The sequence below is a fragment of the Mesoplodon mirus genome (genome assembly GCF_964341445.2).
Source record: "Mesoplodon mirus genome assembly, chromosome: 12".
In the NCBI taxonomy this organism is placed as follows: Eukaryota; Metazoa; Chordata; class Mammalia; order Artiodactyla; family Ziphiidae; genus Mesoplodon; species Mesoplodon mirus.
In genome coordinates, this window is record NC_138988.1 from 35,655,651 (window position 1) to 35,787,026 (window position 131,376).

At 45.0% G+C, this 131,376-nt stretch overlaps 2 protein-coding genes and 2 pseudogenes across 7 annotated transcripts; 3 read left to right on the top strand and 1 right to left on the bottom strand.

The window, feature by feature from the left end:
• Nucleotides 1-6,564: 6,564 nt before the first annotated feature.
• Nucleotides 6,565-66,708, top strand: DCP1A (decapping mRNA 1A). 4 transcript variants are annotated; one of them, XM_082638779.1, is made up of 10 exons: nt 6,565-6,735; nt 9,649-9,689; nt 11,939-12,066; nt 34,892-34,958; nt 39,712-39,850; nt 46,542-46,655; nt 57,546-58,295; nt 60,260-60,325; nt 62,223-62,441; nt 62,748-66,708. In XM_082638779.1, exons 1-10 carry the CDS (start codon nt 6,601-6,603, stop codon nt 62,826-62,828), a joined length of 1,740 nt encoding a protein of 579 aa, XP_082494905.1. In that variant the 5' UTR covers nt 6,565-6,600; the 3' UTR covers nt 62,829-66,708. The 4 variants fall into 4 exon arrangements, with proteins under 4 accessions (XP_082494905.1, XP_082494904.1, XP_082494902.1 ...); XM_082638778.1 differs by lacking the exon at nt 60,260-60,325 and having other exon boundaries at nt 6,567-6,735; XM_082638776.1 differs by lacking the exon at nt 46,542-46,655 and having other exon boundaries at nt 6,581-6,735.
• On the top strand, nt 54,271-56,028 carry LOC309813711 (ferritin light chain-like; annotated as a pseudogene). The gene has a single exon. The product of its transcript is annotated as a ferritin light chain-like (transcript).
• An 11,988-nt stretch (nt 66,709-78,696) lies between the features above and the next one.
• Nucleotides 78,697-105,490, top strand: TKT (transketolase). The gene is made up of 14 exons (XM_082638769.1): nt 78,697-78,890; nt 88,005-88,122; nt 88,943-89,056; nt 89,859-89,956; nt 94,200-94,391; nt 96,237-96,355; nt 97,828-98,021; nt 98,767-98,931; nt 100,090-100,246; nt 102,065-102,195; nt 102,801-102,884; nt 102,993-103,086; nt 104,383-104,505; nt 105,201-105,490. The coding sequence occupies exons 1-14, from the start codon at nt 78,784-78,786 to the stop codon at nt 105,374-105,376; spliced, it is 1,872 nt and encodes a 623-aa protein (XP_082494895.1). The 5' UTR covers nt 78,697-78,783; the 3' UTR covers nt 105,377-105,490.
• Nucleotides 100,253-102,038, bottom strand: LOC309813705 (dihydrofolate reductase-like; annotated as a pseudogene). The gene has a single exon. The product of its transcript is annotated as a dihydrofolate reductase-like (transcript).
• Nucleotides 105,491-131,376: the final 25,886 nt, after the last annotated feature.

Genomic DNA, 131,376 nt, shown 5'->3' on the forward strand with positions numbered 1-131,376 from the left:
CCTAAATGTAAGGCCAGACACTATCAAAGTCTTAGAGGAAAGCATAGGAAGAACAGTCTTTAACATAAATTACAGCAAGATCTTTTTTGACCCACCTCCTAGAGTAATGGAAATAAAAACAAAAATAAATGGGACCTAATGAAATTTAAAAGCCTTTGCGGGGCTTCCCTGGTGGCGCAGTGGTTGAGAGTCCACTTGCCGATGCAGGGGACGTGGGTTCGTGCCCCGGTCCGGGAAGATCCCACATGCCACAGAGTGGCTGGGCCTGTGAGCCATGGCCGCTGAGCCTGCGCGTCCGGAGCCTGTGCTCCGCAATGGGAGAGGCCACAACAGTGAGAGGCCCGCGTACCATAACAAAAAAAAAAAAAAAAAAAAAAAGCCTTTGCACAGCAAAGGAAACTATAAACAAGACGAAAAGACAACCCTCAGAATGGGAGAAAATATTTGCAAACGAATCAACAGACAAAGAATTAATCTCCAAAATATATAAACAGCTCATGCAGCTCAACATTAAAAAAACAAACGACCCAATCAAAAAATAGGCAGAAGATCTAAATAGACATTTCTCCAAAGAAGACATACAGATGGCCAAGAGGCACATGAAAAGCTACTCAACATCACTAATCATTAGAGAAATGCAAATCAACACTACAATGAGGTATCACCTCACACCGGTTAGAATGGGCATCATCAGAAAATCTACAAACAGGGCTTCCCTGATAGCGCAGTGGTTAAGAATCTGCCTGCCAATGCAGGAGACACGGGTTCAATCCCTGGTCCAGGAAGATCCCACATGCTGCAGAGCAACAAAGCTCATGCACCACAACTCCTGAGCCTGCACTCTGGAGCCCGCGTGGCACACCTACTGAAGCCCGCACGCCTAGGGCCCGTGCTCCACAACAAGAGAAGCCATGACAATGAGAAGCCCAAGCACCGCAACAAAGAGTAGCCCCCGCTCACCACAGCTAGAGAAAGCCCACGCACTGCAATGAAGACCTAATGCAGCCAAAAATTTAAAAAAATAATTTAAAAAAAAAGAAAATCTACAAATAACAAATACCTAGAGACCGTCATACAGAGTGAAGTAAATCAGAAAGAGAAAAACAAATATTGTATATTAATGCATATATGTGGAATCTAGAATAATGGTACAGATGAACAGGTCTGCAAGACAGAAATAGAGACACAGATGTAGAGAACAAATGTATGAAGACCAAGGGGGGAAAGCAGGGGGGGAGGTGGTGGTGGGATGAATTGAGAGATTGGGATTGACATGTATACACTAATATGTATAAAATTGGTAACTAATAAGAACCTGCTGTATAAAAAATAATAAATAAAATAAAGTACAAATCAAAAATAAATAAATAAATAAAATACAGAGGTCTGAGGCCTTTCTGGAGAAACTGAAGGAAAGAACTACCATCCTAATCATCTGGCAAGGACGAGGTAAGGAGTTTTATAGTAACTCCACAACCTTTTGGATATCAATCATGTAAAATAAATATCAACAGTGAAACTGCAGCATAAGGAAAACAAGTTTCACTCATGTGTATCCAGTGTAATTTAAGAGTGTGCCTGCAGAATAGTAGCAAGATACATGATCTACCTGGAAACCAAGGCTAGTAGATGCTAATTCCAACTCAGCAAATGAATCATTATAGGACCTTGGGAAAATTAGTTAGCTTGCTTTCTCTGCCTACAAAGGTAAACAGTAATAAGCAGATACTTTTCATTTATTTTTTAAATTATTAATTAATTTATTTATTTGGCTGCGCCAGGTCTTAGTTGTGGCATGCGGGATCTAGTTCCCTGACCAGGAATCGAACCTGGGCCCCCTGCATTGGGAGTGTGGAGTCTTAACCACTGGACCACCAGGGAACTCCCTAAGCAGGTACTTTTAGAATAAATCTTTAAAATCTGAGAAAGAGGACTTCCCTGGTGGCACAGTGGTTAAGAATCCGCCTGCCAATGCAGGGGACAAGGGTTTGATCCCTGGTCTGGGAAGATCTCACATGCTGTGGAGCAACTAAGCCCATGAGCCACAACTACTGAGCCTGTGTGCCACAACTACTGAAGCCCACATGCCTAGAAGCCTGTGCTCTGCAACAAGAGAAGCCACCACAATGAGAAGCCCATGCACTGCAACGAAGACCCAACACAACCAAAAAATAAATAAATTTTAAAAATTAAAAATTAAAAGAAAATCTGAGAAAGAAGGGGAGAGGGAGGAGAGAAAGAGAGAGGAGACAGATGGAGAGAAAATGGACAGGGATGAAAGTTGCAAGAGTGAAAAGATGCTGAATTCTGGGCTATACTAAAAGCGATAAGGATAGAGCCTAAGAAACAAAATATATTAATAATACAAGTAAATCAATCATGATTATGTGTTTATACTTATGACAAACAAATGTTTTGTTGGCTGTAGAGCTGAAACAACCATCCCTTCTCTCAGGTTTATGTGGTAGATAGAAATCATCTTAACATTCCATTTAATCCAACAAATACTTATTAAGCCTGGCTTCTGTGTCAAAATGTGATAGTAAACAAGACAGACATGGTTCCCGCTTCACTAAGCTGATGAGACAGACAAAACATAAGTGAATATAATAACTACAACTCACAGATAAGTGCTATGAAGAAAGTGAGGAAATGAGCCATTATTATATCACAGGAATATCAGAGACAAGAATGTTCCAGAAAGGGAGAACAACAAGTGCAAAGGCCCTGAGACTAGACTTATTTAGTGCATGTCAGTCAGTGGGCTGGGATGGAAAATTTGAAAGAGCAATTCACAGAAAATGGAGATGGAAAGAAAGCAAGAGACCAGGCCCAGCAATGTCTCCTCCTAGGCCATGGCAAGGACTTGGGATTTGATACTGGAGAAATGGGAAGTCTGGGACTGACAAAGCTACACAGCTGGTAGATGTATTTTAGTGCCCTTTACTTTAGAGCCCATGATTTTATTTTATTTTTAAATGAAAGGTTTATTCGGGGAGATACACACTCCATAGACAGAATGTGGGCCATTTCAGAAGGTGAGAGGCCCCAAGGTGTGGGGGTGGTTACCTTTTATAGGCTGGGTAATTTCATAGGCTAATGAGTGGGAGGATTATTCCAACAATTTTGGGAAAGGGGCAGAGATTTCTAGGAACTGGGCCACAGCCCACTTATTGGCCTTTTATGGTCAGCCTCGGCACTGCCATGGCTCCTGTGGGTGTGTCATTTAGCTTGCAGATGTATTACAATGAGGGTATACTGAGGCTCAAGGTCTAGTGGAAATCAACTTGTCCACCATCGTGGACCTAGAGCCCATGATTTTAAATGGCAACTTTTAGTTTCTACCACAGAACCACTCAGAGTGGGAGACACATGGGTTGGACTGATTGGGTTTTAGGTTTTCATATTTTAAATTATTTTTATTAAAAAACTGTCATTCATGGAACACAACGCAAATGTTACCAAAGGTCTTCCAGTGCAGAGTAAGACTCCTTCCCACCTCTGATCGCATGATCCCAGCCACCCACCTCCCCCCACCGCCACAAGTCTCTTCCATGGCCTTAAGGGAGTTGGGTTTTAAGACAACATTCATTCACCAGTATTTATTGAGAGTCTACTCTTTGCCGGGGCTGTGTTAGGTACTGGAGACCTGATAGACTGAGATGGAATCTCTGACCTCTCAAAGCCTATTTATTGTCTAAAATAGTGGTCCCCAACCTTTTTGGCACCAGGGACCAGTTTCACGGAAGACAATTTTTCCACGGATGGGGTGGGGGGGTGGGGAATGGTTCAGAGCAACGGAGAGTGATGGGGAGCGGCAGACGAAGCTTCGCTCCCTAGCCCGCAACTCACCTCCTGCTGTGCGGCCTGGTTCCTATCAGGCCTCGGACCACTACAGGTCCGAGGCCTGGAGGTTGGGGACCCCTGGTCTAAAAGACATGGGAAAGGTCTTAAGGTTTGATTCACAAATATAAGGTAAAGTCAGGCCTCAAAGTAAATGAGAAAGATTTTCAATTCCCAAATACTCACATTCTCTTTAATATATCTTAAGAGCTGTATAGGGCATCAAAGACAACATTAACATGTTTGGGGCCATGCAAACATGCATTTCGAAGCAATTTTCTATTCTGAATATGAAAACTCCCTAAAATAACTTGGTGTTCTTCACTAGTCTAGCCCTGTTCAATCAAAAATAAATATTTAATAAAGAAAAAAGGAAATGTCCTAGATTATTTCAGGAAATCTACGTAAGAAAAAAACGAATGAACAAGGCACAAGAATGTAATGTACAGCATGGTAATGATACTGTATTGCATATTTGAAAGTAGCTAAGAGAGTGGATCTTGAACGCTGTCATCATGAGAAAAAAAAATGTGTAACTATGTGTGGTGATGGATGTTAACTGGACTATTGTGGTGATCATTTTACAATATATACAAATATCAAATATTATGTTGCACACCTGAAACTAATATAATGTTATATGTCAACTCTACCTCAATTAAAAAATAAGAATTAAAAACACCTAAATTCTGTTTCAGGTGTGCCTTTGAATTCTGTACCAAGGGAATGTATTACTTATTCAAAAAATACAACTAAAAAAAATTAGGGTACAGATTGTTTAAATGTTCCCTTGAAAGTAGGTGGTGGGGAGGGATAGTCAGGGATTTGGGGATTGACATGTACACACTGCCATATTTAAAATGGATAACCAAGGACCTACTGTAGAGCACAGGGAACTCTGTTCAATATTCTGTAACAACCTAAATGGGAAAAGAATTTGGAAAAGAATAGGTACATATATATGTATACCTGAATCACTTTGTTGTACACCTGAAATTAACACAAAATTGTTAATCAACTATACTCCAATATAAAATAAAAAGTTTAAAAAAAAAGTAGGTAGAGGGGATGTAGGGCTCTGCCTTCACTATGAAGAAAGGCAGCCATAGTGTGGATAAAAGGACCCTGGGGTAGCAGGCAGTAGTCCCTGGATTCTAATACCAGATCCCCCCTGACTAGTGTGGATCACTAGCCAGTGATTTCTCCACCCAGCTTCAATTAAATCAACCATCAAATGAGGATGAACACATTTCTACCATTAGACTATGAGATGAAAGGAAGCCCTTGCCTTTCTTCTCTGATGAATTCCTACTCATCCCTGAAACATTAATTCAAACATCACCTCCTCCATGAAGCCTTCCTATACTTTCCTGACCAGATGAAGTTAGTGGCTCCATCCTCTGGGTTTCAAGTGAAAGGTCTCTAGCATTGCCCCTACTTCTTTCAGTTTCTCCCAGAGCTAGAAAGTTGTCTTTGAAGCTTCCAGAGGGCTACCCTTTCACAATTAGGAGTTCAATAAATACTTGCTTAATGAACGGTAAATGAATGATACATGTTTCCTTGTCTGCATTTGTATACGTAACGTGATTCTGCAAAGAATGTAACACATGAAGTATCTTTCCATTAACAAATGGCCTTGGGATGTAAAATCATCAACAACACAACTACTATCCTTTTTCTTTTTTTTTTTTTTTTTTTCTGTCAAAAAGTTTCAATTCCATTGGGGTATCTTTTCTATAAGAAAATATTTAACAGGTCGGCGATGGGGCAGAGCTCCCTATACCTTACAAGCCTTGTTTTCCTCTTTAGCTAGTACCTGGCTCTTTAAAATGCCTTAAAATGCTCAACAGACGTTTGCTAAAAGAATGAATTATCGTTTTTTGTTTGTTTTTGTTTTTGCGGTATGCGGGCCTCTCACTGCTGTGGCCTCTCCTGTTGCGGAGCACAGGCTCCGGACGCGCAGGCTCAGCGGCCATGGCTCACGGGCCCAGCCGCTCTGCGGCATGTGGGATCTTCCCGGACCGGGGCACGAACCCGTCCCCTGCACTGGCAGGCGGACTCCCAACCACTGCGCCACCAGGGAAGCCCCGAGTTATCGTTTTAAAGCTTTAAATGATCCAAGACAAACTCAAGCCTTCACGGGCTCTTTCCAAGACTGGTAGAAATATTTTCGGGGGATTCAGACGAGGAAAGTAAGTAAACGTGGATAATAAAAGACACTCCTGTATAGTTACAGGCGGGTTAGTGTGGCTTTTTTCAAAATTTTCCTTCATAAAAACACCAAGAGATCAGAAATCTGGGGTAATTTTCGGGGTCCCCTCCCTCCTTCCTCTCCGCTTCTCTGTGCTTTCTAAACTGCCCGTGGAGCACTGCCTTGCCACAGCGAGGTTTCCATTCTGCGGCCCTGGGAGCCTAGTCCGGCAGGAACGCTGAGAAAGCTCCCGAGCAGCCTTGCTCCGGGCGCCGGGACCTTTCAGCCAGCGGAAAAGAAGCACCTGAGTCCCGGCCTACCAGCTCGGCCAAACGACGGCATACGCCAACCCGGACGGTAAGTCTACTGGGACCTGACAACACTGGAACGCGGCGCCCCGGGCGTGGGCGCAGCAGAGCGTAATAGCTGACGTACCGCCACACCGCGAGGCCCGGCGGAGAGGCGGAAGTTGAGGGTGCTGACGCAGCTGGGGGAACTTTGGCTCTACGGCACCTTCCTGTCCGCGACTCCGCCCCCGCCAGAGGGGCTAGGTTCCGGAATTCAAGATGGAGTCGCTGAGTCGAGCTGGGCAAGAGATGAGCCTAGCGGCCTTGAAGCAACACGACCCCTACATCACCAGCATCGCAGACCTCACGGGCCAGGTCGCACTGTACACCTTCTGCCCCAAGGCCAACCAGTGGGTGAGTGCAGCCTGGCCGTTGAAGTCGCCTGCCCGGCCGCCGCCTCTTAAAGGGGCCGCGCGGACCGTCCTGGGTGGGGGCCGATGAGGGAGGCCAGGGCGGCAGGGGCGAGGCCAAGGACTGGAGAAGAGTCCGGCTGGCGCCTGAGGGGTGTCGGCGGAGCCGGAGATTGGGCGAGAGGAGCGAGAGAAGTAGGTCCAAACATCCGGGGGAAAAGCTGATAGAGGGGAGGGTTGGAAGAGGATCAGTCCCATGGGGTCCGGTTCGAGGATGTGGGTGACTTGCCTTTTTTGCAGGTGTGTTAGAGGATATGAGACCGGTGGAGTCATAAAGATGCCTGAAAGATTGTGTTTGAAGCTTTGAGGGTTATTAGATAAAGTATATATACATAATCTATAAAATAAACACTCCTCTCCCCCCAATAGACACATAAATAAGGGCTCCCTTCTCAGAGGTCATTTGGATTTAGAGCTTGAAATCCAGTTAGTTTCAATTCTTGGAAGAGAGGGGTTGGGGATAAGTCCCGCATTTATCGAACTACACTGTATTTCCAGAGTTTGGAAAAGATTTCAAGGCGCTTAGGAAAATGACTTCCATGTTAATTGGACTACCTTGAAACCTTTGGAAAGGAGACCCTGTGTCTGTTCCAGCTATGCTGCTGGTGATGTCACCTCTGAATGCTCCCATCAGACTAAGTACTTTTTGTCTTTTTTGCACGGGATAGGATCCGAAAAGTTGCATTCAGTTTGTTCACTGACTTGTTAGCCCGTTTGAAGCTTCATCCGTTGTTTAAATAACATAATTAGGGAATTTCCTGGCGGTCCAGTGGTTAGGACTCTGCACTTCCGCTGCAGGGTGCCCGGGTTCGATCCCTGGTCGGGGAACTAAGATCCCACAAGCCGCGCAAGTGGCCAAATAAATAAAGATAACATAATTTCCCTTAAAAAAAAAATTGAACCTTCTTGATTAACTCATTCAGCTATATAGGCTTTACCTAGAAAATAATCCATAAATGTTTGTTGGATCGAATTAATGATTGACGTTAACGTTTCAGTAAGAATTGAAATCTTTATACTAACAAAACTGAAAGATTATTATCGTAGTATGTCGTTTACAACATAGTGCAGATACATAGGTTATAGTTAATTAGTAATTTTGTGAAAAATCATTTGGCATTTATAAACAGTTAATTCAGATAGTTTTCAAAGTCATCTTGCTTTACTTTATCTTCTTTCCTTCACCTCCTGTAAGAGAAGGAGGTATGGGAAGCTAAAGAGAACAAAATTATAGACTTTTTTTTAAAGCGTGGCTGTTTTAGACATTGCTTTAGTTTGAATCGTTCTGAATCATTTTTCATTTCTTGCTCTACGTATGAATTTTTGTAATATGGATTGCAGACAGATGGTGAAGATTTGGGGCATGGACTTATTATTTGGGGCATGGACTTAGGCTTTTATTTCTAGTTTGTCACAGACTTCCAATATTTTGGAATTTTAATTGTGTTGTTCTCCTTTAAATATAAATACAAGCTATAATACAAGCTATAATAACCTGAACTGAAAAATAAGCTGCCATTATTCATTTGGGTCATGGCACATGGAGCATAACCAAAGTCTCTTCTCTCATTGTTATTTTACAATGAGTTGTAACTTTGCACAGTGGTTTATTTGGGCAAGTTTTCTTTCATTGTGAAACAGTTGATTACCAATTTCTTGCACTAATAAAGTTTGAAAGGCAAGAAAAAGCCTCTGAATTTTTAGTAAGGAAAAGTTTCATTATGATGTTTAAGCTAGGGCAATACTTCTGGAAGAAATCAAGATGGTAAATATTTTTTTAAATTATTTTTTCATCCCAGCAAATTCAGTTTTATATGGCTAACATTTAAGTTTGCTAAGTTTGTTGATTACATTAAACCATTTAGGTCCTATCTGGGCTGTGAACTGTAGACTAATGGTTTTTTTTTTTTTTGCTTTTTTAAAAACATTGTAACTGTGTGGTTTTGTTTTGTTTTGGTTGCAGTACGCGGGCCTCTCACAGTTGTGGCCTCTCCCGTTGCGGAGCACAGGCTCCGGACGCGCAGGCTCAGCGGCCATGGCTCACGGGCCCAGCCACTCCGCGGCATCTGGGATCTTCCCGGAGCGGAGCACGAGCCCGTGTCCCCTGCATCGGCAGGCGGACTCTCAACCACTGCGCCACCAGGGAAGCCCCTGTAACTGTGTTTAAAACCTAAATACGCTCTTGTCACAGCAAATGAAAGATGATGAGTTGCACTTTGTTAATCAAAACATTTACTTTAAGCTAAAAAAAAGTAATTATTTGTAAGACCTATAAGAATTACACTAAGACAGAGTATAGTTTCAATATTCATGATTCAACACAGTTTTAAAAATAACAAACTAATTGTTTGACAGTAACTCTTAACTAAATTTGCTACAAAATTTGCTACTCATAAAAATGTACCAAAATCCCCCAATGATGAAACAAAGTGTCCTATAAGAAAAAAAAATTTTTTTCCCGTACTAACTTTGATAAACTTTAAAGATGAAGAAATTGCTGTATACAGGACCTTGGCTTTAAAATTAAGAAATTTGGCTAAAACATTTTAGTTTTAAAAAGTGAAAGCTAATTCTAGAATTTTTCTCCTTTAAATTTTAAAAAAGGAAAGGGAAATTGCTGCAGATACAGGCGTGTTGCTGGATAGAACATTGCATATCAGTTAATACACATCAATAGAATAGAAAGGATACAAAAGAAACTGGTAATAGTCTGTGGAGAAGACCTACTTGACCTGTTCAAAGTGATTAATTTTAAAATAAATAAGTTAATCTTAAACATGAAGTATTTCTTCTCCATTGGGACTACTTGGGGTTAGATTATGGGGAAAAAAACTAATTGTCTCATTGTCTGTTATAGGAGAAGACTGATATAGAAGGGACCTTATTTGTATATCGAAGGTAAGCTTTTTAAAAAAAATTTTTTTTAATTTTTTTTTTATTTGATGGTGAACGGTGTCATATGGTGTGATTCAACCCTATTGTATATTTGTCTTTGGAACCTTCCTGCTTGACCCTTCAAGTATTCATCCATCCCTTGCTGTGAGATCCTTACCAAGTAATGTCCTTTCTTTGACACTTCCTGTGATTCAGAATCAAACAGAACTAGAATTTATTTAGGAACCTAGCAAAATGGAAAACATTTTCTAGTAATGAATGAGTCTAAAGCAGTTGCCTTTCTCCCTCCCCCCATATTAAGAAAAATAGAATACATTGAGAAAAATAGTTGAGAAAAAGAGAATAGATGGACTAGCTGTTGTGTGATTACTAAACAAAAAGTTATCGTCTAAGACTCTGGTTCTGTCCCCTTTCCAACTACCCCCAAAAGTTTTGGATTGTGTCATTGTCTGTAGTAATATGTATTTTTAGTTTGAGGGTCCTTTAGAAAGCCTAGATTATTCATAATTGCACATTTTTTATTTTTAACTTTTCTGAGAATTATCGTCTTAAAACATGATTTAAAAAAAACATGACTGGTTTGTAAATGCAGCTTGTGTTTTGTTCGGCAACTTTCTTGGCCTAAAGGCAACTGACAGGGTATGTTAGTCATTGGAGTTCCTTGTTTTCCTGGATCCCTCTTAGGTCTTGCTCTGACTGAGATAGGTTCCTTCCCTTGATTTCTAAAGCTTAGGGAACTCAGCAGGAGTTATTACTGATACCTGGTTCTTTTCCTGTGTGTGTGTATTGTGAGTTATCTTTTATGGATTGCCTTTCTCCATTTCTCCACTGATGGTTATTAACAAGAATTTGTCAAATATTCTTCTAAATTTTGCTGTACAACTTTGAGATCTTATCTAAAAATACTGATCTTTTTCTTCCTTTAAATATATATGCTTTGATGTTACTTTTTATTTTTTGACATTTTGTTTGCTCTTATTCATCTTTCTCCTTAAAAAAAAAACCCTTTACCCTTCACCTACTTCATTAGTCTTCATTAGCAATATAAATATCTAGAAGCTCTTCAACTGTTGTTAGAATGTTGGTACTTGGAAAGTGCTTTGCTGGCCTTATTGTTACAGTAGAGTACAGATCCACCGGTTATAGAAGATGAAATTTAGTTTAGTGAGCGACTTGATTTAATGAAATTTATGGAGGCTTACACAGTATTGATTCTAATAAAAGGAGACCAGAGAAACTCTATTTGGGAAATGTGAGAACATTTTATATACTTTGGATAAATATATACCAGGATGTCAGAATGTCGATTTGGAGAGACCTTAGTATAAAAGAAGCCTGGATTTGGAATCAGAAAACCTAAAGGATTCAGCGAAACAAGCGTATACAGAGAAACAAGTGAGAAACCGTAAAGTGTTATATACAGTGAGAAATATCTAAAGGATCGTATGCTGAATCATCCTGATATGAGAACCAAGGGTGTTTCTTATTGTAGGATTCGAAGCATTTTCTTTGTAACTCAGGTTTTTCCATAGTTCTCACATTTGATATAAGAAAAATCATTGTAATGGTGGGCAATAATTATAACTAATCCTGCAACATATTTAAAATAAATTATATTTTTATTGAGCATATGTTTATTAAACATATACTATATGTCTGTCTTGGGACATATATACAAAAATGACAACCTTATTTGCATGGAACTTACAGTTTAGTGGAGAAGGACAATAAATACAAAAAATAATAAGTGGTATGGAAAAAGAGAGAGGAGGATTAGAGGTATTGAGTTTGGGAGCATTAAAAAGGGTAGTACTCTAGTAGGCCTCAGTGAGAGCAGGACAGTTTACCAAAGGTTTGTGGGAAATGGGATAACTCTAGATTCTGGGCCAGTGGCCCAGGCAGAGGTCTTTAGGTGGAAACATACCTGTAGGAAGAATGGCAAGGAGCCCAGTGTGGCTGGAGCAGGAGGAACAAGGGAAGAGGCGTAGGAGATGAAGTCAAGGGGGCGCACATCACCTGAGGCCTTGGTGGCCTTAGATAGGACCTTGGTCTTTACTCTGAGGGACTGAGAAAGCTTCTAAGAGGAGGAGGGGTATGATCTGACTTAGATTTTTTTGTTTACAATTTTAAGTGCTAATAATATTATATAATGCAATATTGTATTCATTCTTTAAAATGGAAATAAAGAGGTAGATAACACTTCTGCAAATTGAACAATGACAACAGATTTTTTTTCTTCTATTAAATCTAAGGTCAGCTTCACCTTACCATGGTTTTACCATTGTGAATCGACTGAATATGCACAATCTAGTTGAACCAGTGAATAAAGACTTGGAATTTCAGCTCCATGAACCATTTCTACTATATAGAAATGCAAGCTGTGAGTATCTATCTGTTAATTACAGTGCATATGTTTGCAGTTAAAATTGAGTGATTTAAATTTCTGTCTGCACATCATTCTTGGAAATTAAAGGTACAATAAAAAATATGGTCTATACTCTTGTGGTTATAAATGAGTCTCTTAGTAAGATCAGAGCTTTTTTTTTTTTCTTTTTTTTTTTTTTTTTTTTTGCGGTATGCGGGCCTCTCACTGCTGTGGCCTCTCCCGTTGCGGAGCACAGGCTCCGGATGCGCAGGCCCAGCGGCCATGGCCCACGGGCCCAGCCGCTCCGCGGCACATGGGATCCTCCCAGACCGGGGCACGAACCCGTATCCCCTGCATCGGCAGGCGGACTCTCAACCACTGCGCCACCAGGGAGGCCCAAGATCAGAGCTTTTAAATTGAGCTTCTAAAATTGAAACACTCTTTTGTATATGGTAACTTATTACATTATTTTAGTTAACTATACTATTCCATATAATAGCATTACATTATATTCCTATTGTTTGTTCTCTGAAAATAAGTTTCACCCTTTGTTTTTGTTGTAACATGTATTATTGGCTGCCCACGCCCCTGAGCAACACAACTTAGTTTAAGAGACACAGGACAGATACTGATATTTCTGTCCACAAAGAAAGTACTATCTTTGCCCTGATTGTGGTATTTTTCGATCTGTTTATTTAGCTGAGTATCTGTTGGGTAAAAGTGCTGGGCCAAGAGCTATTGTACTTTAATGTTAATAATATAATAACCTATGGGGTAGGCAGGCAGTTAAATCAGCTGAGACTCTGAGGTGAGTGGCGGCTATTCAGTTGAAGAGTGAGGATTGTAACCCTTTTTTCTGCTTCCTAGTCCAGGGTCCTTTCAGGCATTTTATAGACTCTAAAAATGGTTGGGTGTGGTCAGCAAAGCTAGAGTGGCCCTTTCAAGAAGGAAAGCACTAAAAAGTATACCTGGTTCCTGTACTTCAGCATGGGTATTGAAGGTATGAGTGTTTGAGGATAGAAGACAGGCGGTTTGTTTGGCATTTGGTAGGGATATCAAAACTGGTTACGGTGGTAAGGTGATTGTGCTGTAACCATCATCTAAGGAGATTGCTGGAGGTAACTTTGCTCCTTAAGTAAAAGTTTGAATTTCACTTGACTGGGAGGTAACTGGTATTGGGGGAATGTCTTCAGTATAAAATGTAAAAAACTACTGGAAATTATGCATCTTTTCATTCCCTGAGTGAGAAATGACAAGGTCTGTGTTGAAGCTAGAAACCCCAAATTCTTCTCTGTAGCTCACTTTTAAGCAAAATAAAATCTGTCTCTTGACTTTTCAGTAAACTATTTGTCCAGATAATTACCTCTCTTAGATGGTTTGAATGGATTTATTTAAACTAATGTTACAGTAGAATTACTTCAAATAGCTGTTTTCTTTATGCTGACCATTCTGTTAAAGGGGAAATTCTGCAAAGTAACACAGATCCAATTTTTTTAAGGAAAATTGGTTTAATTCTGCTTTTTATTACCTGAAAATTTAATCTAGCTATTGCCTCTAAGAAAAGTTTGATTAGTAAAGTAGTCAGTAGGGGAAATTATGAGAGGCCCATGGACTTGATTACCATTTAGCATAAGCCTAAAGTGAATCTCATTATATTTCTTTAACAAGTAAAAGTTTCCTGTGAAGTTGAAAGTGCAAGATAACACAAATATAAGTGAACCATGATTAACCAAAAATTTTTTAAATTAATTTTTATTGGAGTATCGTTGATTTACAATGTTGTGTTGATAAAACAAAATTTAACTAATCGGAGCCTAAAATATCTGGAAATATTTCTATAGTCCATGTGTGGAAGAAATGAAAGCAAATTGTAAAAAAAACAAGCTAATGTTAGGTTTTATTTTGTGAAAATCTAGTAAATTTCTCATGTGTTACTTGGGATCAGTACTATAACTTTAATGGCACTATAGTGTCATAGATTGATTTGCTGTAATGATAAGACCTTAAATCGTCAGGGGTGTTTTTTATATTAATTAGAATATTCTTGAGGGAAAAAGTGCACTACTGCTTCTTATTTTAGAAAGATTTTCAACAAGAGGTTGAAACAAAGGTTTCCTTAGTTAAACAGAAGACTCACTTAACCAGGTCGTTCCCTTCCTCCGTTAACTGAGGCACTGAATCATCTCAAGGGCCTTACAATTTCTGATATTGCTAATTAGAAATTCAAGAGCACATCAGTTTGCTTTCAGACCAGAGAAAAGCCTGAAAAGGTCAAGCACAATACTGTGGATATATTAGAAACAGTCCAGAGGAGGAGCTTGGGGAAAGTATTTAAAGGAATAGCTGTATCGGGGAGAAGTGACAAAGGCAGCAGCATAAAGTGATTCTGGGAGTGTTAAGGCCTCTCTTGAGTGTATGTTTTGTCTACCTAGTCTTAAAAGTAAAAAGTAGTCTTGTTAGGTCAGCAAGCTATTGAGTTGTTTAGGGATTGTTCTTTAAATAAAAAGTTAATTAGTGTCTGATTGTGTATACAGGTAATTGTACATGATTCTGTAGCTGCTCTTCTGTTGTTTTCTTTCGGAAAATACCACCAAGACACCTGACCCATTTTACTCAAGTTACACCCTCAGATCTAGCCTCTTCCACTTAAATCAATTTTTAGAGTTGAGAGAATATTGAGCTATAACTTTTTACAGTTCTAAATTGTTTGTTTTGCTTTATATTATTTTTTTTTAGTGGTTTTTCTTGTTTGTTTGTTTTGGCCGTGCTGTGCGGCTTCTGGGATCTTAGTTCCCCGACCAGGGATTGAATCCCGGCCCACAGCAGTGAAAGCGCAGAGTCCTAACCACTGGACCACCAGGGAATTCCCTAGGTTTTCTTTATACACTCCCCACCCATCCTAGAGAAAGGTAAAATCTTACAGAGGAAATGCTTATGCCCTCCAGAAGCTTAGCTTTGGCGATTCTCTTGAACCTTTTGGAAGCAGTATATTTTTGTATACTGTGCAAGGACTTTGGGCAGCCACAAGACCCCAATGAGGGTTGTGGAGACTGCAGATTCTGTAGTTATTAAGCAAAAATGATGTTCCCAGCACCTTATTTCTGATTCCCAACTTACAGATGAGGAAACAAGAGTCCCAGAGAAGTTAAGAAATTTGCTCAAGAGTCACAAAGGTTATAAGTGACAGGCAGAAGTCAAATCTAGGTCTGTTGAGCTTCAAAACCAATGTTCTTTCTACTCTGCTACAACAATAAAATTACTTCATCAATCCACATTCTAGAGCAGTGCTATCCAACAGAACTCTGTGATGATGGAAAGATTCCATATGGGTACTGTCTCATATAGCAATCGCCAGCCAGCCACATGTGACTGTTGAGCACTTGAAGTGTGGCTGGTGTGGCCAAGAAAAAAAATTTTTTAAGTTTATTTAATTTAATCAATCTGCATTTAAATAGCCATACGAGACCAGTGGCTACCATATTGGACAACAGAGGTCTAAAGCATGGATCCATGCAGAAACACACCCTTTTGTTATGCCATACCTGAACTGAACAAGCACTTGGGAAGCTTTAGATTAGATTTTTATGCCTCTCATTTAGTAATTCCTTTTTAAAACTTACAAATGATTTCTAGATACAAAGGCTGCAGAAGATATCCCTGAGGGTGGCTTTGCCATGGTAACACTCTTCTGTGTGGAATTTAGTTTGCAGACAAGAATTCTATTCTAGGCTTTGCCATTTTACCAACTGGAACCTTGGATGAATCACTTATACTACTGATCTGACCTGCTTATCTTAAGAGAGCACCATATATGTAAAGGTTTTTTGTCAGGCACTTACAAATATAAAATATTATAGACTTTGTCTCCATCTTGGACTTAAGCCAGATGATCTTATTAGTGGAAGATTCATAAAGACTTTAATATTAGCCAGGCTCTCTTATAACCTAGGCCCATAGTGTGCTTCTTTCCATCCCTTCTGATTAGCACCATGACAAGCTGGGAACTCTGTTTACCTTTACAAATATTACGTTCAAATGTTGTAAGGGCAATTACTAGATAGCCTGAGGTATGATAAGTTGAAAATATATAAATATATGTTAAAGATGAGAAATCTTAGAGGCTACAAATTTTTTAGAACTTTGATCAGTGGGTCATGGTGTGCTGGAACACACAGCCCCCTCCTGGCTAAAATTTTGTAGGATAATGTAATGCTGTTTTAATCTGTGGACACATCTCCCTTAAAAACATTTATGATAGTTTTCATTTCATCTGTGATTAGTTGAAAAATGATAATTCTTTTGCTGTGTAAACATATGCATTACTACCAATCTGCTGATCTTCTGTTTTCATTTGTGAACAGAATCCATTTTACTAACTGTATTATAAAACCATTCTTTGCGAACTCTGAATTTCGAGGAGTTATGGCATAGGCACATCAAAGAAAAACTCCTGTCCAGCAATATGATGTCAAAAAATCTTCCTCCTATAAACTCTTAGAAATGCTATATAAAATATTAAATGCATAGTATAGCCTGAGAGGGAATGGGGGCATTTTAATGGGTCAGCATCAAAGTGAAAACTGAAAGCCGAAGTGGGAAGCTTGTGTGCTGACACCAGCTGCCAGCTGGTTATAGGGTTCTTGGGGATAGGGAACGTTCTTTAACATAAGGACCCCATTATAACTACATGGGATCAGGAGACAAGACCTTGACCCCTCATGAGGTGGCTCATTGTAGCTGAGACGTACATACCAATGTTCACCCAGGTGCCCTAATGAGTTATATATTAATAAATTAGAAGGATATCAGGGATATCCCCACAAACCTAGGGAGATGACAGGCAAGCTAATCTACCTCAATCTAGGCTATGAGTTAGAGGGAAAATGTCTCCCCTGAAAATTGTAACCATGAACTCTCATACAGATTTGAGATTCAAGTTATATCATTCATTTGGTATAATTTCTTACCTAGGCCAAAAAATTAACATAAAATTGATCATCAACTCTTGAGTACTCTAGAGATCTGGCAAAAGCAAATACAAAACTTTTCTGCAGAGAAATATTCTTAATCCAGATTGCCCAGGCATCTTATTGACAAGCCTCGTGGTCCAAAATTACTATATATACAAAGAAATAATTCAGTCAGTAAAAGTTACGATAAAACAAACAGCCAACCCTTCACAGAAACTTTGGGTAATGAAATGATCAGATAGAGACTTTAATGGATATGAATATCCGATGTAGATTATAAAATAAAATGATAGGTAGATTTGAAAAATAACCAAGTAAAACTTCTAGAAATTAAAATTTTAGTTACTGAAATAAACTCTCTACCTGGACTCAACAGTTATTTTCTAACAACTGAAAAGAGAATTGGGGAACTGGAAGAGACATCTGAGAAAATTACCCAGGATGCATTCCAGAAAGGGGAAAAATGGAAAATTTGAAAGAGAGGATAGGATTGGAAAGTCTTAGAAAGTTTAACATATGACAGAGAAGAATTTCAGAATGATAAAATATAGAAAGAGGTAATATTTGAAGAGATTATGACTGAGAATTTTCCAGAATCCATGAAAGACAGAAGTCTCAGATTTAGGCAGTAAAATAAGGCGCCAAGCAAAATAAATAGAAATAAATACACGCCTGGACAGATGGTAAAACATCAAAGGCAAAGACAGAAGCAACCAAGCTTGAGACTGATTATTTACAAAGAGCACCAGTTTGACAGCATATTTAATTGCAGCTACTGATTTTGAAAGAGGAATAATATATGCAGAGTACTGAGGAAAAAACAAACAATTCAGTAATTCAAGAGAGCAAAATAAAGACATTTTTCAACAAAAACAGAACCGTTGTCTCCCCAGACCCTTGTTGTATACACTTCCAAAGCAATACTGTCCAGTATGGTAGCCACTGGTCACATGTGGCTATTGAACACTTCAAATGTGCTTAGTACAACTGAGTTTTTAATTGTAAATTAATTGTTAATTTAGTTTAATTAATTTAATTTTACCAGTGCAGTTCTAAAGGCTATAGTTCAGAAATAAGGAAATTGAACACAGAAGTAATGAGATTTAAGCAACAACAATAATGAGCAAAGAAAAGAAGGTATATCAAAATAAGCATTGACTGTATAAAACAATAAAATGACTAGTTTGAGTAGAGGTATTAAAAAGGTGAAGCAAAAATACTAGACAGCAATAATATAAGATAAAAGCTTTCCAAACCTAAAGCATCCCAAGACTGAGGAGAGGGTAAATAAATTGATGAACAACAGACTTTTAAGTCAAGTGATTACCCAAAAGATTCAGGGTAATCACTGCAGAACAAAAAAATAGGATGTCTTGATTTTAAGCCAGTATAAATCAAGATAGGAAAAACGTAAATAGAAACCATGGGAAATAGCCCAGTTATAATAAAATGGCAGAAATAAGTAAATCAGTATTTAGAACAAATGCTAAGTGCTTGCCAGTTAAAAGAGATTCTGAGATTGGATAAAGATACAGAATTTGCCAAAAATGCTGTTTTCAAAAAACTGAAAACTCAAAAACCAGGAAAGGTTGAAAGTAAAGGGATAGAATTATATATATTAGGTAACTATTAACCAAACAAGGCTGATGTAACTATGTAAATCACACATGATAGATTCTAAGGTAAGAAACATCATCAGGAATAAAAGTTACCACATAATGACAAAAGGAGTAAATAACCTGCAAGATAAAACAATTCCAAACTGGTATTACCTTGTATTAATATTTGTCAGAATTACATATCAAATGTTTAAAATCCATAATTATAATGGGAGAGTTAAACAGGCCACCTCAGTAATTGACAGATAAGGCAGATAATTTAATAAGGTTATGGGATATTTAAACAACACAGTTAGGCTTGATCTAATGGACATATAAAGAACCCTGCTTCTAGCAGTTCAAGAATTTGCATTTTTTTCAAGTCTGTATAGAATTTTATTTTACAAATACCATATGTAGGCTACCCAGCCACAGAAGTTATCGAGGAAAAAATAAATCTTTAAGTTGAAGGAAAATATAGATGAGTAGAAATTAATTGCAGAAAGTAGGAATTGCAATAGAACAGTAGAGCAAATCAACAAAACAAAAAACTCTCCCCTATAACTTGATTGATCGAACAACAACAACAAAAAAAGAGTAAGGAGAGGCGTAATAGGCAATACTAGTAATAATATATACTGTATATATATAGCGGCTAAAGATAGAGAATAAAATAAGAAACCATTGCAAAGAACTTTTTAAAAATAAGAAACCACTATGAAGAACTTTCTGCCTGTAGATTTAAAACTTGGATTATATGGACAGTTTCCTGGAAAAAAACACAGTGTAACAAAACTTAGTCAGGAATAAATGGACTCAATAAAATAACTGGGTCAGTAGTTTAAAGTCTCTTCCATCACATCTTAAAAAATGCTGAGAAGAATGTTCTGTCCGGTTCAGTAAATGGTACTAGAGTAGCTCTCCATATAGCAACCGGCCTCTGAAAAAGCATCCATAGCATCTGTACATTTCTGATCTTAGCACAGGACACTTATCTCCACAGTGAGAAAATTGTTCTTCTATTATCCACTCTTCCTTCAAGCATTTGGTGAGCACCTGCTACAAGCAACATACCTCACTAAGTATGTTTCTCTTAGAAGGTTCTTTCCCCAAGATCAATGTCAGGGGTGCTTTGATTTCCACTTCTGTGGGTATCTCTCAGGGTGAACGTGGTAACCTGGAATCTGTTCTTTATATGTATGCGTGCGTGTGTGTGTGTGTGTGTGTGTGTGTGTGTATGTGTATGAATGACTTAATTATGACATGCCCCAAGGCCATTTTGTAAGGTAGGTTCTGAGCAGTTTCTTTAAATCCAAAATTTGGTATGTGAATCAACAAAAAAGTGAAAGCAAGCAAAACTGGTTTTTCTTTGTTACAGCTAGACAGTCTACAGTATAACCTGGTTAATTGAAAATATTAAGATAAAGGTTTGTGGTACCACTAAGCTCTGTAAAATCTATTCTAGCATTTAATGATTTTCTTTTGCAAAAACTATTTATTTTGTCCTTTACTTTGTTTTTAAACAAACAAGGTGATTATTTAATTCAGATGCACATCTTAATTCATTAATGTTTATTAAATATCTTTTGCTAAGCATTTTACCACACGGTATATCATTTTGATTAACAGTATTGCGTACTTTTAAAGAATTTTATGTATGTTTCTTGTTCTGAGATTCTGTTTTATTTTCTTAGAAAATTATAAGCAGAAGTCTTTAAATTGTGTTAGAACTTTTAATGTCAGAACTCTGCCTTTCTGGTAAAGGTCAAGATTCTTAAAGAAATATGCTACTATATTAATCCCAGTGCTGTGCATATTTATTCCTGAAACAACCCTGTTAATTAGTGGTAAAAATGAATGATTTAAGATCTGTGATTTGAGACTTACCAGTTGCCAATTTGAATGATTAAGCTCGTTACAGTGAAAATGTGATCCACCGGAGAGATTGTGAGGGTATTTACGTGTTGTTTTTCCTGGTCATTTTTAACAGCAATACTGATTCATGAATTAGAAGTATACAGTCTAGATTTTCTCTTCTCACACCTAACTTTGTTCTGTCCTTAGACAAGTTTGTGGTGGCGGTTTTAGCCAAAAGAGAAGTGATTATCTTACTTTGTGTGCATGTTAGACTTGACATCTTTTTACTGAACGATAATCATCTTAACAAGGACAACTCCATGTTTCCTCCACCCAACACCTTAAGGCGTGGATCTCCCACTGAATGCCACTTTTCATTTTAAAATGTTTTCTATAATCCAGAAGTACTTTTGAAAAAAATCAACAAAGCTTCACTCTGTAACCAGCTTAACAACAACAACAGATCACCATAACAAAACAATTGAATATAAAAATATTATTGCTATTTAATATTTTTAAGAACTTACCTCCAAAAACCTGTGCGAAGTACCCCTTCGTTTCCGCTTCACTTGTAACTTTTCCTTTATATCGGGCATCAGTCTCTTGATATAGAGCATTTTTAATTAAAATTAGATCACTAGAAAAAGCAGGGAGATTCATTTCCATAGCGTTGAAAAAGTAGCTGCCAAATGGGAAGTTTTAGTAGGAGAAATACTGTAGTGTGTGTTTGTGTTTCTTGGTCTCTGCTTGTCCTTTCTCAGTTCAAGGGCAAGACTCGGAACAGTAGAGATGCTAGATGGCTGCTGGCATTTGGCACAAATCTTCAGACTTAAAGCACAGTGCAGGAAATTTCCTTGCAAGATAAGTTTACAATTTGTCAACTCAGAAAATGTGAGTTCTACCTCGAGACTGAAAGAGGAATTTATAAACAGTTTTTAAAGTTACACAGTTCATTCTTTGTGATCTTTGAATCCAGCACACTGCTTCTTACTTAGCCTGAAGAAAGGCAGGCAGTCTTCCCCCATCAGCAGCAGCTGCTGTGGTTGGTATGATTCTGCAATCAGTGAAAGAAGAAGGATCTGTGGCGCTGCATTAGTCTGGCCTTCTGAACCAAGATAAAGAGCCTTGCTGTTGCCACCTTTGTAGATTGAAGAGGTAAAAACACCATGAAAACAGTGACTTAGACTCTAAGGCTGATCTGGTGACACTGTTAGGTCAGACATATCAAAAATCTTTAATGCTTCCTGTCATAGGCCACCACTTAGTATTCTTGTAGAGCTCCATCAGGTACCTTCTTGTTAACTTCATAAGCCTGTGAATGTGTCAGAATTTCCAAAGCAGATTCTTTTCATTATGCCTAATTAATTACTGGCTTCCCCCCCTGCCCAAAGTAGTGTTGTCAGGGGAAAAGCAATTTTTATCATTTTTTATTATAGTGTAATCTTAATTGTAAAGATTTTAAAAGTTAACCATGTATGCTCCACTTATTTCTTTTAGGTAATTAATGTTTTCTCTTTCAAGAACTCAAAAAGGAAAGCAACAATTACTTATAGCTAAGTGGCAGAAACTTCTTACTATGTGTTGTATAGGTTTTCACCTTGTGTTAATATAGGGAAGCACACTGTGGAGGTGAAAAATTGAAACAGAGTAACCACTTGTCCCGGAAGATTTGAAGCCACTCTGGAGTGGGCAGAATAAACCTGAAGACAGCCCTGTGACATTCAGTCCCCCGGAGGGTCCAGGCAGATCTGAGCTACTTGCAAAGTCACTGCTGCTAGGCATGCTCAACTTTTTCTTTTTGTTAGAGGAAGGCATAGGATAAGCATTTGCTACCAACATTTTAAAAATTAGGGCATTTGGGCTTCCCTGGTGGCGCAGCAGTTAAGAATCCATCTGCCAATGTAGGGGACACGGGTTCGAGCCCTGGTCCGGGAAGATCCCACATGCCGCGGAGCAACTAAGCCCACGCGCCACAACTACTGAGCCTGCGCTCTAGAGCCCATGAACCACAACTGCTGAGCCCACAAGCCACAACTACTGAAGCCCGTGTGCCTAGAGCCTGGGCTCCGCAACAAGAGAAGCCACTGCAATGAGAAGCCTGCGCACCGCAACGAAGAGTAGCCCCTGCTCGCCGCAGCTAGAGAAAGCCTGCGTTCAGCAACAGAGAATCAACGCAGCCAAAAATAAATAAATAAAATAAATTTTTTAAAAAATTGGGGGTATTTTACACACACATATCTGGAGTTCTACCTTTTCTTCTTATGATAAAATGGCATGTATGGCCACACAGCACCTGCATTCCTGCAAGCACTAACAGTCAGCAGAGCGCTGGGTAGGGCCTGCTCACCAGAGCTTCGCTGATCCCATCACACCCTGAGGTCTCTTATACCACCTTCGGCATTTGCCTTACAACCCTGGTTTGGATAATCTCTTAGTAAATTAGTAGAAAAACATGTAGGAGAGAAGTTAGAGAAAGGAGAAAAAAGAAATTCCCCCTTTTCTTACACCACTGTCTGACCTGTTTCCCAAACCCCTAAGTGTAGATTTTTAGGAGCCCAGAAAACAGGAACTTGGCTGCATGGAAGCCAAGGGCCATGCTTCCCACCCTTTGTTGTCCCTTATGATACATAAAAATGATAATATAGATTTGTGTGGGACACTGGGGTGAATAGACCACTAATGGGGGTTGGATGAATCCAACATTTTGGCACATCCATAATCACTTGCAGCTCAGGGGAAGCTCTGCCTTAGGGAGTGGCAAGTACTGTGTGGCAATAGTGGCGATAAGTCCTGACAGCAGAGGTGAAACCCTAGTGTGATTCGCTATTTTATTCAGGGTTGCCCATCGTTAAAGAATAAAAAGTTTATAAATAGGAATCATCGGGCTTCCCTGGTGGCGCAGTGGTTGAGAGTCCGCCTGCTGATGCAGGGGACACAGGTTCGTGCCCCGGTCCGGGAAGATCCCACATGCCGCAGAGCAGCTGGGCCCGTGAGCCATGGCCGCTGAGCCTGCACGTCCGGAGCCTGTGCACCGCAATGGGAGAGGCCACAACAGTTAGAGGCCCATGTACCGAAAAAAAAAAAAAAATAGGAATCATCAGTTGTGATATTTTGGGGTTTATTTTCCTAGTCCCCAAAAACATTCAGTGGTCATTTCATGTGTCTGAATCCTATACTGAAATTACAGTGTTAAAAGGGACTATGGAAGCAGTATTGCTGGTAAATACTTTGGACTTGATTTAATTTAGAGAGGGGAACCAAATTTAGAAACAAACCAAAGAGCTTGCAGAATAGCATTTTTAATTTCCTGGCCTAAGTCTTTTAATCAGTGTTTACTAAATAGACATTACAATTTAAATTTTAGAAGGTGTGCTCTTTCTCTGCCATGTTAGTGTTCAGTGGTGTTTTAATATGTGTGTTCTTTTGTCCAAAAAAGGTAAGCTGCTGACGTAACCCAGTTACACTTACCAGCCATACTTGTAGATTCATAGCATTGCCTCACCTGGCTCCATACCCCTTTTCGTGTGTGTGTGTGTGTGTGTGTGTGTGTGTGTGTGTGTGTGTATTCTAAACCCAACCCCACCTCGGAGACTTTCTCTTCTCTCTCTTTCCCAACCTTTTGATACTGATAAGGAGCCACCAGGCTTATTCTTGTCTTAAAGGAAATGATCTGTCAAGGCATTTGCTTTTTCGCTTGTCAGGGCAGGCTTATGTCTGTATCATCTCCATTCTTAACAGTACTTTTATAATCAGAAGGGTCTTCCTCATTCTAGGGTAAATATTTTTGGTTATGTTGAAAGTACATTTTCTTGTTTTTGTTCCCCGGTCTAGGGGATCTTTGTGGGTGTCGTCTTCATAAATTTTATAATAATTTTATAACTCAATGCCAAAAAGCTTTATCAAACCCCTTTTTCTGCTTGGCACCATACTGAGAAAATCTTCAGCCTCCTCACATCCTTTTAGAAAGTAGATCAGATCTAAATAATAAATGAATAAAAAGACAACGTGCATGAGAGTGATTCCCAGCTCTGTTTTTGTGACAGTTCACAGAATCTCTAGAAGTCTCAAGGGATTTTTTAAAGGCTCCAAATTAATTTGGGTTTCCTTGATCTTGTGTGTGCCATATGCCACTGCAGATGAGAAGCAAAATGAGGTATAACATCAAATCATAATTGGCTCCTGGATCTTCAGACAGGACTCTGCAGGGAAATGGATGTCTTGCCCTTCAGCTTTTTAAAATTTATCAATATTAAATAATCCAATAACTTTAATCTTTGTCGATTGTATTTTTCATACTTTCAAAAGAAAAGGGCTGTCACTTGAAAAGCAATGGAGAGCTTCCCTGGTGGCTCAGTGGTTAAGAATCCGCCTGCCAATGCAGGGGACACGGGTTCGAGCCCTGATCTGGGAAGATCCCACATGCCGCAGAGCAACTAAGCCCATGCGCCACAACTACTGAGCCTGTGCTCCAGAGCCCGTGAGCCACAACTACTGAGCCCACGTGCCTAGAGCCCGTGCTCTGCAACAAGAGAAGCCACCACAATGAGAAGCCCATGCACCACAGCTAGAGAAAGCCCGCACACAGCAACAAAGACCCAATGCAGCCAAAAATAAATAAACTAAATAAAATTTTTTTAAGTTATAAAAAGAAAAAAGCAATGGAAACGTTTACTTTTGAATATACTTTTCTGCACTTTGCTATTTTTTATGGAAGTACAACATAAAGGTATTTAAATGTCCTGTCACACCCCCTAACTCTTCAGTAACAGCATGACTTACTTGGGACAATGGTTAACAGCCATGATACGTGGTGGGTGTCCAATAACTAAATAATTTGCTTTCATATTGAGAAAAGCCACTTATAAAACAGGATGCCATTATTATTTACCATAGCAAAATTATACAGTATTGCCAAATCCCTAAATCCTCTGTGGTATAATTAATCAAGATGTTTCAGCAAGCAAATTGTTGGCAAAATGTGTTGGGCCTTAGAGTGTAAGTTCTCTTGAGGGAAGAATACTTAGCTTTGGTTTAGAGACAAGGTCTTCCATGGTTTTAGCTATCTGGTGAACTTGTCTGTCTTTCCTCACCAGTGACAGTGACAGGCTTAGTGGCAGGTCCCTGGGCCTCCTTGCCAGTTGCATGCACTGAGCATTTGATATGTTGGCAGACAGAGCTGATTCTTTGATGCGTGTCTGAACCTCTACAGGTCTGCTTTTGGCAGAATCGAGTGTGACTCTTATCCTTTACCCATTAAGCTATCATTATGGCTTCCTTATCTTTATTTCTTCTGCAGCATGCCTTTGAAAGTGTTTGGCTCTTTTTTGGCGTTTACTTGATAATGTACAAGTGTGGAAAGTGTGCATCTTATTTCTAAATTATAGTGTATTTCTTCAAAGGAAAGGGGGTAGGGCTTAAGTAAAGATTTGTCAAAGTAAGTTGACAGCTCGGGTGGACTTACTTTGATTATTGATATGGAATTCTTTCTTAAGAGTTTGGTTTGCAAATCTCTTATGAAAACATACTTAAATGCCTCTGCTTAGCCCCCAGAAATATTCTGTGTTCCTCTCTGAGCCTGATGTATTGCATATCATCCTTTTTTCTCATCACTCTAAGTTGTATGGGGTGTCTATTAGAGAAATATTGGCATCTTTTGTATTTGGCCTCTTGTATTTTGTGTGTTCTTTAGCCAAGGTCAGATGAGGCATATTTAGAGAAAGGTAGTTGTGTGTGATTGCCATATATGAAGTCTTTTCAGAACCCCAATCCAATTTACTCTATGTTGGAGCAATTTTTAGCTGCAAGGAACATAACTAAGAGCCTGTGGTAGATAATGCTTAGCAATTATCTCCTCTGTAACAAGGTTGCTTCTGTGCTTCTTCCATTGGGATGTCAAAGGTAAGTTTAATCTGTCGACTTACATCATGTAAAATATTCCAGAATTATCTATTATTCAAGGATGTTAACTCTGTTTGAAGCATTGGTAGTATTTTGAAGCCCTGTGAACAGAAGAGGGGTGATGAAAATGGATTCCAAACACAGGGAACTATTCACAGCAGGCTGACGGCTCAGAAAACAAAAGCAAGCCTGGGCTGCCTCATGGTAGGACACATGGCCAGATGTGGGGTCAGAGAAACCCCCTTGTGAACGGAATAGGGAAAAAAAAAAATCCATGTTCATGATCTTCATTGATTAAAATGAAACCATTCACTGGGATGGTGTTTTATCTCACTCTACAATGGCAATAAAAAAGCCAATTAAACTTTTATTTCCATTGAAAAGAAACTGTTAAAGTTGTGATTGGCCATGAAGTCTTTTATAGAATGTAATGACCTTAATTCAGGGTGAAACAAAAAATTCGCCGTTAAAATAGCTTTCAGTTGGGCTTCCCTGGTGGTGCAGTGGTTGAGAGTCCGCCTGCCGATGCAACGGGAGAGACCACAACAGTGAGAGGCCCGTGTACCGCAAAAAAACAAAACAAAACAGAACAAAAAAACAGTGGCTTTCTAAATGAATGTGTATTGGTAATATCAATATATGTTCATGTGTATTGATGAAATTCAAATCGTAGTTATAAAAAAGGATTTTTAATTTAGTTTCTTGTGCTAGCATTTATATTTTCTATATTCTGTCAGTCTTTTAGTGTATAATTTTTAACTTATTCAATTATTTATACTTTATTCTTTTATGTGTTCCTTTAGTCTTCAAGCATAATTGAAGCTCATTAACTTTTTTGTTTCTACAAAATATTTTACGTTATTTCAACTAATGAGGCATTGGGTGTATAGTGGCAGGATTATTGGCCTAGGAATGAGAAGACCTGAGTTCCAGTTATAAGGCTATTTTTCTCTGATTTATTAATGTCATGTAGTCTTTCCATGAGCTTCAGTTTTCCATCCATAAGCATATATAATGAGACTAATGATCCAAACAAAATGGCATAGGTTTGTCTTTCTTTGCTTCTACCCTGTTAAGTACAACTATAAAAACCAGAAGTAACCCAAAAGACAATCAGGAAAACTCTGAACAGTAGAAGGAGGAAGATGATCTGGTGCAGGACCCAGAACTCAAAGAAAAACACAACAGCATGTTGTCTTACAACCCTCCCGCCCAACAGAAGAAGGGGACCCAGGCCTGGTGTTTCCTGACCTCCAGTGTAGCAAAGGAGGGTGCCCCAGTGAGGCTCATTCCTCTCCCAGATCAAATGGGAGTCCTGCCAACAATACCAGGTGAGCCCAGCAAAACTGGCAGGAAGGATTGGAAGCCCTACTGACAATAAGTGGCCACTGGGGTAATATGTTCCCTCCTTTTCATGAAGGTGTGGTGGGATCGGGAGGAATCACATCACAACCAGCCTGGCCTGGGAAGCAGTCTTCATCTCTGAAGGTCCGAGGCTCCCCACTAAAGGCATACCAGATGGCCTAGCCATGGGAAACTTCTCTCACCCCTTCAAGCAACACTGCCTGGGAGTCTACTAAATTCCCACCTCAAGAAATTAGGAAAAGAAGAACAAAATAAAATAACTCAAAGCATACAGAAGTAAGGAAAGAACAAAGATGAGAACAGAAAAATCAGTGACATTGAAAAGATGAAAATAGAGAAAAACCAATGAAACAAAAAGTTGGTTCTTTGAGGGCTTCCCTGGTGGCGCAGTGGTTGAGAGTCCGCCTGCCGATGCAGGGGACGCAGGTTCGTACCCCGGTCCAGGAAGATCCCACATACCGCGGAGTGGCTGGGCCCGTGAGCCATGGCCGCTGAGCCTGCGTGTCTGGAGCCTGTGCTCAGCAACGGGAGAGGCCACAATAGTGAGAGGCCCGCGTACCACAAAAAAAAAAAAAAAAAAAAAAAAGTTCTTTGAAAAAGTCAATAAAATTGATAAACCTTTAGTAATGACTAACAAAAGCAAAAACACGATACAGATTAGCAATATCAGGAATGAAACAGTGGACGTTGTTACCCCAAAACTGGGTTTGCCTCTTGGTGGGTGTTGAGCCAAAAGACAAAACCAAGCCAAAGATCAGTAGAAGGAAGGATTTATTTTTTTTTTGTTTTTGTTTTTTTGGGGTTTTTTTTGTTTTTTGCGGTACGCAGGCCTCTCACTGTTCTGGCCTCTCCCGTTGCGGGGCACAGGCTCTAGACACTCAGGCTCAGCGACCATGGCTCACGGGCCCAGCCGCTCTGCGGCACGTGGGATCTTCCCGGACCCGGGCACGAACCCGTGTCCCCTGCATTGGCAGGCGGACTCTCAACCACTGCGCCACCAGGGAAGCCCGGAAGGATTTGTTATTACTTGCAGCAGTTAAAAACTGCTGGGCTTTTCCAAAGCAGGGTTTCCCTGAACAGCAAAATTAGGGGAGTTTTAAGCTAAGGATACATGCATATTCATGAAAGGGCTTGAGTGGTCCACAGAGTCCAAGCTTCTCGTTGATTGAAGTCATGCATATTCATGAAGGGGCTTGAGTGGTCCACAGAGTCCAAGCTTCTATAGTTGATTGAGGGTCAGAAAAGGTCAACATCATCACTCCTTAGGTTTCAGTTGATCTGGTGGTTGAGCTTTTCAGGCTAGTCTTACCATTGAAACAGAACAGGGAATCTAAGACTGATATGTTATCTTTGTTATTGTTACTTCTCTTGCCTGATAATAGTTTGTTTCTGCATTCTTTTGTTCCCTTAAGATCATCAGTTACTGGGACCTGTTCAGGGGCAAGCATGGTGGCCAGGCTTAGATCACAAAATGTCTTAGGCCAAAAATGGCTTCTCTTCTGTCAAGAAAGCTGTGCCTGGTTCTCTTTCTCCTGGGACCTCCTACCATATCTGCTTACAATGTCACTACACATCCTCTGTAATAAGAGAATGCTATTAACTTTATACTCATAAACTTGACAACTTAGAAGAAATGGATCAATTCCTTGAAAACAACAAACTGCAAAACTCAACCGAGATAAAATAGATAACATGTGTAGTCCTATAGCCATGAAAGAAATTGAAACCATAATTTTAAAGCTCTCGAAAAAGAAATCTCCAGGCCCAGATAGTTCTACTGGAGAATTCAAAGAAAAATTAACACTAATTTTACACAGTTTGTTCCAGAAAACAGAAAAGGAAGGAACTCTTCTCAGCTGATTGTGTAAGACCAGTATTTACTCTAATACCCAAACAAGACAAAGATAGTACAAAAAAAAAGAAAACCACAGACCACTATCTCTCATGAACTTAGATGAAAAAAATCCTTAACCAAATATTAGTAAAGCCAACAATATATAGAAAAGAAATATAAATTATGCCCAAATGGGCCTTATTCCAAATCTGCAAAGCTGGTTCAATATTAAAAATCAGTCACTCTAATCCACCATATCATAAGTGAAAGGCTGAATGTTTTCCCTCTAAGATTGAGAACAAGACAAGGATATCCATTGTCATCACTGCTATTCAACATAGCACTAGAAGATCTAGCCACTGCAGTAAGGTGAAAAAGAAAAAAGAAGAGGGCTACAGATTGGAAAAGAAGAAATAAAACTGTCTCTATTCACAAATGACATGATTGTCTATGTATAAACTCCTAGAACTAATAAGTGAGTTTGGTAAGGTGTGAGGATGCAAGATCAACACACAAAAATCAATCAGACTTCTACATACTAACAATGAACCTGTGGAAACCCAAGTTAAAAACAATACCATTCATAATCTCTACAAAGAAAATTAAGTACTTAGGGTAAACATAACAAAAAATATACAGGGTATGTGTGCTGAAAATTACAAAATGAAAGAAATCAAAACCTAAATAAATGGAGAGATGTGCTATATTTGTGCATTGAAGGACTTGACATACTAAAGATGTCACCTCTTCCCAAGTCCTGTCAAAATCCCAGCAAGGATTTTTTTAGGCATAGACAAACTTATTCTAGAATTTATATGGAAAGACACAGACCCTAGAAGCTAAAACGGTCTTGGAAAAAGAAGCATAAAGTGGGAGGAATTATTCTTCCCAATATTAAAGCCTATATATAGCTGCAGTAATCAAGATGATGTGATATTGGTAGAGGGATAAACAAATAAATAGGACAGAATAAAGAATCCAGAAATAGACACATACAAATATGCCCAACTGATATTTGACAGAGGTACAAAAGGTATCTCAATAGAAGAGAGCATTTTCAACAAATAATACTGTAACAGTTGCACCAGAAAGAAAAAAAAGAACCTTAACCTAAACCTTTCTTTTCCCCAAAAAACTTCAGAATGGATCACCATTTTAAATGTAAAACTATAAACCCTTTAGGGAAAAAACACAGGATAAAAATTTTTTTTTAATTTATTTATTTTATTTATTTTACCTTTGGCTGCTTTGGGTCTTCATTGCTGCGTGCAGGCGTTCTCTAGATAGCAGGGCCTACTCTTCATTGTGGTGCATGGGCGTCTCATCGCAGTGGCTTCTCGTTGCAGGGCACTGTCTCTAGGCGCTCAGGCTTCAGTAGTTGTGGCTCACGGGCTCTAGACCGGAGGCTCAGTAGTTGGGGTGCACGGGCTTAGTTGCTCCGCAGCATGTGGGATCTTCCTGGACCAGGGCTGGAAACCTTGTCCCCTGCATTGGCAAGGCAGATTCTTAACCGCTGCACCACCAGGGAAGCCCAGGATAAAATTTTGAATCTAGGGGTCAGCAAAGAGTTTTTAGACTTGACATCAAAAGCATAATCCATAAAAGGAAAAACTCATAAATTGCACCTTGTCAGAATTAAAAACCTTTGCTCTGGAAGGACCTTGTGAAGAGGATGAAAAAAAACTACAGACAAAGGAGAAAATATTTTCAAACTACAAGTCTGACAAAGGACTGGTATATTGAATATATGAAGAACTCTCAACAGTTTAAAAAACAATCCAGTGGGTCAAAAGACATAAACAGACATTTGACTAAAGAGAATATACAGATGACAGGCAGATGAAAAGACGTTCAGTAACGTTAGCCATTAGGGAAATGTAAATTAAAACCACCATGAGTTACCACTGTGCACCTATCAGAATGCATAAAGTTAAAAATAGAACAACAAATGCTGGCAAGGATGCAGAGAGACTAGAAGTGTCATCCACTGGAAAACTGGAAAACAGTTCAACAGTTTCTCTTTAAAAACATGCAACTACTGTGGCTCAGTAACTGTACTTTTGGACATTTAACCCAGAGAAATGAAAACTTAGGTTCACAAAAACCTATACCCAAACATAGCAGCTTTATGCATAATGGCCAAAAACTGGGAATACTCCAGATGTCCTTCAGTGGATAAATAAACTAGTACATCCATACCATGAAATACTATTCAGCAAAAAATGGGAACAAACTATTGATACAAGCAACAACTTTGATGAATATCCAGAGAATTATGTTGAGACAGAAAAGTCAGTTGCAAAAAGTTGCATCCTCTATGATTCCATTTATAATACATTCTTGAAACGGCAACATTATAGAAATGGAGAACAGATTAGTGTGCTTGTCAGGGGTCAGAGATGGGAGAGGGGTACCAAGGGAGATGGGTGTGGCAATAAAAGGGCAACAGGGATCTCTGTGGCTACAGAAATGTTCTGTATCTTCTTCTTTTTAATATATATTTTTTTAATATTTATTTGGTTTTGCTGGGTCTTAGTTGCAGCAGGTGGGCTCCTTAGTTGCGGCTTCCAGGCTCCTTAGTTGTGGCATGTGAACTCTTAGTTGTGGCATGCATGTGGGATCTAGTTTCCTGACCAGGGATCGAACCTGGGCCCCCTGCATTGGGAGGGCAGAGTCTTAACCACTGGCCACCAGGGAAGTCCCAAAATGTTCTGTATCTTGATTTTATCAATGTCAGTAGTCTGGCTGTGATATTATGTTATAGTTTTAAAAAATGTTACCACTGGAAGAAACAAAGGGCACACAGGATCTCTGTTTATTTTTTGCAATTGCATGTTAAGCTACAATTATTTCAAAACTAAAAGTTTAATTTAAAAAAATAAAAGTATATCTGCCCTTCCTGTGCCAGAGAGTCACAGTAAGTATGAAAGGGAATACAACCTGGGATGTGCTGTGCCACAGTGGGTGCACATGGTAGCAATGAGCCATGCCTATTGCTATGTTTATTTTGACTTATATATTCAGTATATCTACCTTATCCAGAAAGTATTTATATGTACAACACAGAGAATACAGCCAAAATTTTATAATAACTGTAAGTGGAAAGTAACCTTTAAAAACTGTATAAAAATTAAAAGTTCAAGTGAAAAAATAAATTCAAAAAGTATCTGGGGCTTCCCTGTTGGTGCAGTGGTTAAGAATCCACCTGCCAATGCAGGGCACACAGGTTTGAGCCCTGGACTGGGAAGATCCCACATGCCATGGAGCAGCTAAGCCTGTGCACCACAACTACTGAGCCTGTGCTCTAGAGCCTGCGAGCCACAACTACTAAGCCCACGAGCCACAACTACTGAGCCCACGTGCCACAACTACTGAAGCCCTGTGCTCCTCAACAAGAGAGCCTACAGCTGAAGCCCTAGGCTCCTCAACAAGAGAAGCCACCGCAATGAGAAGCCCATGCACCGCATCAAAGAGTAGCCCCCACTCACCACAACTAGAGAAAGCCCGTGCAGCAACGAAGACCCAACACAGCCAAAAATAAAAAATAAATAAATTAGTTAAATTTTTTTAAAAAAGCATCTACAGTAGTTTTGGACTTACCTGGTAGCACAGTGGTTAAGAATCCGCCTGCCAATGCAAGGGACAAGGGTTTGAGCCCTGGTCTGGGAAGATCCCACATGCTGCAGAGCAACTAAGCCCATCCGCCACAACTACTGAGCTTGCACTCTAGAGCCCACAAGCCACAACTACTAAGCCTGCGTGCCACAACTACTGAAGCCCGTGCTCCACAGCAAGAGAAGCCACCACAATGAGAAACCTGCGCACTGCAACGAAGAGTAACCCCCACTCACCGCAACTAGAGAAAGCCCATGTGCAGCAAGGAAGACCCAACGTAGCCAAAAATAAATAAATAGAAATAAATAAATCAATTTTTTAAAGTATTTACAGTAGTTTTATATTTAGTCATCTTTATAATAAAGTTCATCTATCCATTCACCAGTGTTTTTCTTTATTTTTTTATTGAAGTATAATTGATTTACAATGTTAATTTCTGCTGTACAGCAGTGTGACTCAGTTATATACATATATACATTCTTTTTTATTATCTTTTTCATTATGGTTTATCCCAGGATACTGAATATAGTTCCCTGTGCTATACAGCAGGATCTTGTTTATTATTCAGTGTTTTGTGGGGGCTTTCTTAGTGGTAATCACCATACTGGGAATAAAAGATTGGAAAAGAAGTGTGATATGGAGCTCAGCCTGGGCACTTCCATTTCACGTGTGAATAGAGTCGATCATAGGATGGGTCTGGAGTTGGTGTTTGTTTTTTAAAGCTTTGTTTTTACTGTAACATGGTATTTTATATTTTTAAATTTCAAGAGACTCATAAAGGTTCTAGTGTTTGGTTTTGGAACATGGTTTTCAACGATTAAGACACGTTTTTCCCCACATTTGACTATCAATTTGGAAAGCATTTTACAATTATCAAGTGAAGAAAAACAAAACCTAAAAGTTGCAGGTTAAATTTTATTGAGACCTTTCTGAGGACTGTTGCCCAGGAGATAGCTTCTCAGATAACTCTGAAGAATGCTCCAAAGAGGTATGGGAGGAGCCAGGATATGTAGGAGTTTTTGCTGAAAACATATAGTTGAACATCAAAATATTACTGCTAATCACAAAAAACAGATACCTCAAGTTAATGATTTTTGTGCTTTTGTGTGTACGGGAAGATGCAAGGTCTGGGCTCATTGAAATTATTCCTTAGATAGGCATCTTAGATATGCAACTATCTAGGGCCAGTATCCAGAGCACACAATGTTTGCTGTTTGTCTCCATCCTGAATTTGCCTTAGGGCTCACCATAGTGGTGGGGGTGGGTGGCTGAAGTGGCTGATGGCTTGATGGCAGGCTAGGGCAATATATGATATTTACTGGAATGGTAGGCAACGTTCCCTTTCCACACAATCAATGTTAATTCTTAGTTTAATTGGCAGCATTTTTTTTCTTGATAATACATAAAATAATAGTTTATCTTGTACTTTAGTGGCATCTTAAGTTTGATGAGATCTGGTAATGATGTCTAAAACCAAATATTTTTGCAATTTTCATCTGAATATTTTAGCTGTCCTAATTTTATTAATAATTTTATTATTAAACAGTTTGCGGGGAGGCTTTTTTTTTTCTTTAGAGTAACTGTTAACAGTTTGAGGTCCTCATGGTAAATTCTGTGACATTTTATGGTGATAATATATTACTTACATATTACCCAAGTATTGAAACCTCATTTCCCCTTATTTTTTTCCTTTGTTTTTCAAGTGTCAATATACAGTATCTGGTTTTATGACAAGAATGACTGTCACCGCATAGCCAAACTCATGGCCGAGTAAGTATTTCTGTTTACACCATAGATTTAATTAGTGATATATGGGAGATGAAAAAATGACTTTTCCCCTTTCTCTTTGTTACTGGAGTCCACTAACTCATGTATTTTCCCCTGATTTCCTGTTATTGTCAAAGTTTTGAAAAAGGCAGCAAAGCTTAAAGAAATCTAAAATTATCTATAATCCTACTAGCATTACCCTTTTTGTCTGTTTCATTCCAGTCTTTTTCTTTACGTGTACCTTGGGTTGATGTGTGTGATTGTTTCTTATGTCCACTGAGAGAACAATGCACAACATAAAAGTTGTGAGTTAATTTTTATTCAGTGACCTTACTGAGCGCTATAGCCTGGGAGATAGCCTCTCAGAGACCTCTGAGGAACTGCTCCCAAGAGGTAAAGGAGGAGCCAGGATATATCTGAACTTTTTTTAATATATATATACATCAGAAAAAAATCATCTACTTAAGATGTTACCACCAAGAGGAAAATACCATAGGAAAAATATATTTACATAATTGAAACCAGCTAAAGACTACTTTGTTTTTAAACCAAAAAGGCAAGAAAGAAAAAAAAGAATTCAAAATATGACCCTCAGCAATAGAACAAGAATTTTAAAATACTTAAAAAGAAAAAAAGAAAAAACAAGGGAGCTAGAGAATGGAATGCCAAAAGAATGAGGATATATGAACTTTTTTGCTGAGAAAAACATGTAGTCAAGCATGAAAAGATTATTGCCAATAGCAAAGAACGGACATCTTAAGTTGATGATTTTAGTGCTTTTCTATGTATGGAAAGATGCAAGAATCTGGGGTCATTGAAATGATTCCTTAGATGTGCATCTTAATCTAAGGACCAGTATATCCAAAGCACAGAATGTTTCCTGTTTTTCTCCATTCTGAATTCCTCTCAGGGCGCACTCTCTGTGGGCAACTGCAGTAGCTATAGGCTTGATGTTTCTTGAACTGAAATGGCAAGCAACACTTTTTTCTTTACACTTAAAAAAGTAAGATCATACTGTACATCCTACTTTTCATGTCAACAGCATTTTTCCAGGGCATTCTAGTATTTATAACGACTGCATTGTATTCAGTCCTGCAGACAGATCATAATTTAACTGTTAAACATGTGGTTAGAGCCATTGAACTGCCTAGCTCCAGAGGGTATCCTCTATATCCAGTGCACAGCCTAACCACCACATGCAGTGGATCTGCCTTAGGTTCCCTCCATATTTCCACTGTAGCAGGTGGAACTGTGTTCAGTAACTGATAGAGAACTTCTGCACACATCCGTGGCTACTTCCTTTAAGAGAACTTATTTTTGACACAGATTCTAGGTTTCGTAGTCCCCAATCCTCTAATGGATTATGTTCCAGGAGAGTTCTTATAAACCAGAATCTTGGAATTTGGAAAGTAATTTTCATTGGATTGATGTTCTAAGGGATGGTTCATCGACCTTTCTCAGACTGGCCCACAGAAGCCACCCCTCATGTGGCTTATCTGTATTGCTGGTATTGCCATTCTGGTTTCTGGGAGCCCAAGACACTTAGGTGCTAGAGGGGCCTGAGGTGCTACAGAGCTCTGGACAAATTGTTGCAGTGGGCAGCGAGTTCTGGTGCACTTATATTTCCTTTGCAATTTGTGCCTGAATCTCCTCAGAAATGCAGACCTCTCTTTCCCCTCTGTCAGATCAAAATTCCCTTTGCTCTCCTGCAAGGTTTTTACCTACATGCCTGGGGGAAAACAGTCTTAATTTTCTTTTTAACAGTCTAATTTTAAGCTAATTCTTGTAAAAGTGTAAATAATTAGGCCCCAAATCTCCGTTCCAGGTATATTTGCATTTTAAAAGAAGGGCACGTGGCTAAGGCCACATTTTAGTCCAGGACTGCTAACATGTCTCAGTTGGATGTCTATCTGCTTCCTGCTTTGTTTGCTGTAGCTGTGAGCCACCGGCAGGCCATGTGTATTACTGTGCACCCCAAGGACATTGTTCCAGATGAACTTGTGTCGTGCATTTGAAAATGTGTTGTTGGCCCTCTAGAACCAGACTTTCTTTTTAGAACAACTTTTCTCTAAAAAAAAAAAAAAAAAAGATAATAAACTTTTTTTACAAACCCATTTATTTGACTACTTTGTAGTTCTGAAAGTGGCAGCAGAGGCAGCTTCTGATAACTTAGAAGACAAAGATTTGTTGATTCTTGGTTGTCCTGAAATCCAGAATATTTTTCTTAAATATCTATGCTTTGGAATATATTAATATATAGACTTTCTCCTGCAGATTGAGAGCTTTTGGGCCCAAAGTGAGAGAACCTGGCTCTTGCAACACTAACAGCTATTTGCAGGAAACCATTTTGAGCTTTTTTCTCTCTCAGGGCAGGTGGCACACCTAAGGCAAGACTTCAGAATGTAGATAAAGCAGAAGACTGAAGGCCTATCTGAAACTATTGTATTGAGCCTAGAAATAGGATGAGGAAATAGAAACAGGAAGCAGAAAGGAAAAAGGACATTCAGGGTTCCTTCACTAGAAATGCCCAAAAGAGGGACATTTGCTTAAGCTTTAAGCTTGTTTTACTAGAAGCAGGGGTGGTATTGAAACTGATTAGTGAATGCCCTGATGAAAGTGTTGATAGTGAGTTTTCAAGTGTCTGGCCTATTTATGGCTGAAGAGAATACCTAATATGTTAACATTAACTTTGTGATAAATGGTGTTCTGGTCACCAAAGATAAAAAGTTTACTTTATCCTTCTTTGCTCTAACTTTGCCTGCATACAGCCTCTATTTGCTCCATATTTCAGAATATCACCTCTCTTAACCAGAAATACAGGTAAAATTCTTTTGGGCATATTGTGCATCTAAATAAAAGTGCCTGTTATTGCCCATTCTGTTAAATCTAGTTCTTATCACTGTTTTGACAGCCGCAATATAATAAAAATTCTTCAAGTAAAAAATTGATTTATTCCAAAAGGTGTTAATAAGAACTGAGAAGCTATGTAGGAGAGCAAGAAGGTGGATTCAGGCTGATGTGGCCTATAACTGAGTATTAACTAATTAGTCATTTTTAATAGTACTCTTTTTTCCGATTATTAAAAGAGTGCCTGTTAATTATGGAAAATGAAGAGAAGTACAAAAAAAGAAAGTGAAATTGCTTGTAATCTACCATCAAGAAATAACCAATGTATATCTCTCAAGTCTTTTTTTCCTTTGCAACAGGCCTCACAGTTGTCACAATACAGTATTTCTTTCCCAATAGTTGATTACCAATATGGATATAAATGAAACAATATTCTAATTGGTCTGATCCTCATATCACATGCCTGTCTTCTTTCAGTCTGCCATCAAGTCCATGATTCTACATTTGTTTTATAAATAATCTATTAAGAGCTGTAAGAATCTAAATAGAGAAACGACACCATTACCTTAAAGCAGCATTTTCCAAATAAGAATCCTGCTTCAAGAGAAGATTCTACGGTCAAATAAATTTGGGGAAATCTATAAGCCCATCCTTGGAGAATCGTAATACATTTTAGCATGTTAAAAACTCAGAATGTTTTTGCTGTTTAAAAAAAAAAATCTGTTTAATATTGTTTAACCCAGTATTTTCAAATAAAAGAACCATCCCACACACACTACTGGGAGTTCCTAGCCAGGCTGTTTTAAAGCAGTAAAACTGACACTGGGTGGCCTGTTGTTGTCCTGCTCCTCTTAGTCCATAAAAACAAGCCTTTTGCTACTGAATTGTTTTATTGCCTGTCATCATCACTGTCTGAAAGTTCTCAACTAATACGATTATCAAGTTGTGACTGTACCTATAATATCCCATGGCAGGTAGGCCTATTCATTACAGTTGGGATTGAAACCTGAATGGATGTTTAAAAGAAAAAAAAGACTAGTTGCCTTATTAAAATGTGTTACTTTTATTTCAAGCTTGAAGAAAAATATAAGAAACAAATAAAATATCCATGTGCTCACCGCCCAGCTTTCAGTTTCTCACATTTTGCTATAATTGCTTCAGACTTTAATATGTGGCAGGGGAGAGAGGGTGTTCCTAAGAAATGAAACCCCTCAGATAGATTTGAAGACCCCAACCCTCGACTTAGACCTTGACTTTTCATGCTGTATATATTTTCAAGTGCAGAACTAACTTAAGCAGCACCAATCAAAATAAAGAGCATCACCACAATCACCCTAACCTCAGTCACCCACTTAGTGATTTTTTAAGGAGAGAACAAGAGAAATCTTTTGTTTGCTTGTAGTGCTACCGTTAACTTTTGAAGATTCACCGAGACCTCCGTTTTCAAGAAGCTGATCTTTCTCCTTGCTACCCCATTATCAATACACACTCTCCACAGGGGTTGTTCAACTGTGCAGCCTTCCTTTGTCTTGGTGGCATTGTCCATTTTCAAATTTACTTCACCAGTTAGTTTGACTGATTTTGAGATACTTTTAAAAAAGAGAGAGAGATAATGAGATAATTCAGTAGAGTTTTAAAGGTACCTACTTCTACCCACTCTGGAAAGGAATTCTGTATTTTTGGCCTTCTGACAGTGAAATATATTGGTTGGTACTGTTGTGAGTGAGGTGGTGAAGTAGGTAGTCGAATACTCCTGGGATGGGGTAACCGAGGCTCTGTGTTTTGTATTGTGAGGACGGTGTTACCGTGTGGCATTCTTCCTGTATCCTTGGAAGACGGACACGAAAAGAGTTCTTGGGTCAGATTGTATCAAAAGAGGTCTTTCTAAAACCTGGTTCTCCTCCTGTAGCGTGGTAGAAGAGGAGACACGGCGGTCCCAGCAAGCAGCTCGGGATAAGCAGAGTCCCAGCCAGGCCAACGGCTGCAGTGACCACAGGCCCATCGACATCCTGGAGATGCTAAGCAGAGCCAAGGATGAGTATGAGAGGGTGAGACTCTGCATGCTGAGTGGGAGAACTAAGGGGAGGAGGAGACCTGCAGGAGGCTTGTGGGCTGGGGAAGTCACCTCCAGGGCCTGCGGGAATAAGTAGTTCAAAAAGAAAACATGTCTTATAATTTTAAGCCTAAAAGATAAGGAAAGACATTTTCTTACCTCAGAAAATTTAGAATGCTCTTTTTGTATTCCTGTAAAATTACTGTGGGAGAAAATGATCTTGGACTGCAGGCGTTAGCCTGTAGCAGGTAGTACTGGAAAGGTTTTACGCCTCTTCTTCCACCCTGCAGGCTCTGCTAGGTCTTAGGAATTTATGTAGTTTTTGAAAAGTTCTCTGATAACTTGCACCCTGCAGTACCAAAGTGTATAATTTATGATCTGTAATTGATGCTAGGTGCACAGCCCTCATTAAGCATCATTTGGAATATTACCCAAATGAGAGGCTTTTCTAGAATGCTTTGTTTTCTTTCTGTTTTGTATTTTAGTTAGTTTGTTTGTTTATTTATTTATTTATTTATTAAGCCTCGCCACATGGTTTGTGGGATCTTAGTTCCCCGACAGGGACTGAACACAGGCCCTCAGCAGTGAAAGTGCAGAGTCCTAACCACTAGACCACCAGGGAATTCCCTGGGTTTTGTTTTTGTTTTTTTTAATATTTATTTGTTTATTTATTTATTTGGCTGCGCCAGGTCTTAGCTGCGGCATGTGGAATCTAGTTCGCTGACCAGGGATCGAACCTGGGCCCCGTGCGTTGGGAGCACAGAGTCTTAGCCACTGGACCACCAGGGAAGTCCCTCCCTGTATTTTAGTTTAAAAGTTAATCAATAACATTTTCTCCCCAAAGTTGAATTAAATAGAAGTTGTGGTGCATTCATTAATTTATTCAATACATATTTATGAACTGTCCACTATGTGCCAAGCAGTGGGCAGTTCCTCAGTGGTCTTCAAACCTTGTGGCTTTGAAACTGTCCTGGCTTTTCACCTGACATCAGCACTTCAAAGCCCCACGCTTCCTTGGAGTGAGGTTGAAGGTTTCCACTGCTGCACTTTGTTTCAGCAGAATTGTAAATTGTCATCTTACTCTTTACTAACATTGGGTTAAGTTAAGCTTTTTTTGTTTAATCTTCACCTCACCAAAAGTTAAAGGAACAAGGTGTGAAAAACACTAAGACTGTAGCTCCCCTAACAGTTCTCTAACACTAGCCTCTACATTGTTAACAGGCAGTCCTTGAAAAGAAGTTCTAATTGGTCAAATGAGTTAAGAAAACATTGTTAGAGTGGCTTCTCCTCCCCCGTCTTCTTGGGGCTTTACAGTGCTCAAGACTCTGAGAGGTCCCACAATAAAACAGTAACCCCAAGTTCCAGATTGACTTGACTACAGGACCATTTTTCACATACTACTCGTTAACATCTCAAGAATCTAGAGTTTGGGGAACAAACTTTGAAAGCAGTGCTCTAGAAGGTAGTTGCCCCTAATTAAAAACAGTCATATTCACCATAAACTACAACAAATCTTCTATGTTCAGACACCAAAGGTCCCACCTCCTGAGTAGAGAAATGTACATTAGAGCCCATGAGAAGTTTCAGTTTGGACCAAATTCCTCAGTGTCTCATAGAGAATTATGAAGAATTTGTGGATCTGTGAAAATTAATATAAGAAAAGCAGTCATCTCTATAATGAATTCCTTGATTCTTCGGAAACTAGATGAGATTAATTTCAAGAATCATTTCTGAACTTTTAGATTACCATATATTACCATAAATTCCCTCTCATATCCTTAATGAGATATGGGTTATCTACATAGATGCCTTGTTCTGTTTTTATAGAGACCTTTTGGTGTTCTGACAACAAGTAACTAATAAGTTCCGAGCTCTGTCACCTGTTCCCGGTGATGAGTAGATCAAGGTGCCACACAGGATAGGAAGTATAGGCGCTGTACACTAGAGCAGACACTCCAGGAGATGGCCCACCTTCTCCCTCAGGCTGAGAAGCGAGTAATCTCCAAAGGAAAGAAAGAACTAAAGCCTTGTTTTTCTACACAGAGCTGTAAAGGAACTCTAGGTCACATGAGCAGAATAAAAATCTGACACGATTTCTAGTTAATAAACACTGCAAAAGTAGAAAATATGGAAAGTGCAATAATCACTGTTGTAAAGAAAATTCTTCCATGGTGTGGAATAAATGAAATTTCTGTGGCTGGATTAAGACTAAACCTTTGGGAATTTAGTTAAATCTTTGATATTTACTTCATAATATGTTCTTTCTATTTTTGGAAACCATCCATAAATAGGTGGCGCTTCATTAAACAAGAGTTTCGTTTCTTGTCTGCACTTGCCTATCATCTAATCAAATGGAGTTAGTATTAGCAGTGGCCCATGATTTCACATCTTAGTGTTTGGGTGGGCTCTTCTCTGGTGCCGATGGTTCCAGATGGACCCTTTATCTTTAGGTAGAGACTTGGGAGATTGATAGTTTCAAGGGCAGGGGTACAAGCTAGCCCTCAGTGATGGAATTTAATCCCAATTCTAAATCTCCCCTGTCCAGTGTATATAATACAGTGAATGAAATTCCAGACTTTTTTTTTTTTTTTGGCTGTGTTGGGTCTTAGCTGCGGCACATGGGCTCTTCTGCTTTGTTGTGGTGTGTAGGCTTTTCTCTAGTTGTGACATGCAGGCTTAGTTGCCCTGTGGCATGTGGGATCTTAGTTCCCCAACCAGGGATTGAACTGGCGTCCCCTGCATTGCAAGATGGATTCTTAACCACTGGACCATCAGGGAAGTCCGGAAATTCCAGACTTTTGAGTGAGGAATTTATAATAGAGATTATTTGAAAATAAAAACACTTTATAATAAACATTTTCTCCCCACGTCCTATAGTAGTTTGTTTTAACCAACTTCCTGGGTTTTTTTATATTTATTTATTCATTTATTTATTTATTTATTCATTCATTCATTTTGGCTGTGCCGGGTCCCAGCTGCAGCACACAGGATCTTCATTGCGGCATGTGGGATCTTTTTAGTTGCAGCACGTGGACTTCTTAGTTGCGGCATGTGAACTCTTAGTTGCGGCATGCATGTGGAGTGGAATCCAATTCCCCAACCAGGGATCAAACCCAGGCCCCCTACATTGGGAGTGCAGAGTCCTACCCACTGGACCACTAGGGAAGTCCCCCAAATTTCCTGTTTTTAATGTAAAGAAAGATAGCTGAAACACAGGCCTTGACTAAGGTTGGCCCATTCTGAGTCACATCTAGCCACAGGATGTAATCCTAGATTTTGGTAGGGATTTTTTTGTTCTTAAAAAAATAGGAACACTATTATTTTTCTTATTATGTAAGCAGTGCATATTAGTTATAGAAAATCTTATATTTTAAAATTATAAACGGGAAAAAAAATAATTCCACCACCTAGAAATAATTGCTACTAATGCCTTGTTATTTATCCTTCCACAAATTTGTCTAAATAAGTCCTAATGTATGTGATAATATTTAAGTACACAGTTTTATTAACTAGTTTTAAAACTACTTTTTCATTAACTTTTTTGTAATCTATTTTTTTCCCCAAAGAACAGTATCTTTTTGTGACAGTATTTATCTCACAGGGAGTCCCTGGGAGAGTTCATTTGGTAGAATGAAAAGCTTTTGAAAAAGCAAACTGTGATGTTAATAGTTGTATATTTTTATTTCTGTGCCTTATATAAACAATATCCTAGATTTTTCTAATTCTGTTTAAGAACTCAGAAGTATACCTTTGTAGCTGTCTTGTTATTAATTAGCATTAATTTTCTCTTAAGTTACTTGAAATGGGATTGGTAAATCAAAGGATTTTGACATTTTTAAGGTTTTTACCAAATACTGTAAAATTATCTTCCCAAAAGTTTGTTTGTGAGACTTCCCTGGTGGCGCAGTGGTTAAGAATCCACCTGCCAATGCGGGGGACACGGGTTCGATCCCTAGTCCAGGAAGATCCCTCATGCCTCAGAGCAGCTAAGCCTGTGCACCACAACTACTGAGCCTGTGCTCTAGAGCCCGCAAGCCACAACTACTGAGCCCACATGCTGCAACTACTGAAGCCCACATGCCTAGAGCCTGTGCTGCACAACAAGAGAAGCCACCGCAATGAGAAGCACGCTCACCGCAACAAAGAGTAGCCCCTGCTCACAACTAGAGAAAGCCCGTGCGCAGCAATGAAGACCCAACACAGCCAAAAACAAAATTAAAAAAAAAAAAGTTTGTTTGTGATTGTCCATTTCCCCCAATCCTTATGAATACTGCTTACTATCATTAACAAACAAACCCAAAATAAACCCTCAAAAATAAATAAATAAACAAACAAACCTTCCAAGAACAGCCCTGCATAAGTGTAAGAAAATATTTGAAGTTCTGGAAACCTTTTAAAGTACAACCCATCTTATAGCTTATGTTGAGTTAAGTAAGTTTTGCAGACTCACACGTCCCAAAACCAGGTGGGCCACAGTGGTGCCCACAGTGGGCCAGAGTGGAAGTAAAATCAACAGAGAGCGTGTCCCTGCGTCATCTGGTCAGTTGCAGCTTAGCTATAGCCAGTCATTACCAAATGAGCTAGTGTGCCAAATTATTCAGCTTTTCTCTGAAAATGACAAGCCAGGATTTTTATGTGAAAACTCCCAATTTTAAAGACACTCCTGAACATTTACACCTTCCATCTTAAGAACTTGTTGTGAGCAGTGTTTTCAGTTTATATTGGGTAACATTTTGTGGAAAAACCGGAACGAACTTTTGGGCCAACCCATTATATTTTCTCTAATACAATTCAGTTCCAAGTATTCCCCATAAGGTATTGATACTGGTTGATGGTGGTGTTGCACAAAGAGGTATGTTAGAAGATAAGACAGTTCATAAGCTTTCACAGACTATTTCACCTCTGCTTAAATGGGTAACATTGAGTAAATGGTGTTCTGAAATAATACAAGGACTAAGTCATTTGAATAGAAAAAAAATGCATATTATCCATTCATTTCACATTCAGTACCTACTCCTGCACTAGGCACATATCTGTATAATATGGTGTCAAGAAAGTTAATCTGTCTCTGAACTAAAGTTTGGAGCTTCTTTTTTTAAAAAGTGTGGTCCCTTGACTGTTCTAAACTGTTTTTAGTGTCTATTTTGACGCAGATACTGCTCACTAGATGCTCGATTATATAGCCTACATATAGCTTAAGTTTCAAAAAATTCCATGTCCATCTAGTGATCATTTTTTTAGGATTCTTTCTAAGAACAAAGATACAAGTTAAAAGGAATTTTTAAACACTTTATTACAATGTTTTGTCATCTGTGATAGTGATGTTTAGAGACTTTTTTTAAATTAATTTATTTATTTTTTTATTTTGGCTGTGCTGGGTCTTAGTTGCAGCATGCACACTTCTTACTTGTGGCATACATGCGGGATCTAGTTCCCCGACCAGGGATCGAACCAGGCCCCCTGCATTGGGAGTGCAGAGTCTTACCCACTGGACTACCAGGGAAGTCCCTAGAGACCTTTTTAATTTAATTTTAAAAATATATGATGGGGCTTCCCTGGTGGCGCAGTGGTTAAGAGTCCGCCTGCCGATGCAGGGGACACGGGTTCGTGCCCCAGTCTGGGAAGATCCCACATGCCGCGGAGCGGCTGGGCCCGTGAGCCATGGCCACTGAGCCTGCGCATCCGGAGCCTGTGCTCCGCAACGGGAGAGGCCACAACAGTGAGAGGCCCGCGTATCACAAAAAAAATAAATAAGTAAATAAATAAAATAAAATATATGATGGTATTAGAGTACTTGTACACTCATATGTCCAAAAAAATGAACCTCAACCTAAATGTAACACTTTATACAAAAATCAACTTAAAATGGGTCAGTAGATCTAAATGTAAAAAATAAAAGTTCAAAAATTTAGAAGAATTATATATTTACCATATGACCCAGAAATACCACTCCTAGGAATTTACTCTAGAAAATGAAGCTTTTGTCCACACAAAAACCTGTACATGAATGTTTGTAGAAGCTGTATTCATAGTCACCAAAAACTGGAAGCAACACAAATGTCCTCCTATAGGTAAATGGTTAAAAAACTTTAAGATCGTTAAGGAAAACACCCAAACGAACTTTTTGGCCAGCCCAATACATACAACAGTTTGGATGAATCTCAAAGGCATTATGCTAAGTTAAAGAAGCCAGCATTCCATTTATATGACATTCTCGAAAAGACGGAACTAGTGCCAGAGAACAGATCACTGGTTGCCCAGAGTGGAAGGAGAGCATGACTGCATTGGGACAGCACAAGGGAGTTTTGGGGCGTGATCAATATGTTTTATATCCTGATTGTTGTGATAGGTACACAGATAGAACTGTGTACTCCAAAAGTTAATTTCACCATATGTTAACTTAAAAAATAAAATGGAAAAGAGTACATGATAAAGTAATGCTATTTGCTTTTCCTTAAAGGGGTTATAAAAATAGCAGTTGTTACTAACACTATTGTCTAAAATCAGGTGCTTAGCTTTCTAGAAATTTTATTGTACAGGTTAATTTACATGTAGGTCCAGAGCAAACATTTGGGGGGATTTTATGCTTGACTTTTAAAATAATGTTTCTAGTAACCTTGAATGCTGTTTTGTGAGCCAAAGAATAGCAAGCTTTTCACATGATATACTTTTCCTTCTAATTTAAGAATCAGATGGGCAATTCAAATATCTCCAGCCCTGGGTTACAGCCAAGTACTCAGATCTCCAATCTGGGAAGCACCGAGACTCTAGAAGAGACGCCATCCGGGTCCCAAGATAAGGTTTGTACAGCTAAAGCCCTAACTTCATCCAAGGTAACCTAACAGAGTCAACATTTTGTAGGGATTTTAATGCAGTACAAGTTTGATTTGTTGTTCATCTGTCAAAGTATGTATGTACAGGCAGCAACGTAATGTCATCCTCTCATGTCATATCCCCTGGTCCATGTAACTATCTTTCATCTGGATTTTGCCATAGCCTCCTGTCTGGTTTCCCAGCATTTGCCCTTGCCACTCCCTCCCCTATTCTTAACCCAGCAGCCAAAGTAATCCTGGTATAACATAAGTTAGATCATGGCCTTCCTCCAGTGGTATCTCATCTCACTCAAATAAAAGCCAGGGTCATGGCAGTGGCTCACAAGGCCCTACCTGATCTGGCCCCCCTAACCCTGGCCTCATCCTCTATCTTTCTGCCTTGCTCCCAGCCTCATTGGCTTTTCTGCCTTTCCACAAATATGCCACACATGCCTCTGCCTCAGCACAGGCCTTTGCACTTACAGTTCCCTTGGCCTGGAAGACTTCCCTCCTAGAAGTAGCTTGCTTCCTTTCTTCCTTCAGATCTCTAGTGTCTTCCATAAAGGTGAGAGCCTCTCTCACCACCCTATTTTATTTTGTTTGTTTGTTTGTTTATTTATTTATTTATTTATTTAATTTTTGGCTGTGTTGGGTCTTTGTTGCTGCACGTGGGCTTTCCCTAGTTGTGATGAGCGGGGGCTACTCTTCATTGCAGTGCACAGGCTTCTCATTGCGGTGGCTCCTCTTGTTGCAGAGCACGGGCTCTAGGCACATGGGCTTCAGTAGTTGTGGCTTGCAGGCTCAGTAGTTGTGGCACACGGGCTTAGTTGCTCCGCGGCATGTGGGATCTTCCCAGACCAGGGATCGAGCCTGTGTCCCCTGCATTGGCAGGAGGATTCTTAACCACTGCGCCACCAGGGAAGTCCCTCACCACCCTTTTTTTTGGCTGCGTTGGGTCTGCGTTGCTGCACGCGGGCTTACTCTAGTTGCGGCGAGCAGGGCTAGTTTTTGTTGTGGTGCGTGGGCTTCTCATTGCGGTGGCTTCTCTTGTTGCAGGGCACGGGCTCTAGGCACACAAGCTTCAGTAGTTGTGGCACACAGGCTCTAGAGAGCAGGCTCAGTATTTGTGGCACACGGGCTTTGTTGCTCCATGGCATGTGGGATCTTCCCTGACCAGGGATCGAACCTGGGCCCCCTGCATTGGGAGCACAGGGTCTTAACCACTGGACCACCAGGGAAGTCCCAGAAAACCATAGTTTTTTAATTAAACTTTTTATTTTGAGATAATTATAGATTAATATGCAGTTGTAAGAAATAATACAGAAAGATCCATGTCCCCTTTGCCCATTTATTCCATTGATAACAGGTTGTAAAATACATTACAATATCACAACCAGAATATTGACACAATATACCCGTCTTGTTCACATTTCCTCAGTTTTATTCGTATTCATCTGTGTGTATGTGCGTGTGTTTATTTAGTTCTATGCAATTTTATCCCATGTAGAGCTTTGTATGTCTTCCACCACAGTCGAGATACAGAAGACGTCCATCACCACAAGAATCCTCTGTGTTGCCCTTTTGTTATCGCACTAACTTACATGTCACGCCCTCCCAGCCTTCTTCTGGCATCCCTAACCCCTGGCAGTGACTAATCTGTCTCCAGGTCTGTAATGTTGTCATTTAAAGAATTTTCTATAAATGGAATCATATAATATACAACCTTTTGGGATTATGTTTCTTCACTCAGCATAACTCCTGGAGATTCATTGAAATTGTTATGTATATCAATAGTTCCCTGTCATTGCTGAGTGGAATTAACATTTTTAACCATTAACCTGTTAAAGGACATCTGAGTTGTTTTCAGTTTGGGACTATTATGAATAAAGTTTCCATGAACATTTGTATATAGGTTTTTGTACATAAATTCCCTTTACTCTGGGATAAATGCCCAAGAGTGCAAATGTTGGGTAATTTGGTAATTGCATGTTTTAGTTTAATAGGAAACTGCCCTGCCATACTGTTTTCCAGAGAGGCTGTACCATTTTACATTCCCATCAGCAATGTATCTATAAAGTTTTTAGGTTTGTAGATGGTAATTAATTTAAACCACATTTTGCATACCACATTCCTTTGCTCCATTTTTCCTGTATTTGGACTTAGGATCCTGAAGGTCAAACATATATTAGAAGCAATGCTGTGTTTTTAAAAAATCAAAGAAAAAAGCAGTGCTATATAAAACTTAATTTTTAAAAAATATATGTTAAGAGAGGCAGCAAGGGAAGGAGCAGATTCCTTCTGGTCTGGTTTATCAGCCAGTGGGCCAGTCACTTCCCCTTTCCTTCTGAATCATGGGATTAAGGATTCTTGCAATGCCTAACTCACAGACTTACTGTGAGATCCAAATGAAGAAATGGACCCCCCAAAACTCCATTTTATAGCCAAAGTGACAGCATTTTGTAAAATATTGAGATCTGGATATTGTCAGAGACATGTCTAAAATTAGCTAAAATCCATAGCCCTGCATGCAGATTGTATGGTGGTTTAGTAACACTGCCATCTAGTGCTGAGGAGCAAGTAATGCTGTCAAGCCTTAATAGTATTAAATTTTATTTCAGTTTCATAATTCACTTATTAAAATTCCCTTGGGACTATTTCCCTAGTTTGTTTTGTATTGTTTTTTGGTTCCTGTGGTTAAGAATAATCGTATCTTCTGGTGTGCCCAGGGCACTATCAGGTAGGAAATCTGACATGGACACAATAAATCCAAACAGAAATATGAAGTTCTCTAAACAGCAAGAGCTATGGGGTGAGGAAGGAACAATGGAAAACCTGATACAGTTTTGTTGTTGCTGTTGTTTTGTTTCTTGGGTTTTTTAAAAATATTTATTTATTTATTTGGCTGTGCCAGGTCTTCATTGTGGCACACAGGATCTTCACTGCAGCATGCAGGATCTTCGTTGCAGCACGTGTGATCTTTTAGTTGTGGCGAGCGGGATGTTTAGTTGCGGCATGCGGCATCTAGTTCCCTGACCAGGGATCGAACCCGGGCGCCCTGCATAGGGAGCTCGGAGTCTGAGCCACTGGACCACCAGGGAAGTCCCCTGATACAGTTTATTAGAATTTTTTTGAGTACCATACATGGTGCCACTCATTGAATTCCATTTCCTAGGGGCATGATCAGACTAAAACTTGATTTAAGTGAGGCATTACAGAACTCAGAATCCAGTCTTTAAAGATGAGTAAAGAATAAAATTTCACCTTTTCTATGGATGATGGAAGATGAATCCATGAATAAATAAGCCCAGCTACTAGAGGAATGCAGCCAGTTTTTCTTGTCAGAGGCAGAGAAGTGTAGAGAGGGTCCTGTCCAACTCAGAGACTATAAAGCTTTGGGGAGTTTGTGTGGAGACGCATGCTCTGCCCACTCAGCCTCTTGTGACTGATTCAGCCAGTTACTTATTTCCAAAAGTTGGTACCTTTTGACTTGTATCCACCTCTTGGTTATTCAAGTCTTAGCTGCACCTCTGTTCCCCAGAGGATCATATCACCACTCAATTGAGTAGGTAACCTATCGTCTGCTTGATGGACATCTCAGGATGGTGGCATAATGGTTAAGAATATGGACTGTCTTGTTAGAACTAAGTTGGAGTCTGGTTCTGTTGTTCTACTTGGTCATCATCTATAAAATGGCAATAATAATAGTACTGCCCGCACCAGTTAATAGAGTAATGCGTGTAAAGTGTGTAGCGCAGGGCCTCATGTGTAAGGAGCATTCTGTCTATGATAACTCTTATTGCCCTCGTAACCTCATTTATTCTGCCTCATGTGAGATACCTCTGAAATCCTAAAGCTTTACCACACACTCTATTCCAGAGAAAGTCTGAGAATCTGTCTCTGGCCTGGCAGAAGTTGCAGGGAGGCAGCATGGAGAAATTGGAAACTTTCTGCTGCTTTTGCCGTCAGAGTTCAGCATTCTACCATATGGTTTCATTATTTATTTACTTATTTACTTATTTATTTATATTTATTTAGGCTGTGCCAGTTCTTAGTTGCAGCATGAATGATCTTCATTGAGGCATGCGGGATCTTTTAGTTGAGGCATGCAGACTCCTTAGTTGTGGCATTCGAACTCTTAGTTGCAGCATGCATGCAGGATTTAGTTCCCTGACCAGGGATCAAACCCGGGCGCCCTGCATTGGGAGTATAGAGTCTTACCCACTGGACCACCAGGGAAGTCCCATTTTTTAATATGAAGTAGATTTCATACCATTAGAAATACCAGTTTTGGGGACTTCCCTGGTGGTCCAGTGGTAAAGAATCTACTTTCCAATGCAGGGGACTCAGGTTCGATCCCTGGTCAGGGAGCTAAGATCCCAACTAAGATCTGTGGGGCAACCAAGCCCGTGCGCCACAACTACCAAGCTCTCGTGCCACAACTACAGAGCCCACACACTCTGCAGCCTGCACACCACAACTAGAGGGAAGCCCACGTGCTGCAACGAAAGATCCCGCATGCCTCAACAAAGATCCTGCGTGCAGCAACTAAGACCTATGTCAGCCAAAAGAAAGAAAGAAAGAAAATAAATATATATATATATGTATTTTTTAATGGAGGATTTAGAGAGACTTTAAAAAAAAACAGTTTTTTCAACAGTCTGAGATATATGTATTAATTCAGTAAATATTTATTAAATTGGGGCTTCCCTGGTGGCGCAGTGGTTGAGAATCTGCCTGCCAATGCAGAGGACACGGGTTCGAGCCCTGGTCTGGGAAGATCCCACATGCCACGGAGCAACTAGGCCCGTGAACCACTACTACTGAGCCTGCGCGTCTGGAGCCTGTGCTCCGCAACAAGAAAGGCCGCGATAGTGAGAAGCCCGCGCACCGCGATGAAGAGTGGCCCCCGCTCGCCGCAACTAGAGAAAGCCCTCGCACAGAAACTAAGACCCAACACAGCCAAAAATAAATAAATAAATAAATAAATAAATAAATAAATTTAAAAAATATTTATTAAATTTATACTTCAAAGTAAGCCCTGTTTTTCTGTACTGAAATAAACATTATCATCAGGCACCATAAGACATTCACCATTCTAATCGTCTTAGAAGGTGATTTTTTTTTTAAATATTTATTTATTTATTTATTTGGCTCTATCGGGTCTTAGCTGTGGCATGCGGCATCTTTCCTTTCCATCTTTTCAGTTGCGGCGTGCAGGCTAAGTTGCCCCACAGCATGTGGGATCTTAGTTCCCTGACCAGGGATCAAACCCATGTCCTCTGCATCGGAAGGCAGATTCTTAACCACTGGACCACCAGGAAAGTCCCTAGAGATACCAGTTTTTAAGTGTAAGTGTAGAAACATTTCACATGTAAATGTGGGTAATGTTAGTTGTTCAAAAGTTGATTTGTGTTCCACTAGATAGGTAAAAATTGCTACCTGGATCATGTATGTCATTTATGAAGCCTAAGGTGTATTTCATGGTGAGGCGTCTCCATGTCCTATTGTTTGATTGCTCCTTTTCTTATAACATAAAATAGTATTCTTCCCTGGAAAAGACTCTTAAGTTTCTGCAAGATAGTCCCAATGTGGTCTGTGTTTTTTAAAGTAGGTATGTCTAAATGTTGGTTTGTGTGTGTTTATATATATATATATACACATATATATATATAAGAATATGGTGGTTAAGATCTACGTAATTGGGAATTCCCTGGCAGTCCAGTGGTTAGGACTCTGCGCTTCCACTGCAGGGGACACAGTTTCAATCCCTGGTTGGGGTACTAAGATCCTGCATGCTGTGTGGCGTGGCAAAAAAAAACCTACATAATTTGCATTAATGAATAAGAATTAGTGTAGTTTCCCAGTACTTCTTCTGCCAAGCAGTCTTCACCATTTTGTTCTAAACATGATGTGTAAAAAAGGAATTACCCCAACTCAAAAATGGGCAAAGAGGGAACTTCCTTGGCAGTCCAGTGGTTAAGACTCCGAGCTTCCACTGCAGTGGGCGTGGGTTCAGTCCCTGATCTGGGAACTAAGATCCTGCATGCTGCATGGTGCAGCCAAAAAATAATAAATAAACAAATAAAATTTTTAAATGGGCAAAGGGCTGAATAGAAATTTCTCCAAATAACATACACAAAAGGCCAACAAGTGTTATGGTAATGTAAAATGGTACAGCAGCCCTGGAGAACAGTTTGGCAGTTCCTCAAAAAGTTAAAATGTGGAATTACCATATGATCCAGCAGTTCTGTTCCTGGATATGTACCTGAGAGAATTGAAAACAAGGACTACAACACTTTTACACTAAGGATTTATGAAGCATTATTCATAACAGCCAAGAGGTGGAAACAAATTGTCAATCATCAGATGAATGTATAAACAAAATGTGGTATATACATACAATGGAGTGTTATTCAGCCTTTAAAAGGAATGAAATTCTGGGAATACCCTGGTGGTCCAGTGGTTAGGATTCTGTGCTTCCACTGCAGAGGGCACAGGTTCGATCCCTGGTTAGGGAACTAAAATCCCGCAAGCCGCGAGGCACAGCCAAAAAAATAATAATAAAAATAAAAAATAAAAAGGAATGAAATTCTGATACCTGCTACAACATGGATGAACCTTGAAAACATGCTAGGTGAAATTAAGTCAGTCACAAAGGGACGAATATTGTATGATTACACTTAAACAAGGTAGGTAGAGTAGGCAAATTTATAGATACAGAAAGTAGAATAGAGATTACCGGGGTCTGTTGGTGGGGCATTGGGGGTGACCGGGAGAGAAGATAGGGAGTTGTTTAATGGGTACAGAGTTTCTATTAGGGTTGATGAAAAACTTCTGTAAATAGACAGCATTGTGAATATTCTGAATGCCACTGAATTTTACACTTAGGTATAAATATGGTTAAATATGGTTAAATTGGTAACTTTTGTTATGTATATTTTACCATAACTTTTAGAAATGGGAAGGGGGAAGGAATTGTCTCTCTGCTCATCAGCAGACATTTATGATGCCAGGAATCCAAAAGTGAGTAGATCACAGTGTCCAGCCTGGGGTTGGAACCTATGCATTCTACTACAGTTATGTGGCCTGGACAGAGAGAAAGAGACATCTGTCCCATATCAGAATTCATTGTCTATTTCGGATTACTTTGAATGGATTTGAAACGTTACCAGTGAATTCTGAACAAACAGCTGTCTTTAATGACTCCTTGCCTCAGGGAACAATGGGGTGATTTATAATAGCATAGCCTCCATATCCCGTCAAGTGGTTTTGTTGTTATTATTTTGCATTATAGGGGATGATATTCTGAAAGGATTTGATAGATTTTTAATATCCCCACATATTATTTGATATTCTTTAAAACATATCCACACACAGATTTATCATAATTGCTGTTAAGAGTATATGTGGGGCAATGTGCTCACTGGTCCCGCAGATCTGTCTCTTGCTTCAGCAGTGTTTGGACGGAACAGACCCAGGGACACCCCTTACTCCAGCCTCCAGCCACCCTCCAACCTTTTTTCCAGTCGTAACCTTCGGAATCAGCCACTCAGCTATCCTCGGCCACCAGGACCAGCTAACACCATTTTTTGAGCTTAACTCCTTATTACCGATCAACCCTGAGCTCCCAGATTCGTCAGAATTATTCCACCAAGGTGGAGGCTGCCATCAACCGCCTGGTCAGCATGCATCTGCGGGCCTCCTACACCTACCTCCTCTCCAGGCTTCTATTTCAACCGCGACAACGTGGCTCTGGAGGGCATGGGCCACTTTTTCTGTGAATTGGTGGGGAAGAAGTGCAAGGGCGCCCAGTGTCTCTTGAAAATGCAAAACCAGTGTGGCAGCCGTGCCCTCTTCAAGGACATGCAGAAGCCATCTCAAGATGAGTGGGGTACAAACCCAGGACACTTTGGAAGCTGCCATTCTCGTGGAGAAGAACCTGAACCAGGCCCTTTTGGATCTGCATGCCCTGGGTTCTGCCCGCCCAGACCCCCCATCTCTGTGACTTCCTGGAGAGCCACTTCCTAGATAAGGAGGTGAAACTCATCAAGAAGATGAGTCACCGCCTGACCAACCTCCGCAAGCTGTTTGGTCCCCAGGCTGGGCTGGGCGAGTATCTCTTCGAAAGTCTCACCCTCTGGCACGATTAAGAGCCTCCAGAGGGCTTCCCTGGTGGAGCAGTGGTTGAGAGTCTGCCTGCTAATGCAGGGGACACGGGTTCGAGCCCTGGTCTGGGAAGATCCCACATGCCGTGGAGCAGCTGGGCCCGTGAGCCACAACTACTGAGCCTGCGTGTCTGGAGCCTGTGTTCCGCAACAAGAGAGGCCGCGATAGTGAGAGGCCCATGCACTGCGATGAAGAGTGGCCCCCACTTGCCACAACTAGAGAAAGCCCTCGCACAGAAACGAAGACCCAGCACAGCCATAAATAATAGATAGATAGATAGATAGATAGATAGATAGATAGTAAGCAAGCAGCTAGCTATTCCACCTCACTTTAAAAAAAAAAAAAAAGAGCCTCCAGAGCCCAGAGGAGCCCCTCTGGTGTCAGGGCTTCTGCCTGAAGCCCCTCTCTGCAGCCACTAGGCAGCTTTTTAACCACCCTGGACCCCTGTCCCAAGCCTTGGACCAAATGGAAACAATAAAGCTTTTTGCAGCAAAAAAAAAAAAAAAGACTGTATCTGGGTTCATATAATGATGATAATAGCCAACTCCCAATTATTGAATGCTTTTTGGGCCCCAGACATTATATCGAGAACTTAATTTTTACAACAGCTCTGTGAGGCAATTAGCCACAGTTGCCCTCAGTTTTCAAATGAGCACACTACATAGAAATGCTGTAATTTTACCAGTTAACAGCTGGGACTTGAACCTAGGTACTTTTTATTTCAGACCCTAAGCTCTGCAGTTTTTCAGAAGTAAAAATGTAAGGATATTAAACCATATAAAGTCTTTTGCAGTTCTTCACATCCACAGTTTATGATGAGGTGTTAGTGCTGCCTAGTATTTGGAGTGAGACTGTGAATCTGGAAAATCCCTTGAAGTACCAGAAAGTGTTGTGACAAGACAGTCTTACTAGTCTCGCTACAGCGTTGTTAGCGGGGGCCTGAATGTGCCATGTGAGAGTTCCTTCACCTAAACAAAGCCTCTCGTCACATTAACTTGCCAAGATACATTATGTTAGCTTTAATATTAATAGAATTCTCTTCATTGACTATTTTCTAAGATATAATGGTTTGGTACGAAATTGTCATTTTTTACAACTGGAGGAGGCTTCTGCCTCTTCCTCCCCAACAGCTATTCCGCACCACCTACGCTCTCCCGGCCACCTCTCTGTCACCCAGCAGGTGCTTCTGCCCTCACACCAGGGAGAAAGTGCACAGCGGCGCCCCCGAAACTTTTTCTGTCCCTTATGTGTAAGCTCCCCTGCATCCTCAGTCCTCCCTTCCCTGTTGTCCCTCAACAACGGGGATCCCTAACCCCCTTCCCTTAAGAGCCTGCTGCCCAGAAGCTCCCTCTCTGTCCTTCTCCCCACCCTTCACAGCCCAATGCACCTGGCACCTGGTTAACACCGTTAATTATTTGTCAAATGGACGCAGCAAACAATGGGGGAAAACTGAGCTTGTTTTCCTGTAGAAATGGGATCATACCATAGTGTTATCATCATTGTATTTCAGATGCAGTGTACTTTAAGGCCTTTATAGACTTTCTGGGGCCCTGAAAATCATGTGTTTTCAGTGAATTTTTTTTTTCATGTAAACAACTAAGAAGTCCATACACTTTAGGGATAAAACCATAAGTTGAGGCTGCTTGTGTTCTCAGAGTACTTTGTCTCCCATGAGAATGTAAGCTCTGTCAGGGTAGGAGTTTTTTTTGTTACTTCCTGGTATGTCCTTTGGGCCCAGGTCAGAGCAGGACCTGCCACCCTGTGCATACTCAGCAAATAAAGGTTAAATGAATTCAACAATACTCCTTGAAGGGAAGGGGCAGGGAAGCTCACAAGTGGGAGGCATGAATATTTCTCCTTTGAGTTGCTGCAGTGGTATCAATAAACCAGATCACTAAAATATATGTAAATTTAACATGTTCAGGCTTAAATGCTTTGCTTTTTCTTAAGGATTCTGTGATTCGGGAGTAGGAAGGAGGAATGGCTAGCTATTTAAAAAATGGTTAAATTGGGAGGGGCAAGATCGGAGTAGGGGATTAAGAGGTACAGACTACTATGTATAAAATAAATAAGATATAAGGATATATTGTACAGCACAGAAGACATAACCAATATTTTATAATAACTTTAAATGAAGTACGATCTATAAAAATATTGAATCACTATGTTGTACACCTGTAACTAATATAATGTTGTATCAGCTATACTTTAATTTTTTTTAATAGTTAATTTTATTTTCTGGTATTTGGGGCCTAGTCCTCAAGGTGCAATGCCTACCTTCTAGTCAAAAATCATGAAAATGAAAGTATGATTGCTTGATCAGCATTTGGTCCCTCTGTCCTCTTGAGTGTAATTTCCCTACCATGTGTGACTGACATAGGGCAATTAGGCACAATTAACTTTGAAGTAAAGTAATTGCCCCTTCACCTTATATCTGCTTGCCAACAAAAAAAAGGTGATTTCTAAGCTATCACCTAGAGTCCGGAAAATTGGAATTTTACTACTAATGCAGATTTCTGTCCACCACCTTGGGGAGACCAGATAGATGTACCTAGGCCTTAATCCTGAGGATATCTTCAGTTTGTTCCATTTCCTATTTTTAGACTCCACCCAACCTTGCTTCTGCAAACTGTTTTGGTTGATGGAAAAGAAGTTTAGTTGCGCTGGTTTGCAAGAGATTTCTTTCATTGGGTGGTTTGATTTGTTTTTCAGTCTGCTCCGTCTGGACACAAACATCTGACAGTGGAAGAATTATTTGGAACCTCTTTGCCAAAGGAACAGCCAACAGTTTTGGGTCTAGATTCAGAAGAAGTGGAGAAGCTGCCAGGAGATGCCTCCCAGAAAGATCCCAGCTCGTTCCTACCATTTTCCTTTGAGCCAGGAGGGACCCCTCAGTCAGAAAACCTGGGTGTCCATCCTGCTGCCCACCACTCAGTCCAGCCTGAAGTCACCACCCCGGTGCTAATCACTCCTGCCTCCATCACACAGTCCAGCGAAAAGCAGGCCCCAAGCTATGCGATCCCGTTGCACCCTGTGCTTAGTCCTACTCTACCAGCAGAAGCTTCTACTGGACAGGCTCCCCCAAGCCTACCCCGAAACACCACCATGATGCAAGCAGTGAAGACCACACCTAGACAGAGGTCTCCACTTCTGAGTCAGCCAGTCCCTGAGCTGAGCCACACCAGTCTGACTGCCAGCCAGAGCCCATTCAGGGCCCCACTGAGTGTGACAAACACAGCCGGTACATCCCTCCCAAGCGTTGATCTTCTCCAGAAACTCAGGTTGACCCCACAGCATGACCAAATACAGTCACAGTCACTTGGGAAAGGTGCAGTGGCACCCAGCTTTTCTGCAGCAGCTGGCCAGCTGGCCACGCCCGAGAGCTTCATAGAGCCTCCCATGAAGACAGCAGCAGCAAGAGCCTCAGCCTCCCTGAGCAACATGGTGCTTGCTCCCCTTCAGGTACTGACAGGAGGGTGGGTGGCTGTAACTGGGTGGGATGAAACTGCAAAGACCTGGATTTTAATTGACAGGAGACAGTTGTTTAAAGAGACAGCTGTTGAGTGTGTCAGGAGCTAGAAGAAAGGAGAGAGAAGCCCTGCAGTGATCAGCCAGACCATTGGTAACTGGTGTTGTAACTCAATTCACTTCCCAAAGTTATTTCAACTGATAAAAGCTAAGAAACAGTATTTGTATTTTCCTTCCCGGGTGTACATTTTAGGGTTTTTTGTTTATTTTTGCCTAACAGTTCCAGAAGTCCTTATTTGACTCGGGATCACAGATCCAGATTATCCCAATCTTTGTTCCATCCCCGGCTCCCTCAGTACTCTCACTGAGTGCCTGCCTTGTGCCAGGAGCGTTAGGGCTGCCATCAGACCATCCCAGATTTGGAGGTCTGGGGTCAAATAAAGCTTCCTCAGGAAACTGATGTTCAGCTGAGATCTGAAGGCTCAGTAGAAGTTAGCCAGACCTATTCTAGAGGTAGGAAGAGTATGTGGAAGCAAGGAAAATAGCACATACGGAGGCCTGGACATGAGAGGGCATTTGCTGAACTTGCACTGTGGCTGGATCTACGTGGAAAGAAACGTAGGGGAGCAGGTATTCGTTGATGAGCAAAACTCTGTAAATTGTGTCAAGGAGTTAGAGGTTTGTTCTAAGGGCCCTGGGGAGTCTTTTAAGTGCTTTGAGCCAAGGGTGGCGTGCCGGGAAAGGAGAAGATGGAAGTAGAATGACCCATCAGGAAGGAGGCTGGGACAGTCACCCAGGCTTGAGCTGGTGGGGGCCTGCACTGGGGAGTGTGGACTCGTGGATTTGTTAAGAAGTAGGATCAGTGGGACTTAGTGGTGAAGTGGGTGTGGGGGTGAAGAAGAGGCTTGTCCCTCAATTTATAAGGTCGGTGAGTTTACAAATGAGGAAGTCAGGTCAGAGTTGGAAGTGACTTGTGCAAGATCACAGAACTGAAAGGGGGTAGAACCTTTCAGGGTTTTAGTCTCATGCCCTTTAATAATTATAGTCCCCAACTCTTAACATTTTACCAAATAATATTATATAGAAGAGCCCATCATAATAATTGAATATTATTTCTTAGTTAATGGAGTATTTTTTCCATTCCATTGAAATTCTGTACAGAAAAAGAGGAAACCTAGTGTCCCGATTACATCATTAAATTGTCATTTTTTGCTGTTTCTGTCTGCAGTATAAGGAAGAGAGAAAATGTTGTTTAACAGTTAGGTATCACACCCCTGCAGTGTGTCTGCTGCCACTGTTCCTGTTGTTCTGGAAGTACAACCAGCAGTGGTGAATGCCACCCCCTCCAGATTTTGACCTCTGGAATGGCACCCTGCTCTCCAGCATGCCCCTTGCGAAGGAAGCTCACAAACATGTACATTTTCATTTATGTGGCAGTATTGAATTTTAGGACCTTGGGCTTTATTGAGTTCTAATGTATTTGCTCTACACAGGAAGTTTTTTTGTCTCCCAGTGAATGGGGATAAAACTTAGCATGTGGAAGTGTGACTCTGTATGAAGACTATTTAGTGCCACCTGTCCAAAGTTTAAATCACTTATCAGGAGGTATCACACTGCCAGGATCTTGCTTGCATCTCTACAGCCTTCACAGCAAAAATAGGCTTGGGCTGTCCCAGCTCTTATAAGAGACACAGGTTTCAGCTTCTTCCTTAGAGACGCTTTCAAGGCTTTGCACGCACCCCTGTTCTCGGGTGGAACTGAAGGGGATCGGGTACTGTCCCAGAGCTCTCATCCTGCATTGTCACAAGTTCTGGTCAGCCTCTCCCCTCAGGAGTCTAGGAACCAGTTCATGTCTGAACTATTCCTTACTGCTGCTAACCTAGATTTTTCCACAGTAACTAAGAAATCTTAATTAAAACTTGCTGCATCTTTTCATCTTGTCTTTTTAAATGTTGCAGTCTATGCAGCAAAACCAGGATCCTGAAGTTTTTGCCCAGCCTAAGATGTTACCCAGTGCCATCCCGGTAAGGATTCCCTTTTTCTGAAGAGCACAGTATGTTTAAGTTCTTCTGCTGAGTGTGAAGTAAAACATTGTCACTTGAGTGAAAAGTTTTAGCTTTCAAGCCTAGGCCCATCTTAGATGGCCCCTCCTGCTCCCCTAGGCAGAGTTCATTGCTGTGGCCTCTGTAGGCCTCAAGGCATCTGTCTGCAGTGATGTCTTCCCTGACTGTGTGTATGGGAGGGCAGGGTGGGCCACAGCAGGGGCACTCACTCAGTGTTTGTGAATGGGCGACTGCTGAGAGCAAGTCAGCCTGGTCCCTATGAGTAGGAGATTGTCTTTGCCCTGGAAGAGCTGTGGTGTCTCAGTAAACAGGGCAGCATCACTGCGCTGCTCTCATTGGCTTCCCGTTGCTGTGACGACAAAGCCTCCCAGGCCTGTGTGCTCTGTGTCTTGCTGTTTCTCCTCTGCCTCATTCTTTAAAAGTTGCCCTCATCCTCCATTACCTACCAGCCTTGACATGCACACTTATTATTTTCAGTTTTTAAACTTTTACATTCCTTTTGCCATTGAGCCTTTACACCGCTCCTCAAGTCTCATAATTTAAAGTATAGCCAGCTTCTGACTGGTCTTGTTAATGGGTCTTTTCTGTAGCTTGTCCTGCTGCATGGTGATCAGCGGGAGCTCTCAGCCTGGTGTTGCACCAAAAAAACAAACCAAATGGCTCAGAACCCAGAAACCACATTCTCAAAGCTATGGCAAGCTCTTGGCTATTTGTAAATGAGGAGGGTGACAGATAGGAGGAGAAAAATATATAGCTCTCTGTTGATTGTATCAAAATGTGAGAATTATTTAAAATACTAATTATTACTCTTTGTGTATTCTGATGGTTAGCCATTATTAGCCCAGAAGTACATCTAAATGAAAGGAGATAGATATTAGATTTATGTATCTTTGGGAGCTTCCCTGGTGGCGCAGTTGTTGGGAGTCCGCCTGCCGATGCGGGGGACACGGGTTCGTGCCCCGGTCCGGGAAGATCCCACATGCCGCGGAGCAGCTGGGCCCATGAGCCATGGCCGCTGAGCCTGTGCGTCCGGAGCCTGTGCTCCGCAACAGGAGAGGCCGCAACAGTGAGAGGCCCGCGTACCACAAAAAAAAATATATATATATCTTTGATACCTGTAATGGTATAATAAATATGTTGAACACCACCAAAGAAACTAAGGCTCAGGATTTCCCTGGTGGTCCAGTGGCTAAGACTCCGCACTCCCAATGCAGGGGGGCCCAGGTTTGATCCCTGGTCAGGAAACTAGATCCCACATGCCACAACTAAGACCCAGTACAGCCAAATAAATAAATATTTTTAAAAAGATAGAAACTAATGCTTCATATAACTGGGTTTTTTTAATTCTCTTTTTATTGAAATAAAACTTACGTATAATAAAATGCAGATTTTTTAATTGAGTTTTAACATACGTATATCCCTTGGGTAACGACCCAGCCAAGTTATGTAACATTTCCATCACCTCAAGAAGTTCCTTCACACCCTCTTCCAGTCATTTCTGTGCCCCTCATGGAAAAACTTTACATGTTTGATTTATCACAGGATTATTCTTACTGTGCATACCCTGCTGTTATTTATCAGATTCCCCTTCTGTGATGATTGGGCCTGGCTTCTCATAACAACTCTAGGGCATCCTTACCATATAAATGGACTCTTTATCCTTCAGCTAACAGGCTTCCTAACCAGATGTAAAATGCCCAGATGCTGCTCCTGAATGTTTATCTGAACCCCAAATAGTTAGCACTGGACTCTGGGCTCCAGTCTCCTGCTGCTTATGCTTGTTACCAGGCGTCCACTACTCTGGACATGGCTGCTGGCTTCCACACTTCGGTGCAAAATGACCATTGTTCCCCTGCAGGTGGCAGGCCCCCCACTGGTTCCTGCAACAACTTCGGCAGTGTCCTCAGTCCTGCTGTCCCCAAGTGTTTTCCAGCAGACAGTTACAAGGTCCTCAGACCTTGAGAGGAAAGCAAGCTCCCCTTCTCCTCTCACTGTTGGAACATCAGAAAATCAGAGAAAGCTTTCCATTATCCTCAGCAAGTCTCAGCTCCAGGATACATTAATACATCTAATTAAGGTATGTAGGATATCAATTTAGTCTTTGAATTTCATTCTTTAAAAATAAAAAAATTGTATGACTTCTTAGAAAATCAGTTCATAAAGAAAATTCAAGACTAGCCAGAACCAGTGTTTCTCTCTTCTTGGGCATATGCTCCAGGTGGAAAAATATCTGAGTGAATTCCAAAGTATTAATGATGGTTATCTCTGGGTGGTGGGATTCTTTGGGTAATTAGTTTACAAATCATGTATACAGCTTCTTCCTAAGCTGTTATCAAGAAAGTAAGCTCTAATGAGGTAAATGTGACATTACCATCTCTTCCAGAATGATTCCAGCTTCCTCAGTACGCTTCATGAAGTCTACTTGCAGGTTCTGACCAAGAACAAAGACAACCACAACCTATGACTGGAGCAGAGTGAATCCGAAGGCAGAATGTCGACCTCAGAAACAAATAGGCCTCATCATGGAAACTTCTAAACACAACATTGAGTTTTGAGAATCCTGAAATTGAGCCTATGAGAAAGAGACTCATTCCTTAAGAATGTTTTCCAAGTGACATTCCCAGTGATAATGGAGGTTTCACTGTGAAGCATCACCAGCAGACCTTTGTTTTGACAAAAAAAAAAAAGAAAAAAAAAAGACCATTGTGTTGAGTTGTGTGGGTGTTTTCATCAGATCTAAGCAAGTTTGTGAAATAAGGAATCTGATTTTCAACTCACTTTCACGTTCAAGGTCTTAGGGAAAAGGGGTCACCAGCCTTGCAGCAGTCAGAGTTCAGCCCAGCCTACACCCCTCTCCCCTCCACTCCCCCCCCTAAAAACTTGAGCATTGGGCTGATAGTCAAGTTCAGAACAGAGCAGAAGTCAGCTCTGTGCAAAGTAGCTTCGTGTTTTAAGGGTCAGAGTTTAAGCTGGCAAATTAGGACTGATTTGTTCAAGTGAAGTATATTTTATATGAATGCCTCACTTGGGCCTTAAAAGTTCTGAAATTTCTTAATTGTGTTTTGTTTTTAAGTGTCCCCAGTGCTGCCATGTAGCAGGTTCCCAGTGCGGGGATACATTGGAATCGGGCCCTGCAGGCCCTGTCATGGTATAGGAGCAGGCGTGGCACACCTTTGAAATAAAGGCTGGGACTGGTAAGGCCCGAATTCTATCAGAAATCTTCACTTTAAGTTACTCTCCAGTGGTTTTGAAAATGTTAAATTTGTGTGTGAATCATAGCCTTATTTTCCTTTTCTGTCTAAACACAGTGAGAAGTCATTGTTAATTGTTTTCCTTAACACTTTGACAAAAGGACCAGTGGACCAATCTGACAAAGCCATTCTGGTTCCATTCCTCAAGTCTACTGAGAATAGTTTTAAAGCTATGCAGAAAAGGGAGCTGTTATTCACACTGCCCTTACTTTATTATAGAATATGGAGTTTAAAACAAAGTGTGAAATTCAGAACTTTACCAATGTATTCCTAGGCTGTGAGTACTTTTTGCAGCCCAAAGTGTGAAAATATGTAAAGATGCTTTGTTATGCTGCTATTGATCTGCCATGATTTATATTTATTCTTTTATGGCATGTAATGGTGATTAGTAATATTTTAATGTAGATTTTGATTTATTTCAGCAATAGTAATTTTAAGATATTCTTTGAATGAAAGTGTCTTCGTTTCTATGATACAGGTCATTTTGTAGTATTTAACCAATTAAGATGCACTGCTTACTTTTCTGAGCACTATTTAATGATGGGGTAAAACCCAATTGGCTCAACCAGCTAGCATAAGGATTAGCTGTGAATAATGCTGACAGATGTAATGGTTCCTCGGGAACAATCATTTAAGCTTTAATGGTAACTCAATCATAAGTCCACAGATTTTTTTTTTCTAGCTGAGATTTTAGAAAATTACTTGTGAATTACATACTTGTTTTAGTTTGCTCTTAGTTTTTTAGCATAAAGAATACCTTGATTGGCTTTTGTTAATCTAAACATGCTTCCTGGGCAACTTTTCTGCTTCCCAATTTATTGTCTTCTATTGCATTTACCTAGTTATTTGTGAATTGCGCAGAAGTCAGGGAAGCTTTTAAGTTCTCATACTCCATTAGGAATAGTTTGTTTTCAAAGGTAGTGTGTAAATTCAGCAACCAAAAATGAATTGCTTGCGTGTCACCTGGGAAAGAGAAAGTTTTAGTAAGACGTGAAGTGTTGCTGACACCAGGAGATGGTGTCCAGGGAGCCACGTGACTGTTCTCAGAAAACAGTTGCCCTGGTAGGTTTGCTAGCATCCCAGGTGTAGTCTCAGTGGGCTTTGGTAAGCGGAAGAATCGAAGGATTCTTGTTATGATAGACATTTGAATTGAAATGATGATTTGAGTATGGACAATATTACGAGAGAGTTGAGAGAATATCCTGAAGAGGGTCTTTAATCAGATCTGTTAATTTTCACCCTTTAATCCAAGGAATGAATATGACAGACAGTAAAGAGAATCTGTGATAGGGTTTCCTTAGTGTGAAAGTAAATTTTTAAGTGCCCAAGTCATGGAGACTTGAAAAGGGTAAACCTGTTTCAACTCCCAGATTTATATATTCAAAGCATTTTGAAAATTCAGAAGCCAGAAGTTCCCCATCATGATGACTAGGAAGTTCAGGCCAGAATGAGTCCCTAGAGAAGTCAGGCCAAGCCTGAACAGTTGCAGTTGGATGACCCTGGCCCGAAAGTCGCAGTTCAGTTGCCTTATTCCTCGTTCAGGCTTCTGTCCAGAACCTCATGCTAGTTTAGGTTGCATGTTTACATTGCTACAGTGACTTTACTGGAATCTTAGTTTTAAACCTTAGTTGAATCAAAATGGACACCAAAACAGAGATGCTTCTTGCTAGGTTTGCAGAACTGCAGGTGCCTGCATTTAGGTCACCGTGACTGTCTGTATGCCACCCCTCACCTGGGTGGGTGGCACTACTCTTCTTTGGTTGTAGTTAATATGGTGTCTTTGAATGGACTCCCACCTCCCAAACAGCCTTGCTCCTTTCCTTTAAGGAAGAAGCTCCTCCTCATTGTGCATCTCTCCCGAGGTTTGTAAGGTGTGACTTTGAATCCTAGGTTTTCAAGTGACTGTCAGTTTCAGAAGCATTCATGCCATCTGCATGTGAATGTGTGTCCATGGCTTACTTTGGAAGGCTTTTGGGAGTGGGGTTTTGTTAAGAGCCCAAGTTGACCTGGGTCCTTCTCTGCCGGAGGATGCACAGGCTAAGTTTAGAATATGACCCAATTTTGCATGTCAAGAATTGTTCTTTTTCCACCTATGTTTTCTTGTAAAAATTTTAAACCCCATCAAATCTACTAGGTAAATATTTTTAAACCACGCAGCTTTATTACTCTCCTCCCCAAAGAATGTAGTTTGAAATTTTCTCATTTTGGTAGTAGAGGCCATAACTGCCATTGTATTACTAACAATGCAACATGAAATTGAAGGTGCCTAACTGCTTAAAAAACAAAATTAGCCATCATACTGTAACTCTGGGCAAAATGAAACACAGAGGAATGAGAGGCAGCACAGGCACGAGTGGGCTCAGTCCACGTGAGTGAAGACGAGGAATCACAGGGACGTGTGTCCTGCATTCTTGCTGCGTGTTTGCTGCTGAGCACGTGTTTCTTTCTTACTTGTCTTTGGTTTTCTTCAGTTGTATTCAAAGGGCCTTCTGGAACCAATAGTGCCCTGTGTTTTCAGGTGTCTAAAACGTTAAGATCTGAAACAAGTAAAGCAACTTACACTGAGCTTTTTAAAGCTGTGCTTGAGAACATTTCCCTGAGTGGGCCGGGGCCTCAAGGAGCCTGTTTTTCAGCAAATTCAGCAGGAGAGATGTGTGCAATGTTTCACTCGGTTTTGTATTTGACATCTTCATTTGAAATGCTATGATGCAATATCGTTCACTTTGAATGGGGAAAATGCAAAATTGTGTTTCCCTTTTATCTGTGTGATTCCTTAAGAAACGTGTTTTTAACAGTATGTGTTCTAAATGGATTTTTATTCTGTATTCCTGCTTTGGCCATGTGGCTCTCATGACCTTCAGTGTACCAGAGTCTCAGCGCCCTGAAATGTGAGCATGAGAAGCTCTGGGGTTACAGCAAGATTTTTGTTCCATGAGCGCAATACAGCATCATTAACATTTTTAATGGTATGGATTTTATACCATCTGTGTATGTTTGCAAATATTAAGTTATTACCTGTTTTCAGATGAGCATTTTTCATCCTAAATTTTATATGTTTGCAAATATATTTTTTTAATAAAAGTTCAAAACCAAGTTTTAGCACCTACTAAATTTTAATTGTGTTTTTATTGAATTTACAGAAATAGGAACTTTTGAATGAGTTGCTACACTTTGCCAGAGTCTCCTACTGCTGAGAGGGAGTGAGGTGAGAGAACAAAACAACTCCATTTATTTCTCTGAGTTTTCCCCAGATGGAGGGTACAGGTCTAATCACGACCAAAAACACTGTTTTACAGGGGACTTAACCTTCCAGGTCACTTCCCAAATTCACTCAGTTCATGTGTATTGAGTTGTCATATGTGCCAGGCATCTAGGATGATAAGGAAAGAGGGAGGGAAGAAAGTAAAATGTGATCATTATGGGACATAGGGAAAAGGAAAAAAGTGTTAATCATATATCTCCCTAGTAATTGTTCACATTAAGTGTGTTTCCAAATGAAATTCTCTCTAAAATGTTTGTTATGGCTGCCTGCTTTTTTAGAGCAGAGCATATGCTTAACCCTTGCTTTATGACTTTTGTACACACACACACCCCAGTCATCATTAATGCATGCTCATTCAGCACTTAAGCATTGCTGTCCATTATTTTCCTGATCTTCACAATAACCCATTTTAGGGAGAAGGGAGTTGAAGCCGAGAGTGACAGGGCCTGCTGCTTATTAAGCCAGTACTGAGTTAGGGACCCGAAGCCAAGCAGACCAGAGGGCTGGTCTAGAATTCCTTTCTTGACTCCATTGCCTCCACGATAAATTATTCTAGATTGCTTTCTATAATTCCTTAGGTCACACATTACCACTGTTTATTAAAAGCTAGTTTGACAAAAAAAAAAAAAAAAAAAAAGCTAGTTTGACCTACTCACGTGCTGCTTTTCAGCTGTCATGACCTAGGAAACCAGGTAACCAGGTTCATTGGAATTTCGTGAAAAACTAAGGCCACTGGATCGTGAACAAGAGCCATAGGGTTTGGGATTTTAGGCTTCCTGGTTGTTTCTAATGATGTTTTCACTCACCGTTTATGGATCCTGGTTCATGCTGTTGCTAAAAGACACCTCATCTTAGGCTTCCCTGGTGGCGCAGTGGTTAAGAATCCACCTACCAATGCAGGGGACACGGGTTCGAGCCCTGGTCCGGGAAGATCCCACATGCCGCAGAGCAACTAAGCCCATGCGCCACAGCTCCTGAACCTGCACTCTAGAGCCCGTGAGCCACAACTGCTGATCCCCGCGTGCCTAGAGCCCATGCTCTGCAGCAAGAGAAGCCACCGCAATGAGAAGCCCACACAACAAAGAGTAGCCCCCGCTCTCCACAACTGAAGAAAGCCCACATGCAGCAACAAAGACCCAATGCAGCCAAAAATAAAATAAATATTAATTAATTAAGTGATTAATTTTTTAAAATACCTGGTCTTTGAGTAAGTGTGTGAGTTAGAGATTGCTGAGGCTTCTGTGTTTGTCAGAGCTACAAGAACCAGCCTGTCTCTCCTGGATGAGCAGCTAGAAATCCGGCCATGGGGTTTCCTCTAAAGATGAAGCCAGGTTCTTGGAAAGCTGAAGGGAGGAGCAGCAAAACAGTCACTAAATCAAGCAAACCCCGGAGCCCAGCCTGCATTCCCTCCTTCAGACCGTGTCTTTTGGGGTCTCTGTTACCCCCAAATGTAATGGGAAGACGCCAACAGGTTTCTAAAGGGCTTAGATCAAGATTCTCCACTTAAGTTTGCTGCCACGCTCATGCAGACGGAACCCATGACAGGGTGGGAGGATGGGGCTTACATATATCTCTTCAGGTTCACCAGGCAAATTAGTTAAAAGTAAAGCTGACTACTAAGAGATTTCTTATGCCCAGCGGTAGAATGGCTCGGAAGGAGGTGATACAAAGGCCGCATGACAGTCACATTGTGTTTCCCAGGCACTTCTTTCACGTAAGTTTGAATGTATTTGAAGTACAGTCCCACAAGTCATCATAACCGACATTTGTTGCGTGCTGTGTGCTCTGTGTGCATTCTTTAACCCTCCCCACATCCCTCAGAGGTGGAGGCCATTCAAAGTGCAGCCTCGGGAAAGGGCCACTCACGACACCAGCTTCCTGTCATCCTGGGAAGGGGCTGAGGCCCTGGCTGTGGTTAGACTGACGTCAGCCCATCAGTCTAAAAAGGGCCCCAGAATTCGGAGCTGAGAAGGCGGCCACAGTCCACAGGAACTGCTGCTTGCTTACCGCGTCCCTGCCCCTCCAGAAAGATGGGTCTGGTACTGCCTGAGCCCTGGCAAAGCTCTAGAGGCACCCCCAGCAAACCGCCCGCCATGTTCTGTGGAATTTCTGTGTTGGCAGTGGTGCCCTGGCTTCTGAAGCATGTACAAAAGTCTGGACCCCTACGCACTTTGCTAACCAAGCCCCGTTTTGTTGTTTTTATATCTGACGTGTCCCTGCCCCCAGAGACTGCCCCTCCCAGCCTCTCCCAGGCAGGGGTCTTTTCCCTGGACAGAAGGGCTAACATCCTCTCCCGTCCTGCTGGCACCGAGAAGCTTCCCTGACTTCTGTTTGACCCTTACCCCGACAGGCCCCCTGATGGGAAAGGGGACGCTAGCAATGTTGCCGGCAACACCCCCATTTACTGTGTGGTCTCCACCCTAGCAGGCACCTCACCCCCTTTTAAACAAATATTTTGTCATTTCACCTTTACCATTTTGACCTAGAATTCATAGAGAATGTAACCTATGCCTACATAATTATTAAATAAGACCTAAATTGTGATCTAAAGGAGAAGTTTTAAAGTACTTTATAATCAGATGTTCCATATTAAATATGGAAATGCGTGGGCATGACTACACAAATTCTCAGAATGCCCCCGTAAATAGGAGCCCTGGTCTTCACTCTGACACGGCTCCCCTTCACCCAGAAGATGGCCACTCTCCCACAAAGGGCCCATCCAGGGCTGACACACCTGGGAGCCAGCTCCCGCCCCCCTCCATCGCCTGCCCTGACTCACTGGGCTCCTGCCCAAAAGGAGACTGAGGAGCTGTTTGCGCTCCAGCCCAAGATGGCGAGGTTATTAATTAACATTCCCCGAGGACTTTGGAGCCCTTAAATGATGGGCCGGTGCGATGGCTGGTGCCTCAACCTCAGAAAAAGGTAGGAGGGAAGGTGGGAGAGAGAGACACACACACACCCTATTTGTTGGTCCCCATCTGACCCTTGGGGCTGGGGGTAGCACCTATTCTGTCCCAGACTCAGTGCTGGCCACTATGGGCACAGCCCCACACACGCCTGCCCTGTCCCCTTAGCCTGGGCTCCGTGGTAAACTGCGATTTCGGGAACAGGGATGCACGTCACTCTGTGGAATAGAGTGACTTTCACCGTCCTGACCACCTGGGGGACACATGTCATTGCCTCATTTTCCAGATGAAGGGACTGACCGCTGAGTGATTTGCCGAAGGCCATCCATCCAAGTTCACCCAGCTAGGGGGCAGCAGAGGCAAGAGTTGACCTGGACGTGTTCAGTTCAAACCTCCCTCTGGGTCTGTGGAACGTGGAAAAAGCTTTCAGGTCCCTGGAGAATTTTGAAACACGTTTGGAAATGACAGTGGCGTTGCTGCCAGTCACCAGTTGTTATCCGTTCCTCCCAGGTATGGCTCTTCAGAGGGCTTTCTCAGCCCTAGGCCGGGGGTGGGGGGGTTGCGTGGGAGTGGCTCAGAGGCATCCTGCCAGGACACTGGCCAGCTGGGAAGCCGAGGTCCAGATCTGAAATGGGTTTATAGTCTCAATCCCCATCACCCATGCCAGCATGACACAGGTACAGTTTGGTGGCAGGGAATACTGTTATTTCAAAATTTGCTGTCGGTTGTCACTTCCTCCTTGGAGCCTTCCCTGATTTGCAGTCTCAGCAGGCAATTCTTTGTACAGATCACAGGACAGGACCATGTGGCCCCTGCCGACCTGTGACCTGTGATCTGAGAACCAAGACAGGATCATCTTCTTCCCCAAACATCTAGCACAGTGCTGGCACACAGGCCTTAGTAAATGCAACAAAGGAGTGAATTCATGAGAGAATCAAAGGGTCAATTGAGGCCTCATCAAAGTCACCAGAAGGAAGGCTGACTAGATGTCACTGCTAATTCTGGGGGTGGGGTGGGGAGAAAAAGCCATTGTGTTTGGAGGGCAACCAACCTGGGCTTGGGACTTCCTGTGGCTGCTGACTGTTCCTCCCAGCCAAACACTGTTACGGCTTCGTGTTTCCCAGGAGGAGCCATGTGGCTCTAAACAGGGAAAGGATCCATGCCTTTCTCCAGGCTGCTGCAGCCCTACCCTAAATAACCACCACTTCAGCTATTCAACAACTGCCCAGGAGAAAATCCACTTAATCTCCCCACAACAAAACAAAAATGTTCATCTTTAATGTCCACAGGAACAAAAGCCACCTCTACCACCCAGCTTGCTCAGGGAAACCAGGAGATATCAGAAGAGGGAACAGGGTGACAATCTCTCCCCACTCTGTGCCGCAGGCCATGCAGGTGGGCCCGGCTGCCCTAGAAGTGCCCTGACTGTCAGCAGCACTGCCCAAGCCCAGCCTGGCATGGCACACCCGGACAGGAACTGATGGGGGCTGTTGAGGCAGCTCCTTACTCCCCACCCAGGGAGGTGCCCAGGCTCTGCTACTCAAACCGCAAGCTGCAATGACTAGGCACTTTTCCTTTGTGTGCAAGGAAAGCAGGCTTGGCAGGGCTGCGCTGGGCTCCATGCTGGTGCTCACCTTTCAGGAGTGCCAGGTGCCTGCAGCCCCGGCCTTTGGGGGTGACTCAGAGGGTCGACCATCCAATCTGGTCCTGGGATTGGCCAAGGACACACAGTGATGACCAGAAAAGAAGCCCTCTCTCCCAGAAGCAAGTGCTAGCTACAGTGAAAGCACAAGTATGTTTGATACAGTACAAACGCGGAAGCAACGCAAATGTCCAACCAAGGGGGGACAGTGGATGACCTTCCTCTGCGCCAGTAATAATTCTGGGGTAGAAAAGCACATGGACTCTGCGGGAAAGCATTTAAGATGCACAGTGATATAAACCAGAGGGATCATGACCTTACTTAAAATATTTATGTTCATGGATAAAAAGGAGAACAAAAGGCTGGAAGGAAATAACCAAAATGTTGTCCTTAGTGACCTCTGGATGGTGGATTATGGGGGATGAAGTTTTCCTCTTTGTGTATCAGTCAGGATACAAGCAGAGAAGCAGAACCTGTAGGTCTATATTAAAGATTTGTGGCAAAGAATTGGATTGCTCCAAGGTGGTGGGGCGAGGGGACTGATAGGTAAGTCACAAACTGCAGAGGAGGCTGGAGCTGCCACAGAAGAAGTCACTTTTCTTCTTCAGCCTTTCAACCAACTGAATCAGATCCACCCAGGTTATCTAGAATAATCTCTTTTACTTAAAATCAACTGATTATGGGATGTAATCACATCTACAAGATACCTTCACAGCAGCACCTAGGTTAGTGTTTGATTGAATAATTGGGGACACAGCCTAGGTGAATTGAAACAGGAGGGAAGGGGGGCAGGGCACAACCTTTGAAAGAATGACATAGCCCGAGGACATGACATAAACGGATTAGAACCAAATGGGTCCAAGATGGTGGACAAGTCGACTTCCACTAGACCTCGAGCCTCAGTATACACTCATTGTAACACATCAGTAAGCTAAATGACAAACCCACAGGCGCCATGACAGTTCCAAGGCCAACCATAAGGATGAAAAAGTGGGCAGTGGCCCAGTTCCTGGAAATCCCCGCCCCTTCCCGGAATAGCTGGAATACTCCTCCCACTCATTAGCCTATGAAATTACCCACCCCTATAAAAGCTGACAATCCCATATCCTGGTGCCTTTCTCACCTTCTGAGATGGCCCACACTCTGTCTGTGGAGTGTGTTTCTCACTTCTTACCTATTACTTTGTCTCACTGAATCCTTTCTGTGATGAGACATCAAAAACCTGAGCTTCATTAAGTCCTGAAACCAGGTGTGCAATCTCAGTTGGAAGACTGGGGGTTTTGGCCGGGTTCTAGTCCCAGCCATGTGGGTTCAAGTCCCAGTCTGGGTTTTGGCTGGGTTTGAGTCCCGGCACGTGAGTTCAAGTCCCAATTTGGGGTGCACGGTTTCTGAATGACATATAAAACAGACTATCACAGTATTTTGATATATTCTCAAATTTTCTACAAAGAACATGTGTTGTTACTTGTATAATTTTTTTTTAAAGCAGTAAATGACAAAACCACCATGAGATACTACTTTGTACCTACAAGGCTAGTTAAAATAAAAAAGACAAGAGGATGGGCTTCCCTGGTGGCACAGTGGTTAAGAATCTGCCTGCCAATGCAGGAGACATGGGTTCAAGCCCTGGTCTGGGAAGATCCCACATGCCACGGAGCAACTAAGCCCGTGCGCTACAACTACCGAGCCCGTGCACCACAACTACCGAGCCTGAGTGTCACAACTACTGAAGCCCGTGCACCTAGAGCCCATGCTCTGCAACAAGAGAAGACACCGCTATGAGAAGCCCGTGCACTGCAACGAAGAGTAGCCCCCGCTCACCACAACTAGAGAAAGCCCATGTGCAGCAACAAAGAACCAACAGAGCCAAAAATAAAAATAAATAAATTTATTTTAAAAAATTATTAAAAGATACATTTCTGCAAGAAGAAAAGTGAATCCAGAGAGAAGATTTGGGAGTAAAGAAGCAACCCTGACTGGTCCGAGTCCCAGTCAGGGTTTTGGCCGGGTTCGAGTCCCAGCGTGTAGGTTCAAGTCCCAATCTGGGTTTAAGCTGGGTTCGAGTCCCGGCATGTGGATTCAAGTCCCAATCTGAGGTGCGCAGTTTCAGTACCACGCGGCTTACGGGATCTTAGTTCCCCGACCAGGGAATGAACCCAGTCCCCTGGCAGTGAAAGCGCTGAGTCCTAACCACTGGACCACCAGGGAATTCCCAAGTTGTGATTTTTTTTTAAAGCAATAAAATGAGAAAGGAAGGAGAGAGAGCCATGTGCACCTGGGTTAGAGCTGACTTCTAGCAAAGTCGAGGAGCTGGTGAGTTATCCCCTGTGTCCAGGTTCCCTTTCCCCACCCCTGCCTCCCTGTCATGGGGCTCTTGCCCAGTGCCTACGGTCCCAGAGTCTGCAGGTGTCCTGGAGAAAACCATCTATAAAATTCATCTCAGAATTCTCTCTTCTCATTGATTTTCCCTTTGCTCACTGGCCAAGGGGGTCTAATACCTCCTGCTGCCTACATACCACTGCCAGGACGAGCTTACAACTGTGAAAATGAGGGTAGCCTCCCCACCTTGAATTTGCTTTCCCCAGGCAGAGAAAGGGAAAACAAGAAGAAACCTCTGTTTGTTGTGAGAATGAGCCCATTTTACAAATGTGAGGAAACAGAGGCCCAGAAACATGCAGGGATCCACCCAAGGCCATGCAGGTCTTGGATTCCCTCCCTCTGCCCTCTCCCCCAAGCACATGGCTGAGAGGCAGAGGTGACTGAGTCACAACCAGATTTCCTGGAGAGCTCATTGCCAAATATGTATCAAGGGCTTTAGAAGGGTTGCCAACCTCTGACCTAGCAGTTTCCCATTAAAAATTCTGGGAAAACTCCCGGCTAAGCTGCCAGGAGATCAAGGATTTAGGTACCACATGTTAACTGCAGGGTAATACATCTTGGTGAAAACCTGGAAGCACTCCAAATACTCATCACTGAGGGATGGTTAATAATGAGGACATAGCTCCATGATTGGACAATACACAACTAGTAAAAACGATGTCTTTGAAGAATTTGTGAATGCTAATGGGAAAATGTAAATGAAAAATGGAGAATTTTATGTGATCCTGACAATAAGAATACAAAAGAACTATAGTAGCAAACACCTCTTGAAGGGACCCCCACTTCTACTCTCCAGCCCCTCTCCCTGACCCTTGACCCTGTTTTATTTTCTTCAAACAATTGTAATAAATCAGTATTTGTCAAATGAGGGAATTCCCTGGTGGTCCAGTGGTTAGGACTCAGAACTTCCTCTGGAGGGGTCACAGGTTCAATCTCTGGCGGGGAACTAAGATCCTGCATGCAGCGTGGTACAGCCAAAAAAAAAAAAAATTTGTCAAATGAACAAATGACTTTAACAGTGGTCCTCTTTGGGTGGCATTACATACAATTTTAGTTTACTTCTAAATTTTCTATACCTTCCAGGTTTTTACTTTTACCTTTGGAGGGGGGGCAGTGTTTTTAAAAAACAAGAATAAAATCAAAAGTTAAATCAGAAAAATCAGAGGTTCTGTGAGTTGAACTGTGTGTCATCTCACGTCCCTGGGGGCAACATTATCAAAAGAAACTTTACCCCAAAAATGCCTCTGGAAGGAAATTTCCAGCATTGAGAGGAGAGATGGATTTATTAAAACTGAATTCTTCATCAACCTACAAGCCCGTTAGAGAGTGTCCAAGAGTGGACCCTCTACTACGCATTGGTGGACACGAGGCTGGACACATCCTCGCACAAGGACTCATCCCAGGCCCCCACAGGCTTTGAGCCCCAGATATGAGTCAAAGACAGTGTCCCGAAGACCCAGATTGGGATGTTGCCTCCACTGCAAGCCTGACTTAGGGCCCCCAGCACTAGCCCAGGCCTGCCCCAGGAGCCGCACGTGGGCCAGACCTGCCAAAGTGATGCCCAGTGCTGTCATTCAGGAACACAGCTGCTCAGGACCCATTCACGCCTCATTGGTGTCCACTTAGGGGATGTGCAGAAGCACATCAGGATAGCTCTGCCCTGAATTTCATGTAGATAGCAGAGCAAGGGCAGGAGGAACCTCCCACTGGTGAGCACCTACCACCTGGAGGTTTGCTCCCAACTCAAAAACATCCAAGGAAACAGCCTGGCTTATGAAACACAGAGGCAGCTTTACATAATCATGAGAAATTACAAGCAAAAGCGCATTCATAAAAATGCATCTCCAGGGCTTCCCTGGTGGCACAGTGGTTAAGAATCCACCTACCAATGCAGGGAACATGGGTTTGAGCCCTGGTCCGGGAAGATCCCACATGCCACGGAGCAACTAAGCCCGAGTGCCACAACTATTGAACCTGTGCTCTAGAGCTCGCGAGCCACACTACTGAAGCGGGTGCGCCTAGAGCCCGTGCTCCGCGTCAAGAGAAGCCACCGCAATGAGAAGACCATGCACCGCAACGAAGAGTACCCCGCGCTCACCACAACTAGAGAAAGCCCGCGTGCAGCAACGAAGACCCAAAGCAGCCATTAATTAATTAATTAATTAATTTAAAAAATAAAATTTTTTTAAAAAATGCATCTCCCAATCTCAACAGTGCTCTTTTCAAGACGGAATTTTGTTTTGCTTTTTTTCTGGATTATAAAAGTCAACAGTGTTCACTAGCACTAAATTCCAGCCAAAGAGAAATTCGTAAAGTAGAAACCCAAAGTCTCCCTCAGTCCAACCCTCCAAAGTCCCCCATGGCTTGAAGTCTGTCCTTGCAGTCTCTGTTCTGCCCAGACACACTTAAGAACACACACATGCATGGGTACACACGCATGCACACACACACATGCATGTGCACACTTTATTTTTGACAGAAATAGGATCACACTCTACCTGCTGTTCTATACCTTGCTTTACTCTGTTTACATGTCACGGACATCTCCCCACCACAGCTGGACTTTCAGTGCTTCACTTAGCCCCACGGCGTAACCAGTGAGGCATTGAACTCAGGTCTGTCCAGGTCTCCCCGATGTTTTTCTCTGGAGAGTTCTCAGAGCCCCAAAACAGAATTGCCTGAGGGTCTTCTTAGATATGCAGAGTCCCAGGCCCCACCCTAGGGATTCTGATTCAGAAGGTTAGATGTGGTGACCAGGGATTCGTGTGTAGAATAACTGTTTCAGGCAATTCTTATGACTCAGCCAGCTAGGGGACTGTCATGTCTGGTGATTGGGACCCTTACGAGCTACAGTTCCCCACAGGCCCTTCCAATTTCTGTCCACAAGTCAGAAATGGGGATACTTTAGAGTATCCCCATTTCTCAGGAGGCTTGGTCTTCACACCGATTGGGTGAAATGACCACGTAGGCCCCCACCAGCCCGTGCCTGCTGCCATTGCAGACATGCTTGCCCATGGAACTTCCCTCAGCATCATCTCCCAGGCACAGAGTCTCTAGTGGAAGGGCACGAGCACTGTGGAGGTCTTCATGTCCAAGGTCTAGTTGGGTGCCCAGATCTGAGCAGCAGGAGGAGCTAGACCTTGGCTCTGCCCTGTGCCTTAGCTAAGGCGCCCAGCCCTTGTAGGCCAGGGGGGTCGGGGGGCGGGGTGGGAGGAGGAGGCTGTGGTGATGCCAAACTGGGTCTTATTCACCTGGAATCTTGGGATGACAAGAAGCTGCCCCAGGGGTCCCTAGAGCCCCACAATGGGGCAGGTGGAGGGGCATTTTCTTCTATCACTGCTGGATCCCCAGAGCCATGGAGAGACCTGTGCCACCATTAGAGACCAGGGTGGGTGCAGAATGGCAAGGATTAGTCCCATTGGGCAGAGGGAGAAATTGAGGTTCGGAACAGGAAACCACTGCTCTAAAGGCCAGAGTTGGAAGGCACAGAGCTTCCAAAGGGTTTCAAAGGTATGTGCTTTCTTATCAGACTGAGGGCAGAGGCACATGTCAGGTCTCTGACATGGCATACCCTTGGGGCTATCTCACTCCAATCCAGCCTGCAGCCCTTGCCAGCTTTGGAGCCAACCTTGGGTGGGCAGCCCTCCATGGGCTGGGCCAGCAGGATCCAAGTGCTATGAGATGCACTTGGCTTAGGGTCTGGCTGGGCATCTGGGAGCCAGGCCAGCAGAGGAACAGCCAAGGAGCGCCTAGAGTTGGGGTGGGGGACTCAGTCACATTCAGTCCATTGTCCCTCATGACCCAGAGCTCTGAGTGTTGGCAAAAGACACAGAGGGGACACAGGCAAGGAAGGCTTGGCCACTTGCCTCCCTCAGCTCGCTCAGGGGCTCAGCATCAGACAGGTCTGATGCAGCCTCCTCCTCAGCCACTGATTTGAGGGGATACCTTTCTCTGTCCTCTGTAAAATGGAGCTTCTTCCTATATAAGACGTGGTAAAGGGTATCAGCCTCCTGAGGCATGTGGGGTGGGTGAACTCCACCGACAATATCTGTGATGACGGTCCCCTCCCTACTCCCACTCGGGGGACCCTCGTCCCCCTGGGGACCAGGGGACCTGGTAAGAGCAGAGGTGGGTTCTCCTGTCCCTATAGACCTGGAAACCAAACCCAGTGATCTCCCTAAGAGTCAGCAGTGTTATTAGGCCCTAATAACTTGTGAAGGGTTTGCCTCTAGTAATTTCTCAGTTAACATTAGCTGATATTATCGTTACTACTAATATGTATTCTCATTTTCATAATCCTCATCCTCCTACAGGCTCCTCAAGCCCTGGGGTCCCTCTCTGGGGCTGGGGCTTGAGGATAGGGCGTGTTTGCTAGGGCAGAGCCCCCTGCACGCACCAGCCCTGTGACCTTAATTGACCTTGCCAGTTTCAGTTTGCTCATTTTTACTAAGGGATAATCAATGAAGCCTCCCCTCTCAGTTTCACTCCAGGGCTTTGTGGAGGAAGGAGAGCAGTCTGCAGTGAACATGCGAGTCAACAGTTGAACCCTGAGCCGGGCCTAGAACCTGCAGTTATTATCACATTATTTGTATCGGTGGTTAATCTTGGCATGGCAGTGCAGCCTGACTCACAGGAGCCTGGCAGCCCGCAGCTGCCCCGCAGATTTCGGGGTAAGGAAAGAGGGACGGAGAGGTTAGGCGGGTGGACAGCATCGGGCTGGGTCCAGAGACTCGCCAGCTCCCGACGGCCTCGGTCTCCTAACAGCGCCGGAGGGCTGGGGCGGGGCTGCCTCCGCGGGTCTGGGGGCGGGGCGGGGCGGGGCAACCTGGGGTGATGCCGGCGCCCCGCCCCCGCGGGCGGCTCCCAGGACTCTTAACGCGCCCCCGCGCTGCGTCCGGCCTTAGCAGTTGCCTGCAGCTACGCTGCACTGAGTCTCCTCGGCCTCGGCCTCCCCACCCGCCCGTTCGCCCGGCCGCGCCATGGAGGCCTACCATAAGCCAGACCAGCAGAAGCTGCAGGCCCTGAAGGACACGGCCAACCGCCTGCGCATCAGTTCCATCCAGGCCACCACGGCGGCTGGCTCGGGGTGAGTGGGGGCGCAGGGCGAGGGCGCCGGGGCCGCGGGCACGCCGGCTCCATGTCGCGCTGCACGGTGCCACCACGAGGGAGGCGGCCGGGGGCGCGGTCAGATGGCGGAGCGCGCGCCTCGCAGGTCAGCGCCGCAGGAGCCTTCCGCCGCGCCCGCGTTCGGCCCGGCTTCCGCCTGCTGGGGCCCGGCTCCCAGCAGGCCTCAGGCCGGCTCGGCTCCTCATTCCCCGCTGCTGTAAGGCGCAGGGGACGCGCGGCTACGCACTGCGGAGGCCCCTCGCCGGCCGTCCCGGGAAGGCCACCATTAGTGCCCACTCACCAAGAGACAAGCCCTGTACCCTCGGCACGCGCGACCCCTGGACCCTTTCCACCCTGGTAACTGGTAATGTTCCACCCACACGTGAGGAAACTGAAGCTCCGAATTTTTCAGTTGCCCGGGGTCGCACGCGGCGAGAGCTGGAATTTGAACCCGTGCCGCCTGTGTTAACCCCTCATCTTGCAGAGGAGCCTGGGGGCCCCGGCCTTGTCCCTACCTCAAACTACCCGTCCCCTTCTTCACCTCACATTCCTGTTCAGAGGCACATTCTTGCCACTCTTGGCTTTGGAGCAGGGGTGCTGAGACTCCAGAAGTGGGGAGCGAGGAGGAAGGTGGCCACGTGGATGCAGAACCCTGGCATCCCTTGTGAGGGAAAGTGTAGGATCTCCTCTGGGGTGGGGGCATGAGGAGGGGATGGGGTGGAGGAGGGGAGACTTGGAAAGTTAAGAGAACCAAGAACCAAGCCCCAGGGCCTTGGAGTGAACATGCAGGGCCAGCCTCCAGGTGCACTTTCCTCAAGTCAGAGGCCCATCCCCCAGCGTTCTTTCCCGTCAGCCCTAATGGCTCAGAAGATGGAGAAAGGCTGTTGCCCATCCCAAGGAGCCTTCTCTGAAGATGGCCAGTTGCAAGGGACAGTAATGATAACTGGCGACTGTGCAGCTGGAGGCATCAGGTGGGGTAGTTGAGAGGGTCAGCTAGTGAGTCGCTTCAGAGCCTGTTTCCCGCTCTGTAAAATGGGAACAGTAGTAGCGCCTACACACTGAGTGGTTTTCAGGATTCCAGCCCTTTGGGGCGGGGCATGAGGCTGCCCAGACAGCATGTGATGGGTTCATGAAATGATTTTGAAGTCTGGGTGGGGGATGGTTTCCAGAAACCTTCCCAGCCAAGTCTTCTCTTTAGAACAAAGACAAGATTCTTGCTTCTGGCTGATACCCGATCATGCGGGGTACCCCTTGGCCAGGCAGGGATCTGGCTTACTCTTGGTGCCCTCTCCCCCGCCTGGCACACAGTAGGTCTGCACACCTATATTGCTTGGTGAGTACTACTGGGTCCCCTTCCCTTGACCACTTCAGGGGATCGTTTGCCCTGCAGAACCTTGTCGAGCCCTGCTGTACGCTAGGAGCTCTCTAGCTAGATTCCTGTCGGCCTAGCTGGAGGGACACAAAATAGTGTTACACTTCTGAGCATCTTACAGGTCTAGATAAAACCTGTAGACAGTTACAGGGTTCCTGAGTGGTCGATAAGTATCCCTGGTAGGACACAGAGCATCCTTTATTGCTAATATTATTTTATGGATTCTGAGAAGAACCCTATGAGACAGATGCTGTCATATCACATTTTATAGATGAGGAAAGTGAGGCTAGTGTGTTAAGTGACTTGCCCAAGCTGGTCATTGTGACTTGCCCATAGCTGTTCCATGCTGTCCAATGGGTCTCCTGGGTCTTTGTTAGATAGTTAAACTCTGATTTCTATGGGGAAAAGATACTGGATTGGCAACTAAGTTACACCCAGGTTTACATTGTAATGCCTTAGGGAGGAACTCACTGAACTCAGTGTCCATTTACAAAAAGAAAAAGTGCAAGATACAGTGAATCCTGTTCGTTTTAAGCATGCGAAAAAAATGCAGGAAAGAAATACTTAGAAAAAAACATGCTGTAAGGCCAAAAAAAAAAAAGAAATACTTAGAAAAAACTTAATTTTTCAGAAGGAAGTAACGTTACTATTACTACCTCTGTCACAAGAGATTTTGAAAGGCGTGTGCCAAGAGCTCTGTGCACAAAAAAAAAAACCAGTAAAGGAAGACTTGAACAGGTCTCCAGATGTTTGTTTTGAGGCCGACTATTCCCTCACAGCAATGGGTGCGGTCCATCAAGTGAAGGCTCAGCTTTGAGGCCCTGGCTCTGTGCAGTCATGGCCAAAGTGACCATCCTGTCAGGTTGTCTCCTTTCTGGGGGAGCTTACACCCCCAGTGGTGAAACAGCACTTTGGCCAAAGTCTTTTCATGGTCACTGCGGAGGCTGGACTGACATTGGATCAGTGAGGACCAGGCCGTGGTGTTGAGGATTCGGTGAAGTCCTGATATCTTGGTAGCTTTCCCCTTCCTGTGCCATCACTGACCAAGTGATAGTGGACGTCACCAGGCCCGGGAAGTGAGGACACTGGCCTCTGTGTCCGAGGAGCTGAGGGACAGAGCCTGCACAGAGGGCTCCTTGTGGCAACACCCACAGCTTCTCCAGGTCACCTGCCCCTCCCTCTGCGTGCTGGGGGAGCTGTGGCAGCCGTGGCAAGGGTCCAGCTCATCCAGGCTTTAAAAGATGAGACTTGATGGCCTTGTCAGAGGGGCCCTTACTGCTGAGGCTCATGGTGGAGATTTCTGAGTTCTCACCAAGCGGGCTAGACTGGCATTATCCAAACAGTGCTGAGTGTCATCTGAGGACGCCATCAGAGTCAGGCCCAGATCTGGAGGCGCGGGCTGTGCTTAGAAGTCCCCGGGGCTCTGACCCACAGTGTTGGGGTGGATACTCGGGAACATAAGGTCTGGCCAGGCCTGGCTGGTGGGCACAAGGAGACGAATCTAACCCTGGCTGTGTTCCGACTGGCTGTGCCCTTGTCAGAAAGACCCTTCCCGTCCCAGGGCCTCAGTTTCCCCATCTCTAAAGGAGAAGTTCACAGATAGGTGGTTTTTGAACTGGGTTTCTCCGGGGTGGGGCTGGGGGACCAGAATGAGCAAGCTCTGGGGTCCTGCCACCTCCTGTTGTGGGTTTCATGTCCTGGGGGGTTCACGTGACCTTGAAGTGGCTGGAAGTATATCCCTCCCTGCTACCCAGCTCTGGTGCTTAGAGAGGCTTTGAGTGCTCAGAGGGCCCCTGTTGGCCCAGCCTCTCTGGGCAGAAAACTGCTGCCTGGGCCTGCTTCTCCATTCGGGCTGTCTTCACCCCAGCTTGGCCCTGACTGAGGCAAGAGCAAGCCCGTTGAGATTACCCCAGCAGCGGCATTTCCCAACTCTGTGTGAGGACACCCGGCTGTCCTGCAATGACCCTGTTCTTTGCCTCTGAACTCAGCAGGGCTGATGGGCAGTGCTTCCTGAAGCTGGGAACCTGGTGCAGCCACCTGGCTAGGGTCTGAGATGTTCTCCTGTCTTCCCATGAGCTGATCACACTGTGGCCCCTGGACCACCAGCTCTGACTCCCCTTGACTTTGCCTCTTTAGGCAGAGGCCTGTTATCACTAGAGCCCAGTCTCACAAATTCAGGAACTCCCTTATTGCCACAGACTACAGCTACCAGCCCTGGACGCTGGGTCCTTAGGCAGACTCTGTGCTCCTGCCCTGAACAGTGAGGTGAAGTCCACTCCATGGGGTGGGCTGGTGGGAGCTGGCGATTGCCCCAGCATGTGGGGTCTAGCTGGTGGGGGCCTGCACTGTTTGGCCTTCTTGCTCAGAAGTCAGTCTCACCCATGGCCTGGCTGTAATCTCTGAGGGCTGCACAACTGGGTAAGGGAGTGTGGCTGCTCAAGTATTTCCTCTACTGGGCTCTGAGCACCTTTTTCCTTTTAAAGATCATCCTTTTATAGCTCTAGTGAGGTATAATTTTCATATCATAACATTCTTAGTGTATGGTCCAGTGGCTTTTAGTAAATTTAGTATATTGACACTGATTTACAATAAGTTTTAGTGAATTTACCACTTCCCATTTTAACTCTTCTGGATATTTCATATAAATGGAATCCTACAGAATGAGGTCTTTGGGGGTCTGGCTTTTTTCACTTAGCACAATATTTGGAAGGTCATTATGTTGTAGCATGAATTAGTACTTCGTTTCTTTTTATTGCTGAATAGTCCATTGTTTGGATATACTACATTTTGTTTATCCATTCTTCACTTTCTCTTAGCATTTTGCTTTTCTCCTAGCTCTTCTGATGGTAGACTGTGTGACCTTGGGCAAGGTACTTCCCCCTTCTGTGGACCTTAGTGGTCCCATCCTCAAAATGAGAAGGAGGTTTAACTTCGTATCTGGTATTTTTAAAGCTGATGTTTACTGAGCAGTTGCCGTTTTCCTATGCACTGTGTCAAGCTCTTTACCCACAAATACTACCTCATTCAGTCAGATTCTGTTACTGTCTCCATCTTACATTGAGGAAACTGAGGCGCAGAGAGGTCACATCCCTAGAGTCTTGGAGCCAGGATACATCATTTATTTGTGCAGTCTTTGTTCCAGATGCTCTTCAGGCCCGAGGCTACAACAGTGAAAAGGCTCAAACTCCCTGCCCTCCTGGAGCTGGAGTTGCACCTAGAATAGACAGGCAACAAATAGCCACATAATGTCAGTTGGCGGCAGGTATGAGTGAGGGGATAAAAGGGTTTTTTTTGTTTTTTTTTTTAACGCGGTTTGCGGGATCTTAGTTCCCCGACCAAGGATTAAACGCAAGCCCACTGCAGTGGAAGCGTGGAGTCTTAACCGGTGGACCGCCAGGGAAGTCTTGAAGAAGGTATTTTAGATAGTGTGGTCAGGGAGGGCTTCTTGGAGGGAGTGGTGTGGGGCATAGCTCTGTTTCTTCACAGTCTGAGGTGTGGAGGCAGTCTTTCCAGGCAGGAGCCAGCCCAGGTGGTTCTAGGAACAGGAAAAACAAGGATGGCTTGTGTCCTGGCATCCTGAGGTTCTCTTGCCTGAGTATTTTCTTTTTTAATGTTTTTTTTTTAATATATAAATTTTATTTTATTTATTTATTTTTGGCTGCATTGGGTCTTCATTGCTGCGCGCAGGCTTTCTCTAGTTGTGGTGAGTGGGGGCTACTCTTTGTTGTGGTGCGTGGGCTTCTCACTGTGGTGGCTTCTCTTGTTGCGGAGAACGGGCTCTAGGCGCATGGGCTTCAGTAGCTGTGGCTCGAAGGCTCCAGAGCACAGGCTCAGTAGTTGTGGCGCACGGGCTTCGTCGCTCCGCGGTATGTGGGATCTTCCCAGACCAGGGATCGAACCCGTGTCCCCGGCATTGGCAGGCGGATTCTTAACCACTAGTTAAGAATGCCACTAGGGAAGTCCCCTGAGTATTTTTTTTTAATATATACCTAAAAAAGAATATAAATGATGTACATGTTATAAATAACTAACCTGGGTGTACCTCCAGGCTTAAGAACTAGGACGTTACAGTGCTTTAGAACCTGCTGGGTGTCTCTCCCTCCTCACAGAAGGAGGGTTTCCCCCAGAAAGAACTATACACTGAGTTTTGCATTTTATTGTTTTCCTTATAGTCTTATAATGTTTGTATAAATTCATAAACAGTATGGTCTTCCCTGCTGTAGAGATCTGTCAGCAGTGTGCTTTGTTCACGTGTCGTATTTGTGAGATCTTGTTGAGGTTGCTGCATAGTATTCCATTATAGGAATATACTGTCATGAAATATCCTCTTTATAATTTTTGGCTGCGTTGGGTCTTCGTTGCTGTGCGCGGGCTTTCTCTTGTTGAGGCCAGCGGAGACTACTCTTCGTTGCGGTGCGCGGGCTTCTCATTGTGGTGGCTTCTCTTGTTGCGGAGCACGGGCTCTGGGCTGCATGGGCTCAGTAGTTGTGGCTCACGGGCTCTTGAGCGCAGGCTCAGCAGTTGTGGTGCACAGGCATAGCTGCTCTGTGGCATGTGGGATCTTCCCGGACCAGGGCTCAAACCCGTGTCCCCTGCATTGGCAGGCAGATTCTTAACCACTGCGCCACCAGGGAAGTCCCTTTTTTTTCTTTTTTGAAGAGCTAGCTCTTGACTTCGATTTTTAAACATTGTACATTTGCTTCCTATTTCATAAATTTCCATTTTTTATCTTTCTACTGTCTTTGAGCTCACTGTATTTTTTAACTTTTTAGGTTGGACCTTAACTGTTGGTTTTCAACTCATATTTCTTACTTTTTCCTTCGGGTACTTTCTTCATAACAGATTATTTTTCTTCGTATTTTTAAGCATTGGAGAGGCTGTTGTAGTGCTCACCTCCCTGGTTCATTTTCTGAGGCCTTGAGGCATGTGTATGACGTGTGTAGGGTGGGAGAAGGGCCATCTTCCAGCAGCTGGCAGCTTTATCTGTTGATAATGGAGAGGTGCCCAGCCAGGGGGTGAGGGATCTTCTCTGCACTTTTTCTGCAGGGAAACCTGTGAGCAAGCAGAGTGAATGCTGAAGGGAAGGGTGGTGGTGGGGACATCTGGAAGAATGTCCTCCCAGAGGTGGGGGGCCCTTGGGAGACTTACCTAGGCCCAGCTCTAAGGCCTCAGCACCACCTTCATAGATTGAACTAATTAGGAGTAAGTGGACAGGTTTTGGAACAAACTTATTACCCCCACGCATCACAAAGAGTTGTGTAGTGGATAAAGTTCCCTGCAGCCTCCCACCTTGCCCACACCCCTCCCTGCCTCTTGCCAGTTTACATTCATGGGTTTGTCCTGTACAGCACCTTGGGGTGGGCCCCCACCCACAGTTGTCCCCCCAGGGCAGGCTGGGGTTACAGGAGAATCTCAGGCCCTCAGACCACAGACTCTGTACGCTGAAGTTCCTCTAGTAAGTTACACCTAAAAGTAACTGTCTCCCGTGTGTTCAGCAGTTTACGGTTTGCAGAGCCCCATCTCAATTCTCAGCTTATTTCTTCCCTCCTGCCTGCCCCGTGGTCCGCAGAGGGTCGCGGTCCCAGCCTGCAGATGAGGAGTTGGAGGCACTGAGAAGTGTGGCATCTGGTCTTCCAGCAGATGGTGGTGGCTGATGGTAACCTGGGCACTTTGAGTTCATTGTCTTAGGGACCCCCTGCCATCTGCACACAGCACCCCATTTACAAGTGAGGAAGCTGAGCCTCAGGGAGGTGAAGCATGTGCTAAAGTCACAGCCTGAGTGGCCCATATCCCCACCCTGGGACACCTCTCAGAGGGAGTTCCCTGAAAGCTCTGGGGTGGGGTGGAGCAGACACCCGGCCCCCAAGGATCCCTTATCCTGTATGTTTTTATTTGGCAGGTATGAAGGTAGGGCTAGTAGTGTGTCCGGGATGCAGGCTTTGGAGGAAATATAGGCTCAACCCCCATGGGTCTCGCAAGGAAGGGTTCAAATCAACTACTTTTCAACTTCCGGTGTCTCTTCATGGGTGACCTCCCTCCCACCACGTCAGCTTTGCCTGGGCCAGGCACACTTCCACCATGTGCAGAAAGTGCTTGTGTCACAGCCCTTTCTGCCTGAAGCCCCTTCCTGGGAACCGCCAGGTGGGCAGGGCAGGCCAAGCTCCTGTCCGTGTCTGCCTTCTTTCTCTTGGAGCAGTTTGGCCTGCTCTCCACCCACATCCTTCCCCCACTGTTCTCCTAACAGGGTCATGACTTTTGAAAGAGGGTTCCTCAGGGATGGGGTTGCCCTAGGAGGGGAAGGGTAAGAGGTCAGCCTGGCTGGTGTTGACTGGGGTGTCCCCCAGCTGAATTTTGCGCTAGGGACAAGGGAGTTGGGTTCCTGCCAGGCAGGGAAAGGTTTCTCGTTCACATTTCCTCACCTCCCTCTTTCAGGTCTAGTGTCTTTCCCCATGACCAGGAGTTCGTAGAAATGGTTAAGTATAAGACGATTGTGTGCTGGGGATGTGGGTACTAAACCAGCATGGACAGTTCCGGATTTCTCTACTAATGTGTCTGCTCTGGGAGTGACTCACCCCTAACCCGTGGTGGGAGCCAGCTGGCAGGGAGGAGGGAGGCCCACGGAACTCCAGGTGGTGCATGTGCCCTTGAGTTTGGCAGTGGGCATGTTTTAGTATGAAGGACCTCAGAGCAGCGGCAGAAGGCTGTGCTGAGCTGCATGGAGGGAGCGGCTGGGAGGCACGTGCCCTGAGGCTGACGTTGTAATCAAGCTGCGGACCAGAGGGCTTCAGGAATCACAGCATGTCCTGCCGGGAACCCCAGTCTCCACTCCTGGGGGCTGGGGCTGAATCAACCAAGTGGGTCCTAAGAAACCTGAATAAGTCACATCTCTAAGACATAATCCTTGTACGTTCTCTGGTTAAGTCCTTTGCCCAGGAGCCATTCAGATAACTGTGCAGCAAATAGAACAAGAGCCTAGAAAAGGGAGACCCGTTGACCCCACCGGCCCAGGCCTGGAAGGGCAGGTGCTTGCTGCTGTCAGCCCCAGCCCAGCCCTGTCTCAGGCAGAAGGAGTTTTAATTTTTTCCAGGATTGTAGCCTTTGTAGAAGACAAGAGATTGCTTTGCCTTTTAAATTCTGTGCAAAAACATGGTTCCTGGTGGCTATACCAGCCCTCAAAATGCCCATTAAAAGCCTGCCGAGTAGCCCAGTGATGCTCTTGGAGAGTCCGAAGGCCCAGTTTTCAGACTACCAACCCGGTGGGTGGGGGCTGCTGGGAGCCTTCGTCCGTTAGCCCCCGCCCAGGGCCGTAGGAGGCCCAGTACCCCTGGGGGCCTGGGAGGCCAGGTTGCCCTGACAGGTGGGCAGAGTCCTGGGCAGTCCCACTGGGACTTAGCTAACTGTTCATAGAGGGGCCACCGCAGTCTCCTGGACCCCTCCTCCTTTCTTACTCTAGTCCAGCCCCAGAATTCTTCAATTACCGTGACTTTGAGGGTCCAGACTGTTGGCCCCTGGGAGGGTGCAACCCCCATGCTGCCAGCAGTGCCTCCTTGAGACCCCATGTAACCCTCCCAGGAGGGAGGAGCACGTGGCTCTCTGACAAGCCAAGCCCGTGACTCCTTGGGACCTGCACCCCCAGGTCCCTGTCTGTGGGCGTGGGATAAGCCCTGTAGATCAGGGGTTCAGGGCTGTGATGCATGCGTTCGTCTCTCTCCTGGGCCACAGCCACCCCACGTCATGCTGCAGCGCCGCCGAGATCATGGCTGTCCTCTTCTTCCACACCATGCGCTACAAGGCCATGGATCCCCAGAACCCTCACAACGACCGCTTTGTGCTCTCCAAGGTAGGACGCCAGCCCTCTGACCTTCACCTGGGGCTGGGTGGGCCCTGAAATGGTGAGAAGGGGACCTACCTCCCTGGTGTGAACCCAGCCCCTCACCACTCTTCTCCACCTGCTCCATCCGGCCCCTCCCTCGGTGTCTTGCTCTGTGCTGACCCAGCTGGTAAACTTAACCCCAAGCTAAGGAATAAACAACCGAATTCGTAGGGGTTAATGGAAATGGTCTGGTGTTTGGTGTTGACAGGCAGGACTGAAGTCCAGGTCTGGGGTATAGCTTTGTGGCTTTCTACACGCATCTCTGTTGGGCCAGTACCCAGGCCACGCTCGCTCCCTCAAGAGTGGTGATGCCCTGCAGTAGGGTTTAGGATGGTGCGCCCTGACCACCTCCCCCCGCTGCCCCGCTTGAGAACCATAGCCACAAACTATGCCATGAAACCCCGAAATCCACCTGTACCCAGGCCTGGCTCCATGGCCTCTGGTCTCTCGGGGTAGGCATGAGAGCTTAGAAGTCTGTCCAAGTCTGCTCACATGCCAGAACCCAGGGATTAGGGCGGCCGGCTGCCTGCTGGGGTTTTGGCCTCGGGCCTCACAGCTGCGCTCCCCCTGCACCTGTCCTAGGGCCTGCTCGGCCTTGGCTGTGGGAACCTTGGGCTGGAGAGGGATGAAAGGAGGGAAGGTAGCCTTCACTTGCTTCTTTTCCTGAAAGGGATACCCGGGCCGGCAGGTTCGGTTTGGCTAGGCCCTGGGTTTCGGGGCGTGGCGGGAACAGCTCCTCATCTGACCCATCCCCCTCCCCCCCCCCGCCCCCGTCCATCCCCTGCAGGGCCATGCAGCGCCCATCCTGTATGCCGTCTGGGCTGAAGCCGGCTTCCTGCCTGAGGCAGAGCTGCTGAACCTGAGGAAGATCAGCTCTGACTTGGACGGGCACCCTGTCCCGGTAAGTGCACCCCACCAGGAGCCTCTCCACGCCTCTGCTTCCACTTCCTGTTTCTCAAGGCATGCGGGAAGGGGGCAGGGCACCCACTGAGGAGCTGAGGGTGTTGGAGGGCAGAGGAGGGCATTAAAGGGAGGAAGAAGCAGGCGTTTGGGGGCACGCTGTTTACCCCAAGCTTGTGCTGAAGGGTGAGACCTTTAAGGCCCCAGCCCAGGGCACTCTGGGTCAACTGCAGGGAGGGCCTCTCCCCAGGCACCAAACACCGGCTTCCCTTCCCTGCTGGGCCTCCCTGGCCACTTAGACACAGCTTGGGAGAAGAGGTTCACCAGGGATTCTCTAAGGGGGTCACAGCAGGATGCTGGTGACACCCACAGAAGGGGCCTGGTGTGCTCCTCTGGTCGCTGCAAACGTTTGGAGTTCATGAGGTTACCATGGAAACTGTGACGCCCCATCTGGCCACCCACTAGGGCCAAATACTTCAGATTTGTCATGAATTCTCCCAACCACTGTGTGAGGTGAATAATGTGGGTTCTGTTTACAGATGAAGGAACCAAGGCCCAAAGAGATTCAGTCCGTGGCCTGAGGTCACACAGCTCCCCATGGCCCGAACTGGTATTTGAACCACACCCACAATTACTGCTGTAGGGGCATAATGAGAAGTCACACTCTGCCTTCTGCAGACCTGCCTGCACCCTGGGTATGGGTGGGGTGTGGCTTCGAGGCTCCCAAGGCCACAGGGCTAGAATCCTGGGAGACACTTCTGGGAAACATTGCCTGTAGTAACTGTAGCCCTCTGTCATGACAGAAACAAGCTTTCACCGACGTGGCCACGGGCTCCCTGGGCCAAGGCCTTGGGGCCGCTTGCGGGATGGCCTACACCGGCAAATACTTCGACAAAGCCAGGTAACACTCCCACTCCCCACCCCCACCCACGATGGTTTTGGGAGGGGTCCTGGTGGCCCAGCTTTACTCGCTGCCCCCAAGCACCTCCTTGCCTGCCCAGGTCGGACTAGGAATTGAGTGACTAACCGTGAATGTGTGGCATGAGGCTGGTACCAGGACCAGCTCCCTTTTCAGATGAGGAAATGGGCTCAAAGGAGTGAAGGGACCTGCCCAGTGTCCCTGGATAGTGACCGGTAGGGCCAGGCTTGCGTCCAGAGCCACGTGCTCTTTGGCCAGAGCGCTTTGGCTCATGAGTTCCCATGTTGCCCCCAAGCCTGGCACCTGGACCCTGGAAGTCTTAGGTGGGCCCACCTCTCAATGCCTGACTAGGTGCCGAGAACCCAGGCCCGAGCCACTCGCCTTTACCTCGGGAAAGGAGAAAATGGGGTGTTCCGGGGGTGTTTCTGGGCCTCCCTGACCCCCACGTGTCAGCCAGGGAAGAGATGAACCCTGGAGAGAGTGGCCTGTGGAGGGTGAGCAGCCTGGTCAGAGAGGTTTGCTGCTCCATTTGGGAGAGAAGGCCCTCGAGGCAGGTTTCAGCTACAAGGCCATCCACCGTGGCCTGCAGACAGGTCTCTGTTGCGGAGGGGAGGAGTGTTGGCTGCAGGCTGTCAAAGTGGTTTCTGCATTCCTTTACCGTTTAGGGCCCTGTACTCTGTGCTTTATAGGGTTTCACCTTGATAAGGTGATAAGGTGCGTACAGCTGCCCCTCTCACAGGTGGGGAAACTGAGGTAAGATGTTTGCTTATGGTGGAGGCAGGATGTGAACCCAGGGTGTGCATCTGGAGTCCATATTCAGGGTCCCCAGGCTGCTCTGAGGGGCCTGAGGGAAGCACAGCAGGCTCAGGGAGCCCTGTGGGTGGGAAGCTTCCCAGAGGAGAGGCCGAGGGAGTCTGGCCTGCAGGCGGCAGGTGGCTACAGGGAGCCTGACTGGATGCTCCACCTAGTGAGCACCTACTGTGTGCAGGGGAAGCTCCTGAGACAGCTCTCCAGGAGGTGGGCTGGGGCTGTGAGGCCTCCCAGACTCAGGCCAGTGTTACCTGATGGCATAGCCTCCCGGGCTGGGCTCTGGGGCCAGGCTCAGCTACACCCAGAAGTGATTCACCATGCAGTGAAGAAAGTCACAAAGAATGGGATGTGTGTTTAAGAGTATTTTATTTGGCACAGAACCAGAGCTGTGAGTTAATTATTCTCTACAGTTGCTTGAAATAATTCCTCATGAAGGGTCGTTTCCTGACCCTAACATAATGGGAAAAGCCAGTGTAGGGAGAAAGCGTTTAGCTGGGTTCTCAGTGGCCAGGGTTGGCTAAGGCTGAGGGGTTAAGGGAATTACCAGGCTGCGCCAGCTGCCAGAGGTCCTGGATCCAGCCTCCAGTCAGGTCTGTCCAGCCATCAACCAGGGAGCACACATCCAATTGGCTCTCTTCTATTTCTCTCTTTTTTTTTTTTTTTTTTTTTGGTTGCACTACATGGCTTATGGGATCTTAGTTCCCAACCAGGGATCGAACCTGGGGCCCCAGCAGCGAGAGCACTGAGTCCTAACCACTGGACCTCCAGGGAATTCCCCATTTCTCTTTTAAATAATTTTTTTAATTATAAAATACATACTAATCTAAAATACAGGAATGCATTAAAAAGAAACAAGGGACTTCCTTGGCAGTCCAGTAGTTAAGACTGTGCTTCCATTGCAGGGGGCATGGGTTCAGTCTCTGGTCGGGGAATGATGATCCTGCATACTGCGAGGTGTGGCCAAAAAAAAAAAAAGAAGAAACAAACATCTTCCTTATTCCTAACCACCTCTCCCCCATTTCAGTCTCACTTAACAATGTATCCTATTTCCTCCATGTTATTGTGAGAAAAAACTTAATGGATTTATAATCCTAGTATTTATACAATTTTACCCAATGCTTTTTAGAAAAATCTGAACACTTTCTCACACCCTGTCTAGAGCTAGTGTTTGTTTTTTTTATTTTATTTTTATTTTTGGCTGTGTTGGGTCTTCATTGCTGTGCGTGGGCTTTTCTCTAGTTGTGGCGAGTGGGAACTACTCTTTGTTGCGGTGCGCAGGCTTCTCATTGTGGTGGCTTCTCTTGTTGCGGAGCACATGCTCTAGGTGCGTGGGCTTAAGTAGTTGTGGCACTCAGGCTCAGTAGTTGTGGCACGCGGGCTCAGTAGTTGTGGCTTCCCAGCTCTAGAGCACAGGCTCAATAGTTGCAGCGCACGGGCTTAGTTGCTCCGCGGCATGTGGGATCTTCCCGGACCAGGGCTGGAACCTGTGCCCCTGCATTGGCAGGCGGATTATTAACCACTGTGCCACCAGGGAAGTCCAAGAGCTAGTTTTAATGACTGGATACTGTTCTGTTTTATGGGGATGCTGTAACACGTTTAGACCGTCATCTGTTGTTGGATATTTGAGGTGGTTTCCCAACTCCTGCAGCAAATGTTGGCCCTCTCGTTAGGGTCTCTTCTCTTCATGGTAATTCAGGACTGTGGGCATTTGTAGCCCTACCCTGAATCTAACAGCTTCAGGAAGTATGCAGCCTCAGGGTTAGCCCTGGCTTCTGCAGGGCCCCCTTTCCTGTTCACAAGCACCCCCAGTGTCTCCCCACGCCACCCTCCTGACTTGAGTCTGAGGCTATGCTGGAACTCCACTCTTGGCCCCAGTTCAGGTTCCTTGGAAGTGGGTGTGGGGTTGGGAAGGCAGCCAGTCTGCTTCCCTGGAATCCCTTTTTGGGGAAGTCGAGTTCCCTACCAGCTTCTCTGGCTTAGCCCCATCAGGTTGGTCATTTTTGGGAGCTGCTGTGCCAGACCCCACCCCTGCAGTGTCTTTGGGCCCCCCTTGCAGCCTGCAAGACCCAGCTTCAGATAAGCCTCTGTGAGTGGGACCTTCTGCTCCTTGTGGGGGAACCAGTGGCCTGGCCTGCTGGAGGCCACAGAAGTGAAGGTACGGGCCTGGCACGGCAAGGGGAGGATGCAGGAGCCCTCCCTGACCTGGAGGCCTGCAGGGGTGCTGAGTCATGCTGACAGCACCACAGCCGTCCCCACCTCTCTTCAGCTCCCCCTGCGTTGGCCCTGCAGCAGGGAGGCCTGGAGGCCCAACCCACTCAGCAACAGGGCGGGCGGCTGTGTCCCTCCGAGCCATCCAGGTACCAGCCTCGCTCCCTGGGGTCACGCATCTGGACGCTGGGCAGGGGAAAGGGGGTCTCGGCATCCTGCTGCCCCTCCCCCTGTGTGCGATCCTAGTCAGCAAGGAGTGGACGGACTGGGCTGGGCAGTCAGGCCTGTGTTTGAATCCTCCCTCAGCTGCTCCCCAACTGCATGATCTTCAGGCAGGTGCCTTGACCTTTGAGCCTGTTTCCTTGTCTGTGTGTTTTTTTGGGAGTAGCAACTGCACTTACCTTCCTTCTTTGAGAGGGTTACTCAATGCTAAGCAGAGTTGGGGGGTTGGGCGTTGGGGTCAAGGTCCCTGAACTGGTCTCCCTGCCTCCAGCCTCACCCCTTGGCTCCACCCTCCCCAGCCAGGGAAGGTTCTGTTTCTGGGTAATTTATCCCAAGTTCATTGCTCTTTTTACCGTGTCACACTGCCTTTGGAACAATCATGGCTGCCTGTGTTGAGGGCAGGAGATAGCTCCTGGGGTGGAGAAAGCCTAGGCCCAGCTCTAGTCTTGGGTGAGAACCAGCCCCAGCAGTTTGGGAGGAGCCCATACTTTGAGGCACCTTCCCACACTGTGACCCCGGCCTTCAAGCCCCTCGTGCGTGCTCATCTTCCCCTGGAGCCTCCCTCTAGGGTGCATCACAGATGGCCTCCCTGGCCCAGCTCCTCTGAGCAGCAAGGTCCTCTGTCCCTCTGGCCCACTGAGCGAGTCCCAGGGCTCCCCCAGCAGTCCTGGTTCACGGTGAGGCGGAGAGAAGTGGGTGCACCCCGGTAGTGGGCGGCTCAGGGCCCTCCCGCCCAGCGTGAGTAGTCAGCCCGTGTGAACCTCATCATTTTCTTCGTGCCCTAACCACTCCACACTGCTGTCTGGAGCTGTTTCTTGGCAGCTGGTGCTACTTTCTGGAGCTCCTGACAGCTTCCTTCACAGCCCCTTCCTCACTGGGTGTGGACTTGGGGTGGGCACAGCTGTTGCACATCCCAGAGGGAAAGGCCAGGGGCACGTGGGCCAGGCAGGGGGGCCAGTCTCTAACCCCCCACCCCCACCCACAGCTACCGTGTCTACTGCATGCTGGGAGACGGCGAGCTGTCAGAGGGCTCCGTGTGGGAGGCCATGGCCTTTGCAGCCGTCTACAAGCTGGACAACCTCGTCGCCATTCTTGACATCAACCGCCTGGGCCAGAGTGACCCCACCCCGCTGCAGCATCAGATGGACGTCTACCAGAAGCGCTGCGAGGCCTTCGGGTACGTACGAGGCTGTGGCCTGAGCACCCTCATAGCAAAGGAGACCTCTGTGCCAGAAGCTTTGCAGATGCCGGGGCTGAAGCCAGAGGTTAAGCCCCATCAAAAGAAGGTCTCCCTTCAGGGTCTGACTCACAGGGCATTTGGACTTAAAGTGGCCACCCTGACCAGTGCCATGGATTTGTGGGCTGAGGCCCAGCTCTGAGCAAGTTCCTTTATTTGCACGTTGAGTGGTGTGATGGCTCTCAGAGCATCCACATAACGTGATCTCACACATCCTCACCTTGTTCTTGGGTGAGGAGGCAGGAGGTGCACGGTGTGGACCAGGCTCGCTCAGTACGTCAGGCCACTCGTTACCTCTTGTGACAGGAGGAGGAACAGACCTCTCATAGGGAAATGGGAGATAGGGTTTCCAGATTTCCCCCATGGGCCTTGGATGGTTGTGAGTTCAGAGTCACATGTTACAAAGCAGGGAGGTCCATCTGGGTGGGTGTCAGCCAGAGAGCGCCTCACCTTGATGTCCCTCCCCTACCCCAAATACAAGTTCTGCAGTTGGGCTCTGAGGGCCCAGGGCCTCCAAGGCCACCCTTCATAGATGAGCCGATGACCAGGGAAAGTCGAGTTGGAGTTGCAGTTCCTGATCACACAGCAGACACAGGGCTGTTAACTCTGAGTGACCTCACAGAGGGAGAAAATGAAGAGAAGAAAGATTCTCTGTTGGACAGGGGAAGAAACAGCCATAACATGCCTCAGGAACAGACCTCCTCAAGGCCACATCGGGCTGGGGACTTGGAGTATAACCCCGGCAGCATCCTTGGGTCTGTGTCCATAACCTTGTGGCTACAAAGCCAGATTCCTTAAGTCCTGGTTTCATCACTTAACTTGCTTTGCGGCCTTGGACAGATTACTCCACCTTCAGTATGTCAGCTTACATGTCTATAAAATGGGGACAACAACAGGTTTTTGTTTGTTTTTAATAATTTGCCTTATTTATTTTATTTATTTATGTTTGGCTACGTTGGGTGTTCGTTGCTGAGCATGGGTTTTCTCTAGTTGCATCAAGTGGGGGCTACTCTTTGTTGCGGTGCGTGGGCTTCTCATTGTGGTGGCTTCTCCTGTTGGGAGCACGGGCTCTAGGCACGCGGGCTTCAGTAGTTGTGGCACATGGGCTTAGCTGGTCCGCGGCACGTGGGATCTTCCCGGACCAGGGTGTGAACCCGTGTCCCCTGCATTGGCAGGCGGATTCTTAACCACTGCACCACCAGGGAAGCCCAACAACAGGTTTAAATGGGTTAATATGTGCTCAGCCCCGTGCCTACATAGAGTGGGCACTCAATAAGTGCGAGCTGCTACTTCTGTTACTATTAATCTGCCAAAAAGTGTCCCAGAAGGGATTGCCTGAAAGAGAAAGGCTCCTTCCTCTGGATGTTTGACAACATGACTTAATTTATTCAAGTTTCCGGCACCACGTCCACCATCTATGGAGTGATCGGATGTGTCCCTTAAATAAAAATTCATCAAAAATCTAGCAGTAGATTCCAAACCCAGTGCATTGTCCTAAAAGCAGCTTTCAGTAGGAAATGAATAGCTCAGGAATGAAAGACAATAAGTGAACTAGGCTTTGCATTACTTAGGAGAGAGGAGGAAAATCCGTTCAAAGGCAAACAAGAGGAAGTAAAACAATGTGAAAAGAGAAAATTAAACCCAAATCGGAAACCGGCAGGTTTGAGGTGCCCCAACTCCTCCAGCTCTTTTCCAGATCGCAGCCGTGCAGTAGAGTGAGGGCAGGGCCTTTCCCCAGGACCCTTCTCAGGGCCCTCACCCCTCACGCCCTCTTTCTGTCCCCAGCTGGCACGCCGTCATCGTAGATGGACACAGCGTGGAGGAGCTGTGTAAGGCCTTCGGGCAGGTCAAGAACCAGCCAACGGCCATCATTGCCAAGACCTTCAAGGGTCGAGGCATCACAGGTCTGTATGCTCGAGCCTCCTCCCACCCACCACCCCGGGACCGGGCCCTGAGGCTGACTGAAGAGGGGGGTGTTTAGGAGGCGTGCCTCTGAGAGCCCGTGTCTGGGGTTGAGCCAGCCGCTTGCTTCCTCAGCGGAGTGCACACAGTCCAGGGAAGGGGGAGCAGGAGACTTGCTGGGCAGCGTGGCTGAGCTGGGATTTAGAGCCTGGTTAGGCTGGTCTTGACTGGGGGTCATGTGTAGGCAGGAGGAGAGGGAGGACTTGGGAAGGACTGTGGGTAAGGAGAGAGGACACTCCCTGCCTGACATCTGCAGAGCGACCTTGACAGCTCCCGATGTCTGCCCTGAGCCGAAGGGCTGATGCAGGGAGCCCCAGGAAAGCCTGGGGAGACCTAGATTCTTCCCTAGGAGGCAAGCGGGGTACCCCTCATGCAATGGAAAACTGATTTCAGAGGGCTGTGCGGGTGGGCAGCCCAGGAGCGTCTGGAAGATGGTTCCTGTGCCTGGCCTGAGAGCCATGCAGACATAAGTCCCTCCCTAGCACCTAGGCACGGGCTCCAGACCCTTGCTTGGGGCTGGGATGGCCCTTGCCCATTGTAACGATGGGAAGATGGGGCTAGAAGTGGCCAGGGACTTGCCCAGGGATACAGGGAGTCTGGCACTAAAAGGGCTAACTGCAGGCTCTGGGCTGGCTTCACTGTGCCACGTGCCCGGCTCTCCCCCTGCCCACCAGGGGTCACGTCCCCCTCTGCCTGTGTGGACTTGAGGTAAATGAGGATATTCACTGGTATCTGGGAAGAAGTGTACAGCTCTGGAACCTTCTGGGAGAGGACTCTGGGATCAGTTATGGCCTCAGTGCTGCTGATGCTGACCCCTCAGGTGTTACTACCACGTGGGATCTGGAAACCTCATAGCTCCTGGGGGCTGCTTGGGAGGGTTAGTCCTTGGCTTTCTCCAGGCTGTGGTGACATCTGAGGTGACCTTAGAGGAGAGGGTTATTAAGTCTCACTGGTTCCCGTACGGCAAGATGCCACGGCAGGGGATGCACCTGCGGGCTTACAGAGCCCCGTCTGCTGCTCACTGATGCATAGGTGACCTTGGCGGTGCTGCCCCCGCCCTAGGCCTCAGCTTCCTCTCCCAACCTATTCAACAAACTGAGTGTGATTTCTACAGCAGACCCCACGCTGTGCAGGCTTGGGATGGGGAGGTGATGCAAGGGGAATGGGATGGAGTGGCATGCCAGCAACATTCATCTACCACACATGCCCCCTCCCCACTGGGAGCTCCTGGGGGACTGGGCCGCTACTCAACAGGGGCCTGCAGTTGAGTGCTGCTCACCATGGTCCTCCTTCCCTGACCCCCATGGTGGCCTGCCCTTGACGTGTGGGGGGTTAGGCCCCCTCGAGCAGCTTCCTGGCCCTCTGGGAGCTTTCACCTTACCTGTCCCTCTGCCCTCCTACATTGTACCCATAGGGGTAGAAGATAAGGAGTCTTGGCATGGGAAGCCCCTCCCCAAAAACATGGCTGATCAGATCATCCAGGAAATCTACAGCCAGATCCAGAGCAAAAAGAAGATCCTGGCGAAACCCCCGCAAGAGGACACGCCCTCAGTGGACATCACCAACATCCGAATGCCCACCCCACCCAGCTACAAAGTTGGGGACAAGGTACCCGGTTGGGCCCCACTTTTCTGGACTGGTGGGGCTCGGGTGGCAGCAGTTCTCTGGTTCCCCGGGGCCGGGGCTGGGAAAGGGAAGAGAGATCAGATGAGTTCGGGCTGAGGAGGGACCCTCAGCGGGTGCTCCTGCCAGTTCTTTCATGGGGCCAGCCAGCTCTGGAATTATTTACATGCAGAGGGGCTCAGAGAGGGCAAGGGATTTGCCCATAGTCACACAGCAAGCTACTGGGATCAAAGCTGACAGCTTCTGAGTCCCCCCCCAGCCCCAGTCCATCACGGCCTTGGCCTGTGCTCAGGACTCCCCCACCTCTGGCCAGGCAAAGGCAAAGGGCAGGCCTGCCCGGCTCTGGGCACTCCCGCTTGTGGACCCATCAGTGCCACCTGAGTCAGGCTTTCTGACTGCCAGGCCCTCAGTGTATTCTCGTGCAGAGTTGGGCGAGTTCACAGGCCTCTTTTACAGGGCTGGGGAAATGGGGGTGTTAGGACATCTTTTCCAGCTCAGATGGTTCATAGCCGGGCTGGAGACAAGAGCCTGCACCCAAGACATTCATCGTTTTAAGTTCTTATTGGCAACCTTACAGAAGTTTCCACAGGGCCATATGCTGCTGGGCTTCCTTTTTCTGCTCCTGTTTTTACCCTTTTCCTCCCTGGTGGAAGCTATGGCCCAGAGGCTGAGCTGGGCTCCAGGCCACATGCCCCCGAGGTGCTCAGCCTTCCCACTCTCCTCCCTACAGATAGCCACCCGCAAGGCTTATGGGCAGGCCCTGGCCAAGCTGGGCCACGCCAGCGACCGCATCATCGCCCTGGACGGGGACACCAAGAATTCTACCTTCTCAGAACTCTTCAAAAAGGAGCACCCAGACCGCTTCATCGAGTGCTACATTGCTGAGCAGAACATGGTGGGTGCAGCTGGGGTCTGAGGGGTGCAGGGGCAGGGCTGAACCCCTCCTGTTCCCTTGAGCAGCCGTGTTTGGCAGTGCCAGGTGCCTGCTAGGCCCTAGAAACAGCTAGGACCCAGCGTTGACCCTTGACCTCAAGTAACTGGTGGGGGAGGGGTGTTGTGACACCCAAGGGCTGGGTGAGTGCACACAGGGGAGCTGAGCAGGGGATGCTGCACGCAGGCCAGTCATTGTGGTGGATGGGCTTTCTCTGGGGGTAAAGGGCCGTCCAGGCGGAAGGGCAGGCACAGCCAAGAGGCTGGAACGAGCAGCCAAAGTCTGCTGGGCCCTTTTATGCACAAGGCTTTGGCCCTTGCCACCCTGTGGAATACAGAGTTGAGAGAACTTTGTGGACCTCTGCCATGCACACAGTTGGGTTAACAGCTCCTTGTCAGGATCTATGGTTGTTAAATAAGGAACAGTGTTTTGTCCTGTTTTTCAAAATATCCTGGCCGAGGAGCCCAGCCTGGCCTGCAGGCTTCTAGGAACTGGGAGCTTCCTCCCTCTGGAGACCACCTGACTCTGCTGCATCCAGAGTTCTTCCTCCACCTGAACCTGAAGTTGTCTCTGGCTTCCAGCCTTGGCAGCTGGAGGGTCTGGGGCCGGGGGGTGGGGGGCTGGGGAAGGAGGGCTCCTGTCAGCTGGTGGGTTTCAGAGCTGTGGAGGTGATGCCAATTTAGAACCAGTGCCTGCACTCAGTGCTTCTGGGCCAGCATTTGGGGCCTGGGGCCTCTGGGCATGCAGAGGGGTTGCGAGGGCTGGTCTCTGCAGAGGCCTTGGGGTGGCAGGGAGATGGTGGAGGAGACTTGCAGAGGCCTGGGAAGGATGGACCGTCCATGCCCAAGCTTAATAGCCTGCTCTGTGAAAGGCTTTTGCTAGAAAAGTGTTCCCCAGGACAGTGATTTTAAGAGAACTTGTGAAATTACTATTTCAAGTTGAAGGAGTTTGGAAACAGACTGTGGAGTCCGTGGGTGCACAGGATCACTTGCATGGGAGGAGGAGAATTAACAGTTACTAGGATGACGGAACCCTCACCTCCCAAGAGGTGGCCCTGGGGGTCCTGGGCCCCCTGACCACCCTCTCCCTCCTCGGGGCTGACACCACCCACTCTGCCTCAAGGTGAGCGTCGCCGTGGGCTGTGCCACACGTGACAGGACGGTGCCCTTCTGCAGCACCTTTGCAGCCTTCTTTACGCGGGCCTTTGACCAGATTCGCATGGCAGCCATCTCCGAGAGCAACATCAACCTCTGCGGCTCCCACTGCGGCGTGTCCATTGGTAAGGAGCTGCGGCCGGGTGCTCACACCTGTGACGTCCCCGGAGTTCTTTTTTTTTTTTTTTTTTTTTTGCTTTTTCCCACACATGAACATTTATTAAACATTTTGAGTATTACACACAATTTGCTTCTTTTACTTAGCAATTTTTGGCATTTTTCTGTCAGTACTTCATTCTTTTTAACTGCTGCAGATGTTACATTTTATAGACATACTGGTTAGTTATTTCTTATTGATCAACATTCGGGCTGTTTCCAAGTTTGAAAAAGAAAGTTGCAACAAATACTCTTGGGTCCATTTCTTTGTTCAGGATTAATTTCTAGAAGTGGAAGTTCTGGGTCCAAATCCAGAATACTTTGAATTTTAATTGATATTGCTAACTTACACTCTAAAAAGGTTGTACCAATTTATAAGGCAGAAAATGCTTTTTTTTTTTTTTTGGATACTTAATCTAAATCTTTGCTAAAGTGATGGGTAAAACATGTTTTAATTTTCATTTTTTAATTCTGTGAAGTTTAGTTTCTAACTTACTAATTTTGGTTTCTAGCAATATTCATTCTCAATTTTTACCTCTTTGAATTTTTAATTTTAGCCATTATGCTTGACATTAGGTTATTCTTTTTTGTAAAGAGCAGCCAATTCTTATTCTATCATTGTAACATCCCATGCAATCTCATTGAAGATCAGAAACAAAGTTTTTTAAGGTCTCAAACCTTCTCCTTTAACCACCGAAAAGGTAGTCTCATACCTGCCTCTTTACTAGCTCTGTGGAATATCCTGCAGTTTTCAACTTACTGACTCCTAGTCTGAGTGAACAGAATTTTTTTCAAAAGTGTGATATAAAGTAATTCACAGTCCCTCTTTTGATCTAATTTTAATAACTGTATGCTAGCTCTTCTGTTTATAATCCATTTCTGACCTTTGGACCCATCTGCCTAGCTCCTAGCTCTATAGGCTCTGGTTTCAACTCATGCTACCAGGGGACTCTGCCACTTTGGGCTGTCTTGGTAGATATTCTACCCTAGGCACGTGCTGGTCACCTATTCTTGATGCTTGATGGGCATTCGGGCAGTTACAGCAAGAAATGTTTCACAAATGGTATCTGATACAGTCTAGTGAAGATTAATGGGGAATAAAAGTACTTTGCTTAGAAATAATTATCCATAGATCTAAAGTCAATAAAAGTCTCCACAACAAAAAATACATAATTTTTTGGGGCAGGGAGGAGGAGGCTTGAAATAGATCAGAAATCACTTTCACATTAATTGTTCTTTTTATATACTTCAAATTTGTACTTAATGCCTTTCTCCTCCTGGACATCAGAAGGAACACCTGGATATCTTATAAACGGAACTGCCTCCCACTATCCAAACCGTGTCCACTTTATTTGTTAATTCTGGTTGCTCAATAAGTTTTAAGGCATCATCCAGACTTTCAGCAAGAAAATGAGCTCCCTTTGGAGGTTCCGTGAGTTCTCTACTGAGAACTATATTAATTCTGTCCTTTAAAGGTCGATTCTTCTCTGGAATGGAGAACCAGGTTTCCCCACCCATAATCACCAAATTCTGTTTACCTGAGCGGGGGCCAGGGCAGGTCCCCATTCTTGCCGATGCCCATGTTCTGGGACACAGCGACAATGCAGTTTAACAGACGAACCATGACGGTGGCAGAAAACACTTCCGAGCTAGCACGTCACACTGCCAGGGATAGCCCACCAGCTTGGTGCGAAATTCTGTCCCCGGACTTCTGAAACAGGGTTTGGGGCCAGGATTCCATTCCATGCATGAGGTCTTACTTCAGCATATCCTCTCCCACACCCTAGGGGAAGATGGGCCCTCCCAGATGGCCCTGGAAGATCTGGCTATGTTTCGGTCTCTCCCCATGTCAACCGTCTTTTACCCAAGCGATGGGGTGTCTACGGAGAAGGCAGTGGAATTAGCAGCCAATAGAAAGGTGGGTCACTTGACTGTTCTTTCTTCAGCTGGCAGCTAGCGCTTCCCTAAAGGGACGGGAAGGGAGGCTAGCATGCAGGCCCAGAGCTGGTCATTTGCTGCCCCAGAGTGGTGTGTCTCCTGACCGTGCACTGGTGGTGTGACTTGCAGGAGTTAGACCAGGAAAAATGAAATACACACCACCCTTCCTGCTGCGTGGCAGACATTGCTAATTGATCACCGCTCTCTTTCACCACTGAGCATCCTGGCAGCCCCTGCCAATCCAGCAGTTGATGCCTGTCTGCCCTCCCTGAGTTGGATTCTCCAAGACAGAATGAACTGAGTCCTGAACAAGAGCCACGCTGCCATTGACTGGAATGTCTCATATGGCTCTCATCCCTCTGAGGGCAGGGGGCAAGCCACAACACTCTGGGGCGGGGGGCAGAGGGGGTATAGTCCTTGGAGGCCAGTCTACCTGATGGAGAAGTTATCTTCCATCTGGGGCTTGGGGCTGGCTGTCACGCAGGAGGAATATTTGGAGAGGCACGTGCTGCAGAGGAAAGACTCCAGTCCTCAAGGTTGGAAGTCCTGTGTCCTGAAATCCTCAGTTATTCTGTTTCATTCCAGGGCATCTGCTTCATCCGGACCAGCCGCCCAGAAAACGCCATCATCTACAACAACAATGAGGATTTCCAAATCGGACAGGCCAAGGTCAGTGTGGTTTATGCCCCAGTGAGACCCCACAAGAGAGAGCCTGAGGTTGGGATCCACCCCAGTCTACCAGACTTTGAGCCTCACTGGCCCCCATGTTGCCCCCAGGTGGTCCTGAAGAGCAGGGACGACCAGGTGACTGTGATCGGGGCGGGGGTGACCCTGCATGAGGCCTTGGCTGCTGCTGACCTGCTAAAGAAAGGTAAGGAGGGCGGGACCCACAAAGTCTTAGATGGGGTGCTAACTGCAGACCCGGTCTTGGGTGAAGAAAAATCTCGTCTAATTAAATGATGAGAATATTACTAAAAGCCAGGCTTGGAGCACTCACTGTGTGCCCAGCATGGTGGCCAGATCGAGGCCCTGGAGCCTGAATCTACTTAGCTGGCTTCTAATTAAGTACGTTATTCAGCATCATTGTGCCTCGTTTCCCCACCCATGATGGAGGTACTGTCACCTTCCCCACGGGGCTGTCCTGAGGATTTAATAAACGTGACCTGGCATTATTATCATCATTGCGAGCTCACAAGTGTTAGCTGTAGGGAAGACAGGCATTAGCCTCCCCTGCAGTAGAATCACAACAGATTTCAGCTGTGCTGAGCACCCAGGAGAGGGCGGACACGGGTGTCCTTAGAAAAATGACCTCAGGGCTTCCCCGGTGGCGCAGTGGTTAAGAATCCACCTGCCAGTGCAGGGGACATGGTTCAGGCCCTGGTGCAGGAAGATCCCACATGCCGCAGAGCAACTAAGCCCGTGCGCCACAACTACCGAGCCTGCGCTCTAGAGCCTGGGAGTCACAACTACTGAGCCCATGTGCCACAACTACTGAAGCCCACGCGCCTAGAGCCCATGCTCTGCAACAAGACAAGGCACCGCAACTAGAGAAAGCCCACACACAGCAACGAAGACCCAGTGCAGCCAAAGATAAATTTAAAAAAAGAAAAGAAAATGACCTCAGATGTGAGTAGGAACTGATAAGCAAAGAGGGTATCGAAGAGGCCCAGGCAGAAGGAACAGAGCTCTGAGGAACTGGGGGGAGGGCCAGAGCAGGAGCGAGACGGGCTGGAGATCCAGGGGGAGGGTTGACCCATCCTCCTGACCTGACACCGCCCTGCCTGCAGCCACAGCTCCCCTCCCCACCACCCCACATGCCCTCACTTTACCTCAGGGCGGACCCCTGGGGGCGGCCGTCCCTCTGGCTTTCCCTGACAGTCGGTCCAAAGGCCAAGATCCTGCAGCGCAGGGCGTGAGGGGAGAGAGAGGCGCTCCTCTTCCTGCCTGAGACCTGCTGCTCCTGTCAGGCCAGGGAGGCTCCGAGGTGGAGTGGTGGGTGCGGAGGACACGGGCATCACAGATCAACAGAGGAGGTGGCCGAGCCATCGGGGGTGGGCAGCTGTGTGACAGGCCCCCTCGCAGGGTGCCCATCAAAGGCCCCCAAAGGGCAGACCCACGGCGCCCAGCTCCTTCCCCTCAGCCCGCCCCACTTCTCCTCCCCTCACAGAGAAGATCAACATTCGCGTGTTGGACCCTTTCACCATCAAGCCCCTGGACAAGAAGCTCATTCTCGACAGCGCCCGTGCTACCAAGGGCAGGATCGTCACCGTGGAGGACCACTACTGTGAAGGTGAGAGAGCCAGGGACACACAGGTTGGGAGGGCTGGGGGCACAGGGCTGGACATCCTCCTTTATCCCAGCCCCAGGAGGGTAGCTGCGGCCCAGGAAACCCAGAGCAGCTGGGACTTGGCCTCTTAACAGACCTCAGGCTTGGCCTGGGGACCCTTGAACTCAATGGCTGGAATGGCTCCTTGGATCCCTGCCTGACCCAGGAAGCCCGAGAGGGTTCCAGCCGTGCTAAGAGCACACAGTGGTCATGTCCCTGAAGTACCTGAAAGTTAAGGCTGTTGTGCAGAATCAAACTGGGAAAGCGACACAAATTTCTGGCTTTAATGAGTTTTTCACAAAGCCATCCTCTACAAATACACACCGCTCTCTCCTCCAAGGCAGGCCCCAGAGGAACAGACGGGCTTAGACCCCGAGATCAAGTGCAGATGTTGATGACAGCTGCCCAGAGGATGGTGTTAAATATGATTCAGAGGCCATATTTGGGCTTATGAAAAAAATAAGTACTGTGATTGGTGATGTCTGCTCTGGCTACAGCCGTGGGGCAGGGTGGTTGGTATATATGCCATCCCCCCATCCTTGGGAAAGGGAATAAACTCAGACTGATCCAGGGCCCCGGGGGCAGCTAGGGGCTCTGGGGACCCACCCACTGCTCACCTGAGGCCGCATCGCCTGACTCACCTCCCTCCCTTTGTCCAGGTGGCATAGGTGAGGCAGTGGCCTCTGCAGTAGTGGGCGAGCCTGGCGTCACTGTCACTCGCCTGGCTGTCAGCAAGGTGCCAAGAAGCGGGAAACCAACAGAGCTGCTCAAGATGTTCGGCATTGACAAGGACGCCATCGCGCAAGCCGTGCGGGGCCTGGTCACCAAGGCCTAGTGGGGGGTGTGGGGTACAGCGTGGGAGTGAGTTCTACACATTCCTGAGATCCTGGCAGAGGTGCTCAAAGATGTACCGAGAGGAGTCATAAATATACGTTTTGAGAAAAATGAATTGGCTCCTGAAATGTTTTTTCTTTGGTGTGAATGCAGCCAGTGCTGGTTCAGAGGAAGAAGGGTGGAGGGAGAAGTAGGGAGGTTGGCGCAGTTGGTTCTGAGCTGCTGCTGTTTCCCAAGCACCACCAGGTTCGCCTGCAACCTGCCTTCCAGCCCAGAGGCGGAAACCCTCACCCTCAGCTGGCCCGGCCCCAGGGGTCTAGGGAGCTGCCTCATAGTCTGACCTCTGTGGTCCGAGGTCTCCTGGGGTAGGGAGGGCACTTGCTTATTGTTCCAGTTCCTTCCCATGCCCTCTTAACCAGCAGCCTCAGAGAAGCAGAGGGAAACAGGGTAGCCCCATCCTGAGAAAGAATGAAGCTCTCAGATTGGCATCAGAGCTGCAGGCAGCAAGAAAAACAAGAATCTCCCACCCAGCACCACAGACCCAGCAGTCCTCAATTCCAAGTGGGCAGAACTGCCTCCCCTCGACTTGTGAAAATGCAGTTTCCTGGGCCTTGCCTCTGGGGCCGGGGACTCTGTATTTGACAGCTGGTCCAGGAGCTTCTGCTCACACTTAGAAAGCTGTGCAGGCTCGAGCTCCAGCCTCTGTGTGGGGCTGGTTCCCTCACCCCTGTGACCACAGCTTATTTCTCCCTTGCTCCCTGGGCTCAGCTGCGGTAGGCCTTTCCTGTAGCCAAATGCATAGAACTTTATCCCGACCTAGGACAAACTAATGCCAGGGAAAGAGGGCTGGGTGCTTCCAGCCACTGGTGGGGTTCCCAGGAAATCCGGAGTCCTTGGGGAGATGAGACATTCACAGACATGTCTATTTGTCCCCCCAACAATCTGGACAGTATAAAGCAGTCACACCCACAGTCAGCAAGCTCACAAGGCTACTCAGCCGGGTTTGGCTGGACCAGAGGCTGTGTGCCTATGTTTAACACCAATTTCAAAGGGTGCCAGGAAGAGCAGGGGTGGGGAGGAGTCCTGGGCCAGGGCTTATCAGCCTGCTGGCACCAACTGGAGACAACTTAAGCACCAGAAGCCGACATCAGGGCAAACACCAGGGAGGCTGGCACCAGGCACTGCAGGAAGCCCACGTGGGTAGGGGGAGGTGGGGAGCAGGCAAGCCCTCTCTTCCTGCCTGGGACCAATGGGGTGGGGGGAAGAGGATAGTTCTCAGCCAGAGCTCTGGGTCCTGACACGACTCTGATGCCCCTTCTTGTATAATCCAAGATAAACTACAGTAAACCAGAAAAAAAGTAAGGAAATCCATGGAGGTCTGCAAAGCAGCAGCCTGGGGACAGGGAGCTGGGGTGGGCGCCACCTGGTGGTCATCCCTGGTACTGTGATACCTGGAATGGATCCCCAAGGTGGGGCTGAGACGAGGAATGGGATGGCGGCTGTTGTCCCAGGACTGGGCTGCAGCCAGCCAAGACCAGTGAGGAGTGGGAGGTGAAGGTGACATTGCTGAACACCTCCTGCAAGCCAGCACTTTATGTGTATACATCTATTTAGCCCTTCCAACTGGATCATCCCCATCTTTCAGATGAGGTAGAACTGAGGTTCAGATGAGACACCAGTTACTCCAGCACGGTAGTAAAAGGCAGAGCTGGGATTGGAACCTGGGTCTCTCTCACTCCAAGACCTCAGCCTCTGCACCCTACTGCCCCTCGGCCCCCTGGAGAAGGGGTTGTGCAGCGGGCACCTGGAGAAGGGCCTTGGGTCCTGCAGGACCATGGCCATGGGGAATGTGGACGGAGCATGCTGGAGCTCAGATTCTGTACAGCTGTCAGCAAAGCCACCTGTGGTCCTTGGGGCCTAAGGCCCATGCACGTAAGTTTCTAGAAGCAAATGGTGGGAAAAGGGCACCTGAGCCATGGACACAGGCCCAGGCCTGCAGGGAGGCTAGGGTAGACCTGCTGGGCCCATCTATATGCATCAGCCAAGGCCCCAAGGACCTGGGCAGCCCTGGATAATCCAAGCAGAGGGACAGGACAGGCAGCTGCCCCAACACCCCAGCCTGCTAAGCCTCTTGAAACCCACACAGCTTGTGAGGGAGAAGACAAAGGCCTGGGCAGGCAGGCCCTTGGGGCTTGGGCAGGATATGGAGGAAGTGACAATACTCCCAAGGCCCCAGACCTAGTCCTAAGACATCAGGGACACAGGAAACTGGGACATTTATGGACCCAGAGCCCATGATGAGCCTTTGAAACCCTGCTTCCTCTCTTTGGCTGAGAAGACATAGTATAAAACGTGCTTGGTAGGGACTTCCCTACGGGTCCAGCGATTAAGACTCCACGCTTCCACTACAGGGATGACGGGTTCGATCCCTGGTCAGGGAACTAAGACCCCACATGCCGTGCGGTGTGGCCAAGCACGTGCAGGAAGCCCAGTCAGCTGGGCCCTCATGAGAGTCTGAGGAACCTGTTATTTCCTCCTCAGCCCCTGGCCAGGGAGGATGAGAAGCCAGGACACAGTGCCCAAGGCTCTCCTTGGCCTGACCTCCCAGCCAGAAAGGCCTGGCCAAGCCTCATGGCTTAGGCAGCTGAGTGGGAGGTCAGCATGGCCTGCGGAGGGTCAGCTTCAGGGCCCCACAACAGCCTCAGGACAAACTCTTGGCACCAGTGAAGGGCCTCCCAGCTCAGCTGGCAGGGAGGGGAGGCCAGGGACCACTTTTCTTCGCACCACCCCACAGCTGTGCATGTGATATGGCTACAGGGGTGAGGGGTGCCCTGGGGACTTCTCAGTTCTCAGGCGAGGCTGAGCTAGGTGAGCCTGACAAAATAATACAGGTCTTTTCTGCCTTCTTTTACTTACCATAATGTTTTTAAGGTTCACCCATGTATCAGAATTTCATTTCTTTTTATTGCCAAATAATATATATTATTGTATGGTTATACCGCATTTTATTTTTCCATTCATCAGTTATTTCTCCTTTTTGTCTATTATAAGTAATGCTTCTATAAACATTTGTGGTGTGGGGAGACATATGTTCTCATTTCTCTTGGGTGTATACCTAGGATTGGAATTGCTGGTAACTATCTATGTTTAACTTTCTGAGGAACTGCAAGGCTGATGGCTGTGCCATTTTACATTCCTACCAGCAATGCATAACAGATCCAATTTCTCCTCACCCTTGCCAACACTTGTAATTATCTTTTTTATTACAGGTGAGGTGGTATCTCATGGTTTTGATCTGCATTCTCACGATGGATAATGGTGTGGAACATCGTTTTATATGCTTATTGGCCATTTGCACACCTTCTTTGGAGAAATATCTATATGGATTCTTTGCCTATTTTTAAAATTGGGTTATTTTTCTTCTTATTATTGAATTGTATGGACTGAATGTTTGTATCCCCTCAAAGTCCATATGTGGAAATTCTCATCCCCAGTGTGATGAAATTTGGAGGTGGGGCCTTTGGAAGATAATTAGGGTTGGATAAGGTCATAAGGGTGGGGCTCTTACAATGGAATTAATGCCCTTTTAAAAGAGGAAGCAAAGGGGGCTTCCCTGGTGGCGCAGTGGTTGAGAATCTGCCTGCCAATGCAGGGGACACAGGTTTGAGCCCTGGTCTAGGAAGATCCCACATGCCGCGGAGCAACTAGGCCTGTGAACCACAACTACTGAGCCTGTGTGTCTGGAGCCTGTGCTCTGCAACAAGAGAGGCCGCGACAGTGAGAGGCCCGTGCACCGCGATGAAGAGTGGCCCCCGCTTGCCGCAACTAGAGAAAGCCCTCGCACAAAAACGAACACCCAACACAGCCAAAAAAAAAAAAAAAAAAAAGAGGAAGCAAATAAGATCTGTCTTTCCTGTATGCACACAGGAAATGTTATGTGAGGACATAACTAAAAAGCCACCTGCACACCAGGAAGAGGGCTTTCAGACACCAAATCTGAGGGCACCTTGATCTTGGGCATTCCAGAACTATGAGAAATAAATAATTGTTGGCTAAACCACCCAGTCTATGGTAATTTATAACTAGCCCAAACTAAGACAAATTGTAAGAGTTCTTTATTTATATAGTCCAGATACAAGTCCCTTATCAGACTTATGATTTGAAAATATTTTCTCCCATTCTGTGGGTCTGCCATTATTTTAAATCTTTTTTGTTGAGATAATTGTGGATTCACAAGAAGTTGCAAAAAAAGAAGAGGTCTCATGACCTCAACCAGCTTTCCCCAGTGGTGGCATCTTACATAACTATTGTGCATCACCAAGACCAGGACATGCACGTTTGTACAATGTCTCAGGTGACCACAAACCTTACTCAGATTTCACCAGTTCCTGTCTTTTTGATAGGACTTGAAGACCTTCACTTCCTGTCCTTTCTGTGGTGAGGACAGGGGGGCAGAATGTGAGGTGTCTTACTGCAGCTGCGGACCAAATGCTCCTTTCTCTCCCAGTGAGGACACCTGTGCTTCCAGGATCTCCGTGTGGAGATCCACACAGACGCCTCTTGCAGCAGAGCTGGGGTCACAACCGTTCCCTCATCTTACCAAAGATCCCCTCCCCGGATGTTGTGTGTAGGGGGATCCAGGTTCTGCCACAAAGAAAGCTGCCACTTCAAACAGCCTGCCCTTCCCAGCCTCTGGGACAATGGGTTTTGGGGGTGGGTATTACTTTAATAATTAAAGCATTTCAGAGGCAGGTTCCAGCCCTCCTCCCCAAGATGAGTCCCTGCCTGGGGCTCCCCTGTGCTCTTCTGTCCCCTTCGGGGTGAGGGGAGAGGTAACAGGAGAGCAAGGGGACACTGGCAAGTGCTCTGGGCAGGATTCCAGGAATCACTAACTCTCGGGGATCTGGGTGTTACAGACATGGGGATTTGAAGTATGAATCTTGGAAAATACATAAGGGCAAAGACAGGCTGCCCACTCTCACCACTATTATTCAACATTGTTTTGGAAGTTTTAGCCACAGCAATCAGAGAAGAAAAAGAAATAAAAGGAATCCAAATCGGAAAAGAAGAAGTAAAGCTGTCACTGTTTGCAGATGACTTGATACTATACACAGAGAATCCTAAAGATGCTACCAGAAAACTACTAGAGCTAATCAATGAATATGGTTAAGTAGCAGGATACAAAATTAAGGCATTCCATTCCTATACACTAATGATGAAAAATCTGAAAGTGAAATTAAGGAAACACTACCATTTACCATTGCAACAAAAAGAATAAAATACCTAGGAATAAACCTATCTAAGGAGACAAAAGACCTGTATGCAGAAAACTGTAAGACACTGATGGGGCTTCCCTGGTGGCACAGTGGTTAAGAATCCGCCTGCCAATGCAGGGGACACAGGTTCGAGCCCTGGTCCAGGAAGATCCCACATGCCGCAAAGCAACTAAATCCGTGCGCCACAACTACTGAGCCTGCGCTCTAGAGCCCGTGAGCCAAAACTACTGAGGCCCGCACACCTAGAGCCTGTGCTCCACAACAAGAGAAGCCACCACAATGAGAAGCCTGCACACCGCAACAAAGAGTAGCCCCCATTCGCTGCAACTAGAGAAAGCCTGCGGGCAGCAACGAAGACCCAACGCGGCCAAAAATAAATAAATAAATAAATTTATTTTTTAAAAAAGACACTGATGAAAGAAATTAGAGATGAAACCAACAGATGGAGAGACATACCATGTTCTTGGATTGGAAGAATCAACATTGTGAAAATGACACTACTACCCAAAGCAATCTACAGATTCAATGCAATCCCTATCAAACTACCACTGGCATTTTTCACAGAACTAGAACAAAAAAATTCACAATTTGTATGGAAACACAAAAGACCCTGAATAGCCAAAGCAATCTGGAGAAAGAAAAACGGAGCTGGAGGAATCAGGCTCCCTGACTTCAGACTATACTACAAAGCTACAGTAACCAAGACAGTATGGTACTGGCACAAAAACAGAAATATGATCAATGGAACAAGATAGAAAGCCCAGAGATAAACCCACGCACATATGGTCACCTTATTTTTGATAAAGGAGGCAAGAGTATACAATGGAGAAAAGACAGCCTCTTCAATAAGTGGTGCTGGGAAAACTGGACAGCTACATGTAAAAGAGTGAAATTAGAACACTCCCTAACACCATACACAAAAATAAACTCAAAATGGATTAAAGACCTAAATGTAAGGCCAGACACTATAAAACTCTTAGAGGAAAATATAGGCAGAACACTCTATGACATAAATCACAGCAAGATGCTTTTTGACCCACCTCCTAGAGAAATGGAAATAAAAACAAAAATAAACAAATGGGACCTAATGAAATATAAAACCTTTTGCACAGCAAAGGAAACCATAAACAAGATGAAAAGACAACCCTCAGAATGGGACAAAATATTTGCAAATGAAGAAACTGACAAAGGATTAATCTCCAAAATTTACAAGCAGCTCATGCAGCTCAATATCAAAAAAACAAACAACCCAATCCAAAAATGGGCAGAAGACCTAAATAGACATTTCTCCAAAGAAGATATACAGATTGCCAACAAACACATGAATGGATGCTGAATATCACTAATCATTAGAGAAATGCAAATCAAAACTACAGTGAGGTATCACCTCACACCAGTCAGAATGGCCATCATCAAAAAATCTACAAATGATAAATGCTGGAGTGGGTGTGGAGAAAAGGGAACCCTCTTGCACTGTTGGTGGGAATGTAAATTGATACAGCCACTATGGAGAACAGTATGGAAGTTCCTTAAAAAACTAAAAGTAGAACTACCATACAACCCAGAAATCCCACTACTGGGCAAACCATAAATAAATAAATAAACAAATAAATTTATTAAAAAAAAAAAAAGGAGGACCCCCAAAGCTGCTGAAGCCCTGGTCTTAGCTCGGGCTGCATAACAAAATTCCTCAGGCTGGGTGGCTTAAACAACAGAAACTTATTTCTCACTGTTCTGAAGGCTGGAAGTCCAAGATCAAGGTGCCGGCCAATTCGGTTTCTTGTGAGGGCCTACACTGTGGCTTATAGATGTCCTCACATGGCCTTTCCTCCCTGTGCCAGTGGAGACAGACAGTGCCCTTGGTGTCTCTAAGTAAGAGGACACTAACTCTATCTGGTCAGGGTTCCACCCACATGACCTCATTTAACCTTAAATACCTCCTTAGAGTCTCCATCTCCAAATATGGTCACATTGGGGGTTAGGGCTTTAACCTATGAATTTGGGAGCAACACAGTTCAGTGCATATCAGCCCCCCAATCTGCCCAGTTCATGGTTCACCCATCATCTCCCAGGGAACACTCATCTGGACGTTAGAACTTGAAGTTTAAGAGAAAAAGGAACATATCTGGGATTTAAAGGGGAAGAGGAGGGAAGCTTCTTTAAAAAGGGAGCAGAAATTCATCCCCAGGTCACTGACCACCTCCCTACACACACCCGAGCCAGGGTGGAGGAAGCCCAGAGCCCCCATCCTTCATCCCCCTCTCACCACAAAAAAAAAAGCAACAGAGTTTCCAACATCGACAAATGCTTTTCCCCAGAAAATGTCTCTTTCTACCTCAGTACTCCTCAAAGGACAAAGGGTGAGTTTATTAGTACCCAAGTCATACATGGCCCATTTTTATGTTGCCTTCAGTGACTTCAGATCTGAACATGCAATAAATGTTTCTCTCATATTTTCATGGGGGTAGGAGGCAGCTGATCAGAGTTTTAACAAAAACTTCCTAACCATACTTGCACCTTAAATTCAAGAAGCTTCCCTCTGCTCCTCCAAGCTCAAAAGATGAAGAAAACCATCACACAGTTCAGAACTGGATGAGCAGCTCTATCCTTACAAGAGGTATTTGGAGACAAGCCAGGGACTCTGCATGTGCTTGAGCCCAGGTTCACCAGGCTGGGGGTGAGGGGCGTTGAAGTTTAGACCCACGAGGAATTTCATTTTAGCTGATCCCAGGAACACAGACCTCAGCAAAGAGCCTGTCTCTCCATCACCTCAGAGGCCCAAGTCACATCACTTTGTAGGAAAAAGTGGCCCATGTCGAGGAGTAGCCTGTACCTCCACCTGTAAGGACTAGGGAGGAGCTGACTCATGGACCAGAGACCCTGGGCTGCAGCAATGTCTCCCAGGAGTCACACAGCACTGAAATTACAAGATGCATGCTGGGACGAAGAGGAAGTTTTGGGCAATTACTCACCCCTGCCCCGCTCGTGGGACTGGACAGGGTTCTCTCCCAGTAACTCCAGGACCCATTGATTTTGCTTCCTAAATGATCCCAAATATGCCAGCTTCTGCCTGCATCCTGGTCCAGACCTCCATCATCTCTTCTTCTTCTTCTTTTTCTTTTTTTTTTAATAAATCTATTTATTTATTTTTGGCTGCGCTGGGTCTTCATTGCTGCGTGCGGGCTTTCTCTAGTTGTGATGAGCGGGGGCCACTCTTTGTTGCGGTGCGCCGGCTTCTCATTGCGGTGGCTTCTCTTGTTGCGGAGCATGGGCTCTAGGCACGCGGGTTTCAGTAGTTGTGGTGCGCACGCTCAGTAGTTGTGGCTCACAGGCTTAGCTGCCCCGCCGCATGTGGGATCTTCCTGGCCCAGGGCTCTAACCCAAGTCCCCTGTGCTGGCAGGCAGATTCTTAACCACTGCACCCCAGGGAAGTCCCCATCACCTCTTCTTATACAGAGCGCAGTCAATGGCCTCCAGATGCCTTCTGACTTCTGCCCCTCCCCCCAGCTCATTCTCTACACAGCAGCCCAAGGGAATCCTCTAGAACCTGACGCAAACACTTACTGTTCAAGCACATCCCCTCCCTCATGACTACCACTGGATGAAGCCCTGAATGGCCTCTTCCTGCCCTGCTGCAGCCTCACCTCAAACCATCGCCCCCTGTCTCTCCAGCGCCAGCCCCGGCGGCCCAGCTTCTGTCACTTCCTCCATGGTCTCTCCCACTTCCTCTTCTCCCTCCCACCCCCTCCCCAGGCTGCGCTGGTGTGGATCACTTAGTGCTGAGAAAAACACAAGGCATTTTGACAACAGGAAGAAAACGGGGGACTGAGGAGGAGGAAGAGAAAGCTTGGGTTGGCGGGCAAGGGCCTCTCAGGAGGAAGGCACAGCCCATCTGGGTGACAGCCCATGCCTAGTGTAACTAGAGGGCACACATGGTGGGGGGCTGGGGGAGGAAGGATGCAGCCTTGAATGCTAACGTCAGTAATTTGGATCTCAACTATGCCTGAAAAGACTTCTAATTTTACTTTCACAGGAAGAGGAACTTCTTTTTTTTTTTCCATCTCCAACCAATATTTTATTGAATGTTTTCCATGGCCCGGGTCCTGTGAAAAGAGGAATCCAAAGCTGGACCAGCCCTAATTCACGTCCTCCAGGCCAGTGATTCCCCAAACCCGGCTAATGAACAGAATGGGAGATTTCCACACACACGTCAAGTCCCAGGCCCAGAATATCACCTTTCTGTGGCTTTCCTTAGCAAAGACAAGATGGGCTGAAATTCTCAAGAAAGGGTCCACTAAACCAAGAGAAAACAAAAAGGATATCAATGCATAGAGTGCTTGAAAAATTAATCACACTTCTCCACAGATTCCAAACCTCCCAAACCAAAAGGTCGTCTTTCTGTTCACACCCCCTACACACCGGAGAAATCTGCAAGCAAGCCCAAATTACAGTCGTAATTTCCAAGGCCACTCACCCTGCTAGCAGCGGCCTTTGGAGATAATCGAGATATTCTGGTGGTGAAAACTATCTTCCTCCACTTTGCTGCTTCACCATCCATTCTGTGTCTCTCCCCCTCCCCCTCCCTCTCCATGCTCCTCCAGTTTCAAACATAGTAGAGTAACAGAAGGCAGGGGCATGAAGCAGGAGGAGAAATTTTATATTTTAACCAGAAATTTAATATTTTCATCAGAAGTTGCCAACACGTGACAGATAAGATGCAGCCTTTCTTAACTAAATATTTCTAAATTCTCATGCTTCGGAGGGTTACCTAGGAAATGGCCTTCCTTAGATCTCTGGTTGGGAGAAATCCCTCCCTGCCTCTTCTATATTTCTTCCTTTCATAAGGCAGTTGTATTTATTACTTGCTATTATGGCACTTTGTTCTAGACTGTGAAATCCTTAAAACCTGGGTAATTTTCTGGTTTGTCTTTTTCTCCACATAGCCAGTTGCAGTGTTGTGCATGGGGCAGATGGCACATGAATAGCTGTCCAACAAAGTGGGTAAATGAGAAATGAGTAGCAAAAGAGTACAATTAACCTGAGAAAAACTTCACTGTGGTGGTTGGGAAAGGTGTATGCAGATGCACTGCTAATTTCCTGCCCTTCATTACCTGCAGAAACACTTTTCCTGCCTTGCGTCCACCCCTAGAGGAATAAGGACATTTTTATAAAGAAATGTTAAATCATGTCACCTCTGGAACTAATTGCCCTGCATGTGCAATTCCAGAAAACAGTTCACCAAAGCTTCATTACTATACCAAGTCGTCCATACTTTTCCTATTTCTGGTATGCTTTGTTCCTTTGTGTAGATCCCTCTTTCCATCTGGAATAATTTTCCTTCTGCTTGATGGATCTCTTTTAACATTTTCTGTAAATGGAGATGAATTATTTTAGCTTTGGATGTCTGAAAAACTCTTGACACCCTTGCTGGCCATAGAGTTCTGAGTGTGTGTGTGTCTTTCAGTATTTTAAAGACTTGCCCCCTTGTCTCCTCACTTGCCTTGTTTCCAAAGAGAAATCTGTTGTCATCCTTATTTTTTTTTGTTCCTCTGCCTGTAACATGACTTTTTTCTTTGGATATATTTAAGATTTTCTCTTTATCACTGCTTTTTAGCAATTTAATTATGATGTGCTTTGGTGTATTTTCCTTGTGTCTGTTGTGCTTGGGATTCATTGAGCTTCTTGGAGCTACGGATTTATAGTTTTCATCAAGTCTAGAAAATTTTCTGCCATTATTTCTTCCAATATTTTTTCTGTACCATCATCCCCTTATCCTTCAGAGATTCCACTTCGATATAGATTAGATTGCTTGAGGTTGTACCATGACTTACTGGTGCTGTTAATTTTTCCCCCACTCCGGGTTTCATTGTGGATACTTTCTGTTGCTATGTCTTTAAGTTTTTATCTGCAATGTCTAATCTGCTGTGAATCCCAGTCAGCATATTTTAAAATCTCAGACATCATTGTGTAATTGGGGTCTTTTTTTGTATCTTCTATATTTCTGTTTATTTTTTTAAAAGTCTTTATTTTTAAAAGCAGTTTTAGGTTCACAAGCAAAACTGAGTGGAAGGTAGAGCTCCCATATACTCCCTACCCCAACACATGCATAGCCTCCCCAGCTATTGACATCCCCCACCAGAGTGGTACAACTGGTACAATTGATATGAACCTATATTGACACATCATTATCACCCAAAGCCCACATTCACATTAGGGTTCACTCTTGGCGTTATACATTCTGTGAGTTTGGACAAGTGTATAATGACTTGTATCGATATATTAACATATAGAATAGTTTACTTACTGCCCTAAAAATTTGTTGTGCTTTGCCTATTCATCCTCTACTTAACTTTTTGAAATACAGAATAGTTATTATAATTATTTAGTTAATAACTAGTTTTAATGTCCTTGTCTGCAAATCCTAATATGTGTGTTGGTTCTGGGTCAGTTTCAATTGATATTTTTCCTGTTTCTTTTCATGCCAGGTAATTTTTTTTTAATTAATTTATTTTTTAATTTATTTTTGGCTGCATTGGGTCTTCGTTGCTGTGCACAGGCTTTCTCTAGTTGTGGTGAGTGGGGGCTATTCTTCGTTGCGGTGCGCGGGCTTCTCATTGCAGTGCCTTCTCTTGTTGCAGAGCACGGGCTCTAGGCACGCGGGCTCAGTAGTTGTGGCTTGAGGGGTCTAGAGCGCAGGCTTAGTAGTTGTGGCACCAGGCTTAGTGGCTCCACGGCATGTGGGATCTTCCCGGACCGGGGCTTGAACCCGTGTCCCCTGCATTGACAGGCGGATTCTTAACCACTGCGCCACCAGGCAAGTCCCATGCCTGGTAATTTTTGATTGGATACCAGACATTGTGGATTTTATGTGATTGGTTGCTGGATACTTTTTATATTGCCATAAATATTCTTAGGCTTTGTTCTAGGATGTGGTGACCTCTGGGTACTCTACACAATGACCCTGAATCATGAGGTTTTCCAGTATGGCTTCTGAGAATAGCCACTGTTCCCAACACCCTGTGAGTTCTAAGGATTGCTCCCTCTTATCCACTCAGATAATCCTTTCTCACCTTGGAGCATTTCCTCACACACATGCCCTGATGAGTGCTTAGCCAAATACTCCAGAAGGATTCTCTGCAGACCTCTGGGCCTTTCTCTCTCATCTCCAATAGGCTACATTCTGAATTCCAGCCCCCTTGGCTTTCCTGAATTCCCAGCTTCATCTTCCCAACTTGGGGAGTCCACGGGGCACCACCTGGTTTCCCCTCCCTAAGCCTCAGCCTGGAGACTGTCTCCAGGCAGTAAGCTGGGCAAACATGGGGCTCATCTTCCATGTTTCCCATCTCTCAGGGAACACTGCCTTTTGTTACCTCATGTGCAGAACCTTGAGAACTGTTGTTTCATTGATTTTATCTTGTTTTTGTTTTTGTTTTTTGTTTCTTTTTTCCTCAGGCAGGACAGGAAGGTAAATATGGTCCCTTCTACTCCATTTGGCAGGATGAAAGCAGGATTCTACATCATTTATTTGGATAAAGTGTGGTCAATATATATGATGGGATATCATACAACCCTGAAAGGGAATTCCTTAACCAGTCACAAAAGATTACATATTGTATGATTCTATTTATATGACACATCCTGAATAGGCAAATCTATACAGTCAGAAAGGAGATTAGTGGTTGCCAAGAGCTGGGGATATGGGGGAAGTGGGAGGCTGAAGGCTAAAGGGTATGGAGTTTCTTTTCTGGGTGATGAAACTGTTCTAAAATTGATTGCGGTAATGATTGTACGACTCTATGCACATACTGAAAACCATTGAATTGTACACTTTGAATGGGTGAATTGTATGGTATATGAATTATATCTCAAAGCTCTCACAAAAGGAAGGAAATACACTTGAGCTACAGGGCTTAGTAAAGGTCCATTTCAAAAGCATGCGTGGGTTGGCGGGGTGGGCAATCAGGCAGCAGAAGGATCCTCCTGTGCACAGACACTGTTTATAATGAACTTTAAAAACATGCAAAACAATGCTCTAGGGACTTCCCTGGTGGCGCAGTGGTTAAGAATCTGCCTGCCAATTCAGGGGACACGGGTTCGAGCCCTGGTCCGGGAAGATCCCACATGCCGCGGAGCAACTAAGCCCGTGTGCCACAACCACTGAGCCTGCGCTCTAGAGACCGTGAGCCACAACTACTGAAGCCTGCACACCTAAAGCCCGTGCTCCGCAACAAGAGAAGCCACCGCAATAAGCCCGCACACTGCAAAGAAGCATAGCCCCCGCTCGCCACAACTACAGAAAGCCCACACGCAGCAACAAAGACCCAACACAGCCAAAAATAAATTAATTAATTAAAGCAAAATAAAAAAAATTCTCTAGACTATGCTCAGGGTTGCCTGTGGTACAGAGAAATGGTCCACACAGTAAAACCAGGTGCTGGTTCCCTGTGGAAGAATGCAGAGGAAATGAGGGGGGGAGGTACAAAGGGTGGCAATTTTATCTCTACACTTTTCTTTAAGAGCTTTGTTTCTTTTTTTTTTTGCTTGGGCCACAGGGCATGTGGGATCTTAGCTCCCCAAGCAGGGATCCAACCGGGCCCCCTGCAGTGGAAACACGGAGCCTCACCCACTGGACCACCAGGGAAGTCCCTTTACAAGCTTTCTTAATAAGATTGTCAGGTAAATCACCCACATTTCCCCTGATGTCAGTGCCTCTCCATCCCTGCGCAGGCCCAGCACCTCACAGCGAACGCCAGCCCCACGGAGCCTGACTTCCCATCTCTGATGCAGAAAGAACACCGGAGAGTTTAAAAAAACAACCCTTGAAGCTTGTTTTTTGCTTCCCTTGGGAAAGCGCAACTATCCCACCACACTTGCCCCTGCTGCGTCTCTCCCAACCTTCCCAAAGCCCCAGAAAATCTTACCGAGCTGGTGCAGGCTACCGTCAGCGGAACCTCGTGGGCCCAGCGGGGTAGCTGCTCCTCCGAGCCCACGACCAGGGCCCGCATCACTCTCTCCGCAGCCCCGCCGGGCCGCCACGCCCCCGCCACGAGCTCCCGCACTAGCTCAGCTGCAGCCCGCCCACAGCCTCCAACAAGTAATGCCAAGCTCATAACCCCCACCTGCGGGCCGCACGCCCACCTCTTAACACATCAGGAGGGGGTTAAACCGTTCATCAAGCCTGTCCTCTCACTCCAGCTGGCGCCCCTCCCTGAGCGCTCACTTTCTGCCAGCCTGGCCTCCCAGTGCAGAGAGCCCGACAACCCACGGGTGGGGGCTGGGAGCAGGGCTGTGCTCAGGGGACCACGCATCCTTGGGGCGGGACTCCAGGGCCCTGCCCAGCTCCCAGGCCTTGGCTCTGCCAGTTCCTCTGCCTGGGACCGCTTCCCCGACCCCACCCTGTTGCCTACTCATTCTTTTTAACTTATAAAAAACTGTGAAATGTCACCTCCGTAAAGAAAAGCACATAACACAAATGTACAGTGTAACAAATCATTAGAAAGGGACACCTGGGTAACCAGCAGTCAGGTCAAGAGACAGAACGCTTACCTTTTTTTTTTTTTTTTTTGCGGCACGCGGGCCTCTCACAGCCCCGGTCTTTCCTGCTGCGGAGCACAGGCTCCGGACGCGCAGGCTCAGCGGCCATGGCTCACGGGCCCAGCCGCTCCGCGGCATGTGGGATCCTCCCGGACCGGGGCACGAACCCATGTCCCCTGCATCGGCAGGCGGACTCTCAACCACTGTGCCACCGGGGAAACCCCCTACCTGTACTTTAAAAAAATACTTTTAAAAATTATGAAACGTTTTGAGCATAAAGCACAGAGAATAAAATAAACATCTGCAGACCCTCCACCAAGCTCTATGAACCTCTGATGGTTTTCTGTACATGCTTCAAAAATTTTTTGAAAGAGGTAAAGCATTACAGACAGAAACCAAGCCCTTAGGTAGTCTCTGGAGCCCAGGTCTCCCCCGACCCCTACCCTTCAGAGGAGCCAGCGTCCTGCGTCCTGGTTGCACCCTCTGACTCCTGGCGTTCTGGGCGCTTCACACAGAAGATTGCATCCCTGAGCTCGTGCAGCTCTGCGCTGCCCTGTTTCATCACCCCACACATATTCTTCCACATTTCCTCTTAACGTGGGTTTGAGAGTCAGTCGGTGTTGAAGCTGGCAGCCCTGTCCACTGTGAAGGCGGAGGCTCCATATCCACTGCACGAACTCACCTCCAGTTCTCCATTTAGTCTCCTGTGTGGACATTCGGTTGTTTCCAATTTTGCATTTTACAGTGTGGCAATGAACAATCTTACCTGTGTGGCTCGCAGTGTCGTGACCAAGCCTTTCTCCAGCAAGAAGCCTGGGTCTTCAGCAGTCCCAAAGGGTGCCAAGTTGCCTTCTGGGGGAATGAGGCCAATTATGTTCCCACGATTGCTAACAGGGACCCGCAGCTTTGCATCTCAGCAAAACTTGGTATTAGCAGACTTTAATAAAAGTGTTGCAGGTCCAACAGTGGGACCTACTCATTCTTTGGATCTCAGGATTAAATGTCTCCTCTTCCAGGAGGCCTTTCCAGTCCCTGTTGCCCTCCCAGGAAAAGCCGGTACTTCCTCTGGCCACCCACAGCCCCAGTGGACACCCTGACCCCCACCCTCCCCTGTACTGTAATTTGCTTACACACCTGCCTCCCCCAGGAGACCACAAGCCTGTTCCTCATTTGCACAGTTTCCCACCATGCTGCAGAGCCCTGACATGCACTCAGTGCTTACTAAATGCTCACAGAGTGAATTGACGAGTCCAGCCTTCATTTCAGAGACATGACCACAAATACACTAGAAAGCCTCCAATGCAGGATCTGACCTTAGTAGCTGCTCAAGAAACATCAGCCCAACCTGTGTATCTGCATCCTGGACGTGATTTGGGGGCTCCCAGGAGGCTCTCCAGCTCTGCCTCTGGAACATGCTGGGCAAGGTCCTGAGGGGTGAGGGAGAGGTTTTAGTGTGGCCCTAAGACCAAACAAGAGGGCGTGGAGAAGGGGAGACCTCCAGGCATCTGTCGCTCATTCTGCTGCTGTGGCAACTTTCAATGGAATTTTGTGACAGTGGGAATTACTACCTTTCATGTCATTTGATTTTAGTTTTTGCCAAGAACTGGGGCTTTTTTTTTTTTAATTTTCTTTATTTTTTTATAGAGCAGGTTCTTATTAGTCATCCATTTTATACACATCAGTGTATACATGTCAATCCCAATCTCCCAGTTCATCACACCACCACCCTCACCCCCCTGCCACTTTCCCCCCTTGGTGTCCATATGTTTTTTCTCTACTTCTGTGTCTCTATTTCTGCCCTCCTAACGGTTCATCTGTACCATTTTTCTAGGTTCCACATATATGCGGTAATATGCAATATTTGTTTTTCTTTTTCTGCCTTACTTCACTCTGTATGACAGTCTCTAGATTCATCCACGTCTCTACAAATGACCCAGTTTTGTTCCTTTTTATGGCTAAGTAATATTCCAGTGTATATATGTACCACCTCTTCTTTATCCATTCTTCTGTCAGTGGGCATTTAGGTTGCTTCCATGACCTGGCTATTGTAAATAGTACTCCAGTGAACATTGGGGTGCATGTGTCTTTTTGAATTACGATTTTCTCTGGGTATATGCTCAGTAGTGGAATTGTTGGGTCATATGGTAATTCTATTTTTAGTTTTTAAAGGAACCTCCGTACTGTTCTCCATAGTGGCTATATCAATTTACATTCCTACCAACAGTGCCAGAGGGTTCCCTTTTCTTCACACCCTCTCCAGCATTTGTTGTTTGTAGATTTTCTGATGATGCCCATTCTAACTGGTGTGAGGTGATACCTCGTTGTAGTTTTGATTTGGATTTCTCTAATAATTAGTGATGTTGAGCAGCTTTTTATGTGCTTCTTGGCCATCTGTATGTCTTCTTTGGAGAAATGTCTATTTAGGTCTTCTGCCCATTTTTGGATTGGGTTGTTTGTTTTTTTAATATTGAGCTGCATGAGCTGTTTATATATTTTGGAGATTAATCTTTTGTCCATTGATTCGTTTGCAAACATTTTTTTCCCATTCTGAGGATTGTCTTTTTGTCTTGTTCGTAGTTTCCTTTGCTTTGCAAAAGCTTTTAAGTTTCATTAGGTCCCATTGGTTTATTTTTGTTTTTATTTCTATTACTCTAGGAGGTGGGTCAAAAAAGATCTTGCTGTGATTTATCTCAAAGAGTGTTCTTCCTGTGTTTTCCTCTAAGAGTTTTATAGTGTCCGGTCTTACATTTAGGTCTTTAATCCATTTTGAGTTTATTTTTGTGTATGATGTTAGGGAGTGTTCTAATTTCATTCTTTTACATGTAGCTGTCCAGTTTTCCCAGCACCACTTATTGAAGAGACGGTCTTTTCTCCATTGTATATCCTTGTGTCGTTTGTCATAGATTAGTTGATCATAGGTGTGTGGGTTTACCTCAGGGCTTTCTATCCTGTTCCATTGATCTGTATTTCTGTTTTTGTGCCAGTACCATATTGTCTTGATTACTGTAGCTTTGTAGTATAGTCTGAAGTCAGGGAGTCTGATTCCTCCAGCTCCGTTTTTTACCTTCAAGACTGCTTTGGCTATTCGGGGTCTTTTGTGTCTCCATGCAAATTTTAAGATTTTTTGTTCTAGTTCTGTAAAAAATGCCATTGGTAATTTGATAGGGATTGCACTGAATCAGTAGATTGCTTTGGGTAGTATAGTCATTTTCACAATATTGATTCTTCCAATCCAAGAACATGGTATATCTCTCCATCTGTTGGTATCATCTTTAATTTCTTTCAACAGTGTCTTATAGTTTTCTGCATACAGGTCTTTTGTCTCCCTAGGTAGGTTTATTCCTAGGTATTTTATTATTTTTGTGGCAATGGTAAATGGGACTGTTTCCTTAATTTCTCTTTCAGATTTTTCATCATTAGTGTATAGGAATGCAAGAGATTTCTGTGCATTAGTTTTGTATCCTGCAACTTTACCAAATTCATTGATTAGCTCTAGTAGTTTTCTGGTGGCATCTTTAGGATTCTCTATGTATAGTATCATGTCATCTGCAAACAGTGACAGTTTTACTTCTTCTTTTCCAATTTGGATTCCTTTTATTTCTTTTTCTTCTCTGATTGCCATGGCTAGGACTTCCAAGACTATGTTGAATAATAATGGCGAGAGTGGACATCCTTGTCTTGTTCCTGATCTTAGAGGAAATGCTTTCAGTTTTTCACCATTGAGAATGATGTTTGCTGTGGGTTTGTCGTATATAGCCTTTATTATGTTGAGGTAGGTTCCCTCTATGACCACTTTCTGGAGAGGTTTTTATCATAAATTGGTGTTGAATTTTGTCAAAAGCTTTTTCTGCATCTATTGAGATGATCATATGGTTTTTATTCTTCAATTTGTTTATATGGTGTATCACATCCATTGCTTTGCATATATTGAAGAATCCTTGCATCCTTGGGTTAAATCCCACTTGATCATGGTGTATGATCCTTTTAATGTGTTGTTGGATTCTGTTTGCTAGTATTTTGTTGAGGATTTTTGCATCTATATTCATCGGTGATATTGGTCTCTAGTTTTCTTTTTTTGTAGTATCTTTGTCTGGTTTTGGTATCAGGGTGGTGGTGGTGGCCTCATAGAATGAGTTTGGGAGTGTTTCTTCCTCTGCAATTTTTTGGAAGAGTTTGAGAAGGATGGGTGTTAGCTCTTCTCTAAATGTTTGATAGAATTCCCCTGTGAAGTCATCTGGTCCTGGACTTTTGTTTGTTGGAAGATTTTTAATCACTGTTTCAATTTCATTACTTGTGATTGGTCTGTTCATATTTTCTAGTTCTTCCTGGTTCAGCCTTGGAAGATTATACCTTTCTAAGAATTTGTCCATTTCTTCCAGGTTGTCCATTTTATTGGTATAGAGTTGTTTGTAGTAGTCTCTTAGGACACTTTGTATTTCTGCAGTGTCTGTTGTAACCTCTCCTTTTTCATTTCTAATTTTATTGATTTGAGACCTCTCCCTCTTTTTCTTGATGAGTCTGGCTAATGGTTTATCAATTTTGTTTATCGTCTCAAAGAATCAGCTTTTAGTTTTATTGATCTTTGCTGTTGTTTTCTTTGTTTCTATTTCATTTATTTCTGCTCTGATCTTTATTATTTCCTTCCTTCTGCTAACTTTGGGTTTTGTTTGTTCTTCTTCCTCTAGTTCCTTTAGGTGTAATGTTAGATTGTTTATTTGAGATTTTTCTTGTTTCTTGAGGTAGGCTTGTATAGCTATAACCTTCCCTCTTAGAACTGCTTTGGCTGCATCCCGTAGGTTTTGGATCATTGTATTTTCATTATCATTTTTCTCTAGGTATTTTTGATTTCTTCTTTGATTTCTTCAGTGAGCTCTTGGTTATTTAGTAATGTATTGTTTAGCCTCCATGTGTTTGTGTTTTTTACATTTTTTCCCCTGTAATTGATTTTTAAAAAAGTTTTATTGGCGTATAGTTGATTTACAATGCTGTGTTAGTTTCAGGTGTACTCCCCTGTTTCTTTCTTTTTTTAAAAAAAAATTGATTAGTTTATTTATTATTTATTTTTGGTTGTGTTGGGTCTTTGTTGCTGCACACGGGCTTTCTCTAGTAGCCTGTAATTGATTTCTAATCTCATAGTGTTGTGGTCAGAAAAGATGCTTGATATGATTTCAATTTTCTTAAATTTACTGAGGCTTGATTTGTAACACAAGATGTGATCTATCCTGGAGAATGTTCTGTGCGCACTTGAGAAGAAAGTGTAATCTGCTGTTTTCGGATGGAATGTCCTAGAAATATCAATTAAATCTATCTGGTCTATTGTGTCATTTAAAACTTGTGTTTCCTTATTAATTTTCTGTTTGGATGATCTGTCCATTGGTGTAAGTGAGGTGTTAAAGTCCCCCACTATTATTGTGTTACTGTCGATTTCCTCTTTTAGATCTGTTAGCAGTTGCCTTATGTATTGAGGTGCTCCTATGTTGGGTGCATATATATATTTATAATGTATAATAATTTATAACATTTATAATTGTTATATCTTCTTCTTGGATTGATCCCTTGATCATTATGTAGTGTCCTTCCTTGTCTCTTGTAACATTCTTTATTTTAAAGTCTATTTTATCTGATATGAGTATTGCTACTCCAGCTTTCTTTTGATTTCCATTTGCATGGAATATCTTTTTCCATCCCCTCACTTTCAGTCTGAATGCGCCCGTAAGTCTGAAGTGGGTCTCTTGTAGACAGCATATATATGGGTCTTGTTTTTATACCCATTCAGCAAGCCTGTGTCTTTTGGTTGGAGCATTTAATCCATTCATGTTTAAGGTAATTATCGATATGTATGCTCCTATTACCATTTTCTTAATTGTTTTGGGTTTGTTTTTGTAGGTCCTTTTCTTCTCTTGTGGTTCCCACTTAGAGAAGTTCCTTTAGCATTTGTTGTAGAGCTGGTTTGGTGGTGCTGAATTCTCTTAGCTTTTGCTTGTCTGTAAAGCTTTTGATTTCTCCATCAAATCTGAACAAGATCCTTGTCGGGTAGAGTAATCTTGGCTGTAGGTTCTTCCCTTTCATCACTTTAAGTATATCATGCCACTCCCTTCTGGCTTGTAGAGTTTTTGCTGAGAAATCAGCTGTTAACCTTATGGGAGTTCCCTTGTATGTTATTTGTCATTTTTCCCTTGTTGCTTTCAATAATTTTTCTTTGTCTTTAATTTTTGCCAATTTGATTACTATGTGTCTCAGTGTTTCTCCTTGGGTTTATCCTGTATGGGACTCTCTGTGCTTCCTGGACTTGGGTGACTATTTCCTTTCCCATGTTAGGGAAGTTTTTGACTGTAATCTCTTCAAATATTTTCTCAGGTCCTTTCTCTCTCTCTTCTTCTGGGACCCCTATAATGCAAATGTTGCTGCATTTAATGTTGTCCCAGAGGTCTCTTCGGCTGTCTTCATTTCTTTTCATTCTTTTTTCTTTATTTGGTTCCGCAGCAGTGAATTCCACCATTCTGTCTTCCAGGTCACTTATCTGTTCTTCTGCCTCAGTTATTCTGCTATTGATTCCTTCTAGTGTATTTTTCATTTCAGATATTGTGTTGTTCACCTCTGTTTGTTTGTTCTTTAATTCTTCTAGGTCTTTGTTAAACATTTCTTGCATCCTTTCCATGTTTGCCTCCATTCTTTTTCCGAGGTCCTGGATCATCTTCACTATCATTATTCTGAATTCTTTTTCTGGAAGGTTGCCTATCTCCACTTCATTTAGTTGTTTTCCTGGGGTTTTATCTTGTTCCTTCATGTGGTACATAGCCCTCTGCCTTTTCATCTTGTCTATCTTTCTGTGAATGTGGTTTTTGTTCCACAGGCTGCAGGATTGTAGTTCTTCTTGCTTCTGCTGTCTGCCCTCTGGTGGATGAGGCTATCTAAGAGGCTTGTGCAAGTTTCCTGATGGGAGGGACTGGTGCTGGGTAGAGCTGGCTGTTGCTTTTGTGGGCAGAGGTCAGTAAAACTTTAATCCACTTGTCTGTGATGGGTGGGGCTGAGTTCCCTTCCTGCTGGTTGTTTGGCCTGAGGCGACCCAACACTGGAGCCTACCCGGGCTCTTTGGTGGGGCTAATGGCAGACTCTGGGAGGGCTCACACCAAGGAGTACTTCCCAGAACTTCTGCTGTCAGTGTCCTTGTCCTCACGGTGAAACACAGCCACCCCCTGCCTCTGCAGGAGACCCTCCAACACTAGCAGGTAGGTCTGGTTCAGTCTCCTATGGGGTCACTGCTCCTTCCCCTGTGTCCCGATGTACACACTACTTTGTGTGTGCCCTCCAAGAGTGGAGTCTCTGTTTCCCCCAGCCTTGTAGAAGTCCTGCAATCAAATCCCGCTAGCCTTCAAAGTCTGATTCTCTAGGAATTCTTCCTCCCATTGCTGGACCCCCAGGTTGGGAAGCCTGACATGGGGCTCAGAACCTTCAGTCCAGTGGGTGGACTTCTGTGGGGTATCTTTTTTGGTGAGTTTCAGTGTTTTCTTGTCGATGACTGTTCAGCAGTCAGTTGTGATTCTGGTGTTCTTGCAAGAGGGAGTGAAAGCACGTCCTTCTACTCTGCCATCTTGAACCAATCCTCTATTTGTACTCATTCTTCAATCCAACTCAAGTTCTGAAATCAATAATGAGTCGTACGAGATTTGAGACATTCCTTTTTTATTTTCCTATGACTCATACTTCTTTCTTCCTGGCAGTTTGTTGGGGCGGGGGTACGAGGAGGACTCTCCAAACTCCGGAACTCCACACTCCAGAGGCAGCCCTTTGGATGTGCTGCCTCTCCACTTCTGGGTGGGTCCTAAGCAGAGGCTCTGCCCCATGCTTGAACGTCACCCCACCTAGCAAGAACTGGGGCATTTGATATTCAAATTTTCTTTTTCATAATTTAAAACCACATGAGACCCACCTGCCACTCACATCAGCCTTAGACTCTCATTTTCCTGCTGTGGAGCTGGCTGATGGCCCAAAGCCCACAGTAACGAAAGGGGAGACAGACCCTGCTGCCAGGTCTGGAACCTACTCCTGACTCGCAGTCCAGGGCTCTTCACTCCATTCCCATCCAGGAAAATTGTGTCTCCTTTCTACAAGATTCCCGGACACTAGCCTGGGCCCAGCCATGCCTTGTACCTACAGCACTGTTGTTAGGCAAACATGCTTGAAGACATGGAAGATGTTCACAGAGTTAAGAATAAGAACAATAGTCTTAGATTTCCTGAGTACTCACTGTGTGCCGGGCTGCACGAAGAGTTTTCCAAGCTTCACCCTCATAACAACACTGTAAAGCAGATATTATTATGCATAAGCTATAGGGGAAGAAACTGAGGCTCAGAGAGGGCGAGTAACAGTGGAGGGATGGGACAGGCAGGTGTAGACCCAGATCTGACTCCAAGTCTGCATCCCATAGTTTGTCATCAGCGCTGCCACTTCCTGGCCCACGCTAGGTGAGTCTGAGTATGGGTCCAATATAAAAAGGAGCATTTGATATCCAGCTACTGCAAACCTGAGCCAGGGTTTAAAGACAATCTTTCTTTCTTTTTTTAAAGAAAAAAGAGATTTCCAAACAGAGCGCTCAAGAACAATTAAGCTAACAAGATCCATTTTTAATGGAATGCAAGCATTTTGTGAAATGAGTTATTTTGAACTTATCATTGATGCAAAGTGGGTCTAATTGGCTTAATTTTTGAGACATTCCTTTTTCATTTTCCTATGAAAATGAAACTCATGATTTAAATCCAGGAAGTGGCTCAGAGAGGTTTTGCCAATACTATCGATGGCAGGTTTCTAAAGGTCTGTGGTTGGCCACAGCTGTCTTGCTCTTGAACCATGTCCCAACCCTCAGCTGGGACAATGGGTCAATGCCACCTGCCAGCTGGAGGACACTGACTTATGAGTTCCTGGGGTTTGGTCACCTGTCGCTTCTAATGTCACAAGGCAGGATTGGCAGCCACCCTTGTTTTACCGACTCCTTACCCATGCCTCCAGAGCAGGGGGAGGGGAGCTCATATCAGTCATTCACACCTTAGTAAGGAAGAAATTGGGGAAATGGGATTCTAATTGTGTGATGGAATGGGGTTGAGATTTGGGGCAGCCCAGAGACCCTCTTAATGCCAGGGGAGCTGTCTAGATGTGTAACCTCCACATCTCTGAATCTCTTCAAAATGGTCCTCGGGCACCCCCTTGCTGGACTATTTCCCCAGGGACTAATGACAGGAGGTGGTTTAGGAACCGAGCACTGTACCTGGCACAAAACGGTCCTCCCTGGGCCTGCAAGCCTGCCGGCCACCAGAGGGCACTGTAGCTTCCCGGGGCCGCCGCAGGCTCCCTCCCTTAGGGCCCACCGATCTTCCGCCTGTGATGGGCGCTCACGCAGGGGTCCCAGGGTCCAGCGGTGGAGCCTTCCACACACAGGGGCTGGGAGGTACTGGCTGGCGACTTCGCCTTCCAGGGTGTGGCCCACTCACAGCCGCATCTCCTTGCTCCACCAGGACGACTGGGTGAAATGCAGATTCCCAGATCTCAACCAACTGGCTCTCAATCCTGGTCCCCGTTGGACCGTGGGGCGCTTTAGCAATACTAACGTGGGGTCCCTTCCAGAGATCACCTAGAACTAGACGCGGGGCAGCCTGGGCATCGGATTCCTATGTACAGTCAGGGCTGAGACCTGCTGGCTAGAACTTGGCATAAAGGGTGTGTCTTATCAGTGTGCTTTGCACGCTGTGAGAGCCCCTGCCTTAAAGGGATTGTGGTCTGCACAGCCCATGCATTCATTCACTCATTCATCCTTCATTCCACCTTTGGGTGCCCTCACAAGCTGGCACATGGAACCACAGGGTGGAATCACTCGGAAGTTCTGGTTCTCTAACTTGCTCATCTTGATTCCTTGGCCCTGCACCATTTTCCACATCAGGAAAGTATTTAACCACCTCCCCAGGTGCTGGGTGTTCTGCTTGCTTCCAGTTTTTCCCAATTAATCCACGAGGTGGTGGGCATCCTGGGCCAGCCTCCTAGGGCCTGTGGGTGAGACTCCTCTGGGTAGCTCTGCTTGGGAAGGGAGATTGCTGAGCAATGGGGTGGGTGCACTTTAGGGTTCATTCATTCATTCATTCATTCCACGCCACATGGCTTGCAGGGTCTTAGTTCCCAGACCAGGGATCGAACCTGTGCCCCCTGCAGTGGAAGCGCAGAGTCCTAATCACTGCCAGGGAATTCCCGCATCTTAGGTTTTAACTGAAACTGCCAAGGTGCCCTCCTGCAGTCTGGTCAAAAGCCCCACGGGTTCTGATGTGCAGCTGACAGGCCCGCTATCCTGAGCGTGTTTCATCCCCTTGAGGGGATGGGGTCACAGTGGCTGCTGTTTACTAAGCATCTACTGTGTCCTGAGACCGTGGGATGCACTTACAGAAATCATCCTAGTCCACAAGCATCAGCATAGTTACACGCATACCTCGGAAATATTACGAGTTCGGTTCCAGACCACCGAAATAAAACATGAGTCACAAAAAATTTTGGGTTTCCCAGTACATATAAAAGTTATGTTTACACTATACTGTAATCTATTAAGTGCAATAACATTAGGTCTTAAAAAGCAATGTACATACCTTAATTAAAAAGTACTTTATTGCTAAAAAATGCTAACCATCATCTGAGCCTTCAGCAAGTTGTAATCTTTTTGCTGGTGGAAGGTTTTGCCTCGATGTTGATGGCTGCTGACTGATCAAGGTGGTGGCTGCTTGAAGATTGAGGAAGCTGTGACAATTTCTTAAAATAAAACAAAAATGAAGTTTGCCATATCAAATGACTCTTCCTTTCATGAATGATTTCTCTATAGTACACAGTGCTGTTTGATAGCATTTTACTCACAGTAGAAGTTCTTCCAGAATTGGAGTCAATCCTCTCAAGCCCTGACACTGCTTTATCAACTATGTTTATGTAATATTCTAAATCCTTTGTTGTCATTTCAATAATCTTCAAAGCATCTTCACCAGGAGTAGATTCCATCCCAAGAAACCACTTTCTTTGTTCATTCATAAGAAGCAATTCCTCGTTCGTTAAAAGTTTTATCCTGAGATTGCAGCAATTCAGTTACATCTTCAGGCTCTACTTCTAACTCTGGTTCTTCTGCTATTTCCATCACATCTGCAGTGACTTCCTCCACTGAAGTCCTGAA

What these genes read in the sequence shown, in the direction of transcription:
- DCP1A (XM_082638779.1), top strand. Translation starts at nt 6,601, where the DNA reads ATGGAGTCGCTGAGTCGAGCTGGGCAAGAGATGAGCCTAGCGGCCTTG. An exon ending in GCCCCAAGGCCAACCAGTGG is followed by an intron (nt 6,736 to 9,648) that starts GTGAGTGCAGCC and finishes TGTCTGTTATAG; the next exon opens with GAGAAGACTGATATAGAAGG. An exon ending in TGTTACCCAGTGCCATCCCG is followed by an intron (nt 60,326 to 62,222) that starts GTAAGGATTCCC and finishes GTTCCCCTGCAG; the next exon opens with GTGGCAGGCCCCCCACTGGT.
- TKT (XM_082638769.1), top strand. Translation starts at nt 78,784, where the DNA reads ATGGAGGCCTACCATAAGCCAGACCAGCAGAAGCTGCAGGCCCTGAAG. An exon ending in ACCACGGCGGCTGGCTCGGG is followed by an intron (nt 78,891 to 88,004) that starts GTGAGTGGGGGC and finishes CCTGGGCCACAG; the next exon opens with CCACCCCACGTCATGCTGCA. An exon ending in AAATACTTCGACAAAGCCAG is followed by an intron (nt 89,957 to 94,199) that starts GTAACACTCCCA and finishes CCCCACCCACAG; the next exon opens with CTACCGTGTCTACTGCATGC.